The following is a 144179-nucleotide window of genomic DNA, read 5'->3' as shown; positions in this document are numbered from 1 at the left end:
GTCCTCTGTTGCCTTTAGCCTGGCAGCAGAGAGAAAGCTACCCAAGGACTCTAGATTTGCACTGGGGAATCTGTGAAGTGCATAATTCACATAAATGCCATCAAGAATTGACTGAAAACCCAAGGAGCGGCTTCCTTTAAGGCCCACTTCCTGGGTCCTCTCTCCCATTTCTGGTCCATTTGAGTCAGCCCCACTCTGTAGGCACCACTCCTGACCCCAGGCACAACTAAAAGGTGCATCCTGACCTTCTCTCCCTACCTTCTTGTAGCTGGGTCACTCTTAAGTCTTTGCATCCATTATTATAGCTGCTTGAGAGCCAGCTTCTGCTTCAGCAAATGCTGCAGGGTATTTGACTGCCAGCGGGGTCACCTTCTGAGGACGGGTTTGTGGCCTGCTGAAGAGCTCCCTGACAGTCTCAGCCTCCCCTCACTCAGCCCACATCATGCAGCTGGGTTATTAAAAAAAAGGGGGGGGGGACTTGCTATTTAGAAGGGAATCAGAGAGAGCTGTCAGCAGGACATAAATATTCATAGAGGGAGGTTAGAACTTGAGTCCCTAAAACCTTGATTTGTGTTCGTCCGTTTAAGCCTCATTAAAAAGTGGTAAATGAAAGTGGGGATATTCAGTGGAACTGCAGATAAATTGGGCTTGTTCAGATAAAGGCCTCCAACTGCCAGCTCCACAGGCCCTGCCCAGAGCACGACGGCGGATTGGCTTGGCCACTTGTGGTTTGCCAACCTCAATTTAAAGATTTTGCTTAGCATGAGTTCCCAGCCTTGTTCTGGGCCAATTACCACTTGTTTGGGCACCTGGTAGCCTTCCAAAGGTGTTTAGGGACGGAAATCCCCCAAGCTGCTTCTTTCTCCCCAGAATGACATGTGAACTAGGACTTGGCCCAAGGGGCAGCAGGAAGAAATCTAACCTAGGCTAAAGATTTGCACTGGGTTATCCACAAAGTACATAATCTGTGTGTGAGTATAGTTGCTTCTCCTAGCTTCTTCAGGCTTCTGTGGGCACTAGGGGAGGGTTTCAGGCTCGAGTTGCTACATGAGGTCTAGATCTGTCCCTAGCTCCTTGGCTCATCCATGTCCAACCCGAGTCATTCCTCCAAGGCTACAAACAGAAAGACTAAAGTAGGCCAGGCCTTTTTGGAGACCACAAAGGAGAGACTGGTGGCCACCATTCTAGGATAGGAGCTACAAAATCAGGCATCCTTAGGAGCCAGGCAGTCATATACACAAGTGGAATGGGCTGCACTGGGCAACACTTGATCCCTGAGCCACAAGTTTACACCATAGGCCCTAGGGGTTCCCAGAATCTGGTAAGGTGAGGTTGGATGCTCATAGCTAGGATGACCTAATGTGCTGTCAGCCTTACGAAAGAAGGCCTAATTCATTTGCCAAGAGAAGGATATGGTACCTCTCCAGCCAAGGGCAGCAGAGAAGGCCTTGTGGAGTAGGTAGTGCTTCAAGAATAAAGCTTTGGGATCTAGTGTGGAATTTGGTGCCCTGACTGTGGTTTCTATACCATGGGATGGTAGGGTCCCCAGGGGCTGGATTGAGGGTCCTGCTACGGCAAGTGGGTCATGTGGTGGCCTGAAGCACCTGCTCTTCTCATCCAGCCCCAGTGACCATCACATTAGGCTGTTACTGTTCCCTGAGCCTGGCTGCCTGGTGCTTATTTCCCTGCGGTAGAGGTTCCTAGATGGCCTTTAGCCTCCCCAGGTCCAGGCCGCAGCTCCTTGCTAAGGCTGTTCCCCAGGACAATCCTACGTTTGGTGCCAATTAGCAGAAAAATGATACAGTTAACCAGGCAGTCAACTCAGGGCTCTTCAGTTGCTCCCTCCCACAGGGCCCAGCTTCTGGAGCTGGAGTTGGTAGCCAGCTGAGGCTGTAGGGAAGGGACTAGATGGTGTGTCATTTGGGGCAGGCCTTAGGATAAGGCAAAGTGGCTGACCCAGAAGTGACTGGGTAGGTGCTGGCCAGGGAGAGGGCAGAAGGTTTCAAGTGCATCTCTTCTGACACGGGCCCCAAAACACCCACTTGAAACACTGGGATCCATACGTGTAATCATTGATTACTGTCTCCACAGGGGCCTTTTTGGAAGGGACTGGCTAAAGAACTGGCTGAGGCCAGTAAGGAGAGGGGGGACTCCCGTCTGTCTCAGAAAAGTCATTCTCTTTGGGATCCCAGTCTCCCATTTGTGAAATAGAGATCATATTTGCTATCCCTCCCAGGGATGTGGTGAGAGTGAGTGAAGTCAGATGGAAAATTGAGCATCCTTGGCACCCAAGGCACTATTCTGTCAGCTGCCTTAAGGGACACAGGGCCCTCTGAACCTTCCCACCCACTGAAACCCAGGCTCCCGCCAGCAGGGCAGAGGTAATGGAACATACCTGGGCCGAGAGAGGTGGCCAGAAAGACATGAAGACACCTGGAGACAGACAGACACAGATGAACTTCCAAAGCTACATGTATCATACCAGGAACTAGGCTTGGATGATCCAGTCCAGTATTTTACAAAATATTTTCCCACAACTCACATTATTTGCCCAAGAACACGGCTTTGAAACTATAATCAAAACAAATGGGAAAACTTATACCTTTGGCAGCCAGCCTTTGAGGAGCTTAGCTGTTTTGCCCTACAAGCTACAGCTGCCTTGATAATGATTTTGCACAAGAACCAAGTCAGAAAGAAACAAGTTTTTGAGCTGTGTGGTTGTTGTTGTTTTTACACTCAGTGGATTTATTTTATTGATTCTCATGGGAAAATACATATTATTAACAACTTAAGTCCACCTTAAGTGGGTCAGTGCAAAAAACACTTCTGCTTTTTGTCCCTTAGATGTCTAATCCCCCCCATCCCTCACGAGTGTGGAGCGCTGGGGGAAGGCAGCACCTCACTGCATTCTAGGCTAGGCCTGTGTCCCAGGTGCCTGATGCATTCCCCAGCCCTGTGGTCTGCACAGCCGGGCTGTGTGCTGGGGAGACAGAGCTGACTAAGGGACTGGTCCCGTCTGCCCCCAACCCAGGCTTGGTCCAGAGGGGCAGGGCCGCTGTGAAAACCGCACCCCACCCAGAGCTGCTTCCGGTGGGGCCCCACTGTGTGGAAGCAGGAGACAACAAAACAGGCTGGGGGGCCAGGGTCAGGGGACGCAGGGCACTGTCCAAGAAAACTCCCAGAGGCTCCTTCCTCCCCATTCCAAGATCCTGTTTTTGAAAGTTTTAAGGCTCTAGCACCCATCTCTAGTTATTGGGTGTGCTGTGTGTTTCAGATCGATGGACTGGAGGAGAAGCTGTCACAGTGTCGGAGAGACCTGGAGGCTGTGAACTCCAGGCTCTGTGGGGCAGAGCTGAGCCCAGAGGCCAGGTAACACATCTGCCTTGGACTCCCATCTTCCCCCACACCCTCATATTTATCCTGAGGTTCTGGCCCTGAGCTTCCTTCACCCTGCCCCTTGCCACTAGGGATCTGGGCCCCTGTTCACCTGGTCCATCCTGCCCCCGTGTGTCAGCTGCCCCTCAGATGGGAAGAAAAGGGCTTGAGCCATAAAACTCCTTTCCTCACAGGAAGTCTCTGGAGAAGGAGAAAAACAGCCTGATGAACAAAGCCTCCAACTACGGTAAGAAAGTTCCCTTCCTTTACCAGCTTCATCCTCCAGTCCCAGGGTCATGAGGGGACAGATAGTCCAGGGAGCCCATCAGGTCATGGGGATCAAGAGGGTTCTTTGGGAGGGAGCGCACCCTCTCCCACACCACCCCGTGAACCACCCCCACCCTTCCTCTCCACCCCCCACCCCCCAGCTCCCCACCCCTCTGCCAAGGCTCTAGGAATCCTCCTTAAGCCTGGCAGCCTGGAAAGAAAGCAGGTTTGTTCCTTTGTTCCAGGGGAGATAGAGAAGCTTATGGGTCTGTTCTTCCTCTGTGTGATGAAGGGAAATGGTAGTAGGTCCAGAAGAGACTCTCACATCCACCCAGACTGAGTGAGATCAGTACCGCTCCCCCCTCCCGCCCCCCTCTCGCCTCCCACCTCATCCCAGGAAAACCCTAGAGGTGAAGGAAGGGCTTACTGTGGGTGGAGCAATGCTGCCACCTTCTGGGGGTTGGGGGCAGAGTCAGGTAGAGCCAGGAGGGGGCAGGGCAGGAGCACGACTACTGGCCCCCCCCCCCCAACCCCTCCTGGCCCCAACCCTACCCCATCCAGCCTGAGAGGAAGATGGTCTGCAGAGGTTCCTCAGACCTCTTGGATTGGTTCTCCCCTTGAGAGACCAGACTTGCCAAGAATCAGCCCCAGAATAGTCCAGATGATAGGGACTCTCCCAGAGGGACCAGTTTGAATCAACATTGTAAGCATAACACACGTGTGTGCACACACACCCCCTACCTAGGCCCCAGTCTCAGTCTGGCCTGCCCAGAGTTGATTTCCAGGTACCTACCCACTCTTTCACACAAGTAGGGGAGGGATACCCATTTTGCCTCCAGCCTAGCAATTTTTATAATCGCAGCCTCAGCCTCATTTACCTGAGAGGTAGCACGTACCACCCACCTGCATGTCACACAAGGGGATGAATGGATGCCCTTTCCTCTAGAATAGGACTGGCTTCCTCTAGAGGCGAGCCCAACCACCTTGTGGGCACACTCTGCCTTCTTCTAGCATCCCTGGTTCCTGCTTAGCTGGGCATGCAGCAGGGGCAGGACTGGAAGCACTGATGGTGTGGCCCCCACCCTGTATCTACTCCAGTGTCAGGCCCAAAAAGTCCCAGCCACCCTGAGCTTCTAGTTGGCCAGATGAGACCCCCTGCAAGGAGGAGCACCATAAAGCACCCCACGCCCATGCCCTGCCAGCAGTGGCAGGCTGGAGCACTCACCTGGTAATGCCAGGTCAGCACCTAGCTTGGCTATCAGATGTGGCCTTTTTGATGACCTTATACACTCCATCCTCCACTTCCACTGCATTTGAAGAATGGTTGAGCAGCCCTGGGTGCTGGGATGCCTTTGGGCCAGGATCTGCAGCCAAAGGTGGTGAGAATCTGGGCAGACCAAGGAGGATAATCATTTTTGTGGATAAAGAAGTGGAGAAGCTGGGTGGGAACACCTCTGCTCTCAACAGTGTGTACACGCATTTGCCAGAGAGCAGAGGCAGAGGCGAGCAGCAGATGGGCCCAGACTATCTGTTCACCACCCTGTTTTCTCCCAGAGAAAGAGCTAAAGTTGCTTCGACAGGAGAACCGGAAAAACATGCTGCTCTCTGTGGCCATCTTCCTCCTCCTGACACTCATCTACACCTACTGGACCCTGTGAGCCAGAGATTTCACCAGTCAGCACAAGCTTCACCTTGGCCCCCTGGTCACTACTAGCCCGGCCCTTCAAGCCTCAAGACAATCAAGGCACAGGAGAATTTCTCTCCAACCCAGACTGGAGCAGGGCTTCCTGTCGGTCCAGCCCCTCACCCCCTGGTCCTGCTGTGGGGCCTGGGTCTCCAGAAGGATTGTGTGCTGGTTCCTCCCTCAGCCCAAGGGAAAGGCAATAAAGAACAGCCAGGCTTCTCCCGTCTGCTGAGTAAATGTCACAGTCTGACTGCATCTGGAGGGCAGTGGGGATGGCACTCGGGAATCAAGAAGAAAAGATGTTCAAGGGAAAGTGCTTAGCTTAGAACTCAGGAGTGGGGGAAAGGGGCATTGCAAAGGTGAGTCCCCAGCTTAAAGTGGGGAATAAGACCATGGAAAGCATTTGTAAAGCCAAAACTATTCTGGGAGCCATTTCCAAGGCTTAGGCATGGCACCACCTGTCCACCGCACCCACCAAACATGCTCTCTTGTCCTCCAGTCTGCCACTGCCTCTAATTATGGCAGAAAAAAAGCAGCCTGTGCACAGGGGGTGACTGGGGACTTGAAGTGGTCAGATGGAGGTCCCACAGGGGTATGGAGTTAATCCATCTTCAAGAGGCAAGCAGGGCTGGTGAGGCCTGGCAGAGGGAATGGGCAGCAAGAGCCATGATAATGACCGGACAGACTTATGGTGACAGTGGCCAGTAAATCAGGCAGGGCTCACTGGGAGAAGCAGTCATGGCAGGGCTGATCGGAGCAGGGGCCAGGAACCGCAAACACATACCCTGCTGCCCCAACTCTACCCCCAGCACACCAGGACCAAGAGGGTCAGGAGTGTGAGGCTGGGGCAAGGCAGAGCACAGTAGGGCTGGGCATGGAGACTATACCAATTAAGAAAGTGAAAACGAGGAAAGGAGCTGCCCTGGGAGCTAAGGCTATGAGATGTCAAGGAAGGACCCTCAGGGCCAGAGTGAAGGAAGGAGCCAAGCAGAGGCAAGCTATGGGAGGCCAGCACCAGAGCTGTGGAGCTGGCAGAGAAGCTCTAGCCCTGAGCTGAGAGGGAGGTGCCATCAGCATCTGCGTGCCTAACCCCAAGCGCAGCCCCTCGCACTCTCCAGTGCAGACTCAGAATGGAGGGGAGGCTGGCTAGGGGTCAGCGAAATCCTCTCTCCTTCCCTTTTCCTCCGGTCTAGTGACACTAATTGGTCTGACGCCTCTGTTATTTTAGTCACACAGACTGATCCTGGATTGTCACAGTGCCACCATGGAGTGAGCCGTGTGATTTATGTGGAGGGGGGGAAGGTGCCTCCCTGCCCCACTGGGCTATAGGTTCATTCAGTTCTCCAGTCGCTGCTTCCAAAAGGAGCTGCGTAATTTCTGGACTCTTCTGGGGCCCTCTCCAGAAGCAAGCAGCAAGGCCTGCAGGGCCCAGGAACTTGCATAGGCTCTGAGTAAACCAACCTGCTTTTCCCCCTCTTCTTAAGCAGAGAGCTTCCCCCCTTCTCCAGCCCAAGCAGTTTCATCCAAGCCAATCCCAGACCACACAGCACCAAGGACAAACAGCAACAGCCCCAGCATAGAGCCACACAAGGAATTAAAAATATGTTTATCTTTAATGATCCAAGATTCTGCAAGACACACCGATATACCCAGAACTGGGTGGAAATACAGCTTTCTCAGCGGTGCTGCCACCAACCTGGGAGGGAAAGGCTGGATGCTAGCTGGAGACCCCCCTTCCCCAGGTATAGTTCCAACCTCCGGGGAAGTCTCAGTGCCTTATCTCCATGGAAACCAGCCCAGCACTGGGATGCTGCTCTAGGAAGTCCATAGGAGCATCTCTGAGAGGTATTTCCCATTAAAAACAACCAGAGGTGCCCTCCCCCACCCAGAGCTACTGCCCAGCTTCCCCTCTTCCCCCTCTGCCAAAACAGAGGAAATGGAGTGACCACAAAAGGACAAACAAAAGTGACTGTACTTCCTACTGGGCAAGAAAAACGAAGGGAGGGGTTAGCAAGGTGGCTGTGGCAAATGGCGGTGCCATGATTGCCAAAGGGCCAGGTGTAACCCAACCCCAGAGGTACCCCGTGTTGCCAGGGGGCCAGTGCTCTGGGGCACTGAAAATGGCAGGTCTTCAAGGCTGCTTCCTCTAGAGCTGCCCAAGGTTTAGATTGAAAGGGGGGTGGGGGCCAGGAAGGCAGTCACACCCACTGTCAAGACACTACCTGTGTCGTGATGCAGTGTCAGGAATGTGTGGCCCATAAGCCTCCCTTCCCGGCCTGCGGGACTATCAGAGGTCCGGCTAAGAACTCCAGGGAAGACCAGGACAGGGGTCAGGGGAGGAGACCAAATCTTCTCCAACTTGGCATCAAAACAGAGCAAGTTCAAAGAAACAAAACATTGATTTGTACAGCAGCTGCCCCTGGCCTACACCCACTTGGGGTCAGCCCAATAAAAAGCTGGGCAGAGCAGAAGCATGGCCGCCCTCAGGGCAGTGCAAGAAACTCAGAAAAGTGAGTCTACAGGATACAGGAGAGAATGGCAGAGCCAACACCCTGCTGTTCTCTGACAGGTCCTCCACCGGCCGCACGTTCCCTGGGCCCTGACCTCCAACCCGCCGTCGGAGCAGCATCCTCAGGCTGAGCCCTGGCAGGCAGGTCTCCAGGGAGGGAAGTTCAAAAGGTGTCCCAGAAGGAATGCCTCTGGGACAGAGTCTTCTGAAGGTCCCTGACTGAGTTCTTCAGGGAGAATGGAGAGGAGACCACCCAGCCCTTATGGGCAGGCTGCAGTGACTGCGCTCCTCAGTCCCTCTCCTTGAAGAGCGCCCTGACTCAGAGAACGACAGGTCAATCGGCAGGGGTGGGCATCCCCACGCCCTCAAGCGCTGTGTGTCTGGATGAACGACAGGACATCTTCCTTGGACAGCTTGTCTGGGTCCTGGGGCTTCTGGGAGTCATGCACACGGATGCCATCCCCCCACTCCCAGAAGAGCCTGCCATAGTAGCAGATGCTGGGAAGAAGGAAGAGAAAGGAAGTCAGAGGGCTGTACTGAGGTGGTGCAGGACCAAGAGACCACCCCAGCCCTGGCGACTGTGATTTAGAAGGTTGGTTCTTAAGAGTCGGGTCTAGTGGGGGGAGGGGGGGCCATTTAACTCCAGGTTAGGGTCTTCCCTTTGGTGGCCAGAAGGTACCCAGCAGGCCCCAACTCCTCCTCCCTGACTTTCAGAATCCGCTTTTCCCAACAAAAAGAGGCTGCTAATTGTGTCCAACAATTACTGATATTCCTGGTTTATCTGTCTGTGCTGCTTTATTAAAACAGTGTGGCCACAGAAACTAGTGTCAATTGCTAATTATAGGCACATTAGGGCTGCTGGCTACTGTCAGCAAACAATCTGGCAAATGGACACTGGGTCCTTGTGATGGACGACTAGGACCCTGAGTTCCAAGAGGCTGGGCTACAGGCCCTCAGTATGTTCCCACCAGCAGGCCAGTACTGGAAAGTAATGTAAACAGTGGCTGCTCCAAGGAGCAGATGCCCTGCCTGGGTGAGGCCCCGCCCACCGAGGACCCCCAACCATTACAGCAGTTCCTAGCATCCCTCGCCTCGCACTGAGCCTCTCTACGCAAAAGGGGGCCACATCCCTACCCTTGGGAGGAGCCTGGCCCAAGCACAGGGGAGCCCCTGCTTGGGCAGCCATCTTTCTCAGGACTTGGGGTGTGCCCCAAGAAGGCCGGCATCCTGGCAGGAGCACCTGAAGCTGCAAAAGGGGAAGGCACAGAGGAGGGCCACTTACTGAAAGGGGGCAATGGAGTCTGCAGGGAGGTCAAAGGTAGAGATCTTGGTTTTCTTGTTGTAGAAGAATTTCCTCTTGAAGCTTTTGCTGAATCCCATAGTCCATGGCTCTGGCAGAAGGAAGAAGGAAAGGTTATAAAGAACATCCATTATTCATGGGGGACGGGTAGACCAACATAAGGGTGTGTCTTGCACTCCTGTTCTTCCATTCCCTCACCAGTCCAAAGAGGCTCAAGAACAACTAGATAATTACATCTCAGCAATCCCACCCCAGTCCTACCAACCTGCCACCAGGGCAACAACTCTAGGACCCTGGCAAAGAGAGGGCTCTGTTAGCCAGAGGGCACTGAGGAAAAAGGGACTATACCAAAGATGCAAATGGCCAAACTTGACTTTCTGGATCTGCTGCTGCCCCGAGAAGGCCCTTTTCCTGCCATGAGGACACCCATCTGTGCACAGACCAAATGGGCTTCTCTCTCCCTAGCCCCAACCCAATCCCCAGGGAGGAAAAGCAGTCCCTACCCCTCCCCTCTCCTAAAATCACCTCCAGGAAATGCCAGCCTGGCTGCTGTGCACCTCAGCAGGCAGCTTTCGGCTCTGGCTCAGTCAGCATCTGGGCCAGTCATCCCGGCTGCAGGAAGCAGACAGGGAACTATCCCTCATCACCTACCATTCACTGTCCTGACGATGTAGAGGCCGGTGGGCACAAAGTGCCGGTCATCCCGCCCTGTGTAGCTGAGCTTCGGAGTGCCACTGGAGCCCTTGATGATCTTCATTTCTAACCTGATTTCCCCAAGGTAAGTAAACAGGAAGTATGAGTCCGTAGTGGAGGGAGAGTAGGAGAGAGTGAGGGCGCCCTCACATTAGCCTCTAGCCAATACCAAAATCTCACCATCCACGGCATTTTATCTCAGCTCAACATAAGAAACTGAGGCAGAGACAGGAGTGGTTCCAGGCCACACAGCAAGGAAGTTTGTGCAGAGCTGGATGGAGGACTCGAGCTCTGAACTCTCGATTAAGCAGTGGAGGCAGGAAAGTGACAGATGGCCCTGCTCTGTTGCTGCTGTTGGAAGTTTCAGGGTGATACCAGTAGGGTAGAGTCTGAGATCAGAGGTGCCACTGGGCCTTCAGTCCACCACCTACAGCACTGCGGTGGCCACTAAAGAGTTAACACAATACCACGGATGCCTGGCCCAGCTCCCATGGCCACGGTGGGCACAGGCCCAGGATGAGAGCCACAGACTGCAGCAGCCCACATACCACTAAGGATCCGAGGAAGCAGTTCTGTACCCCCCACCCCAGGCTCAATCTCTGTCAGCACCAGGAACGGGGATTTATAGCATTTCGAGCAGCTTGCTGCTTTGCCCCTCACAGGGACAATCGTAACTATTACAGCATCAGTGAGCCCGTATTTCTGCCTGACACACCCCCGCCCTGCTCCCCTCCTGACAGGGTGCTGAATCAGCTCTCAGCTGGGGGGCTCTTGACTGCAGCCGCAGGGTCAGAGGCAGCCTGCCAGGCCCAACTCACTGCCTCCCCCGCAACCCATCTCTGCAAAAAAAGAACACTGCATCCCCCGCCCCAACTCCTCTCAAATCCTGAGCGAAGGGAGTCACTTACCTGACAAAAATCTTCTCCATCTCCTCCAGCCTGTACACCTCCTTCACCCTGTGTGTAGAGGGACAGAGGACAAAGGTCCTGGGGGCTAGGGGGCAGACATTCTTGTCTGGCAGGAGGCAGGAGGTGGTGCCTGTCCTCGTCCTCTGCTTCAGGCCCCTGTACTCCCGACCCACCAGAATGAGGACCCAAGTCTGGCTCGGTGCTGTCCCTCACAGCCATGCCTCTAGCTCAGAGCTACCAAACACCACCTTCGGCCTGCCCCGGGCCACTGGGAAGCACAACTAGTTATGGAAGAAGGGCGAGAGGGCAAGGTAAGGCAGACAAAGCTGTCCCTGCCAGCATTCCCACCCCAGGTCATCTTCCCTGTTGCCATGGGCAGAAGCACCAAGGTCAACGCTCATCCCCAGATCTGTCACCATTGATTTTAGGGCTTCTTGTAGCAGAGTTACTTCCAAACAGTTCTAACGGGCCTTTTACCATACTGGGTAGGGGCCCTTGAATGTATCTCTGGAACTGCTACTAGGTAAGGTCCCCAGGGAGCCCAGCAACCAGACCACCAGCAACACAGGGAGGGTCCCTGGAAGGTGGCCCTCAGGACCTGGCAAACAGGAGATTCTAAATGCAGTGTAAACAGACACCTCAGTCTCTAGTCACGTAAGCCCCGAAGGTCATAACCTCTGACCTGGACACAGCCTGAAAGTCTGTTCTCCATCCACTGAATCCCTGACTGTCCTCATCCCCCTCTCCTCCCTCAGGGGCCTGGAACTTTCACACTACCTAATGTGGCAACAAACTTTCTCTTTTTCATGTTCAAAAACTCCCATTTCCTTAGCACCCTTTTCTTACCTGAAAAAAAATTGAAAAGGCCAGGTGATATGCTAATGACATTTGCGCGTGAACGTGCGATTCACAAGGTTCGTGAGCACCCTCAGGAGCATGTGCATCTTAAATGCAGACACCTTACACCCTAGGAATGAAGCTCTCCTCTGGAGGTTGGCCCACAGGGACAGGCAGGATGGGGAGAGACTCGGGGGCGAAGGAGACACCTATCCTAGCAAACCTCCCCCCCTAAACAATTCACACTCACCAAGGGTAGTCTTATCTAAAGCCAACCTTGCCTGGTCCCCTCTACTGAGCGCTCCCATCACCCACAGGATGGGGAAGCCAGCACTGGCCACAAAGCAGCAATGGGGAACGGGTTTGGGAGGGAGAGACCACATGCTCACCTGATGGGATTCATGTCAGGCCGACTGGGCTTGGAAACCGCTTTCACAAATTTCTCAGCAAGCTGAATTCTACAGTTCAAACAGAGGCTGTCAGAGGCAAGCAAAGGCACCTCCGCTAGCACCCAGCCCCCAGAGCATTTCCATGGCAGCCATGAAGGAACACTTCCAAGTGTGCAGCACAACTGCTCTGAGATGCAGCCCTCCCACCCCCAGGGAGCCCACCCCACCCTGCACTGCCATCCTTACGCAGGCCTGCCCTCTCTCTGGATTCCCACACCCGGTTCGGCTCCACCCTGGGAGGCTTTCCTGCAGTGTGCCTTGAGGTGCATTTGGTCCCCCCCGCCCACTATAACTTCAAGTATCATCTTTCTTGTATGTGTCCACTCACCCCAAGCCACTGATACCACAGCATACCAACAGAAGAACCACCTTAGGAGTGACGTCAGCAACACAGCAGTGTCAGCTGTCCCTCCTTTTTGTCCCCTGCCTACAACTGATCAGGCACCCATCCACAAACAAAAGGAATCCAGATGAACAGACTGAAATGGGACCACCCATGCTTAAGACATGTTCTGTAGAGACCCTTCCTCTCTCTGTAAGATTAACATCATCTTACTCAGCCTTAACACAAACATCACTTCTGATCTGAACAGCTATGGCAAAACAGGGTGTGCTGGTATCTATGGCCATCAAGGCCCATGCCCTAGCAACCTGTGCAGTGCCCAAAGTAATTCCTTTCCCTGCCCCTGGAACCGGCCAGTGGGAAGGGAAACTAAGGCTATCTTTCAGCAAGGAAGGCCCAGGGGAGGGGCCAAGCCCGAGGCTGTTGCCACAGGGTTGCCCTGGCCTACCCAGCCCTCTCTCCCCAGGGCCCAAGTCAAACCGCTGGTTGAAGTGCTGCTCCCGCACGTCGCTGCCATTCAGCACGAGGACATCAAGGATGTGGATGGCACTAATCTTCCGCTGGGCCTTACCCTAGAAGGACAAGTACACTGCCCACCTTGCCAGGAACTGGCCTGGGGCCCACTCGGCCCACCCCAGCACTCTGGCCTCCATTCTACCTAGAGCCAGAGAAGGGAAGGATGCCAAACACAGGATATTTCTCTTGCCCGCCCCCCTCCCGCTTCCTAGCTCATTCTCAGCACCACATTGGCCCAGACTTCTGAGCAGGCACAGATCTGAGGCTTTGGCTGATGAGCACCCTAGGACCCAGGGAGAGGAGACCACCATGGCCCTCCAGCCAGGACCTAGCTTCCCAACCTTTCATTTTCACTGACAGTTCTGAAAGTCATCTGTACGGCTGTAATGGCCAAAGCTCAAGGGATCCCTGGTAAAAACAAAATGAGCAGCTTAAAAAATAGCAGCAAGCCCACTAGGGCCCTCACTGCCTAAAAATGATCTAGATCCCTTCTTATAAACATGGGGACTGTGGTCCTTCCTACCTGAACATAGCATGGTTTACAGCAACTACTTGAGGAGGAAGAATCATGACAAAACCTTCCTCTAGCCCTGGGCCCCATCAAGCACCACATACAACATAACCCAGTTAACTCGGGGAGCTCAGCTATACAGCTTTGCTGGCAGGACCAGAACACGTGAGCAGAACCACCTCTGACCTCCCCTTTCAGCTCATGGACGATCTCCACAGACAGCAGAGTATCCCGGGGTAGCTCTGTCTTCAGGTCCAGCTTGACCCAGCGGTCTGACTGGCGGCCATCCCATGTGTAAATCTGGGACTTCTATGGGCAGAGAGAAAGGGCTCATTCAAGCAGGCATGGAGATCAAGGCGTGAGAGACTCAGTTCTCAAAATGACTTTCAGTTTGCAGCTATAAGCTGATGGGGCTAGGAAATGTCAGAAGAAAATGTCTAGGAGAGATTAGCCATTATACTTCAGCAATAGGGATCTGGTGGTTCTGGTGGGACAGAATAGGCTCAGGGCACCATTCAAAAGGCTTAGGTCCACAATGAGTGACCGTCAAAAAAGATCAAGCTTAGTGTATGTATCTCTAAGGTGGGCTTGCAGACAGATCCAGCAAACGGGGGGCAGGGGGTGGGGGTACAGAAAGTAAAAAGAGAAAAAGATCAAGTGTGAGAGAACACAAAGTATGTGAGGGAGCAGAGATAAAGTTACACAAAGATACAAGGCAGAATGGAAAGAAAGCAATGATGACTTTACCCAATTAAGATACAGAATTGCCAAGGCTTGGGGCCCCTGCAGGCTCAGTCAGTTAAGGATCGAACTCTGTTCTGACTCAGGTCATAATCTCAGGGCCTCGAGATCCTTGGGCTCAGTCCTGGGCATGGAGCCTGCTTAAGATTGTCTCTCTCCCTCTCCCCCACTCCCCTTCACTCATACACATGCTCTCTCAAAAAAAATAAATAAATAAAAAATAATAATAATAATTGCCAAGGCTTTCCCTTATCTTAGACTCCAAGGGCTCCAGAGCAAAACAGGATGACAAGGGATGGTGTTGCAAAGAAATGCAAACCATATTAGCCTGCTGACCATTCTGCTAGGCTAGGAAGCTTAATCTCACAAGAAAAGAAGCAGTGTTCCCTTTAGCAATGCACAGTGATGAGTAAGCAAATGTGTGAACTGAAAGGATGAAAAACTGAATATGGCTGAATGACACCTGGCTAACTCAGAAGAAGAAAATGAAGCTCTAAGAAATATCTTCCCTGGGGTCAAAGCCCCAGCTCCTTGGTGCCAAGAGAACATACATCAAGCGTGGCAAGCAGCTGTCTAGACCCACAGACCTACACCAAGGTTCCATACCCCAACTACTAGATGGGAAGCCAGCGGCAGACTTACCCCCAGGCCAATAAGGAACTTCTGCTCGCTGCCAGACACCATGCAGCGGTAGTCGAGCACTGGGCGGATCTTCTCCAGGGTTTTGGAGGTGAGCAGCGTGGGCTTATAGCTGAAGATGTCAATCTCGGTGCCCTGCAGCCCCGGGTCAGAGAAAACACGGCTGGGTTGGGGGAACAGACAGGCGCTCAGTAGGGTGACTATATGGTGGCAGGGGCAGGCTGGGAAGGGTGAGGGACAGGAAGCACTGGCTCTCTAAAACATACCCGCCTGCACCCCTGCTCTACCTAACCAGGCACTAACTGGGATCTAATTCCATCTGCTTGAAGTGTTCCTTTAGGACCTATTAGGACAGGCTGGGAAGGGAAAGAACACCGAGTCCCTGAGTACAGATCAATTTACCAGAGCCATAAGGAAATGTCACCAGAATATAAAAGCCAACCCTTCAATAAAACTGAAGGCAAGGGCTCATCAGTAGTTAGTCTGAGAGCAGTTAAGTGACCTCTCCACCCCATTTAGAAAAATGTACACATGCTACTCTTTCGAGGTCATCTTGAACCACATTCCCCAGTCCTTGATCCCATAAAACCAGCACAATGGCCCATGATCTGGGCCAGATTTAAATGAAGCCCAGAGAAAAGCTGGAAGTCAGGTGATAGAAAAAAAAACAGGGCAGAAGAATTCTAGGACCAGCTCACCAGAAACAGAACAGGGAGTCCAGGGTTAGGCCAGCCCCACTGTGGAGCTCCCCTGACAGCCTCCCCCGGCCCTCTACCTAGCTCCCCAGCCTGAGATCATCCCACACTTCACTGTCTCCCCAGCAGGCAAATCTCATGTGACCTTGAACTTGCCAAGGAGTGATAGTCAGCCCCACCCTTCGGGCAAATGGGAATGCTAAGCACATCACATCTCAGGACAAGCATCTTCAGGCATCACCCGACACCGAAGATTCCACCTATGGTGGCCTCAGCCTAGCCCCTCAGAGCCTGGAAGGTACTTGCACAAACCATCTGGAGGCCACGCCTGGAGCATTTCAGTGATACTTCCACATCTAAAGTTAGGCCTCTCCAACTTTATTTTCCCCAGATACCAAGCTTACCTGGATTAGCTCAAAGAACTTAGATTTGGGGTCTGAGGAAGAAGGAGCAACTCGAGCCTGGTCTGGGATCTGAAAGGAGACAGCAACCAGCTTTGATTTTCAAATGCACTTTGGACAAAGGCTGTGTGTGAGCTTATGCAGGCGAGGAGACAGATCCAGAAAGGAAAAGACAATGCCACCTAACAAAGGGAGCTAGAAAGCAGGAGGTGGAGATGGGTAATCCAGCCACTGCCGGATTTCAGGCCTTGTGGTTGTACACCACAAAGGCCACTTCCCTCTCTCTGGGGCTCACTGTGGCCAGTGCTGCTGTACAGGGCCCCAGAAGCAAAATGAGGCCTGGTCACCCACCATTCTTGTCCTTTCTGACCCAACTGTAGGACCACCCTGACAGTGAAAGGCTGAAGAAGGTAACTCCTGTCAGTGCTGAGACAGCCAGCTCTAAAATGCCATGAGGGTAGGCGGACGTTTTCTAATATCCTAAGGTGACAATTCATTGTCCTAAGGTGGTCAATTCATTCTTGTCTACAGCTTCCCTGCCCTGGAGCAACAATGGGCTGGGGAGATGCTCACCCCCCAAAGTCGAAGGCACTCTTTCCGGATCTCTGCCTGCCGAGGCTCACTCAGGGTCCTGGGAAAATGAAGCCAATAAGTGATTAAAACCTCCAAGAGGTGTACCCCTCAGGACCCCAGAGATAGGGAGCCCACATGAGTAAACGTGTGTGGACACACTGAGGCCACAATGCCATCAGCTCAGAGTACTAACAACACTTACACAGCTCTGCCCGTTAAAGATGGGCACTCAGAGGTACACAAAATGGAATGACCTCCCCTTTCCACCACAAAGGGAAGGGAGACTATCTCCCTGATCACCCTGGATGCCAGAATTCCCCATGCAGCCTTCTCTCAATGACCCATCAGCATGTTCTGGCTCCTCCTCTGCTGAGAGAGGCCACATTAAGTCCATCCCAGTGGACGTGACTATGTCCCAGAATGCTGGATCAGCTTCTGCTCACCCCCTACCAGAGGGCTAGTTTTTCTTAACCCAAGTCCTGTCTCCCCTCTCTGGACCACTCTTTACTCCATGTCCCCTGAACATCATATATGCTATTCATACTGTACCACTCTACCTCCTCTGACACACTATTAATAACACGTGCTGTATCCTTTTCCTGGGTTACTCTTCTCTACCCAAACACAAACACCAAGTCTTTGAGGGCAAGGTTCATGCTATATACTTCTCTAGCATGCTTCACAGACCACAGCAGAGTATAAAGATAAAAGAGTAGATGTTTTAAAACATTTGTTGAAATGAAATAAACAAAGAGCATAGAGCAAAATGAAAAGATCTTCCCTTGAAATAGGTGAATTCTGGGGAGTGGGCAACACTTACGTGTCTTGAACAAAGGCATGGATTTTGGCCAGAGCTTTGATCTGCAGACTACAGTGGCTAGAGAGAGAGACAGGGAGAAGAAAAAAAAAAAAAGATTTAATTTCAGAAGGATTACCAAAAAAGAGAAGTTCAGCCAGAGCAGTGCTATCTATTTTGGGGGCAGAAGCTGGAGATCTGAAAGAGAACTCCCTTGACCAAACCCCAAGGTAGAGTTACGTGGGGCCTGCTTATAATAAAGCAGAACTGAGTCAAACCCTGCAGATACTCAGCTCCCAAGTCCTGCTAAAAGGCAAGTTCTGATCCCATCCTTAAAAATTTGATAGCAGTAGTGAACTAATTCTAAATAAAGCAACAACAAAATCCAGACCCAGTTCAACTACAGACTAAACCCTATACTAACAACTGCCCTTTCTACTTTAATCCCCAGTGTTCTTTTACACACAATGTCTGGCATTAAATAAAAAAGTATGTGACATGTGATAAAGCAAGAAAATGTGACCAAATAGCAAGAAGAAAAATAATCTGACAGCACAAGATCCAGAAAAGGGTCTGAATGTTGGAATTATCAGACAGGGCCCCTAAAATAATTGAAAAACATGTTAAAGGATCTAGCAGAAAAGATGTAAAATGTGCATGTAAAACAGAGAATTTCAGCAGAGATGTAGAAACCACACTTCTAAAAAACAAAGATTCTAAAGATAAAATAAGTAATATTATAGATGAAGAATGATTTTGATGGGCTTAACAGCAGACTGAAAATAGAGGAAAGGATCAGTAAAACCTGGGGACTGAAAAATAAAGAGAGAAAAAAGTGAAAAAACCCACCAGCACTGAAGCTCTATAGGACAGCAGCAAACAGTTCAACATAAATAAGGAGAGTCTCAGAAGCAGAAAAAAGAATAGGACAAAAATACTGCTAATAGCCAAGAACTTTCCAAAACTGATGAATGAAATCAATCCACAGATCCAATGTCAGAGAACCCCAAGCAGAATCAATATAAAGAAAACCATACAAAAACACATCATAGTCAACATGCTAAAAACAAAGATAAAGGGAAAATCTTGAAAGCAGTCAGAAGAAAAAGGACACAGGACATGCATTAAGAATAATGACTAAATCTCATCAGAAACAAGGATGGCAGAGAACAATGGAACATTATTTTTCAAGTGCTGAAATAGAAACATAGCCAACCTCAAATTCTATATCCAGTGAAAATATCCTTCAAAGATGAAAGGGAAATAAATACATTATCAAAAGAAAAAAGCTGAAGGAATCACTCCAGCACACTTGCCCAACAAAAATAGGCTAAAAGAAATTCTTTGGGCCAGAGGGAAATGATTCCAAATAGAAACCTGGGTCTGCAGAAAGAAATGAAGAACACCAAAACAGGTAATTAGGTCAGTCAATATGAAGGACCTTTAAAAAAACAATTGTACAAATACAGGCATACCTTGTTTTATTGTGCTTCAGATGTGCACACTTCACAGATAATGCATTTTTTTACGAACTGCAGGTTTTTGGCAGCCCTGTGTCGAGCAGACCTATTGATGCCATATTCCCAGCAGCATTTGCTCACTTCATGTCTCCGTGTCACATTTTGATAATTCTCACAATATTTCAAACTCATTATTATTATTATTATTATTATTATTATCACCATCATTTTATATTTGTCATGGTGATCTGTGATCAGCAAACTTTGGAGCCTGAAGATGAATCTGAAATGCTATAAAACCTTAACAGATGAGGAGCTGTTTCTTATGGATAGGCAAAGAAAGTGTTTTTTTGAGATGGAATCTACTGCCAGTGACAATGTTATGAAGACTATTGAGATGACAATAAAGGATTTAGAAAATTACTTAAACTTAGTTGATAAAGCAGTGGTAGGGTCTGAGAGGAACGACTCCAATTTTGAAAGAAGTTCTGTTGGTAAAATGTTATCAAACAACACTCCATGCACAGAGAAACTGTTCATGAAAGGAAGAATCATTCAGTGTGGCAAATGTCTTATTTTTAGAAATTGCCACAACCACCCCTACCTTCAGTAACCACCACCCTGCTTAGTCAGCAGCTATCAGCACCAAGGCAAGACTGTGCACCAGCAAAAAGATTACAACTCACAGACAAATGCTTAGCATTTTTTAGCAATAAAGTGTTTTTAAATTAATATTTGTACATTGTTTTTTGAACATAGTGCTACTGTACACTTAACAGACCACAGTATAGTGTAAACAAAACTTTATATGCACTGAGAAACAAAAAAATTCATTTGTCTTGCTGTATTGCAATATTCACCTTATTGAGGTAGTCTAGAACCAAACCCGCATTATCTCCGAAATATGCCTGTACAGGCATGTGTACCTTTAAATCTCTTTAAAAAGATGATATGGACTTTACAATTTAAAATGAAAATAACAGCAAAGTAAAGTAGGGTTTATATGAAATAAGAAGATGCACATGCAAGTAAATGTATATTTACTATGGTAAGGTTCTTACATTGTTCATGAGATAGAATAATTTTTGAAGGTAAACCATGGTAAGTTACAGATGCATACTGTAATCTCTGAAACAGCTAAAACATAACACAAAAGGTATATAAAAGGAAAAACCCAAGGAGATATAAAGGACTATTGGAAAACACCAAACTTTCACCCTCCACCCCTAAAAAGGAAAGAAGGAACAAAAAAAAAAACAAAAAGAAGAAGACAGGATAAACAGAAATCAAACCACCAAGATAGAGGATTTAAATCCAAACATATCAATAATTACATTCCATGTAACTGTACTAAACACTCTAATTAAAAGGCAGAGACTGATACATTATATGTTAATAAAAATAATTTAAAAAAATTTTTTTAAAGGCAGAGACTGTCACACTGGATAAGAAGGTAAAATCCAAGCATATGTTATTTACAAAGACAAAGACAGGTTGAAAATAAAAGAACATAAGAAGACAAACCAAATAAATACTAAGCAAAAGAAAGCTGATGTGGCTGTATTAATACCAAACAAGATAAACTTCAAGACAAAGAGTATTACTAGAGATAAAGAAGGATATTTCATAATAACAAAAGGTTAATTCATTAAGAATAACAGAGAATACAGATTTAGAGACTAATGTACCTCATGAATATAGATTCAATAAAATATTCGTAATCAAATATAGCAATATATGAGTGATACTCATAACCAAACTGCATTCAAAAATGCAAGATTTGGGGACGCCTGGGTGGCTCAGTTGGTTAAGCAGCTGTCTTCGGCTCAGGTCATGATCCCAGCGTCCTGGGATCGAGTCCCACATTGGGGGGGGGGGTCCTTGCTCAGCAGGGAGCCTGCTTCTCCCTCTGCCTCTGTCTGCCATTCTGTCTGCCTGTGCTTGCTCTCTCTCCCTCTCTCTCTCTGATAAATAAATAAAATCTTTTAAAAAAAAATGCAAGATTTGTTTACCATTTGAAAATCACTCAATGTAACTGTATTGAGGGAATAAAGAAAAATAACATAATTTCTATAGACACAGAAAAATTATTTGGCAGAATTAAACATCCATTCATGATAAAAACTCTAAACAAACTCAAAATAGAATAAAACTCTTCAACCTGATAAAGGACTCTAAAAAAAACAGAAACATCATACATAATGAATGATTAAACACTTTATCCTTAAAATCAAGAATAAGGCAAGGCTATGTGCTTTTATCACTTCAATTCAACATCAAATTGGAGGAAGAGTCAGTGCAATAAGACAAGAAAAAAAAAACAGAGCTACCATATGATCTAGTAATTCCACTTTTGAGTATTTATCAATAAGAACTGAAATCAGGATCTTGAAAAGATTCAGTACCCCCATGTTCATTGTAGCACTATGCACAATAGCTAAGATGTAGAAACAACTTAAATGTCCACTGACAGATGAATAAATAAAATGTGGTAATATACCTATGATGGAGTATTTTATTTTATTTTATTTATTTATTTCACAGAGAGAGAGAGATCACAAGTAGGCAGAGAAAGGGGGAAGCATGCTCCCCGCAGAGCAGAGAGCTGGTCGTGGGGCTCGATCCCAGGATCCTAGGATCATGGCCTGAGCCGAAGTCAGAGGCTTAACCCTCTGAGCCACCCAGGCGGCCCATGATGGAGTATTTTTTAAAATTTTTTATTTCAAGTAAACTCCACACCACATGTAGGGTTCAAACTCACAACTCCAAGATCAAGAGTCACATACTCTACTGACTGAGCCAACAAGGCACTCCTTTATATATATACTGGAGTATTATTCCAATTTTAAAAACAAAGAAAATTAAGCAACATGAGACAACATGAATGAATCTTGGGGACATCATGCTACGTGGAATAAACTAGTCATAAAAAGATCAATGCTACATGATTCCAATTATATAAGGTATTTGAAATAGTCAAATTCATAGAACCAGTAAGTAAATGAAACATTCTCATAGGATACAGTCAGTATACAGAAATCAATTGTATTTCCTCATACTAGCAATGAACTAGAAAATAAAATTTTAAACATACTACTTACAATACATCCAAATGCACAAAATTCTTAAGGAAATTTAGCAAAAGATATGTAAGACCTCTATACTGAAAACTAAAACTCTGCTAAGAGACGTTAAAGAAACTAAATAAATGGCCATTTTTTAATTTATGGATGGGAAGATTCAATTTTATTAAGATGTCCATTCTCACCAAATTAATTCATAAATTCAGTGTAATCTCCATCAAAACTCTAGGAGGCTTTTTGTAGGAACTGACAAAGTGATTCTAAAATTACATAGAACTGCAAAACAAACAAACAAAACAAAACAAAGACTAGCTAACAGTCTTGAAAAAGATCAATGCTGGAGAACATACACTACCTGACTTCAAGGTAATTTGTTTCAAGGTAGAGTCATCAAGAGAATATGACAAAGGACAGACAAACAGATTCATAGAATAGAACAGAATGCTCTAAATATAATCAATCACACATATAATTTTCAAAAAGAAAATTTTTTTCAAAAAGAGTGCCAAAGCAATTAAATGGAAAGGGGAATGTATTTTTAACAAATGTGCTAGAACGGGTATCTATAGGGGGAAAGAAAAAGAACTTTGACTCCTACCATCACACCACATGCAAAAATTAATTTCAGGTGAACTACAGACCTAAATGAAACTTCTAGATGAAAACAGGACAATATTTTCATGACTTTAGTGTAGGCCAAGACTGTGTAAGGAAAAAACTCAAATCACTAACAAAAAGAAAAAAATGATAAATTAGATTTTATCATCAAAATTTAAAAATTCTAGGCATCTAAACAGAAAGAAAAATAAGTAAAATTACCTCAGTTCACAGATAACATGACCTTTTATGCAAAATACCCTAAAGATTCCACCAAAAACAATTATAACTAATAAGCAAATTTGGCCAACCTACAAGATACAAAAATCAACACACAAAAACCAGTCATTTCTATACACTAATAATGAACTATCTGAAAAGGATTACGAAAACAACTCCATTTACAACAGTGTCAAAAAAAAATAAAATAGGAATAAACTAAAGAACTGTAAGACTTGTACACTGAGAGTTACAAAACACTGCTGACAAAAATGGAAAAAGACATAAACGAATGGGAAAACATCCTGTGATCATAGATTGGAAGACTCAGTATTGTTAACATGATAATACTATCCAAAGCAATCTATAGATGCAATGCAATCCCTATCAAAATCCCAACAGCAATTTTTGCAAAAACAGGAAAACCCATCCTAAAACTCATATGGCATTTCAAGGGACCCCAAAGCCAAAATAATCTTGAAAAAGAAAAACAAATTGAAGGACTCACACCTCCTCCTCCTTTCAAAACTTACTACAAAGCTAGAGTAATCAAAACTGTGGTACTGGGGCGCCTGGGTGGCTCAGTGTGTTAAGCCTCTGCCTTCGGCTCTGGTCATGATCTCAGGGTCCTGGGATTGAGCCCCGTATCAGGCTCCCTGCTCAGTGGGGAGCCTGCTTCCCTTCCTCTCTCTCTGCCTGCCTCTCTGCCTACTTGTGATCTCTGTCTGTCAAATAAATAAATAAAATCTTTTAAAAAAAAACAAACAAAAAAGCTGTGGTACTAGCTTAAAGACAAACATAGACCAAAAGAACAGAGCAAAGAACCCAGAAATAAATCCTTGCATATATGATCAAATGATTTTCAACAAGGGTACCAAGACCATTCAATGAGGAAAGAACAGTCATTTCAACAAGTGGGTTGGGGAAACTGGATATCTACATGCAAAAGAATGAAGTTGGTCCCTTACCTTACATCTACAAAAATTAACTCAAAATGGATCAAAGACCTAAATAAAAAAGCTAAAACTATAAAACTCTTAGAAGAAAACAGAGCAAAATGCTTAAGATGTTGGATTCAGTTATGACTTCCTGAATATTATATCAAAAGCATAAGCAATTAAAAAAAAAGTAAATTGACTACATCAAATTAAAAACTATACACTGAAGGACAAAATCAACACACAGGGGAAAAGGCAAAGAAGGAAAGAAAATATTTTCAAATCATACATCTGATGAGGGATTAATATCCAGAATATATAAAGAACTTCTACAACTCAACAATGAAAACAAAGCAATTAAAAAATAGACAAAGGACTAGAACAGACATTCCTCCAAAGAAGATACAGAAATAGCCCAATATAAAAATATGTACATATCATTAGTGATTAGGAAATGCAAGTCAAAACTACAGTAAGATACAATTTCAAACCCATTAGGATGGCTATTATCCAAAAAACAACAAAAAAAGAGAGACAATAACAGATGCTGATCAAGATGTGGAGAAATCTGGTGGGAATGTGAAATGGGGCAGATGCTGTAAAAAGTAGTATGGCAGTTCTTCAGTAGCTGTGCCATTTAAGCAGAATTCACTACATGATCCAACAATTCCACTTTTTGGTATATACAGAAAAGAACTAAAAGGGGGGGTTCAGTTACTTGCACACCAATATTCAGAGCAGTATTATTCACAAGAGCTAAAATGTGGGAATGATCCAAATGTCCAACAACAGATGAATGGATAAACAAAATGTGGTATATACATATGGAATATATTATTTAGCCCCGAAAGACTGAAATTCTGACACGTGCTACAACATGATGAATCATGAAAACATGCTAAGTGAAATAAGCCAGACACAGAAAAACAAATATTGTATGATTTCCCCTTATATGAGGTACCTAGACTAGGTATATTCATAAAGCTAGAAAGTATAATAGAGATTACCAGAGGCTTGGGGTGGGGGAAATGGGGAGTTATTGTTTAACAGATACAGAGTTTCTGTTTTGGATGATTAACGTTCTGGAAATATACAGTGTTGATGGTTCCACAACAATGTGAATGCCACTGAATTATACATTTTTAAAAGGATCAAAATGGTAAACTTTAAGTATATGTAACCACAATTTTAAAAAGATAAAATTTTTTAAACTTCTGCTTATCAAAAGATATCATTAAGAAAATAAATAGGTTAAGTCACACATTAGGAACAAAATATTCACAACACACATATTGAAACCAGACTTGTATTCACAACACAGAGTACTAACCACTATACGATCACGGCCAAAACCAGACTTGTATTCAAAACATAGAAAGAGTTCCTACAATTTAAGAAAAAGACAAATCAATTTTTAAATGGTCTAAAGACTTAAAGAGACACATCATAAAAGAAATATACAAACAGCCAATAAACAAATGAGAAGAGCCTCAACATCATTAGTCATCACAGAAATGCAAATCAAAACCACAAGAGATACCACATAATGATATCACATAATGATTATTATGAAAAAGAAAAATAACACATGCTAGGGAGGATGTGGAGAAAAGGGAATCCTTGTGCAGTGTTGGTAGGAATGTAAATTGGTGCACACTATGGAAAACAGTATAGAATTTTCTCAAAAAATTAAAAACACAGAACACTACTACCATAGTCCAGCAATTCTACTTCTAGGTATTTAACCAAAGAAAACAAAAACACTAATTTGAAAAGCCCATAGGTGCTCCTATGTTCATCACACTATTACTTACAATAGCCAAAATATGGAAGCAAGCTGAATGTCCATCAATAGATGAATGGATAAAGAAGATGAATATATATAACAGAATGTTACTTGATCATGAAAAAAAGAACAAAATCTTACCATCTACAACCATATGGATGGACCTAGAGGCTACCATGCTATAATAAGTAAAATAAGTGAATAGTCAGACACAGAAAGACAAAAACCATATGACTTTACTTATATGTGGAATCGAAAAAACAAAACATGAACAAATAAAAGCAAAACAGAAACAGACTTACAGATATAGACAACATTCTGATGGTTGAAAGAGGGGAAGGAATTGGGGGGGATGAACAAAATAGGTGAAGGGGATTAAGAGGTACAATCTTCCAGTTAAATAAATAACACATAGGAATATAAAGTACAGCATAAGGAATACAGTTAATAATACTGTAACAACTTTGTATGGTGACATATGGTAACTAGACTTACTGTAGTGGCCATTTCATATATGTATATAAACACTGAACCACTATGTTGTACACCTGAAACTAATACACTATTCAATTTTAAAAATATATTTAAAAAAAAAAAAACTGCAACAGTCAAACACTACACCTCTACCAGAATGGCAAAAATGAAAAAGACTAACAATACCAAATGTTGGCAAAGACGTAGAGCAATCAGAATTTCACACTCTGCTGGAGGGTGTACAAACTGGTATAAGTACTTTAGAAAACTGCATGGTATTATTAAAAAGTTAAATACACATCTAACTTATGATCTAGAATTTCTGTTCTTGGATATTTATCTAAGAGAAATGAAAACATTTGTCCATCAAAAGCCCTTCACAAGTGTTTTAGCAGCTTTATTCATAACAGCCCCAAACTAGAAATATAGTATGTGTCCATCAAGAAAGAATAAATTTGGTAAGTCCATACAATTGAATACTACTCAGCAACGAAAAGGAGCAAACACTACAAGAAAGAATCTCAGAAACACAATGGTAGGGAGAAAAAAATATGGACACAAAAGTGTCTATGTATGATTCCATTTATACAAAGTTCTAGAACGCCAAAACTAACCTATGATGATAAAAATAAGAGTGGTTACTTCAGGATTGATGGACAGGAACATAAAGGAATTTCCTGAGGTTACAGTAATGTTGGTTTTTTTTTTTTAATCTTAATAGAAATGTAGGCTACATTAATATATGCATTTGTCAAAAATGACTGAAGTGTCCACATAAAGATCTATATTTCAGTTATGGAAGTATACATCAATCTTTTTAAGAAAAGAAAGAGAACTGGGGCACCTGGATGGCTCAGTTGTTAAGTAGCTGCCTTTGGCTCAGGTCATGATCCCAGGGTCTTGCAATCAAGCCCTGCTTCAGGCTCTCCTCCACTCAACAGGAAGCCTGCTTCTCCCTGTCCTACTCCCCCTGCTTGTTTTCCCTCTCTCACTGTCTCTCTCTGTCAACTAAATAAATAAAATAAAATAAAAAAGAAAGAAAGAAAGAAAAGAGAACAGATTTGATATTGGACTGCTTAAACACTGAACTTTTGGGAGCATTGAGAAGTCCAGTTCCTTTTCTTTTTTCTTTTTTTTTTTTTTTAAGATTATTTATTCAAGAGAGAGTAGGTAAGAGAAAGAACATGAGTGGAGTGGAGGGGGCAGGGAGAGAGAAGCAGACTTGCACTGAGCAGGGAGCGGGATGTGGGGCTTGATCCCAGGACCTGAGCCGAAGGCAGACAGGAGCCTCCCAGGCTCCCCTGAGAAGTCCAACTCTGCCGTGCGTCCACGTGTGCTCATAGCAGACAACACAGTTCAGCAAAAAGAAGTCCAGAAATGTTACAAAGCCGTGGTTTTGCTGACTCTAGACCAGTTCAGCCTGCTTCCTCATGTATAACATGCTGAAGCTCAGCATCTGCTCCACCTTGGTACCTCCCATTACCATCAAGATGAGAGCACTTTGGTGGCAGTACTGTGGAGAGTTAAAATACTGCAGGATGATGGATAAATGGGTAAAGACTTCCTCTTCTGTGATTCTCCAAGGCCACCCATACCTTTAGACTTCTCTGGGAGAAGGGACTGTACCCTTAGAAATGACCTTTCCAACACCTGTCTGCTCTGTGAGAAAGCACCTGTACCGATTCACTGCTACTATACAACTCTCCAACATACCTCCAAAAATTTTTCTCTCAAGCTTGCCCACTTAGAAGACTGAGCCAACTGTCACTACTTTAAATTACTACCAGTAACAAGAAGCAGGGACGGAGGGTGGGAATCAAAGAAGGTTTAAAAAAAACAAAGCAGAACAACATTCAGATCACCCAACTGGGGAATTCATGAACTGGCAAAAAAGCTTTAATACCAGAAACTTCCAAAGCATGCTGCATCCTTGCTTCCTAGCCACCTCCTGTCTCCAAACAGGGAGCTTCACAAGGCAACAACCATGACAGCCTTTCACAAACAGAAGCAATTCAAGAGCAGTCGCTCCTGCCTCCAGGGACACAGGACAAGGCTGCTCTGTCAGGTTTCACTGTCATCCTCAGGCTCCCATGGGCAGGGCTGTACCAACCAGGTTCCCACTGGCCACACTGGAACAGGGCATGGGAGTAGGATGAGGGTCCCCCAACTCCTCAAAGTCCAAGGAGCTCTGGAATAAGCAGACTCATCCTAGTTACCAATTTTTTAGGACTGACCAAGTGATACTAAGAGCCAGTCATTCAGTCCTTCGTTCTTGGTCTTTCTTGATACCCCAGTGGTGTCAGCAAAAAACACCCGGTCTTGCTTACCTCTCGTTGGATCGTATCATGTAGTCAGTAAATTCATGGTCTCCCTTGATCACCTCCAAGGGGACCACAAGGTTGACGTCAGAATCAGTGTTCTGCAACTGGTTGAGTTTAATATTGACTGAGAAGAGGTAATCCCGCACGTCATCTATGCCCACCTTCAGGCCCTTGCACACCACATATCTGGGGGAAGAGACCCTGTCAGTCCACTGAGCAAGGGCTTCTCCCCCACATTCCTCCTCCCCAAACTCCCTGCTGAGTCATAAAGCTAAAGAGACTTAAGTCCATGCACAAAGAACAGCAGAGACTCTGCTGCAAAAGTTCAGTTCAATTCTTTCCTTTTTATGTTGGGCTGTATCTCTACCCTCTGCAGCAGCAGTTCCTGCCCTATGCCGGGCCAGCTGCATCACCATCACCAGGGAGTCTGTTAAATTACAGACTTACTTAAAAGACTCTCCAGGAATGGAGCCCAGAAACCTGTGTTTTTAACAAGCCACCCAGCAGTTCAGACTGGCCACAACTTCTCTCACATCATGCAGGAGCACTGTGTACTGTATCCCCACTGAGATAACAGCAGTGCCTCTGGTTGGCAGCCTGCTTTACCTTGCCCAGCCCATGTCCCTCCAGGTGCCCTTTCTTCTGGTCACCTTCTCCTTCCTGGACCAAGCCCAGGATCACCCACCTAAGTGTGCGGAATCAGGCTTGTGGAGAAGGAGGCAGAGGCTGAAGTGGCACACCACAGAACCATGAGGGTCAGAATCTGGACTCCTACTGGTTCTAACTACGTCCTTAAAAAATCAGGGTTTTAATGAAGCTTGAGTAGTTATGCCAGAGATGCAGGAGGATGTGCTGTGCTAACCCGCAGTCAACTAGTCTGATTAGAACAGAGAGGAAAGCCTCACCTCTCTGAGTTGGCAGGACGGCTGGTAATCGGCTTAAAGAGACACACTCGTTCGAAGCAGCAGTAGAGCAAGTAGATGAGCCCCACACTGAAGGGTGTGAATAGGTCAAAGGTTTTACAGATGAAGTGGCCTCCTAGAGTCGAGCAAAAACACCAACAGCAGTCAGTGGGTTCTAGGTAACCTCAGGGAATAAATATGACAAAGCCAAGGACCCACTGCCTGGGCCCATTAAAGGAGGCAATTTAAGGGGAAGACTCAGCTTTCGAGGGGTTTCTGGGGCTTCTATAACATGTACTCCCCTAAATTCCTCATTTAGCCTCATTTAGTCACCTGAACTAAGCTGGGTTTTTTTGTTTGTTTTACTCCCAAGCCCTGTACATGCTCTTGTCCCACGGGGCCTCTAATGGATCTTAGGCCAGGGAGACAGCTGAGAAGTGTCACCTGTTCGGACAACAGACAGCGCCATGAGGAACTGACAGAGCAGCAGCTGCTTGCTGAGGATCTCTTGCAGGTTCTCCTGCCCCTCCACGGAGAAACCCTGAAATGAGAGAGTAAGAAGCGGAGTAGGAAAGAGACACAATGAGGACTTCATTCATCCCTACCCCATCCTCTCTGAGACGTCTTCAAGTGTTTTCATTGACTTCCACCATCTGACTGATACAGACACAGCTCAGCGTTTAATTTATTTTGGCACAGTTGTATGGCACCTCATGGGTGAAGTCAGCACTAGGACCCAGGCCTGACTACTAGAACAGGGACTTCCTTCTGCTTCATCGCTCCCAGGGGATAGAACCAAGTCTACTTTTTCAAGGAGACAGTCCAAAAAAGTGTAAAACCCGTGTGGGAATCCAGGGGAAGAGTAAGGGAAGACGGAGGCAAAATACTGGCTGGTCATAGGCCAACTACAAGCTAGGAAATAGAATACCCTGTTCATCCCAAGAGCCACGGAGTGGTGTGATGGCTCTGCCTGGGCTTACTCAGCCACTGTGCTGATCACCGACCAGGCCCCAGTACGGTGACAGAAGAAAAGTTAGCTCAACTTTTGTCACAGTAATCTCTATTTCTCTGCTGACCAAAACCCCCTTCCTGTCTCAAGACCATGGAGCCTCTCCCTCCAGCTGGCAGGGCCTCTGGCCAGGGTGTTTGTTCAAACAATGTGCCTTCCTGTTCCTTAAGTGGTCTCCCTGCCTGTGAGATGCCAACAGGAGCAGAGAGTCAAGCTCACACAGAAGTAAAGGAGGCCAGTGGCTGGAGGAGCTGCGGAGAGGAGAGCTGCTGTTTACTGGCCACAAAGTTTCAATTTCACAAAAGAAAAAAAGCAGGGTAATCTGTTTCAAAAAATGGGGGACATACTTAACACTACTAAACTGTATACTTAAAAATGGCTGAGATGGAACACTGTGTATGTTTTTTATCACAATTTTTTTTAAAAAGTAAAGGAGGCTGACCTCTGTTAAGCTAGCTCCAGCCAGACCAGGTCTCCCTCACTCAGTCTTACAACGGTAATAGCTAACTGACCCAGAGTCCAAAATTGTTTAGCCATGTCCTCCAGATTTATAAATTTTTCTCAAAATGCATGTCTATTTGTAGGGTCAAAAGAAAAAAGCCCATGTCACCAGTCTATATTGCCTAAGCAGAAAGACAACCCTCGAGTTTGCACTCTGGCTGCCAGCCACATGGCACTAATGGCCTCAAAAGCACCATTAGACCCCCACATCTGCTCAGCGGCAGCAGCCCCCCTTCCCTTTATCCCCCAAGCCTGTCTCTCTGCTGTTCCCTGCTATGCACAATGCTTTGGTAAGACAGGGCATCTTCAGATCCTGTGCTGGCATCCTGCCCGTTCCTTCACCTTTCCACATTGTTACTGCTTGAGAGGCCACCCAAGGACCTCTGAGGTTCTCAATTCTAGCCATGTGACACTGGAACAGTTGCCACATTCTCTGTCCTTCCTCTTAGAGAAAGTAGTGGCCCTCTGGAGAAAAGATTTCCAGCAGCATCATAATGGGATGCCCTCTGTACCTCAAGCAGCTGCCCAAAGAACAAGGCTCCCTGAATATTCACTTGAGCCCAACCACTGACCTCCAACCAGAGCCTCCTGTGGGTTCCCCCGAGCTGCTGCCTTTGGTTTTCTGGTCATCTGTCAGCCATCCAGAGGCTTAGGGGTGTAAGGACAGCCTCTACCAGGAAACACACCCCGGTGACAAATGATGGATATGTTCTTCCCAATCATTTTTGCCTAGTCCATTGTGGTCACAGTTTTCACCTACCATCTCTTACAGCCAACCAAGGCCCTCTGAGGAAGTGAGCTAGGAATCCACTTGCTCCAAGCAAAGATGTCCACAACATTACAATGTTACATTACAATGTTAACAAAAAAATCACTGAAAATGTGTGCAAAAAGAATAAGAACATACATCACACATCCCTACTATCTGAATAGTGAACCACCACCCTCTGGGGCAGCAAAGGACCAAATAAAACAAAACAAGCCTCTAACATGATAAATCCCTAAAGCATCACTCTATGGAAAAAAGACCACCTACCCCATCGGCCATCAGAAAGTGGACACCCTTGCGATCTGTGTTATCCAGGACAAAATTCCGAAAAGCAGTGATATTCTCCGGGCGGGTGATATCTCCATCTCCATCGATCCCACCTTCACCTGGCAGGGCACAAGATTCACATTCAGCTGATCCACCCCCTGCATCCCAGGAGCTGGGACATAAGCGCTCTGGGGCTGGGAACACAGGTTCTCCTTGAGGACCAGGAGAAAAGGCCCTGTGGGGAGCAACTCACTGCAGGATCTGTCCTGCCAAGCTGCCTTGTAGTGACAGACCAAGAGGCAAAAACAAGGCTCTGCTATAACAGGACAGAATTCAAAAAGAGTTGTCCAGTGAAGAGTCACCAACTGAAACAGAGGAACTTCCTCTCCAAGACTGAAGTTGTGTTTAAAGCACCAACATGGGGGCACCTGGGTGGCTCAGTGGGTTAAAGCCTCTGCCTTCAGCTCGGGTCATGATCCCAGGGTCCTGGGATTGAGCCCGGCATCCGACCCTCTGCTCAGAAGGGAGCCTGCTTCCTCCTCTCTCTCTGCCTGCCTCTCTGTCTACTTGTGATCTCTCTCTGTCAAATAAATAAAATCTTTTAATTAATAAATAAATAAATAAAATAATAAAGTACCGACATTTAGAAACAAGTATCAATTTTTAAATAAGAACCGTTATGAAAGAACTTGGGATTTGCTGCCAAATCACAGCAATCAAGAAAGAGTGGAGGGGACTGCGTGGGGCTGCTGAGCTGTCTGTTACCCAGTGCATTCCACACCCGGTGCACAGTGCCGGAGACGGGCATGGGGTTTGTATTTGTTAATAACTCTGCCAATTCTCAGCCGGAGATCAGGCAGTTTCATTATCTCCTGTCACCACAAGAGAAGAAAAGAGGATTTAATATGGTTTTGAGGAGAGTTTGCCTTGTGGAGTGTTTAACCTGCATCCTACAGGCCTGGGGTAAAAAGAGACCATCTAGAGGGAACCAAGATCTTCAAGACATGGACTAGAAACGCCAGGCTGAGGGACCCAGTAAAGGAAACATGCCCAGTGGATAATAACTGCTTCTGACCTAGAGTCCCCACAGAGGACAGTCTCCCATTGCCCCCAGGACCTCCTCCTCCGTGTCCTTACCATAGTAGGGTTCGAAGAGCTCACTGGAGGCTGAGTAGAAGTCCTCCAATTTGAAGTCATTAGGGCCCTTCAGAGTCATTCCAAAGCCCTTTGCATGCCACTTCTTCCTCCATAGCACATACTCCGAGAAACCGCCTGGGCCTGCACAGACGTCAGCAAAGTATAGAAGCTCAGCTTCCCGGTCCTTTACCAGTGGTTTCTGCAAAGGCAAGTGGAGGACAAGGGAGGAAGGGAAAAAGTCTGGCTCAATGGGGAACAGGAAGGAGAATGCAGGGGGAGTAAAATGAGCCTTTCAACAAGCACAGTGTAGAGCTCCCGCCAGGGCCGCAACACCCAGGAGATGTACCCTCTGGAGTTGCCCATCCCTACTTCAAAATACCCCTGGTGCCCTCAACCACAGGGCCCAGCTCAGACTCCTAATAATAGCATCTGAATAGGAATCTGAGCATGCATTTTGATTTCTCAGAGTCTTTTCCTTACCATATCCTGCCTTACAAGAGTCCCACTGAGTAGACTAGATGCTGTATCCCCCACTTACAGAGAAAAAAAAGACACCGAGACACAAAGCAACCTGTTCATAGCCTGCATGCAAGAAAGCTTATTCAGAATCCAGTCAGCCTGAATGCTAGACTCAGGTCTTCCCATCCAAAGCCTGAGAGGCTCTAACATCTCCCCCTCCCGATCACAGGGCCTACCTTTCCAAACCACAGCCTTTGCTTCCCTTCTCTTCCTTCTCGACTCTCCCTACTTTTTTCCAATTAACTTTTTATTTTGGAATAATTTTAGAGTTACAGAAAAGCTGCAAAGACAGAGTTCTCATATACTCTTCATCCAGATTCCAATTCTGTTGACATCTTACCTGGCCATTTGTCAAAACTAAGAAACCAACACTGGTACACTATTAACTAAATTCGACTTGATTCGGGCTTTATTAGTCTTTGTTTTGTCCCAGAATCCAATCCAAGATACCACAGTGCACTGAGTCTCCTCCTTTTTGCAGTCCCTTCTCCTGCCTTTGCACCTCTGCAGGCCATGTGCATGGGGCAGCGGTGCAGAGCTGGAGGCCGACAAGGCAGAGGGTGAAGGAGACACTGGTGTGCAGCCCCCAGAGGGCCCGCCCACCTCAGAAATAACTACATTACAATCATCATTTAAATTTTTACTGGATTACAGGTTTGGTCACTCCAGTACCTTTTAACTCTTAATCTGAAATTTAAGTTGAACCCAGCACTGGCCCATACTGTTTCCCTTCTATACACCTGGTCGTAGAGGGTGAATTCTACTTGTCCCGACCTGGCTCCAAGGCACAGAGGATATGCCATCTGCACTGGTGACAAGAAGAGGCTGAGCTCTAGAGCAAATGACTAAAAAGGACCCTGAGGAACATCCAGCGAGAAGGAGCTTAGGCAGCTCAGCCCTCCCTTTCCATAGGTTTGTCATGGCTGAGTACTTGTCCAGAGTTCTGTAACTGCTAGATAAAGATCAGAAAGCTTTAGGGGAAGGTTTTAAGAAAGAAATGGAAGGGGTGCCTGGGTGGTTCAGTGGGTTGAGCCTCTGCCTTCGGCTCGGGTCATGGTCTCGGGGTCCTGGGATCGAGCCCCGCATCGGGCTCTCTGCTCGTCAGGGAGCCTGAATCTCCCTCTCTCTCTGCTTGCCTCTCTGCCTACTTGTGATCTCTGTCTGTCAAACAAATAAACAGAATCCTTAAAAAAAAAAAAAAAGAAAGAAAGAAAGAAAGAAATGGAAAATACTAATGTTCACAATCTCATCACTTTCTGGGTGAAAAGGGCCCTGCCTCTGATGATAGCTATCCAGCTTCATCAAAACAGTGAAGAAGTCTCTGGAGAAACTGACTTTAGCTAAAAATAAACTTCATCATCCTATGACAAGCCCACCCAGGCATGCGGAGATATATCAGTTCTTGCTCTTCTTTCCCACCAATCTAGCCCAGTATTCTTTGTTCCCGAGCCACCAATTATTCATATTTTTGTATTATATTCATTTGCACACAAAAAAAAGATCTAACGGCGTTTACTAAGAACATTACATAGCATTTTCTAGGCAGCACAGTGCCAAGGAGGCAAGAGTCACAAGTTTAAGGCCTGCACACATTGGGAAGAGGAAAAACAACGTTCCTCATCACTGGCCATACCTAGCCCAGGCTGTAGGCTTTCCCAGCGAGCTGCTGGTTCAGGAAGGCTGGGCGAAGGAAGGAAAATGAATCAATGAAAGAATATTACCTCCAAAAAGAGGGCATAAGTATGATTTCATTCTTTGATTTCAAGACATGTGGCCCTCACAGGTCATGGCCAGAAGGTCTTTTCATAGAAAGGACAACTGGAGTTCTCACCTCTGCCACTTACGGGCTGTGCAGTTAAAGGCAGCATACAATTTACGCCTTTAAGCTTGAGCTCCCTCAACTATAAATTGGGACTAATGTAGGTTCTCAAGGCTATTGAGGGATTAAAGTACCATATGTCAAAGATGGTTATAAAAATTAAATACTAAACAAACATAAGATGATATAATATTCACTATATCAAATTCCTTGGAGTCAAAATTCTTGTCCCTTTCCATCACCTCATGCAGTACTCATGCTCAGTGGGTACTTTGTAAGGGCTGTCTAATTTCTTCTAAGATACCACTGCAATTCTAAGATCCACATTAAGTTTTTGTCTCCTGTAAGGCTTCACGGACAACATCTACTTACCTCAGCAACATTCCCAAGCACACAAAGCCCACACATAATGTTATGGTTTATTATAGGCTATCATACCCCCAAAGAATCTAAACTCCCTTCTTTCCCTTGTCTCTTCCAATTCTTGTTTATAACTCGTTTCCCTACATAGTCTCTTCTCTCCTTTTACCACAACCCACAGAACCAGAATGCCAGTGAAAAACTTCATAGCCCCCACCTCCCACCTCCCCACACTGCCCAGGCTTCAAGTTCTCCATGTTCTTCTAAAACTTGCCTGATCCAAGAACTACTGAGACCCTAGCAAACACTTCAGCTACTCCCGTCTCTGCAGGTGACTGTGCTAGAGCACGATGTTCACCTGAAAAACACACTCTGGTCCTCAGGGGAAAACAGAGATGAAAAGAGAGAAGAAAAGAGTAGGGGCTGGAGAGAAATCACTTCCTATAGTAGAGTGCAGAGAAACATCTCTGAAAGGGCAATTCTCCATGGCCAGTAACAATCAGTTCAGGTCCAGAAGGTGCCTGAAGCATTACAAACACAGCTGCCTTTTCCTATGTAACTAACATCTCCACCCTTGACCTGAATGGTACAACCCTGGTGCCTCCTTTGCTTTCCTGACAGCAAAAGACAATAACCAGATCCCAGCTGCTGGAGGCGTTTACAATCAAAAGCCCAAAATGATGTGGCTTCCCAGCAGCCTGACAGAGCTCCTTTGCCAGGCAGGGGTTTAAAGGAAATCATTTGGAGCTCAGAAAATTAAACCAACATTATATCAACCTAATTTTCTCAAGATGCTAACTCCAAGAGGCCTTTTGTGCTGCCTGCTGGTCCTGAAAAACAGGGAGGGAGACCTAGGGGAGAGAAATAACTATGGGCTGGAGGGGTCCACATGCCAGTTTTGCCAGCATGGAGGGAAGCAGTAAGGGAGGTGGAACTGAAACATTAAAGAACTTGGAAAATAAGTTCCTTTAGCGGGTGGATAATCACGGGCCTAGTGTAAGTAGAGTGAAGCAGAAACAGGTTTGGGAACAGCTGGCTCCTAGCCCGTCACTGTCAAAGAGAACTAACTTTTAGGACTGAGTGAAAGTGCTTTGAAACCCTGAAGGGAATGCTAGAATGAAATTTCCTTTTTCTCTATCATTATGGTGTGTCTGTGTTCAGAGAAATGAGAAAATCATCAGTAGAAAATCATTTTGCTCTACCACTTCTTGAGAAGGGCCAAAATCTAATAATTATGATCCGATACAAAGCTGGTTCAGAACGGCAGAAAGGGAAAGTGGTCACATCTGAAATCACAGATCTTAGAACTGGAACAGATCCTAAAGGCCTCTGGTGCTACCTCAACACTCTGACATGATAGTAGGGCTAATTTCAGGGATGAGGCAGCTGAAGCCCAAAAAAGGGAGAACTTAAGTGACACCACCTACAATGTAAGTGCTATACTTCCTGCCCCACAACCCATCACTGAACAACACAGCCTAGATTTTCAGACAGGATACTGATTTTAAATGGACCAGTGAAAGGACCCAGATGCTTACATTTCATTCAATACTCACGTCACATTTCCCCAAGCACTCCCTTGTCATTCCAGCCACAGCACACAAATCAGATGATGTCACAGATTTGAATTTGGAAAACAAGCTCACTGTAAAGACTACATACTCATCCTGGCAGCAACTGGCCTCCACAGAAAGGCTTTACAAACATCCCCACCCCACACCCTTGCCAGTTCTCAAATCCACCAGAACTTCCAGAACCTAAATGCCACAGGGGAAGGGATCTCACCTATCTCATTCAAAATTATATTCCTGATGCCCGGCACATGGTAGGAGCTGGATACATGTTTGATGGATGCAGAAGGAGGGCCCACGCTCTATCTCTTACCCTCCTCCTCCCTGCTCCCTAGGCCTACAGATGTCACAACTGCTGATTTTGCCCAGTAATGTCCCTTTGCCGCTGCTGTAAGCCCTACCCTCCTCCACCTGGGGTGAGCAGCAGGATCTGCAGAGTTGGGGGCTACAATTCTGAGCCTGAAGCCCTAGAGACAACTGCTTACTGGAGCATCCCTGGGACCATAGGATGCACCATGGGACCTAATTTGAGAAAATCAAAGCAAAATCTCTCTCACATAGCAGGAATAGTCTCCTGACATTGCACAAATGGCCATTTCTAGGCCACTGAAGCATAAGCCCATTTAGCACTATGAATTCAGACAAAGAATTTTGTTCTCACCCCACAAGAGTCCCGTGGATTTGTAAACATGCGATCAAACACAAAATCCATGTTAGCCATCTTCATGGCTGCCCTGCAACAAAGACAGAAAAGCAAAACTGAATACACCAGATGTATGGAAAGCTATGAAAAGGTGGAACAGTGGATGTCAGGGGAAGGGAGAGGTGGGCAATGTCAGCAAACCTGTTTAGGAAGAAGACTCCTCGGATCATCTCGTAGGGATTGGCCCGGGTCCGAGCTCGCCGCATCTCCTCCCCATCTAGGACATCGAACACACTCTGCCCAGGGAGAGTCAGAACCTTAAGGTGAGCGTCACCTTCCAGGAAGGGACAGGGGACTTAAGAGCTTAAGGAGCCCATCTCAGCCCTTGGAAGAGCTACAATACTGCCGCATCCCAGCTCTGAAATGACCAGTTGTGTGATCCCAGACAAACTGCTCAATCTCTCAGACCCTCAACTACCTCACCTGTGAAGTGGTATATATCCCTGCAAAATGGTTAATAAATGGCACCTGTGGGTAGGCACAAGGCCATCTGTTGGCATCACAAATCCTCAGAACAAATCTGTTTCTCCAGTCCAGCAGCAACTTTCCAAGGGACCAGAGTACTGATAGTAAGGCTCACTCAGAGGGCAAAGCAAACCAAAACCAGTGTTTTATGATGGCACCTACCCACACAGTAGGGATTCCTTCTCCCTTCTTCTATTTTCTCCCTGAGAAAAAAAAGCCTCACTTCACCAGAGTTCCAGTCACCTTAAGGATATTCCCAACCCTCTGCCTACAAAAAAAATTTTGTGAGGCTGGTCTGAGGCTTCTTCTCTAACCCATTTCTTCCTCAGAGCTTCCCTGGCTCATCCTGCCCTGGGTCATGTACTTCCTGACACAAACTCACACCGAAAACTATCAAGGAAAGACTAACATTTGCCCAGCATGTTAGGAGCTTCATGCTGACTATCCAATTTAACTCTCAAAACAATCCCGGGAAGTATTTTCTCCCCATTTTAGAGATGAGGAAACGTCAGAGCAGCTAAAGCAACTGACCCAAGGTTACACAGCAAGAAAGCTGCAAAGGGCCTAAATTCACAAGGATGTGAATTCAGGTCTACTGACACTAAAGAATCATTCCAAACTTTTCACTACACCACACCCCCTCAGGACTGTGATGGACTGACCCAATGAAGTTAAGTGGAACCTTTACTAGCTACTTACCACAGGAAGAGCACAATACTACAAGGCCCCAGGAAAAGGATACACTGGAGAAATGTGGCAAGCCACACATCTCATCTCCAAGAAAAATCTTAGCTAAACTTCAGTCCCCCACCCCCAACCAATTCAAAAGAACTGTAAGAGCCCAGCACATACCCTCACACAAGATAGTCCAGCCCCACAGGCCTTACCTTACACTGCAACACACTGTGAAGCAGCTCTTCCCCACAAAACTCTGTCTCGTCTTCAATAATCATCTTTCTCTACAAAAAGAAGAAAATAATCGATAATGACTACGTATGACTGCAGTTGGGGGAATGAATGGAGAAATGAGGGTTCTAAGTGAGTAGAGCAAGAAGGGGCTTGAGTCTCTGCCAAGAACATCAACCCTTGAGGGGCAGGAAAGAGAAAATCCTAAACCCCTCTGGCTGTACTCCAGATGGCTGGGAGATGAAGCAGCCCCCTGGGCACTCTGACTAGAGCACCATATGGATACAAGACTCATGAATGCTGAGGCTGAGAAAGCACACAGGAAGGATACATTCAAGCTGTCTGCCCCCAGAGCATGGAGGCAGAAGAATGGGGACTGCCCTTAAATGACAGAAACCTGTCCTTCAACCAGGAAGCCTCTTGATCTGTAAGGGGTACAACTGCACTGACCTGGTAGCAGCAGAGATAACGAGGGCTCAAGAGACCCTCACAGGGGTGTCAAATCAAACCTCATGGCTCAGTGAGGCTATCTCTAAACCAACAATGCTCAAACTTGGGTGTTCTCAGGTTTTACACATTTCAAAACCACTAAGGACCCCAAAGAGCTTTTGCTTATGTGGGGGATAATATACACAGCAACATTTATTATTAGAAACTAAGACAATTTATTCAGTGTAAAAGAACACACTATGTTAACATAAATATTTTTATGAAAAATAACTATATTTCCAAAAAAAAACTTTTAATGAGAAGAGCAGCACTGTTTTTCATTTTTACAAATCTCTTACTATTTGGCTTAACATAAGATGGCCAGACTCTCCTCTCTGCATTTGCGTTCTACTGGTTGTGATACAGCCTCTAGAAGACTCCACTGGAACTTGTGAGAGAATGAGTGAAAAGAAGCACGTAAATTTCCAGTATCATTATGAAAATAACTTTGACCCTGTAGAGCCACTGAAAGGGTCTTGGGAGATCCCCAGGGGGCCCTACACTTGGAGAATTGCTCTCTAGACCATACTGATTTGGTAGCTATGTACTTTATTCGTAGTTTTCCAGAAGGAGATTAAACAAATTCCCTCTGTAACAACTCCCTCATTATTTTTCTGTGGATAGGGACAGTGTCTTTTCATCTACCTGGAACAGTGCCCAGCAGTGATCAGAATATACACAAATGTATAATAAGCTACTCTAAAAAGCATCCATGAGAAAGACAGAAGTTATGCATTTTGTGCTGCCTTGCAAGTTAAATGACTAGGAGAAAAAAACGCTGTCACATCTCCCAGGGGCATGCCTGTAAACCCCTTGACACACCACCTTGACAAAACTTTATTCTTGCCAGTAATGTCAGATTCACATTTTTCTTACACTATGAGTATACATACATACACACTGGACTCAAGGAGAAAAGTCAGGAGGTAAGCGCCAACTTTTCTTGAAGTCCTACCTTTCCCACAACCATCCAATCACTCATTTCCTGAGTGTCAGGAATTTCAGTGGTACATTCTGGAAACCATGACACCTGCTCACAGGCACTGGGCTACAAACAGAAAAGAGGAAAGTAAGTCGAGGAAGATGGCCCATCAGAGTTATCTCCAACTTGCAAGGGCCTCCCCAAAAACAATCAAAAGGGATTCAGACAGATGGAAGGGTCTAGGAAGCTGAGGCCAAATGTGCTGGTCAGACTTGAGAACTGAGCCAGGAGACTGAGGGTTAACTTTGGAAGGCTAGCTACAATTCCAGTTTGAATCTTAAGAAACTTCCCAAACCTTCAAAGTTTTTTTTCATTTGTTCCAGTATTATTTCATAAACATGTACTATGGGCTAAGTACTCAGAATGCAGTTAAAATGATATGATCCTTGATCGAAAGGACCTACAATCAGACTACTAGGGACACAGAGAAGTACACACAGGATATAAGTCTATGAAAAGGTAATTATACCAGGAAGACCCAATGGCAATGAGTCTCATCTCCAATGCCCTTTAAAGTGTTATTCCCAAATAGGATTCCTTGCCTAGTCAATCCCAAAGCAGAAACTGGCATCTCAATGGTGCTTTCTCTTAATTTTTGAATTACATTATACATAAGAAATACCTGCAGTCTTTTTTTTTTTTTAAGATTTTATTTATTTTTAAGTAATCTCTACACCCAATATGGGGCTCGAACTTACAACCCCAAGATCAAGAATTGCACGCTCCACCAACTTAGCAAGCCAAATACCCCTCCGCAGTCCTTTAAAAAATACTAATAACAAGGCCTCACCCTCAGAGTATATGATTCTGTCAGTCAGAGGCAGAAATTTGGTATAATCACATTTTTTTTTAAGAAGACCCCAGATGATTCTAATGTGCAGCTAGGACTATGTACATTGAACTAGAGACACAGATTATAAAACCTAAACAGGTGGCTAACCTGCATGGCAGCTCTACCCACTGCCTCCCAAGCAAGTATGGAGAAGAGATTCACCGTTGCAAACTGAAGCAATGTGATTAAAGGTAATATTACATGCTCTGAAAGGCATAAAATGGTAACACAATGCAAGGTCTTGAGGGCAAGCCAACCATCAACAACACAGAAAAAGTTTAAAAGAAAATTTACAGAAACCCTTTTGTCAATGAATCTGGCAGTGAATCACGGCTCCCCCTCCCCCAGTCAAATCTATCACCTTTAACCATTTATAAATGGTTATAAGTTATATACTCTATGGGAAAAAGAGCTCATGGAAACTTGGGATGTCCCTTTGGAGAGAGTAAACAGACTCAACTTCTCCACAGAAGCATGAACATTAGGAGGAAAAAAGGACTGCAAAGTGCTGTCTGTGAAGGGTCAAACCTTACCCTCTATAAACCTGCGCTATAGAAGCCACCGGGCACTTCCTCTGTAGTGACTGGACAGTCACCTGAGGCAACACAGATTCCTCTCCCTCAAAGAAGTGGATACCAACTAATAGTTAAGACAAACTCTTAACCAAGAAATAGAGCATCTTTTGTTGGAGAAAAATTAATACCCGGTAAATGACAATTAGGACAGCCTTGCCTCAAAAAGGAATTTCAATAGCCTGTCTCCATGAAAAATAGAGATTTTTATGGGCAAATTTGAGACTCTGAGTTTAGCTAAGTTCTAATTCTGCCCCACTATGAGGATGGGGACTCTTTACTGGTTTTCATACAAATGAGGACCCAAAAAGCACCAAGAATTTCTGAGGTTAAAAACCTACATCTAAGACCCAATTACAAATATTTACCCTATTCTTCACTGTCTCATCTGCTATTCTGCTGGTCTCATCTCCTTAAAACTACAAGGCAACACAGCAGGACCACCCCCAGAAGCCATTAGCTCCTGGCTTGTCAGCATCTTACTCTGAAGCCTTATTAGGCTTTTATCATGTGCAATTCACAGGAATTCTTTCCTGAACTGGAACATCAGACAGACAAATAAAATATCAATTCTCCAGAGTTCACAGCCACACATGAAGCTCAACTACACCAGCTACATAGAAGACTAGACATTTGTGTTCTATTTTCTCTAGCTTCAACTCTATAATGGCAATATTTCATCATTATTTTTAGTTGTTTCACTATACCTACTTGGAATTCTCTGTGAAATAAGACAGGACATATACCAATGATTAAAAGTAAAATCTCAACATCATCTGTGCCATGAAAAAGGACAGGAGTCTCTTTTGGTAGTTAGGTCCAAACAAACTGGTACCCAAGCAGATAAGCAGACTAAAGCCACACCAGGAAAGCTACACAGTATAAATAAACACCTACACAGAGCTCGGGTGTCATAAAGCCATAGAGGTATATAGGACCTTCGAGGGCAACTAATCCAGTCACTCACCCAATGGAGGACCAGGTCCTCACTCAACCGCTTTGAATCCTTTCAGCAGAGGGAACTCATTGCCTTACGAGGTACCTTAGCCACTAGTGGGAAGGCATATCTGTTAAAGTTCTTTGTGGAACCAAACTCTGCCTTCCAGCATCTTCTACTCACAGTCGTTAACAGAAAATAAATCCACAGCCTAGCATATCTCGCTCAGTATATCTCTTCTGTTTCCATTCTGGACACCCCCAGTACCTTCCATGTAAAATCTCAGTTCCAATTCCCACTGCCTCTGGAGACTTCTAGTTTGTTAACATGGCTACTTAGAGCCATGCACATGAAAACACAAGCTGGCCTTCCAGTCTCCTCCTCCCCTCACCAGTTACCTCTGGCTCATCTCGCCAGTCCACATTCAGCTCTTGATCAAAGCCCTGCAGTGTCAGACCCAAGCCTCTTCGGCCTTTCTGATTAGAGGCCTCAACGATGTCCTTCCGACCCTGGCTGTATTTACCCAATCCTTCACCTTCCCTGAAGCCCATCTTGGCCTGAAAAAGAGACAAAATAGAGCATTAATATAAATGAAGAGATAATAACAGAGCACTTGCATAAACCAACAGACATTTACTCAGCCCCTACCATGTGTCAGACATTATGCTAAACTCTGAGAAATACAGATAAGTAAGGCTGAAAGTTTTCCTTCTAGCCTAATGAAGAAAATAAGCATAAGTAAGTAACTACAGTTTATCTGTGCATGCAGTGGCTATTTACTCTGGAGGTGAAAGTCTAGGGCAACCAGAACTTGGATAAATGAGAAGGCACCTCATAGCTGTAATTAAAAGCACCAAAAGCACTTAATGAATTTCACTGGACATCTGCACAACTACCCTTCCAGCTAATTTCTCTGATTAAGTGAAGAGTAGATCTAGAGTTGAGTTGGTAAAGAGAACATAATTTACAATGGAACTGCTTCAAGCAGCAACTCGACCTTAGTCGCAGCCACTCAAATAACCTTATTATGTAAAGACAGTGAGGGCTTGCAGGAGCCCACTTGAACTTACTTCATGTAAAACTGAGGTATGGACCCATAAGTACCATAAGACACCAAAAGGGCCTTTTTTTTTTTTTTTCCCTTAAAGAGAGAGCGGGGAGAGAGAGAATCCCAAGCAGGCTCCATGCCCAGTGCAGGGCCCAATGAGGGGCTCAATCTCACAACCCTGAGATCATGACCTGCCCTGAAACACTCAACTGACTGAGCCACCCAGGTGCCCTGGGAATATTTTTTTAAGTGTCACAACTGTCCATAAGCTCACATAAACTCTAGAGTCACTAGGCCCAGATATATACCCCCAAAATCAGAGACCTAAATCCCAAAGCCCAAGGACCCTTGTCTAATAAAATAACCCCAACCCTAAGAAAATGTAATCCCCTCCTGAAGATCTATATTCCCTTTGGAAGGGGTATTACCAACTCAAGAGCTGGAGAGAATTTCTACAGTAGCCACAAATCTCTCCTCAGGTCAAAAAGGCTGACTGAGGGGTACCCTCTCTTCCTCTCCCCATCCCTCTCCCTTCCCACACTCTCTCTCAAATAAATAAATAAATAAATATTTAAAAACAAAACAAAACAAAAAGGCTGACTCAGTCACAAACCTCCCCATTGTCCACTTCCCCAAATCTACAGCCCCCCAACTAGAATCCTGACTATGACCTGAGAAGTGGCAGTTCCCATTCCTTAATGAATCCAAATGAAAATGGAGGAGTTAATACCTGTAATATTAAAGCTAGCCAGAAAGCAAACTTGGATTTCCCTAACCTTTGTGCACTTACACTGAAGTTTTATCAGGAAAGCCAGCAGGTCTTCCTAGTCATCTTTCTTCTTGTGGTATATCAGTGGGGTAAAGAAGCTAGGAAGGAAAACTGGACCTTCTTTTCAAAGTCATATTAAAGACTGTACTACTCTCATTTATTTTTGGGCACATGGAGTGAGCAGGATTTTAGTCATTCTCTTAAGATCACTCACTAGAGCAAAAACTCACATGATGAAGCCTCTACCCAACCACACACGTCCATGTGTAGGGAAGCACATTCACATGTACTCACGATAAGCTTTCATTACTAAGGAGACCGAAGGGTGATCCAGCTTTGGATAGGACAGGACAAGCGGCCTGCACAGCCACTTCCCATGGGTGATTCAAATGTGACAGATACTTCTGTTAAAAAAGGGGCCACACTCTCTACTAAATCTCTACTAGAAAGCAAAGGAAAAACTCATGCCCTAGCTTTTCTTCTTTTCACATCAATACAATTTCCCTTCTCTTACTCCACTGGTAGAGCTTTAGAAACCCAACACAAGCACTGACATACCATAAGCTTCTGGGAGACACTATTATACATGGAATAGCGAGAAGAAGTTCCCTCCACAAGGGAGTCTGCTTTAAATGCATCGTCAAAAGAGTCAGAGCTGTGTTGCTTCCCCTCGGTCTCACTATCAGACCCACTTAGGCTCGTGGTAGATGCTGGAAAAGAAAAAAAGAAAACGCTCAGGTGAATTTATGGCACCAAGTAGCCTCTAAAAGTCCAAGTTTCATTTATTCAACTAGTGTTCAGTATATGCACTATACACATCATGTTCTTTAAATGAGCCAGGGTCAAATGTATTCTCTACTTCTTACCGTGTTATCTTGGGCAAGTCACTGAAAGTTCCTAATGGTACCTGACAGATGATGGGAGCTCAAAATATCAGGTGTCCTTTCCCATTCTTTCAATTTTTCCCCTACAAAACTGAGATGACACTACCTACCACATGGACTTATATGAAGATAAATGAAATAATGTGTCTGAAATTATACTGTCAAATACAAAATGTGTTTATTAAAGATATGATTGTTATTTCTGCTGCTTATTATTTGAACATCACCTTCCAAGCATGGATACTTAGTACCATTTTCAGAATTTTATCACGGGACTAACAGTCTCATTGTTTAATCTCCTAGATTCCTTTGTTTTCACGGTCCTTCAAAGTCACAGGTAAGAGGGTATGTCTGCCCCAGCGAAGAGCTGGCTCACAGATGAGCTGTGACATTTTATAGAAGTAACTGTTCTCTTTTCATCACCACCCTTGCCTACACACTAAACTCTCCGTGTTGATGAGTCAAAGCCTGGCTGCTTGTGGGAGGTGTTGAGGAAAGGCAGCAGTGTAAAACAACTCTTCAAAGATCCATGAAGGTCACTATTCAGGTATTCATAACTTGCAATGGCATCATAATTCTAAAGCCTATCTGCACTGATTCATCCACTTCTCCATGAGAACATAAACTTGTTCAGGGTTAGCATTTGAGAAGAGCAAAATGCTCTCCCCAGCCCCCCAGGCCCAATTCTCCTTCACACTGTGCTCCAGGGGCAGCAGCACCACCAGCACAGCATCCAGCATAAATGCCATCCCACTGGCCAGGGTCACTCTTGGAGAGAAAGAACTGTGTCACACTCAACTTTCCATCTCCAACACCTGGATTGAGTCTTCCTATTCGACAAAAAATTAAGTACTCATTACAGTGAATTTTTTAAAAATTTTAAGTCTTGATTGACAGCCTTAATATATTAATCACTAATACATTTGTTTATAGAGGGAGGCATGTACAAAGTAATCTAGGAATTGAAACATAAATTTTCCTTTCAACAGTTTCATATACAAGAAAAAACTTGAAAATAGTAATACCCATAGGACGGAATTTGTACTACTACGAAAAATAGCTTCAAGTCTCATTTAGGTACATTTAACTCTGTTCCAGTGTTAAAACTTTGACAAAGACTGTTTTAAATAAAGCAGCTTTATAACCTGGTGCCATTAAAAAGAAATTTTAAGTCTTTAAACTTTTGTTAAAAAGGTTAAACAATAACAAAGAGTTTAAGCATGAGTATGAAATGCCTGTATCTTAGAGAATCGGGCCTTCCTTGAACTATTATTTAAGAACTCCCATTCCCCCACGCCTCCAGCCAGTAGGTTGAAATACGATATCTGTCAGACCTGTAAAGGGTCTGGTATTGTTTAATTGATCAGACAACTTTTGCCCAGGACATGTTCTTTCTTCTCTCTTTTTTTTTTTTTTTTTTAATTTATTTGACAGACAGAGATCACAAGTGGTCAGAGAGGCAGGCAGAGAGAGAGAGAAGGAAACAGGCTCCCTGCCGAGCAGAGACCCCCCCCCCACAATGCGGGGCTCGATCCCAAAACCCTGGGATCATGACCTGAGCCGAAGGCAGAGGCTTAACCCACTGAGCCACCCAGGCACCCCAGGACAGGCCATGTTCTATAAAAGGTCCATCGTATATACAATGGGCCTCTCTCCTACAGAAATAATCCTACTCTCAGAGAGTTTAAAAACCAGGTAACTAAGGTCCAGGTTGAAAATGGTGATGGCAGGTGGGTCCTGGGTTTCTGAGCTGCTAAGTCAGTCAGGGACACATGTGGGGTAATCCATGTTCAGTGGCACCCATGGCGGTAAGGAGGGCTCTGCTCAGATGTGGAAGGCCCTCCCCTACTTCATAGCGCTCCCCGATGTGGGAGTATGCTAAACGTCTTCCTGAAGTCACATCACAGAGAGCATGGAGAGCCCCAAGTTCATCGCCTACCTCATTCCTGCACCAGGTCCAAGCCCTTTCCCAGGCGAGATGATAGTCACACTCTATTCCATAACTCTCACATGAATCCACTTCCAACCACCTATGAAAATGAGTAAGGAGAACCTGGACCACTACCCAGCGGGGACCACAGCACTGGTTTGGACCATGACTCTGCATGAGAACCAGAAAAGTATATGGGACCTCAAGCTCACCTTCCTTACTTGTGTCAAATGATGACCAGAATACTGATCTTCCATCCTTTTGTTTATGGCAGGAGATGGCTTAAATAAATAACTTAGATTGGTCCATGAAGAAAGTATTAAAATAATAAAAATTTTTTAAAAACACAAAAATAAGATAGCTAAAATAAACATTTTTTTTCCTTTTAGTGATATAACATTTTGCAGAAGAAAGAAAAGGCTTATAAACATATTGGAAAAAACTAGAATAAACTTAAAACCAACATTCTGGCTCCCAAGCAGTTAGCAAGGAGAAATTTTGGTTGAGAATAACCTCATATAAAAGGCACCAAATCTACCCCTTCCTCTTTTCTTTTAATAAAGATGGTATTTATTTATTTATTTACTTGAGAGAGCGAGCACGCGTGCATGAGAAGCAGGGAGGGGCAGACAAGCAGACTCTCCACTGAGCAGGGAGCCCAACGTGGGGCTTGATGCAGGGATCATGACATGAGCAGAAGGCAGATGCTTAACTGACTGAGCCGCCCAGGCACCCCTTTCCTCTTAGAAAGCTATCCAGTTCCCTAAGGAGATGACTTGCTTACACAGACCAACGCAGCACATGTCACAGAGTGCCAGAGAGTGCCACTCAGAAGGAAAGACCCAGAACATTAATAATGAGTAACCATGGAAACTGTGAGGTGAGGTTATATTTATTTTGTTTTGCACTTTTCTTCATTTTCTGTGTGAGAAGAATATATTCATTTGAAAAATTAGAGTAAAAAAAAAAAAATACAGCTATAAAGAAATAAAGTACCATTCCTTGAGAAGAATTTGGTTCCCTTCCAGACCAAGCTTGAGAGGACAGCAGATCTAAGGGAAAAGACCTCTTAAGTGGCTCGAGACTATCCCCAGGTCTCTCCTCTCTTATCTCCCATGCAAGAGAAAGAGGCATGTTCTAAAACAGAGGGCCCACATGTTAAAGAACCGTACTTCCAAAGATGAAGCCTCTCTTCATTCAGTCACTTCCATATTGACTGGTACAGAAAAAGGGGGGTGCCAAGAATGTGGGTGGTTCCCTGAACACAGTCCCAAAGTTTCTTTCTGTGCAGCCCAGGGACCTGGGGTCCTGATTCACCAGAAGCTACAACGTTAGATCAGTTACTATCCCTTTCACCGGCTTTCTGGGGATTCACAGGTGCACCTCCGAAAAGATTAGGAAAACCTGGTATCCTTATCAAAGGAGAGTGTGCCCTTCGTCCAGCTCTAGGTGGAGTTGCCAGGCTGTCAGGTTTGCCTAAGGACACAGTAGTGGGCACTCATCAATGGTATGAACATCATTCCTCCGCATGCAGGGTACAAACCACACTCAGATATCAAAGAGAAATCTTTTGTTTTCTTTGTCTTCATACCATTCTTGGAGCAAAATGACAAGGAGAACCAAATTTGGATGGAGGGCTCATTAGGCAAATCAGTGGTGCCTAAATGCAAAATACCAGCACCACACTCCGGGACAGAGACGTTTCCACTCCATACCCTTCACTAGGAGTTACCCAGCATACAGATGTCTGTATAGGTTCTGAGAGTGAGGTGAATGAAAGCTAAAATGCATCCTACTAAGCATTTCTTTGTGAGATCAAGAAGTGTGCTGGATAAACCTTATTTGTCTTTTATTTCATGTGGTATTTGAAGCAAGATTTTAGTCTGATGATTAAGACAAAGTTGCCTAGACTAGTCCTGATGTCCACACACAGCCACAGCCACTGCCCATTTTCATGCCTGGGCCTTTGGGGCCATGATTTTCAGGTGGAAAGAAGACAACTGTTGTGGCTGCAGCAATAACTAAAGGGGAGATTTCATCTCCAACGACTGGTAAGAATTCAGCAAACACTGAGCAGACAATTTTGTATTGAAAATATAAATTAACAGGAGTAATAAGGTCAGTCTATTAAAATGATTAGTTTCATTAAGAACTTGCCAAAGCTGGGTGGCGTTCCCATTTACCTCCCCAGGAGCTTCCCTTCTAAAACCTAAGATAGCCCAAAACATTATTTAGAGTTTTCATTTAAGACTTCTTCTCTACCTGATAGAAATCATTACTCTTAAGTCATTTTAAAGAAGAAAAGTTCAAAATTTTTCACATAGGAACAGAACAGCAGGGCAAAAATTTTTTACATGGCAACAGAACAGTGGAGCAAACATGCCAACATTAAAAATGACAGTGACAACACATACGGAGAGGCAGCTCCAACCACTAATAGCCAAGGTAAGCAGCACACAGATACGGAGGAATACATTATGGGTTTTAATAAATATCACAACCTGCCTAACAACTGCTGTGGAATATACTCATTCCTGTTAAAAGACTCAATTTCTCCTTCATGCCAGACAAATGGTAACTCGTTAGAGCAATTTAAACAGATACCGATAAAGGAAGTTTTTGATTAAGGTCATGAATCTGGGCTGACAGTAAAGCAATGGTGTTTCAGGGAGAATAGCCTATTTAGCAAAGAATTAAACCTGGTAGAGGGAAAGGCACTACTAGTGTGGTACCTGCAAAAGGGCCTGGCAACTTCCAAAGCAACACGCTATGGGAGGGCCAGGAGCCCACACTGGAGAAAAGAAAAGAAAGAAAGAAAAGAGAAAAGGAAAAAAGAAAATTGTCTTGGAAACTAGACCACAGTTTTCCTGAGAGAAACAACCAAAAAGAAAAAAATGACCCCTATCTGCCTCTTTTTACTTCAAAAAGCAAATTTTACTTCAATAGCAAATTTCTAAGAGTTTATTTAGGCTTAAAAATGCCTTCAAACTCCTCTTAAAATACTCAAAAGAACACATGATCCCACAGTGGCCATCACAACAACATCCCTTTTTTTCGTTACTCTGGTCAGATGTCAATCTCTGACTTGGCACCGCACTTACCTTGTCGATAAAGTAAAATAAACAAACTGATTAAACTAAATAGATCTATTAAGGAGGCATCACACTGATCTAGCAGAGAAAGCACAAATAAGGCTCAGAAAGACAGAAATAGTAACTACTATTTTTTGTTTTTCTATTTGCACTCCCTAAAGAGCGTTTTTCAATCACTTATTCAACAGTACGTCCAAGTAGAAGTGGTTGAAGCAAAAGGGAACACATTTGCTTTACTGCAATGACTTGACTAGGAAAGCTGCATATAAATCTCAGCGGATATATATCTTCTGGTGAGACAGTAAATTACCAGGGCACACTGTCCAGGGGACACCTAAGAAAAGCCAATTCCAGGGGCACCCTTGGCTCAGGTCATGATTCCAGGATCCCGGAATCAGGCCCCTTGTCTGGCTCCCTGCTCAGCGGGAAGTCTGCTTCTCCCTCTCCCTCTGCCCCTCTGCCCTTCCCCTCAACCCCAGCTCGTGTTCTCTCGCTCTCAAATAAATAAAATTTTAAAAAAAGAAAGAAAGAAAAGCCAATTCAGAACAGAGATGATATAAATGCTAATTACTTAATGAAATGATCTTCTATAGAATGGAGGAGGGATAGGCAAAATCAAAGAGGTAAAACATTTTAAGCTTCTTGGAAAAGATACTACTGTTGCCTTCTACCGAGTATTTATTCCATGCCAGGTATGGGGTGAGGGGGAGTGGCACAGAGAGCAATCTTGCTGATAAAGACATCAGACTCCAACCCTCAGTTTTTATGACAACAAAAAGCTAAAGTAAGCTAAAACAGGGAAATCTAGCATTGTTTATTTGCCTCTGCCTCTTGACTCATTTTCGGAAAAATAAAAAGGACGAGGGGCACCTGGGTAGCTCAGCAGGTTTAGTGTCCAACTCCTGATTTCAGCTCGAGTCATGATCCCAGGGTCATGAGGTTGAGCCCCATGTCAGGCTCCGCGTGGAGCCTGCTTAAGAGTTTCTTTCCCTCTGCCCCTCTCCCTTTCTCTCTTTTACATTCTAAAAAACCAAAAAACAAAAAAAAAAGTACCACACGGCCTATTGCCAAGCGCATATAAGGTACTGGCCATTTAGATTTCCATTCTGTACACACAATAGCAAGTCAATCCTAACTGAATCACATGGTGCTACTTCCAGAAAAGGTTAAAGCTATTTGGTACAATTAAGGGAAATGCAGGGGGCGGTGGACAATCTCAATTCAGTCAATTTTAAAAGCTTGAAATTTAAATCAGACTGGTTCCCTTAAAAGACCCTTAACCATATGCCTCCCTCTTCCTGTCAGTTGCCCTCTCTTTACCACAAGAATATGCCCCCTGAGATCCACTTAGAACTAGATACCTCCAGCCCCTGAGTACATTTATTCTCCCAGACATGCTCTCCCTTTTTTTTCCTTATAGGCCATCTCTCCCAATAATCCAGAACTCTACCTAAGGAGACTCTACCTTCACCAAGCTGCTCAAATCCCAGGTGAAAAGCAAAACTCCCTTTCTTCAATAGTCCCTAGAACCAGTACACCCACTATGTTTTTGCCTTCCTACTTAGTACCTCAATTACAGATAGCCTTTCTCAGCTATTCTGGAATCCACTGTGACAACTTTAAAGGGACTCATATCTCCACACACAAGGTTATAAGAAAGTCTCTTATTGAACCAGACCACAGCTGCACCAAACCCTTCAGCTGTACTGCCTTCTCCTTTCTGAACCAGCTTCTCAGTACAACTGATGAGTAACTGCCCTTCAATTACAACTGCCTACCACTTGTAAATTTTATTTCCTACCACTCTCAAAGGATGCTTTACACCCTTTCAGTCACCAATCTATTACCAAACTTCATTCTAATTGATCAATGATCCAGCAAAGGCTCCAAAATGCAAGACTTCTGGCATACCAGGTTGAATAGTGTCCCTCTAAAAAGCTATGTCCATTCTGCACCACGGAATATGATGTTTGGAAATATGGTCTTTGCAGATGTAATCAAATTTTTAAAATGTCATATTAGATTAGAGTGGGCCCTGATTCAATGACTCATGACCTTTTAAGAAAAGGAATATTTGCAACAGACACACACACAGGAAAGACAGAGGCAAAGACTGGAGTTACGCTGTTATAAACCAAGAACACCAAGGATTGCCAGCAACCACCAGAAGCTAGAAGAAGCAAGGAAGGATTCTTTCCAAGAGCCTTCAAAGGAAGCATGGCCCTGCTGACAGCTGGATTTCAGATATGTAGCCTCCAGAACTATGGAAAACAGACTTCTGTTGTTTTAAGCCACCCAGTTTGTGGTACTTTGTTGCAGCACCCCTAGGAATTGAATACAGCTGGAAGTCAAGGTAAATGCAAATAAAGCTGCTTGATATTTGAGGCAAGCTTCTAGGCACTCTACAATTTCTTTCACAGAAAGCCATGTATGGACACTGCATATGTCCATAACCCTAAAAAACAGGGAAAGCAAAACATTAGTTTCAACCAGATCAGTGAACTCTTTTGAGCTTAATGTCAACAGTGAACACAGAGATGCTCCAATTCATATGGGTGTTTCTGATCACAATAGTTGAGGGAATTGAGAAATCAGAATGCAAAAACCTGAGGGGAATTAGGCCAGATCACTGCAGCAAAGAGCCTATCCCCTGTGAAAGAGCCCCAGGATCATTAACAGCAATTAAGAGCACAGGGCACTCAGCACTCACCACGACTTCCAACTGGTTTAAGGCAGCAAAAGAGTGCCACCTACTGAAAGCCCAGCCAAAGAATTAAGGTACTACTGTAAAAATTCCAATTATTTAAAACAAGTTGCCCATTCCTAGTAGAATGGGCTGAAGGAAAAAGAGGCTATAGCCAACATCTCTCTGTAGAACTTGCCTAACTTCCCTTAGGGGGCAGATGCCTGTGTTCTGCCCAATTCAGGCACTAGGGAGTCAAACAACCAGATGGCCAGCGGCCTCACATCATGTGGGCAAGCATACCTTTTGCTGCATGATTGACAGAAGAGGGAGGTTCATCATCAGATGTAGAACTGAGGCTCAGGGCAAGCTCTGCAACTCTTTTCTTCTGTTTCTTGATAGGGGCAGTGCATTCTGGATCATTTCTCCTCTTCATTGTTACTGCAACCATAAATCCAGATAGTCAGCTGCCCCTGTTAGAGCCACTAGGATCAGAGCAGGGATTCCAAAATATAAATCATCAATGGGATGGGATTTGGCAATTCCAAACAGCTTCCAATGCCAGCACTTGAATAGCCTTTTTCTCAAATTGAGGTCCAGGAAGGATGCTAGCCAGCCTCTAGTCTTCAATAATAGCTGTTAGTTTTACTGGAAAATGTGTGGTGCTCACAGACCCAGAGACCTCAGGGCCTTGATTTCACATACCAAAACATCATGGATCAACTCTACAAGCCACAGGGGAGAAAAAGCCTTAGGTACTTATTATTCTATAATTTTCATGCAACACTGGCCATGTGTGACAACAATGTACACTGGACACTATGAAATCTAGTGAATATCAACCAATATTTGCAAGGTGAGGGGGCCAGCCCAGAATGATAGCTCCATCACCATCATTATTTTACCAATTCGGAAATTACATAATGTGATACAAATGCTGGTTTTGGTTTATTTCAGGATGTTTGAAACCATGAAAGAACTGGGAAAAATTTTAATGAGAATAAGGAATGGAAGCAGTGGTTGACTCAGGACTAAGGAAATAGAAGATTGGGAAAATTATTCAAACTGGAGATAGCCACATCATGAACTCTGGTGTAAAAATAATTTTAACAACACCAATACATCTCCATGAAAAAAGAATGGAGATGATTAGGCACCATGTCACCATCATCCATGCCCACTGGTAGGTATAGGAGAGGTAAGCATGATTGGGGCCAGCGGGAAATGAGATGGAATGAAGTGATTATGCCATCCTGAAACCTTAAGAAATGATCCAGTTAAAGAACAAGAGAGAGTAGTAGTGAATACAGTGTGGTTTACACACAACTGATGGGCTATAAGGAGACTCAGAAAAGAGAACTCAAAACATAGAAGCAAACAGGTGGGTGGCCAGCTGAGCTGCAATTCCCTGAGGAAGGGGAGGTGCAGAGGTACAAAACACTTTTAACTGGATCACAGCTGCAAGAGCAATGAATGCAACGATACCACTGATCCCCCTCAACCTCACAAAACCCTGAATCATATGTTTCACTTCTCTGCAGCTCAAGGTTGAGCCTGTCAACCCAATGCATTATCTTATCCTAAGGAGGCAGCCTCTTACTAGCCACAGGCCGGGGCTATCCTGGGGAAGTTAGAACGGGGAACCTTGAACAAAGAGAAAGCAAAACCACGTTTCACTTTAAACCACCTTCTTAAATGCCCCCCAAAAATGCCCATAACAGAAGCAAAAAGGGCCATCTGATTCTTAGCGACTCTGGGAGACTGCAAGCACGGGAAACTCGATGTGGACTGCATTGGGGTGGATGCAAAAGGAGAGTGAATAGTTGTGTGAAAGGCAGGAGATACTGATGCTCCTCCCCAAACCACCTTAGATTCAGGCCTTCCGAATCATCTACTCCAACACTCTCATTTTCCACTGGATAGAACCGACGCCCGAGAGGAAAGGCCGCACACCTTAACCAGTGCCCCGCTCAAGTGAGCAACACAGGCCAGAAGAATGCGCCCAGGCAGGGAACTTCTACATGTAAGGCAAAAGGCCTGGTTGTACCTGCTACTCCCCAAGGAAAGGGTTCAAATCCCCTCTCCAGTCTTCTCTCCCAAGGTGTCGGTTTCGCCACCCTTATTCACTGAGGGAGATGAGCACCTCTCTCTCCCGGCCAGTCTTTTCATTTGAAAACAACGTGAGTGTGTGAATGTGTGCGCAGAGACGTTTGTCAGCGGCAACTCGAGCTGCTAGGAGCTGGAGGAGCAGGTCGGGGGCGGAGGAGGGTTGAAGGAAGTCGGGGAGAGAGTAGGGGCGGCGAGGATAACCACCGCCAGTGCGCGGCCGAGGCAGCGGTGGAGGGGAGAGGGATGCTTCGCCCGCGCGCCCGCCCTCCCACTCGCTCCCCCCAGGCCGCGCGTCGGCACTCACGCTGAGGGGAGAGGGTGAGCTGCCTGGGAGCGGAGAGGGGGGGGCTCAGCCTGCCGTTGCCGCCGCCGCCACCAGGCCTGGCCCTGCCGCTGCCAGAGCCGCCGCCTACTCCCTCAGTTTCGTTTCCCCACGGCTAGCCCGGTCCGCCGGCCGCGCTGTCGCGCTCGGGTCCCGCCCTGCGGCCTGCGCAGCTTGATGACGTCACGGGCAGCCCGCACCCTCTGCGCGGCCGGGTCCGGGCCCCGGGGAAGAAGACACCGGTTCGGGCCCGCCCCACCCCCAGCCAGGGCCGTCCAGGGCGCCTGCGCGCAAGAGCCTAGGGGGAAGGGTACAAAAGCAAAAGTAACCGAGTTATCTTCCTTCCCGCTCTAGGCGCGAGAAACAAATATAAAAAAATTTAAAAAGCGGGTGTCGTCACATTTCACCTGATCTCATTATTATTTTCATTTTACAGATTAAGAGCAAGTTGAGAGAGGTAACTGGTGAACTGGTTAAGGTCAGAAACCCATTCCCCTTGTTCACTGCTGTATCCCCAACATCCTGCGTAGATGCTGAACGAAGGTCGGGAGGAGAGAAGGAATGCTGCCTATGCCATCTTACCATATGGAAACAGATGGCTTCCCATCCCAAACCCCTCTTCCAATTTTCTGGCCAATATGGCCAAAAGTCTGCGGAACATCCTCACTTAGTCACTCACACCGATAAATTAAAATCTGATTTTATGTTTTCCTGTAAGCCTGCTCTTTTTGCAGTGAATGGCACCACCGTTAATCCGTTGGTCCAACCGGAAATCTGAGATGGCCCCATCTCCCTCATTTCCTAGAGCCTCCAATATACACTTCATTGAGTTTACCGCCTAATTGTCTGTCAAATGTATACATTCTTTTCCATCCCCATTGCCACAACCCCATGCACTCGCCTTCTCTCGACAGGATTTCCCCAATAATCTCCAAATCATTGTTCCTGTCTTCAGTGGTGATGCCTGTAGTGTAAAATTTTTAAAAATTTATTCTGATTCTTTCACAACCTGTCAATGATTAAAACCCATCAATGACTTCCCATTTCTCTTAGGTTGTCTTTAAGATGGGGACAAGGTCTGCAGTCCTTGCCTTGTGTTACTGGTACTTTCTCCCCATCCCCATTACTCTTAAGGGTTCACCCTCCCCCACCCCCAACCTGGATAGCTCTTCTTCCCTTTTGCTTGGCTAATCCCCACTTAACTGTGAGATGTATTTAGCAACCTTATCTGGAAATCTTTCCTGACTCTGTAAGTCTCAGTTGGGAATCCCATGCCTGAGTTCCCATAGTTTTGTCCTTCTGCTACCAAAGTACTTATCTCAGTGTTGTGTAATGACCCCTTGACTCATTTGTTTCCCCCACTCAGTTGTGAACGTTATTTTTTTCAAGATTTTATTTATTTATGTGACAGAGAGATCACAAGTAGGGGGAGGAGGGAAGCAGCCCCTCGCTGAGCAGAGAGCCCAGTGCAGGGCTCCATCCCAGGACCATGGGATCATGACCCCAGCCGAAGGCAGAGGCTTAAACCACTAAGCCACCCAGGTGCCCCATCAGTTGTAAACTTTATACAAGAAAGATTATCTCTATCTGTCTGTATTAAATCCATAAGATTCACAAGATTTAATACAGTGGCTAGTAGTAGGTGTTCAATAGACATTTATGGAATCTTTATGGAATCTGTGGAAGTATGGAAAGTGAATTAAGGCTAAATGATGTGCCCAAGGTCACAGAACTAGGAAGCAGCAAATGAGCATTTAAACCTAGGTCTCTTTGATTCTAAAGCTAAACGTTTTTCTACCTCACTAGGGGCTCTTAAAATATGTATCTTTTGGAAAACTTTGGTAATCTTAAAGCTTATGGCCCCATTCTCAAAATAATAATTTGAAGGGCATAAAATACAATATATAGAATTACAAAGGAAATCAATTATATTGAAAAAGAATTATTTAACAAATTTTGTGATTTTTTTGGTAATTTTAATGTAAAGCATTAAATACTGCATTTAAAAATAGAAAAATTAAAAATAAAACTAGTTTTTAATACATAAGAGTAAAATCAATGAATAGTGCTGGAACAACTAGATAAATTTATAGAGAAAAGGTGAACCTTGATTTCTACCTTACATCATATGCAAAATTAAATCAAATAGATTAAACCTAAACATAAGAGCAAAAATGATAAAGCTTGTAATAAAAAATTAGGCAACTATAGTGAACAATAATATATTGTATATTTGAGAGTTACAGGTAAATCTTAAAAGTTCTCATCACAAGAGGTGTGAGGTGATAGATATTAACATATTTATGGTAATCATTTCACAGTATATACATATATTAAGTTCATTATGTTATACACTTTAAACTGATACTGTATGTCAATTATATCTGCACTAACAGGAGGAAAAGGAAGTTTAAAAAAGAAAACATAGGAGAATATCCTTGCAGACTTGGAGTAGACAAAGATTTTTTCACAAAAGCCCCAAAGAGCATTAATCAGAAGAGAAAATTGTTAAAATAGGCTTCACCAAAATAAAAGGCTTTGCTCATCAGGAGACACCATTAAGAAATTGAATAGGCAAGCCACAGACTGAGAGAAAAACATTCACAATATGTACATCTGACAAATGACTTACACCCAAAAAATATATAATACTCAATAATAAAAGAAAAACAGGGGCAACTGGGTGGCTTAGTCAGGTAAGCATCTGCCTCCAGCTCAAGTCATGATCCTGGGGTTCTATGACCAAACCCCACCACAGGCTCCCTGCTCAGTGGGGAGTCGTCTTCTCCTTCTACCTCTGCATCACTCATACATGCTCACATGCTCACGCACACTCTCTCTCAAACAATTAAATAAAATCTTCAAAAAAATATTTGGTGCTGAAAAGATATTTGAAGAAATAATGGCTGAAAACTTCCAAAAGATGGGGGAAAACCCATAAACTTACAGATCCAGAAGCTCACCCTCCAAACAAGAAAAACTCAAAGAAATCTATTCCCAAACGCATCATAATCAAACTGCTGAAAAACAGAGGCAAAGAAAACATCTTGAAAACAGTCAGAGAAAAACTGAGTATCACACATAGAAAAAGGACAATTAGAGTAACTGTGAATTTCACATCAGAAATGTCAGGAATGAAGGAAGAATGATAAAAATGGCAAATATTTAGATAAATAATAGAAACTCTATTTTTCTTTTAAGTTCTTTAAAATTCACATGAGAGTTGAAAGCAAAATATATGACATTGTCTGGTGGAGTTTTCAAGGGATGTAGGTGTACTCTATGTATCACAATTATAACATAAATGGGGGAGGGCAATGTAACCTATAAGGTTTCTATATTTCACTGAAAGTTGTAATATATTAATTATAAATAGACTATGAAAAGTTAAGTACACATATTGTAATCCCTAGAACAACCCCTTCAAAAAGATTTAGGAATTCCAATTTCTGGAATGGCATAATAAGGACTTCTAAAAATACAGTCTTCATAAAAGCAAAGAAAATGCAGGCAGATTTGTCAAAATCAATTTTTTCAGAACTCTGGAAATTAACCAAAGTCTTAGAACAATTGAAGGAGGCTTTCCTCAGGAAAAAAAGATTTCAGTAAGAACAATGAGATTTGTGACATTTTAACTTGCCCCATTCCTACTCCCCTATCACCAACTCCAGGGTAGACTTGAAAACCAACAACATCACAACTATGGTAGCTATGAAAACCACAAATCTAACAGCAAGTAGCAGTACAAAACAGGTTTGGAACTCCTTCAAAGCCCCACCCCCCAGAAAATTATCTCTATTTTAACTGTTGACAGTTTGCCGAAAAATTCCTTTCTCAGAGCATGTCTTTATTTTATCTGATCCAGAGGTTACTCTGTGCAAACAATTCTATTTGCAAAGCATTATCAAAAATAATAAACAACAACCATTACCTGAGGCAGCATTACCAGTTGGAGCTAACAAAATCTAAAAATAAAATATCTGGGAATGAGTTACCCAAAGGGATCTCTAAAAAGACCTAAAATGGGGCACCTGAGTGGCTCAGTTGGTTGAGCGGCTGCCTTCAGCTCAGGTCATGATTCCAGGGTCCTGGGATCTGGCCCCACATTGGGCTCCCTGCTCAGCAGAGAGCCTGATTCTCCCTCTCCCTCTGTCTGCTGCTCTGCCTACTAGTGCTCTCTATCTCTCTGTCAAATAAAGAGGTAAAATATTTTAAAAATAAAAATAAAAATATATAAGATAAATAAAAAGTCCTAGAATATTCCTAGGTATCTAGAAGGCTACAGGGATATGCAGGCCTGTTCACTTGCCTAGGAAAGACCTGAGAAAGCCCTAGTCTCTCACCTCTGACCTACTGTTGAGGTTCTTCATAGCAGGAAGTGAAGATAAAGGGAAAGTTAGTTATAAACTGCCTGTCAGAGCACTGAAGCCATGTACACACAGAGCTCAACAAAGGCTAGGAGATTTATTGGTTCAAGGCATTTAAGGAAATCTGTCCAATCATTAGCTGACAATTAAACTAACCATGCAGAGACTTTAGTGGCCATGACAAAGAGTGCAAACTTTACAGAATTAATTCAGGGAAACCGCCAAAAAATAGCAACAAAACCAAACTAGTTGGGTGGAGTGTCACATTATTTTCAAAATTCAGTTTTCAACACACAAAGAAATGGTAAAGTATGACTCATTCAAGGGGGAGGAGAAGCAGCTAGTAGAAACTATACCAGTGAGTGCCCAGAAGTGAACCTAGTAGACAATGACTTTAAATCATCTATTCTAATATGTTCAAAGAATTAAAGGAAATTATGTCCAAAGAATTAAATGAAACTATGAGGGAAGTGTCTCACCAAATAGAGAACATCAATAAAGAATAAAGTAGAAATTCCAGCGTTGTAAAGTACAATAACTGACATGACAAGTTCACTGTTGCCATAATAATATGGACTGAATTGTGTCTCTATAAAATTTATATGTTGAAGCCCTAACTCCCAATGTGACTGCATCTGGAAATAGGGCTTTTAGGAGGTAACTAAGGTTAACTGGGATCATAAGGGAACCTCAATAAGATTAACAGCTGACTTTGCATCAGAAATCATGGAGGCCAGAAGGCAGTAGGATGACATATTCAAAATGCTTAAAGAAAAAGACAGTCAACCAAGAATTCTATACCCAGCAAAACTTAAAAACCAAACTGGGGGGTTGGGGGTCATAAAGAAGAAATGTAGACATTCCCAGATAAACAAAAGCAAAATTTATTATTATCAGACCTGCCTTACAAGAAATACTGAAATGAATTCTTTAAGCTGAAAGAAAGGACACTAGATAGTAAGTTGAATGCATGCAAAGAAATGTATAACACCAGTAAAGTTTACCTCAAATCCATTTTGGGAGTAGACAAATGAAAAACAGTAAATAAATTACATTCAGAGTTCTCTGTCTTATATTTCCTACTGTATTTATAACTGTCACTTAATCAGAAAACAAAGTCAGAAGTAACTTGAGAGGATGTACTTTTATTTCTTACTTAAAAAATATATAATATGAATTTTTAAAGTATACACAGAGATAAAGTTTAAAAAGTCACTGTATCAATTACAATGGAAACTTTTTAAATTTTTATAATTTAATTTCAATTTTATAATTTAATTCAAATTTAATTAAAATAAATTCAAATTTTTAATTTAAATTCAATTTATTAACATGGTGTATCATTAGTTTCAGATGAAGAGTTCAGTTATTTATCCATTACATAACACCCAGTGCCTTCCATAATGCCTATCACCCAGTACACCATCCCCCACCCACCTCCCCTCCAGCAATCCTGCTTGTTTCCTAGAGTTAAAAGTCTCTTATTATTTGTCTTCTTCTCTGATTTCGTGTTATTTTATTTTTCCTTCCCTTCCTCTATGATCATCCGTTTTATTTCTTAAATTCCACATATAAGTGAAACCATATGATTATTGTCTTTCTCTGATTGACTTATTATTCTCACAAAATGGAATCTTTCAAAATTTCAAATAATCACATAATCCAAAAAGTTAGGAGAGGGGAGACAGAGGGATGGAAAATAGAACAAACAGAATATAAATAACAAAATGGCAGACCTATAGCTAAACATATCATAATTGTATTTAGTCTCAATGGTCTAAATACATCAATTATAGAGGATAAAATAATCAAGAACCAACTTAGACACTACCTAAAAAAACTCAGTAAATATAAGAGTCAGTTAAAATTAAAAGAATCAAGAAATAATATACCAAGCAAACACTGACCAAAAGAAAGCTGAAAGATCTAGAATAGTATCTGTCAAAGTAGACTTCCGAGTGAGGAAAATTATCAGGAATAAGGAAAGACATTGCATGGGGCACCTGGATAGCTCAGTTGGTTAAGGATATGACTCTTGATTTCTGCTCAGGTCATGACTTCAGGGTCCTGAGACTGAGACCCACATCATGCCCTGTGCTGAGCATGGAGTGCTTGAGATTCTCTGTCTCTCCCTCTGCCCCTCCCCATGCTCTCTCTCACACACACACACACACACACACACACAATCTAAATAAATAAATAAAGACTTTGTATAATGATAAAGGGGTAAATTCATCAAGAAGACATAACAATCTTAAACATGTATGTATGTACCAGAGCTTCAAAATAAAAGTGAAGACAGATGGAAATGAAAGGGAAAATGGACAGCTCCACAATTATGGTTGTTGACTTCATTTCTCAGTAATCAGTGGGACAGGAGACAGAAATCAGCAAAGATATAGAAAAACTGAACAGCCTCATCAACCAACTGGATCTAACAAACACTTAGAGAACACTTCATCCAACGACAGCAGAATACATTTCAAGTACACATGTGCACCAAGATAGACCATATTCTGGATCATTAAACAAACCTTAGTAAATTTAAAATAATTGAAATCATACAAAGTAAGTTCTCTATGTAATATTAAAGTAGAAATCAATAACAGAAAGGTAACTTAAAAATATCCAAATACTTGGTAGTTATTTTAATTATTCCAAGTGACCTATGGATCAAAAAGAAATCTCAAGTGGAATTAGAGAATATTTTGAACAAAATAACAAAATAAAAATGCAACATAAAATAATTTCCAAGATGCAGTTAAACCATGCATCTAGGTAAATTTTATTGCATTTTATTGCACCCCTACCAATGTACTAAAAAAAAAAATCCTACACCATGGCAAGTAGGGTGTATTCCAAGAATGCAACAATAATTAATATTAAAAAGGTCAAGGTAGGGCGCCTGAGTGGCTCAGTGGGTTAAGCCGCTGCCTTCGGCTCAGGTCATGATCTCAGGGTCCTGGGATCAAGTCCTGCATCAGGCTATCTGCTCAGCAGGGAGCCTGCTTCCCTCTCTCTCTCTGCCTGCCTCTCTATCTACTTGTGATCTCTGTCTGTCAAATAAACAAATAAAATCTTAAAAAAAAAGTCAATGTAATCCATCATATTAACAGACTTAAAAATCAAACCACATAATAATAATTGGTGCAAAAAGTATTTAACAAAATTCAGCACTCATTTATTACTAAAATCTAATTTTAAAATGATATACATATATATGTAAATATATACCATATATCAATTATCATAATATAATGTAGTGATATACTATTATATATTACTTATTATGTACATTAAGTATCCTAATTAACAATTTAAAAGTCTGAATGCTTTTTACCTAAGGTCAAAAACAAGACAAGGAAAACACACATATTCAAATCATACTGGAAGTCCTAGCCAGTATAATAAAGCAAGAGAAAAAAGACATAATTGGAAAGGAAGGAACGAGAGGATCTTAATCACACACAACACAATATCTACACAGATAATTCCAAGGGATCTACAAAACACTTCCTAAATTAATAAGTGAGTTTTGTAAGTTTGCAGAATTCAGTGTCAACAGATATAAACTGGCATTCCTAGGTACTAGCAATTAACAATTGGACATCAAATTTTTAAAAACACCATCTACAAAAGTTTCAAGAAAATGAAATATTCTAACAAACCTTGTTCAAGGTATGTCTACTAAAACAAAAACAAAAACAAAAACAAACAAACAAATATTAGGTACTGATGCAATAAATCAAAGAATTTATGTAGAGAGAAATGCCACATTCATGAGCTGGATGACTCTGTGTAATTAAGATATCAATTATCCTTAAAAGATCTATCAATATAGAGCAATTCTGATAAAAATTCCAGCAGAAAAATTTATAGATATAGACACATTGATTTTTAAATTTATGTGCAAAAGCAAAGGAATTGGGTAGACAAAAACAATCTCAAAAAGAAGGTGGAGAGTTCATACTCCATGATTTTAAGACTTACTAAAAAGCTTTAGTGATCAAGGCAGGGTGGCAATGATATAGAAATAGACACATAATCAATGGAACAGAATATAAAGATAATAAATGAACTCATACAAACATAGCCAATTGATTTTTGACAAAGGCAGCTCAATGGAGAGAAGGTTGTCTTTTCAAGAGATGGTGTTAGAACACCAATTAAATACCATATGTAGAATCATCATTATCATCATCTTGAACTAAACTGCAACTTAATACAAAAATTAAACTCGGGGCACCTGGGTGGTTCGGTGGGTTAAAGCCTTTGCCTTTGGCTCAGGTCATGATTTCGGGGTCCTGGGATCGAGCCCCGAATTGGGCTCTCTGCTCAGCCGGGAGCCTGCTTCCCCACCCCGTCTTTCTCTGCCTGCCTCTCTGCCTACTTGTGATTTTTGTTTATCAAACGAATGAATAAAATCTTTTTTTAAAGGTTTTATTTATTTATTTGACAGAGATCTCTGTCTATCAAACGAATGAATAAAATCTTTTTTTAAGATTTGACAGAGATCACAAGTAGGCAGAGAGGCAGGCAGAGAGAGAAGGAAGCAGGCTCCCTGCTGAGCAGAGAGCCCAATGCGGGGCTCGATCCCAGGACCCTGAGATCATGACCTGAGCCGAAGGCAAAGGCCTTAACCCACCAAGCCACCCAGGCGCCCCTGAATAAAATCTTAAAAAAAAAAAATTAAACTCAAACAGATCACTGATATAAACATAAACTCTAATGCTATAAAACTTTTAGAAAAAAAATAGGAGGAAATCTTCATAATGTTAGTTTAGGCAATGAGTTCATAGATAATGGCACCAAATCATGATGATCCATAGAAGGAGCACATGCATCCGAATGTTTATAGCAGCAGTGTCCACAACAGTCAAACGATGGAAAGAACCTGGATGTCCATCACCAGATGAATGGATAAGGAAGATATGATACACACACACACACACACACACACACACACACACACACACAAAATGGAATACTATGCAGCCATCAAAATAAGTGAAATCTTGTCATTTGTAACAATGTGGATAGAACTAGAGGGTATTATGCTGAGCGAAATAAGTCAATCAGAGAAAGACAATTATCATATGATCTCCCTGATATGAGGAATTTGAAAGGCAAAGTGGGGGGGTTTGGGGGGTAGGGAAGGAAAAAATGAAACAAGATGGGATCAGGAGGGAGACAAACCATAAAGGACTAAATCTCACAAAACAAACTGAGGTTTGCTGCGGGGAGGGGTGTAGGGAGAGGGTGGTTGGGTTATGGGCATTGGGGAGGGTATGTCCTATGGTGAGTGCTGTGAAGTGTGTAAGCCTGTTGATACACAGACCTGCACCTCTGGGCCTAATAATACATTATATGTTAATTTAAAAATATGGATCACAAATAAACACCTGAAAAGATACTCAACATCATTAGCCATTAGGGAAATGCAGATTAAAACCACAGTTAGATCCACACCTATTAGAATGCCTACAATTTTTTTTTTAAATCTCATAATACTAAGTGTGGTGAAGATACAAAGCAACTGAAACTCTTATATGTTGCTGGTGGGTGTATAAAATGGCACAAGCAATCTCAATAAGTTTCATTTGGCAGTTTGGCAGAATCTTATAAATTTAATATATATACACACTTTATTACCCAGAAGTCACACTTATCTATTTACCCTATATAAATGAATCTTTCTTTGTAAGACTTTATGTTTAAGTAACCTCTACATCCTACATGGGACCTGAGCTCACAACCCCAGGATCCAGAGTCACATACTCTTCCGACTGAGCCAGCAAGGCACCCCTGTATAAAGGAATCTTATGTTCACACAAAAACCAAATACAAATGTTTATATAGTGAGTAGCTCTATTCATGATTGTTACAATCTGGAAAGAACTGAGGTGTTCTTCAAGGAGGATGGGTAAACAATCTATGATATACCAATATAATAGAATGCCATGCAAGCAATAAAAAAGAACTATTGACGTAGGGTACAACATGGAAGAATTTTAAATGCTGAGTAAAAGAACCCAGACTCCAGTGATTACATAAACTTCTGGAAAAGACAAAACTATAGGGATAAAGAATAGATAGGAGATTGTTAGGAGTTAGGAATGGAAGGGGATGGGGAGCAAGGTTTGATCATAAAACAAAATGGTATCCATGAGGGACTATTTAGGATGATGAAACTATTTTATATGCTGATTGTGGTGGTGGTTATGCAGATCTACATGGGTTAAAACTTAATAGGACCATACACCAAAGACCCAATTTGACTATATGTTGTTAGTTTTCAAGAACACACAAATTCAAACCATAATGAGGGGTGCCTGGGTGGATCAGTCAGTTGGGTATCTGACTTTTGGTTTTGGCGAGGTCATGATCTCAGGATCGTCAGATAGAGCTCCTGATGGGCTCCACACTCAGCAGGGAGTCTGCTTCCCCTCTCTCTCACCCTCTTCCCCTGCCCCACTTGTGAACTCTCTCAAATACATACAATCTTAAAAAAAAAAAAAAAAAAAAAAAAAAAGATTCTCTCTCTCCCTCGCCTTCTGCCTCTCCCTCTCTAAAAAAGCAAAAACAAAACAAAAACTGAGATGCCTGGGTGGCTTGGTTGGTTAAGTGTCAGTCTTTGGCTCAGGTCATGATCCCAGGATCCTGAGACTGAGTCCCCCTTTGGGGTCCTTGCTCGCTGGGGTTGCTACTTCTCCCTCTGCCTGCCACTCCCCCTGTTTGTGCTCACTCTCTCTCTCTCTCTCTGACAAATAAATAAAATCTTTAAAAAACAACAACAAAAACCATAATGAAACACCACTTTACACCCACTTTAAAGCCACTAGAATGGCTAAAGTTAAATATATGGCACAGACAGAACCAAATGTTGACAAGGATATGGAGCAACCAGGACTCTTGTACATTGCTTGGAAATCACTGTGGCAATTTCTCATGAAGTTAGACATAACTTATTCTATGACCCAACCATTTCACCTCTAGGTATTACAAGAGAAATAAAAAGATATGCACATGAAAAGACTTGCATATGAATGTGCATAGCAGCTGTATTGGTAATCACCTCAAACATAAAATACTATGCAAAAGAAGCCAAGCAGTTGAAGTTCAAGAGCAGTTGAAACTAATCAATGGTGATATCAGAACAGTGATTGGAACAGAACTGACTGAAAGGGGTGTGAAGGAACTTTCTAAGGTGCTAGAAATATTTTACATTTTGATTGAACTGGTGGTCACACAGGGACATACATTGTCAAAATTCGTAAACTGTTCACACTTAGTGCTGTGATTTAACTGCATATAAAATTTATCTCCATAAAAAATTACCATATATATCATACACAACATATATATGTAAGTCAGTGAGAAAGCTGTTATCCAGCTTAAATAAGAAAACTGAATTGCGAGCCGGTCTTTACACTCATGTTTTGTTGAACATTCAATCAATTTTTAATTTTTGTTTTTGATAGTCAGAAGTGTTGAGAATCCCCACTTGCAGATTCATAAAGATGTATTGCTACAAATGGAATTAAAGCTTCTAGAGTGTTTTTTAAAATCAAGGCAAGAATAATCCTATCTCAAGGAATACTAGAGTTCTTCAAGTGTGTTTGAGTTAAATTTCAATTATTTTTTTGGTCTAAGATCAATGAATTCATCTTCAGTTAGGTCAACATCTTAACATCTTTGATTCAGCTTATATAAGAAAGAAATGGATTGCATATCTATGGTTCAATTTAGGAGCCATCAAGGTAGAAATAACTTTTGAAGGACTTCTGAAGTGTTCCAGAAATTTGCAGATTTCTCTTTCCAAAGAAATTGCCAGAATTTTGTATCACAACTCCATCTTAGACAAGCACGTCCTCTAGTTTCTTCTTTAGCAATTACTTAACCAGGTGTGTTTTAAATTTTTTAGGAAGCATCTGTATTGTTGACTTCATAGCATTGAATTGAAAGTTTCATTCACGCGGTTAAAAGTAGATGCCAGGTAAGCCAATACATAGATAAAATTCCTTTTCTCGAATTCCAAGGGTAGATTTTTTTTCCCTCTCTTTTTAAAATTTCAGTTAAATTAAAACTTCTGCCCTTAGAAGGGGGGAAAGAAAAAGGAGAGAGGGAAAGAAACCATAAGAGACTCTTAAGGATCCAGAACAAACAGGGTTGATGGAGGAAGGTGGGTGGGGGATGGGCTAGATGGGGGATGGGTATTAAAGAGGGCACCTGTGATGGGCTCTGGGTATTATATGTAAATGACGAATCACCAAATTCTACTGAAACCAGTATTGCACTGTATGTTAACTAACTAAAATTTAAATCAAAATTTAAACCAAAAACAAAAAACTTCTGCTCTTAGTTCAACAAAGCACTTGAGCGGCATATTCTCATGAAGGTCGGTGAATTTCTCTCTGGTAGAGAAAGAATTCATCTTTTGCTCTCATCTTTATAGCAAATTTTAAAATGCATTTGACTCAAAGATCTGCCTCTGACCAAGTTGGTGACATGTAGGGCTACGGATAAACCTTCTTTTTCAGGGTTGTGAGAAAAATCTTGTTGTCAGTGTATGTCTGCATAAAAAAGACAATGAGAGATGTGAAAAGTTTCCTTTCTCCTGAGAGTAGCAAAATTAGATGCATTACCAAGCATCTCAGGGCCTCCATCTGTGCAGAAAGTGAAGGTTTTCTTTCCCAAGTTTTATTTGGCAAAAAATATTTTTACCATTCTCAAAATGTCCAAAGCCTTTAGAGCTTCCAGAAGGACTCACAAAATAAGAATTCTTCCTTGATGGTACCCACATGTGTACAGTAAACAGAGAGGGAGCTGGCTGTACTGAGATATATCTGTGGAGAGACACCAACTCATTTATATGCCCTTCCAGGCTGGACGCATGTGAGATGCTCTTTGAATTTTGCTGACATTCTACCTCAATTCACATTAACTTGTATGCATATACATGCCCCACTCTGGCCTTTGTGTTCCAACACATTCAAAATACAAGTAAGAAATATAATACATGGTCTTCATCATCTGTCCTTTTCTTTGACATTTCATTTTAAATTGGGTTTGTCAAAAATAACAAAAATAAAGCTAAAATAAAAAATTTGATCTACTTTGCTTCCTCTTTTTAAATTTTGAAATAATTTAAGACTTATAGGAAACTTTCAAGAATGATACAAAGAATTGCCATAGACCTTGGACTATATCCCCCAATTGTTCACATTTTACCACGTTTAGTTTAGTTTATCATTCACTCTATATATATTTGACACCTATACTTCTCTTTATACATACGTAGTTTTCTCTTTCATCATTTCATACAAAAATACATACACATTTATATCTATGGAAATATGTATTTTTTGAACCATTTGAAAGTAAATTGCAGACACAATACCTCTTTATCCCTAAATATTGAAGTATTTATTTCATAAGAATACGGGTAATCTGGGGGCACCTGGGTGGCTCAGTGGGTTAAAGCCTCTGCCTTCAGCTCAGGTCATGATCCTGGGGTCCTGGGATTGAACCCCACATCGGGCTCTCTGCTCCGCGGGGAGCCTGCTTCCTCCTCTCTCTCTCTGCCTGCCTCTCTGCCTGCTTGTGATCTCTGTCTGTCAAATAAATAAATAAAATCTTAAAAAAAAAAAAGAATACGGGCGGGTAATCTTTTACTTAACTGGAGTATAATGATCAAAATCAGTAAGTTACCATTGATATGCTATTTTAATCTACAGACCTTATTTATATTTCACCAATTGTCCCATAATCCTTTATAGTAAATAATTTTGGGGGGTGAATAAAAAAATGCACTCTACATACACACACACACACACACACACACACACACACACACACGATGGAATGAGGAAATCCTGTCATTTGCAACAACATGGATGAACTTGGAGGGCATTATGCTAAATGAAATAAGCCAGGGGGGTGCCTGGGTGGCTCAGTTGGTTAAGCAACTACCTCCCACTCTGGCATGATCCTGGAGTCCCGGGATTGAGTCACCCTTCTCATGCTCTCTCTCTCTTTTTCTCCCTCTCTCAAATAAATGAATAAAATCTTAGGAAAGAAGAAAGAAAGAAAGAAAAGAAAGAAAAGAAAGAAAGAAAAGAAAGAAAGAAAGAAAGAAAGAAAGAAAGAAAGAAAGAAAGAAAGAAAGAAAGAAAGAAAGAAGCCAGGCAGAGAAAGACAAATACTACAGGTTATCACTTATGTGGGAACTCTGAAAGAAAGGGGGAAAAAAAAAGCTCATAAAAACGGGGAGTAGAAAAGTGATTGTCAGGGCCTGGGAGGTGGGAGCGAGAGGGAGAGGTTGCTAAAATGATAGAAATTGTCAGTTATAAGATGGATAAGTTCTGATGATCTAATGTACAGCATGGTGACTATACTGGATAATATTGTATTGTATAATTGGAATTACTAGAAGAATAGAACTTAAATGTTCTCACAAAATAAAAGGTAAATATGTGAGGTGATGGATATGTTAATTATGGGGGAATCCATTCACAATGTATATTTATATCAAATCATCACATCATATACTTTAAATATCTTATGATTTTATTTGTCAATCATACCTCAGGAAAGTTGGGGAAAAAAACCTTTCTGGTCCTATCCAGGATCATTTGTCAAATTATATGAAGTCACTTTAGTCCTCTTTAATCTGGAACAGTTCCTAAATCTTTGTCCTTCATAATCTTGACATTTTTAAAAAGTTATTTTGTGGAATACTTCTCAGTTGGAATTTGTCTAATGTTTCCTTATGATGGAATTGGAGTTATATACTTCTGACAAGAATACCGCAGAAATGGTATGGAATGGTGGGGAACATGATGTCAATTTGTATCATTACTAGTGATGGTAACTTTGATCGCCTGTGTCTGTCAAGTTTCTCCACTGTAAAGTTACTATTTTTCCCTTTGCAATTAACAAGTATTTGGAAACTATATCCGTGTTCTATTCCTCATCAAACTTTTACTAACTAGTTCTAGCATCTGATGATGACTCGGTTAAATCAACTTTTACTGTGATAGCTACTAAATGGTAACTTTCCTTTTTTTTACGATTTTATTTATTTATTTGGGACAGAGAGAGAGAGAGAGAGCATGAGCAGAAAGAGGGGTGAAGGGAGAGGGAGAAGCAGACTCCCTACTAAGCAAGGAGCCAGATGCAAGGCTCAATCCCAGGACCCTGAGATCAAGACCTGAGCCGAAGGCAGGTGCTTTAACAGACTGAGCCACCCAGGCACCCCTAAATGGTGACTTTCTAACTACGTCCTTCCTTCTGACTTTAATGGCTGGTATTCTATTGTAAGAAGTTTTCCTTCTGTATGTATGTATGTATGTATGTATGCATGTGGTTATAATTGAATTCAGTTATTATGCACTACTGTTTTTTATTTTAAGGCTCCAAGTGACATTTTTGAAACTCAGTTTTTGTATGATTTTTAAGTAAATTGTCTTTCATGACCTAGGGAGAAATAAGTAATTTGTATGTTAAGTAAAATGATGTTCAAGAGATATGTATAAGTTATAAAACAAGGCACATTTTCTACTTGATCTGGTTTTATCACCTTTATGGACTTCTAATGCTCAGAGAGGCATATGGATTATAGCAACAAAGGTCAAGAATTCTATCCTCCCAAGAATCTGGTTTTTGTTCCACATGGTGTTGAATAGCTCTCTGTGACTTCCTAGAAATAATGGTTCTTGTTTTTTATATCATTCAGCTTTTTACAAGATTTTTATTATCCTATATGTCACATCAACAGTAATACAGTGTTTTAATAATTGTTTTTTATCATCTGTTTTTTATGATAGTTAGGAAATGAGGAAAATCTGTTTCTCATCTTTTATATTAACCCACATACTAACCATTTCTGGTGCTCCTAATTTCTTCTTGTGGATTCGAGTCATTTTTGGTGTCATTTCTTTTCGGTCTGAACAAATTCCCTTTGTGTAACTTAAAGGCAGCTCTGCTAGCAATAAATTTTCTATCTTTATCTAGAAATGTCTTTATGTGACTTTCCTTTTTGAAGGGGAGTTTTGCCGGGTAGAGAATTTTTCATTCAGCCCATTGAATATGTCATCCCGCAGTCTTCTGGCCCCCATTGTTTTGGAAGAGAAGTCAGCCAACAGTGGTATTGATGCTCTCTGTATGTGATAATTTTTCCCTTTCTGCTTTCAGATTTTTTCCTTTGTATTTCAACAGTTAGACTATGATGTGTCTCAGAATGGATCTCTTTGCATTAATCTTACTTGAGGTTTGCTACATCCTTGCATATATAGATTCATGTTTTCATCAATTTTTTGACGAGTATTTCTTTTAAAAAGTCTTCCTTGGGGGACCTGGGTGGCTCAGTCATTAAGTGTCTGCCTTCAGCTTGGGTTATGATCCCAGGGTCCTGGGATGGGGCCCCGTAGGGCTCCCTGCTCGGTGAGAAGTCTGCTTTTCCCTCTCTCTGCAGCTCCCCCTGCTTGTGTTCTCTCTCTCACTATGTCTCTCTCTCTGTCAAATAAATAAATAAAAATCTTAAAAATAAATAAAATTTTTAAATAAATAAAAAGCCTTCCCTTTTAGCTCTCTCCCCTCCTTTCCTTCTTTGGATACAAACATTAGGTATATGTTGGCAATCTTGATGTTGCCCCACAGGTCTTAGAGCACTATTTATTTTTTTTTCTTCAATTTTTTTCCAATCTTCAGATTAGGTCATTTTTTTAAAAGATTTTATTTATTTCCTTGAGAGAGAGAAAGAGAGAGCAACAGAGAGAGCACAAGCTGGTGGAGGGACTGAGGGAGAGGGAGAAGCAGAATCCCCACAGCAGGGAACCCAACATGGCACTCAATCCCAGGACCCTGAGATCATGACCTGAGCAGAAAGCAGATACTTAACCAAAGGCAGGAGCTTAACTGACTGAGCCACACAGGTACCCTCCAGTTTTCTTATTTTAAATGTTCAGTATCTTCTAAGGAGAAACAGTATACAAATACCACCTGTACAACATACTGTGTGTTCATGCCTTTATTTCAAAACATAAACAATATACAAAAAGGGAGTTTAAGGGGAAAAGGAAAAGAAAAAAACCTCTGCTACCTCAGAATTTGTTACTGTTATATTCTGAATATTCTGTAACTGTTACCTAAACTATTAGACATGTGTTCAAGTGGCTCATCCACATTTCTAGACTGTGTTCTAGAGGCAGAGTTGCACAATGGCTGGCCAGCACCAGCACACAAATGTAAGTAGATGGAAGACTGTAATCATGTATTATCTAGTGGCAGATCTAATGATACTGCACTTCTGAAGTTGAGAGAAGTAGAAATAATATTTTGAAATGTCTACAGCAACTCTGATGTGATATGAAAATAGTTATGGTTTCAAGAAACAGACTTCTTTGTTTTTAAGGAACAGATTCTTTTTTTTTTTTTTAAACAGTTTTATTTATTTACTTGACAGAGAGAGAGACAGTGAGATTGAGAACATAAGCCGAAGGAATGGGTGAGGGAGAAGCAGGCCTTCCACCGAGCAAGGAGTCCAATGTGAGGCTCGATCCTAGGACCCTGGGATCATAACTCAAGCCGAAGGCAGATGCCCAACGAATGAGCCACCCAGGCGCCCCTAAGTAACAGATTCTTAACTACAGAGGACAAACAGATGGCTACCAGAGGGGAGTAGGGTGAGGGGATGGGAGAAACAGACAATGGGGATTAAGGAGCACTGGGTGATGGGTGGACGTGTTGAATCACTATGCTGTACATGTGAAACAAAATTACACTATATGGTAACTAACTACTTTTAAAATAAAAACTTAAACAAAGAAACAAAAAGAAAGCAAAAACAAAAAAAAGGAAAATAGTTGTGGTTTCTATTGTTGATAAAGTCCTAGATAATCGCTATTAAGCTATTACGCTATTATTAATAGGTTTATTACCTATTGCATTAGTTTCCCTACTGCTGCATAACAAATTGCCCCCCAAATTTAGTAGCTTAAAACAACACTGATTACCTCAAACTGTGTCTAGGGGTTAGGAATCTGGGAGCAGTTTAGCTCAGTGGGTATGGCTTAGAGTTTCTCATGAGGTTGAAATCGAGCAACTGGCCAGGATTACAGCCATATAAAGGCTTGACTGGGCTGAAAGATCCATGTCCAAGCTCACTCATGTAGCTGTTGGTCAAAGCCTCACTTCCCCTATGAACACTATGTCATTCTGGGTGGCAATCTGTCCAGTGAAAAAAAATTATAATGCTAGCTTCCTATGCAGCTAGGTATGACTATGACTAGGTTCTAACCAAAGATGTGTAAGTAGAAGTTGTTGAGTGGAACCTCTGAGAAGTCTCAAAACTTCCCAGGTAGTTGCTGTCCTGGACTATCAAGCAACCACTAAAGACAGTGAAGGAAAAAGAAAGAGCCTGATTCCTTAATAACAATAGAGTTTCCCTTTAGCTCCCTTTCTATCGAGGGCAAATGGCTCATTTAGGGCCCTGGAGTAGCCTAACCTAATTCTGATAGGCTTATGTAATCTCACTTCACCCTCACAAAAACCCTGGGAGGAAATATTTTATTATGCTCATTTTATGGAAAGAAAATCAGAAGATAGATTAGTTTACTTACCTGAGTTCATCTGGGTGGTAAAGGTGTGAGAGTTGGAATTAAAACCCAGGTGTGTCTGACTCCTTAGCAAGGGCTCATAACCTCCAGAGCACGTGGTTGTTTTGCAACATGGGCAATATAAGTCCTATACAGTAACAATAAATGACAATAATAGCAAGAGCTCACACCAGGCATTATGCTACAGGCTACATACTTACCATTTCACTTAATCTTCATAACACCCCCCACAAGGTAGGTATTATTATCCCCACTTTACAGATGAGGAAACTGAGACCTGGAAATTTTAAGTCATTTGCCCATGACTCAAGCAGAAACATAGGTGGCCAAGACAAGATCTCATGTGTACTTTAGAAAACCACCTTGGGATAAGGAGTGGAAGATGGATTGGAGTGGGAAATAGCATCACCAGTAGCTTACTTAGAAAGCTGTCAAAAGACTTTGAAAACAGGGGAGGAAAACTGAGCACCTGTGTATTCTGTCCCGTGTCCCAACTTCTAAGATGTGTGGTATGTATGTTCTCAGGAAGCTCCTTGTAAGAAAACATCTGTAAGAGGGTAAGGCTAAGGACATGTCTGTCTCTTTGATCCCTGAGCTTTATTTATTTTTTTAAGTAATCTCTATGCCCAATGTGGGGCTCAAACTGACAACCCCAAGATCAAGTCTCATGAATCAGCCAGGTGCCCCTCCCTGAGCTTTTAGGGAGTTCCTTCTATTCCCTCATATCTCTCATCTCCTTTAGCTTCTGGAATGCCTTCTCTCCCAGTCTCACCCAAAGTTTGTGAGGAAGAAAATGGTAGAAGGGAAGAGATGATAAACTTATTTGCTTTAGAATGTTATAAACTTAAAAGAGAACCCCCAGTGGGGGGGGGGGGGAAGGAAGGGAAAGGAGTGGTACCATCAATTAGCAGTTCAACCTGTTGTTCATTACTCAGTACAGGCCTTTGAGGGGCCATCTGAATTCTTTAACCAGAGCACTCAGAGTGGGAAGTGCCCTCTTATCTGTTAGAAGAGGTAGGGTAACAGGCTAAAGGTCACAAAGTAAAAAAAAGACTGGAAACTCATACTTTTTTTTTTCCTTTTTTAAAGATTTTATTTATTTGAGAGAGAGAGAACGATCATGAGCAGAATAGAGGCATAAAGGGGGAATTGGACTTCCCACTAAGCAAGGAGCCGGATGGGGGACTCAACCCCAGGACACTGGGGTCATGACCTGAGCTGAAGGTAGACATTTAACCGACTGAGCCACCCAGGTGTCTCAGCTCATACTCTTTTCACCATCACATTTGCTACCTAGACAAATAATGGAACCTGATGTTAACTCAAATCAAAGTAAAATGTTTTGGAAGGATATAGGCAAGCTCATAGAACTAAGCCGAGGCTAACCAGGCAGGCAGTGTCAGCATTCTGACTCAGGCACACTACTTAGAGAAGGAATACATTGACAGGGTTGAAAGGATATTTCAGAAGAGACTTGGCAGTTATGCAACCAGGAATAATACCCCAAATTCATGCCACAGAACCAGTCTGTTGAACTCACCACTGCCCCTAGCATCTGGGCACACACACCAAAGCTTGCACGGCAAATACCCTTGAACGTGGACAGTGCTGAGCATGATTGCCACAACTGTTTCTAGAAACTGGACTCACGAGCCACCATCTTCCAGAACCACACTTCTGCTGGGCCTGGGTTTTTTGCATCACATTTCCCATTCACACTTTGAGTATGTTCAATTAGTGGATCCCTGTCGTGTACATAGCTCTAGCAGCAAGGAGTTCTGGAAAAGTGAGTATTTGGTATTTTCAGCTTCTTCATGGAGAGGTGGGCCTTGCTTCATAAGGAAGGAAACTAGTTAAAAATAAGAAAGTACTTGGGCACCTGCGTGACTCTGTTGGTTAAGTGTCCAACTTTTGATCTCAGCTCGGGCCTTGATCTCAGGATTGTGAGTTCAAGGCCTGTGCTGGACTCCATGCTGGGTGTGGAGCCTACCTAGATAGATAGATAGATAGATAGATAGATAGATAAATACATAGATAAATAAACAAATAAAATTAAGTAGTTCAGGTGCTGGACAATCAAAAAGAAGGACAAATGTAGGTGGAACAGTTGCAGGTAAAAGACAGGAACCAACATTTAATGCAATTCCTATCAAAGTACCATCCATCTTTTTCAAAGGAATGGAACAAATAATTCTAAAATTTATATGGAACCAGAAAAGACCTCGAATAGCCAAAGGGATATTGAAAAAGAAAGCCAAAGTTGGTGGAATCACAATTCCGGACTTCAAGCTCTATTACAAAGCTGTCATCATCAAGCCAGCATGGTACTGGCACAAAAACAGACACATAGATCAATGGAACAGAATAGAGAGCCCAGAAATAGACCCTCAACTCTATGGTCAACTAATCTTCGACAAAGCAGGAAAGAATATCCAATGGAAAAAAGACAGCCTCTTCAATAAATGGTGCTGGGAAAATTGGACAGCCACATGCAGAAAAATGAAATTGGACCATTTCCTTACACCACACACGAAAATAGACTCAAAATGGATCAAGGACCTCAATGTGAGAAAGGAATCCATCAAAATCCTTGAGGAGAACACAGGCAGCAACCTCTTCGACCTCAGCCTCAGCAACATCTTCCTAGGAACATTGCCAAAGGCAAGGGAAGCAAGGGCAAAAATGAACTATTGGGATTTCATCAAGATCAAAAGCTTTTGCACAGCAAAGGAAACAGTTAACAAAATCAAAAGACAACTGACAGAATGGGAGAAGATATTTGCAAACAAAATATCAGATAAAGGACTAGTGTCCAAAATCTATAAAGAACTTAGCAAACTCAACACCCAAAGAACAAATAATCCAATCAAGAAATGGGCAGAAGACATGAACAGACATTTCTGCAAAGAAGACATCCAGATGGCCAACAGACACATGAAAAAGTGCTCCATATCACTCGGCATCAGGGAAATACAAATCAAAACCACAATGAGATATCACCTCACACCAGTCAGAATGGCTAAAATCAACAAGTCAGGAAATGACAGATGCTGGCGAGGATGCAGAGAAAGGGGAACCCTCCTACACTGTTGGTGGGAATGCAAGCTGGTGCAGCCACTCTGGAAAACAGCCTGGAGGTTCCTCAAAATGTTGAAAATAGAACTCCCCTATGACCCAGCAATTGCACTACTGGGTATTTACCCTAAAGATACAAACGTAGTGATCCGAAGGGGCACGTGCACCCGAATGTTTATAGCAGCAATGTCCACAATAGCCAAACTATGGAAAGAACCTAGATGTCCAGCAACAGATGAATGGATCAAGAAGATGTGGTATATATACACAATGGAATACTATGCAGCCATCAAAAGAAATGAAATCTTGCCATTTGCGACAACATGGATGGAACTAGAGCGCACCATGCTTAGCGAAATAAGTCAAGCAGAGAAAGACAACTATCATATGATCTCCCTGATATGAGGAAGTGGTGATGCAACATGGGGGCTTAAGTGGGTAGAAGAAGAATCAATGAAACAAGATGGAATTGGGAGGGAGACAAACCATAAGTGACTCTTAATCTCACAAAACAAACTGAGGGTTGCTGGGGGGAGGGGGCTTGGGAGAAGGGGGTGGGATTATGGACATTGGGGAGGGTGTGTGCTTTGGTGAGTGCTGTGAAGTGTGTAAACCTGGTGATTCACAGACCTGTACCCCTGGGGATAAAAATATATGTTTATAAAAAATAAAAAATTTAAAAAAAAAAGACAGGAACCAAAGATTTTTGTAAGAGCCTTTTAAAATAATGCTTACTTTGTTCCCACTATTGCAGCTGGAGATTAAGGGAGAAAAGAGACTGGGAGATTAAGGATTACATAAGATTATATTCTCAAATATGAAGAGTTCTTATGAATATATTATATTGCAAAGTGGCGACCCACTGGGTGACCAGTCTCCAAGCAGGGGTGCAGCGAAAGGCAGAAGCACAGTGAGACCCCCTTCCCTCCCCTGGGAAGAGTGGCACAGGTGCACACCTCAGGAGTCCATAAAGTTCGGAGTTACATGCCTGAGATGAAAACGCTCTATCATGGGATGCCTGGGTGGCTCAGTTGGTTGGGCATCTGCCTTCAGCTCAGGTCATGATCCCGGGGTCCTGGGATCGAGCCCTGCATTGGGCTCCCTGCCGGCAGGAGGCCTCTCCCACTCCCCCAGATTGTATTCCCTCTCTCACTGTCTCTCCACTGTCAAATAAATAAAATCATTAAAAAAACAAAAACAAACAAACAAAAACAAAACTGCTGTATCATGGGCTGGCTAAATAGAGTCTAGACAGAAACCAATGAGATAAGAGTGATTGACTGCCTTTCTGTGAGGACACACTGAAGGGTGTTGGGGTGTGAACGTTCAGCTCTGAGGCTAGAGATTGGGTGCTGCGGGATTTCATGCCTCACATGGGTTCTGGAGCAGTTTAACCTGAGTCTGACCCCTACAAGGGGTGGCACAACTCCACCCAGGCAAAAACACCTGAGAATCAGTGCAACGGTCCCCTCTCCCAGAAGACCAGCTGGAAATTCCAGTGAATATCAAGTTTCCTGATCAAAGAGAACTGTAAAACTCCAGATCTTGCAGAAAGAAGTATATAGCATTCATGGTCTTTTTTTATTATTATTCTTTAGTTCTTCAATTTTATATTTTATTTTCCTTTTCAGCTATTTTCTTACTCTATCTGTTCTTTTTTTAAGTCTTTTTTAATTTTCATTTTTACACTTATGGTTTTATTTTTCATTTTGGCTTCCTTTCATTATATTCAACTTTATTTTATATATATATATATATATATATATATATATATATATATATATATATAGTTTTTCTTTCTTTCCTATTTTGGGATCTAGTTTCTTCTAAAAAACAGACCAAAATACACCCAGAATCTAGTTTATTGTTCTGTTCAACTTCTTGTTTGATGTTATTCTCATTTTTCTTTTCTTTTGCTTTCTGTTCTCTTCTGATTTGTGTAGTGTGTATTTTTTTGGTGTCATTTTTCCTATTTTTGTATTTCTCTCTCTCTCTCTTTTAAAGATTTTATTTATTTATTTGACAGAAAGAGATCACAAATAGGCAGAGAGGCAGGCAGAGAGAGAGAGGGAGAAGTAGTCTCCCCATTAAGCAGAGAGCCCGACTCAGGGCTCAATCCCAGGACCCTGGGATAATGACCTTAGCCAAAGGCAGAGGCTTTAACCCACTGATCGACCCAGGCGCCCCCCTCTCTCTCTTTTTAAAGAACTTATTTATTTATTGGACAGAGATAGAGCACACAAGCACAAGCAGAGGGAGCACCAGAGGGAGAGGGAGAAGCAGGTTCCCCACTGAGCAGTGAGGCTGACACAGGGCTTGATCCCAGGATCCTGAGATCATGACCTGAGCCAAAGGCAGATGCTAAACTGACTGAACCACCCAGGCACCCCTCCCTCTCATTCATCAATTCTTTTCTGGATATAGTGAAAAGATGGAAGAACTTATCTCAAAAAAGGGAACAAGAGGCAGTATTCACTGGAGGGATTTAATCAATATGAATATAAGTAAGATGTTGGAACTAGAATTCAAAACAGCAATTATAAAGATAATAGCTGGGCTTGAAAAAAGCATAGAAGACACTAGAAAATCCCTTTCTGGAGAAATAAAATAACTAAAATCTAATCAGGTCAAAATCAGAAAGCCTATTTCTGATATACAATAAAAAATGAAGGCTCTAACCACTAAAATAAACAAGGCAGAAGAGAGAATCAGTGATATAGAAGACAAAATGATGGAGAATAAGGAAGCTGAGAAAAAGAGAGATTAACTACGGATCATAAGGAGAGGATGTGAGAGATCAGCAATACCATAAAGCAAAACAATAATAGAATAATTGGGGTCCTATGGGAAGAGAAAAGACAGAGAGGGGTAGAAGATTTATTTGAACAAATTATAGCAGAGAACTTCCCTAATCTGGGGAAGGAAATAGGGGTTCAAGTCCAGGAGGCAGAGAGAACCCCCCTCAAAATCAATAAAAATAGGTCAACAACTTGACATATAATGCTGAAGCCTGCAAACTTCAGGGATAAAGAGAAAATCCTGAAAGCAGCTTGGGACTAAAGGTCCTTAGCCTACAAGGGTAGAAACATAAGGCTGGCAACAGACCTGTCCACAGAGATGTGGCAAGCCAGAAAGGACTTGCATGATATATTCAGGGTCCTAAATGAGAAAAATGTGCAACCAAGAATGCTTTGTCCAGCAAGCCTTTCATTCAGAATAGAACAAGAGATAAAGAGCTTCCAGGACAAACAGAAACTAAAAGAATTTGTGATCACTATATCAGCCCTGCAAGAAATATCAACAGGATCCTTTGATTAAAGAGAGAGTCCCAAAGTACAAAGACCAGGAAGTAGCAGAGACAATAAACAGAAACAGTGATTTTACAGTTAATGCAATGGCACTAAAGTTGTATCTTTCAATAATTACTGTGAATGTAAATGGACTATATGCTCCAATAAGGGACACCTGGGTGGCTCTCTTGGTTATGCATCTGCCTTCAGCCAGATCATAATCCCAGAGTACTGGAACTGAGGCCCATGTCAGGCTCCCTGCTTAGTGGAGAGCCTGCTTCTCCCTTTCCCTCTGCAGTTCCCCCTGCTTGGGCTCTCTCATTAGCTCTCTCTCTCTCAAATAAATAAATAAAATCTTTTAAAAAATAAATAAATGCTCCAAAAGGTCAGGAATATGACAGGAATGTCCAGTCTCTATGTTCAACACAGAAAGAAATAAAAAAGAAATAAATGGCTTCCACATTGGCAAAGAAGAGGTGAAACTCTCACTCTTCACAGATGACATGATACTCTTCAAGGATAACCCAAAAGTCTCCATCCAAAAATTGTTAGAATTCATACAGGAATTCAGCAAAGTGGCAGGATATAAAATCAATCCACAGAAATCAGTTGCATAACTATACATTAACAATGAGATAGAAGAAAGATAAGCAAGGAATCAATCCATTTACAACTGCACCAAAAAATCATAAAACACCTAGGAATAAACCTAACCAAATAGGCAAAGCATCTGTATTCTGAAAACTATGGAACACTTATAAAAGAAATTGAGGAAAAGACAAAGAAATGGAAAAACACTCCATGCTAATGGCTTGGAAGAACAAATATTGTTAAAATGTGTATCTACACATTCAATGTAGTCCCTACCAAAATACCATCTACATTTTTCACAGAGCTAGAACAAATAATCCTAAAATTTGTATGGAACCAGAAAAGACTCTGAATAGTCAAAGGAATGTTGAAAAGGAAAACCAAAGCTGGTGGCATCACAATTCCGGACTTCCAAGTGATATTACAAAGCTGCAGTCATCAAGACAATATGGTACTGGCACAAAACAGACACACAGATCAGTGGAATAGAACAGACAGCCCAGAAATGGACCCTCAACTGTATGGTCAACTAATCTTTGACAAAGCAGGAAAGAATATCCAGTAGAAAAAGACAATCTCTTCAACAAATGGTGTTGGGAAAATTAGACAGCCACATGCAGAAGAATGAAACTGGACCACTTTCTTATACCACACACAAAAGTAAACTCAAAATGGGTGAATGATATATATAAATGTGAGACAAGAATCCATCAAAAACCTAGAGAAGGAGACAGGCAGCAACCTCTTTGACCTTGGCCCCAGCAACTTTTTATTGGACACGCTGCCAAAGACAAAGGAAACAAAGGTGAAAATGAACTTTTGGTTGGGCGCTCAGGTGGTGCAGTTGGTTAAGAGTCTGCCTTCAGCTCAAGCTGTGGATCTCAGGGTCCTGGGATCAGGTCCCGCATTGGGTCCCGCATTGGGTCCCGCATCAGGTCCCGCATCAGGTTCCCTTCTCAGCGAAGAGTCTGCTTCTCCCTCTTCCCTCTGCCCCTCCCTTCTGCTGGTGCTTGCACACCCTCTCTCTCAAATAAATAAAATCTTTTTAAAAATGAACTATTGAGACTTAATCAAGATAAAAACTTCTGCACAACAAAGGAAACAGTTGAAAAACCACAAGACAACTTACTGAATGGGAAAAGGTATTTGCAAATATCTTATCAGATACAGGGCTAGTATCCCAAGAAGGTATTTGCAAATGTCTTATCCAATAAAGGCCTAGTATCTGAGACCTATAGAAAACTTATCAAACTCGATACCCAAAAAATGAAATAATTCAGTCAAGAAATGGGCAGAAGACGTGAACAGACATTTCTCCAAAGAAGATGTACAAATGCCAATGCACACATGAAAAAATGCTAAACAGCAGTAGGCATCATGGAAACACAAATCAAAACCACAATGATTTATAACCTTACATTCTCACTGCAGTCAGAATAGCTAAAATTAACAACTCAGGAAACAACAGATGTTGGTGAGGATATGGAGAAAGGGGAACTCTCTTACACTGTTGGTGGGAATAGGGGATGATACAGTCACTCTGGAAAACAGTATGGAGATTCCTCAAAAAGTTAAAAATCAGCTACCTTACCACCCAGAAATTGCACTACTAGGTATTTACCCAAAAGATACAAACATTGGGACCCAAATAGGAACCTGTACCCCAATGTCCATAGTGGCAGTGTCCACAATAGCCAAACTATGGAAAGAGCCCAGATGTCCATCAACAGATGGATGGATAAAGAAGATGTGGTATATATATATATATGATGGAATATTACTCAGCCATCAAAAAAATGAAATCTTACCATTTGCAATGATGTGGATGGAACTAAAGAATATTGGGCTAAGCAAGATAAGTCAATCAGAGAAAGACAATTATCATATGATTTCACTCATATGTGGAATTTAAGAAACAAAACAGGATCATGGGGAAAGGAGTGACAAATAAGTCAAAATCAGAGAGATAGAGAAATCATAAGGGAGTCTTAACTACAGGAAACAAACTGAGGGCTGCTGGAGGGGAGGTGGGTAGGGGAATGGAGTAACTGGGTAATGGGCATTAAGGAGGACACTTGATATACTGAGCACTTGGTGTTATATACAACTGATGAATCACTAAGTCTATCTCTGAAAGTAATATTACACTCTATGTTAATTAGTTGAAATAAAATAAAATAAAATAAATTTTTTTAAAGTCAAAGATGCAATAACAAAAAAAAAGTTCTATTTTTTCAGGTGTACAAAATAGTGAATCGCCGTGTAAGCCAATAATTCCAGTCTTGGGTATTTACCCAAAGAAAATGAAAACACTAATTTTTAAATTATTTTTTTTTAATTATAGCTAAGATGTAGCTATTTTAAAATATGGAATTTAAAGGGTGTCTGGGTGGATCAGTAGGTTAAGCATCTGACTCTTGATTTCAGGTTGGGACCTGATCTTAGGGTCAGAGATCGAGCCCTCTGTTAGACTCTTCACTCTCATGGAAGCTGCTCGAGAACCTCTCCCTGTCCCTCTGCCCTTCCTCCTGCTCTATCTCTTTCAAATAAATAAATGAATAAAATCTTTAAAATATGGAATTTAAAGGAGAAGAAACAGCAGCCTCCAACATCAGGAACTGGTCTGACACTGACATCTGGCCCTCAATGTGGTCAGAAGCTGGCTAATGCCCACCACTTGGCCATATTCTTCTCCTGTGGAACATAAGCCAGTCATCTCACAGAACATCAGCATCAGACAAGGACACTCTGAAACCATGACATCGCTTTGTGTCATTAGAGACAAAACAAGGCACTGAACCCACAAAATACCAAATATCTCCCTCTGTTGGCGAATGTGAGCAATTGCTGCTTCTTTACCATGACTGCTTGAGATGCTCAACCATGGAATTGCCCACACATCCTGACAACATGCAATCAGGAGTGAGTCCCAGCTTCCACAGATCTTCTTCAAAAACACCCACCCAAAATGGAACTAGAGGGTATTATGCTAAGCAAAATAAGTCAATAGGAGAAAGACAATTATCATATGATCTCACTGATATGTGGAATTTAAGAAACAAAACAGAGGATCATAGGGCAAGAGAGTAAAAAATAAAATGACGAAATCAGAGAGGAAGACAAAGCATAAGCGACTCTTAATCATAGGAAACAAGCTGAGGGTTGCTGGAAGGGAGGGGGGCGGAGGGATGGGATAACTGGGTGTTAGACATTAAGGCGGGCACGTGATGTAATAAGCAATGGGTATTATAGGAGACTAATGATTCACTGACTTCTACCTCTGAAACCAATAATACATTATAGGTTAATTAATTGAATTTAAATTTTAAAAATGGGAAAAATAAAATAAACTGTCAAAAAAAACCCCAAAACAAAAACAAAAATACACCCATCCAAAGCCCATATCCTTATAGGTTCCAACACCTTCACATTAAGATGCCCCATGGATCCCAAAGTTCTCCCTCACTGCAACAAGTAATATCCAAGGTATCTGATATATGTTGTGCTCAATAAATGTTTTCAGGGGCACCTGGGTGGCTCAGATGGTTAAGCATCTGCCTTCGGCTCAGGTTATGATCCCAGGTGCAGGGATTGAGTTCTGCATCAGGCTCCCTGCTCAGTGCAGAGCCTGCTTCTCCCTCTGCCTCTGCCTTTCCCTCTGCTTGTGCTCTTTGGTTCTATCTCTCTGTCAAATAAATAAATAAGTAAAATCTTAAATAAATAAATAAATATTCTCACTTGGGCTCACTGAAGACTTACGTGCCTCCTATATTTACCACGTGGACACAGGCACCAACAAGACACCTGAACTAATAGACATGTCAGTTAGCTCCAGTGATGGGCATTTTTGAACACTGATGACCTTGATGTGATACATCGTGTTCTGGTTAATGTCTGTACACTTCAGCTGTTATAATGCATATTAGTTACACTTTCATGCTGTATTATAAGCATATGTCTCAGACCCACATAGACAAACCCATGACTTCCATTTGAAGATAAATTAATATACATATACCTATGAGTCTCACAATATCTTTTTTGAGCAGAATCCTGAAAACAAAAAGCGTTCTAGATGTATACTGTCTGCATGGTAGCTACGAGCCACATATGGCTACTTCAATTCCTCTCCACTTGAAACAATTAAAAATGCAGCTGTTCAGCACACCAGACACATTTCAAGGGTCACCTGTATCTCTAGAGCCCCATGAAGCTCGTGGCCACCATACTGGACAGCACAGATACAGAACAATTCCTTCCACACAGAATGTTGTCTTGGACGGTACTGCTCTCCATGCTTTCCAGACCTTGGATTATTTAGGCTAGACTATTTGGTCACCAGTTTCTTAAAAATGAACATCAATCTACCCCTTCATTAAAATCAACTCACATATGACAGCAGTTCTTGTTGCCTTGACCAAATGTAAACTCTAGAGAGAAAATCAGAATTTTGGAAAACTTTTGATCCATCAAAAATAGCTTCTCATGACTGACAAACTTTCCTGTCAGCATCTGTGGTAATATTAAAACAAATGTGACATCTTGATAATTTGATTCCAGCCTAGTAAACACAGGAACACCTATAATACCTAGTGAAACAACATATTACTTTAAAACAAATCAAGCATTAGTACAAGATCCATTTGGTGTACAGGTTGGGCCTATAGATTTTAATCTAACAGAGACAGACATAGTTAATGAGATACTGTTTCAGGTGCTACTTTGCAAATAACCTTACAGGAAGTATAACTTGTGTAGTTATAGTATCAAGCCTGACTATGTATAATTATCTGAAAAGATTATGAAACATACTATTCACCCATATTTATGCAAGGCTGTAAATATTTTCATATACTTCAACCAAAACAACACAATTAGCGCAGAAGCAAATCTGAATGTCCAGGGGTCTTCTAATGAGACAGACAAGAACAAGAAAGAGACTTGCAAAACTGGAAAATATAACAGAAATCCATTCTTGGGCTAAATGTCCTAATCAAAAGACACAGGGTATCAGAATGGATAAAAAAACAAAATCCATCTGTATGTTGCCTACAAGAAACTCATTTTAAACCCGAAGACACCTCCAGACTTAAAGTGAGGGGGTGGAAAACAATTTACCATGCTAATGGACATCAGAAGAAAGCAGGAGTGGCAATCCTTATATCAGATCAATTAGATTTTAAGCCAAAGACTATAATGAGAGATGAGGAAGGACACTATATCATACTTAAAGGCTCTGTCCAACAAGAGGATCTAACAATTTTAAATATCTATGCCCCTAATGTGGGAGCAGCCAACTATATTTTGTTATATTAATAACAAAATCAAAGAAACACATCAACAATAATACAATAATAGTAGGGGATTTTAACACTCCCCTCACTGAAATGGACAGATCATCCAAGCAAAAGATCAAAAAGGAAATAAAGGCTTTAAATGACACACTGGACCAGATGAACATCACAGATATATTCAGAACATTTCATCCCAAAGCAACAGAATACACATTCTTCTCTAGTGCACATGGAACATTCTCCAGAATAGATCACATCCTTGGTCCTAAATCAGGTCTGAACCAGTATCAAAAGATTAGGATCATTCCCTGCATATTTTCAGACCACAATGCTCTGAAGCTAGAATTCAATCACAAGAGGAAATTTGGAAAGAACCCAAATACATGGAGACTAAACAGCATCCTTCTAACGAATGAATGGGTCAACCAGGAAATTAAAGAAGAATTGAAAAAATTCAAGGAAACAAATGATAATGAAAACACAATGGTTCAAAATCTGTGGGACACAACAAAGGCAGCCCTGAGAGGAAAATACATAGCAGTACAAGCCTTTCTCAAGAAACAAGAAAGGTCTCAGGTACACAACCTAACCCTACACCTAAAGGAGCTGTAGAAAGAACAAGAAAGAAACCCTAAACCCAGCAGAAGAAGAGAAATCATGAAGATCAGAGCAGAAATCAGTGAAATAGAAATAAAAAAAACAATAGAACAAATCAACGAAGCTAGGAGCTGGTTCTTTGAAAGAATTAATAAGATTGATAAACCCCTGGCCAGACTTATCAAAAAGAAAAGAAAGGACCCAAATAAATAAAATCATGAATGAAAGAGGAGAGATCACAACTAATACCAAAGAAATACAGACAATTATAAGAACATACTATGAGCAACTCTATGCCAACAAATTTGACAATCTGGAAGAAATGGATGCATTCCTAGAGACATATAAACTACCACAACTGAACCAGGAAGAAATAGAAAACCTGAACAGACCCATAACCAGTAAGGAGATTGAAACAGTCATTAAAAATCTCCAAACAAACAAAAGCCCCGGGCCAGACGGCTTCCTGGGGGAATTCTACCAAACATTTAAAGAAGAACTAATTCCTATTATCCTGAAACTGTTCCAAAAAATAGAAATGGAAGGAAAACTTCCAAACTCATTTTATGAGGCCAGCATCACCTTGATCCCAAAACCAGACAAGGATCCCATCAAAAAAGAGAACTACAGACCAATATCCTTGATGAACACAGATGCGAAAATTCTCACCAAAATACTAGCCAATAGGATTCAACAGTACATTAAAAGGATTATTCACCACGACCAAGTGGGATTTATTCCAGGGCCGCAAGTTTGGTTCAATATCCGCAAATCAATCAATGTGATGCAACACATTAATAAAAGAAAGAACAAGAACTATATGATACTCTCAATAGATGCTGAAAAAGCATTTGACAAAGTACAGCATCCCTTCCTGATCAAAATTCTTCAAACTGTAGGGATAGAGGGCACATACCTCAATATCATCAAAGCCAACTATGAAAAACCCACCGCAAATATCATTCTCAATGGAGAAAAACTGAAAGCTTTTCCGCTAAGGTCAGGAACACGGCAGGGATGTCCATTATCACCACTGCTATTCAACATAGTACTAGAAGTCCTAGCCTCAGCAATCAGACAACAAAAGGAAATTAAAGGCATCCAAATCGGCAAAGAAGAAGTCAAACTATCACACTTCGGGTTCTCTCTTTCCGGACCTGGCTAAGCAGGAGGCGCCATCATGGGAGTCGACATCCAGCACAACAAGGACCGAAAGGTTCGGCGCAAGGAGCCCAAGAGCCAGGACATCTACCTGAGGCTGTTGGTCAAGTTGTACAGATTTCTGGCCAGACGAACCAACTCTACCTTTAACCAAGTCGTGTTGAAGAGGTTGTTCATGAGTCGCACCAACCGGCCACCTCTGCCCCTCTCCCGGATGATCCAAAAGATGAAGCTGCCCGGCCGGGAAAACAAAACCGCTGTGGTTGTAGGGACCATAACAGATGACGTGTGGGTCCAGGAGGTGCCCAAACTGAAGGTGTGCGCGCTGCGTGTGAGCAGCCGTGCCCGGAGCCGCATCCTCAAAGCTGGAGGCAAGATCCTCACCTTGACCAGTTGGCCCTGGACTCCCCCAAGGGCTGTGGCACCGTCTTGCTGTCTGGGCCATGCAAGGGCCGAGAGGTGTACAGGCATTTTGGCAAGGCTCCCGGAACCCCACATAGCCACACCAAACCCTACGTGAGATCCAAGGGCCGGAAGTTCGAGCGCGCCAGAGGCCGGAGGGCCAGCCGAGGCTACAAAAATTAACCCCAGATCCTGCGTTGTTATTAAAGATTTTGAATTCTAAAAAACAAACAAACAAACAAACAAACAAAAACAACTATCACACTTCGCAGATGATATGATACTATATGTGGAAAACCCAAAAGACTCCACTCCAAAACTGCTAGAACTTGTACAGGAATTCAGTAAAGTTTCAGGATATAAAATCAATGCACAGAAATCAGTTGCATTTCTCTACATCAATAACAAGACAGAAGAAAGAGAAATTAAGGAGTCAATCCCATTTACAATTGCACCCCAAACCATAAGATACCTAGGAATAAACCTAACCAAAGAGGCTAAGAATCTATACTCAGAAAACTATAAAGTACTCATGAAAGAAATTGAGGAAGACACAAAGAAATGGAAAAATGTTCCATGCTCTTGGATTGAAAGAATAAATATTGTGAAAATGTCTATGCTACCTAAAGCAGTCTACACATTTAATGCAATTCCTATCAAAATACCACCCATCTTTTTAAAAGAAATGGAATAAATAATCCTAAAATTTATATGGAACCAGAAAAGACCTCGAATACCAAAGGAATATTGAAAAAAAAAAAAAAAAGCCAAAGTGGGTGGCATCACAGTTCCGGACTTCAAGCTCTATTACAAAGCTGTCATCATCAAGACAGCATGGTACTGGCACAAAAACAGACACATAGATCGATGGAACAGAATAGAGGGCCCAGAAATAGACCCTCAGCTCTATGGTCAACTCATCTTTGACAAAGCAGGAAAGAATGTCCAATGGAAAAATGACAGCCTCTTCAATAAATGGTGTCGGGAAAATTGGACAGCCACATGCAGAAAAGTGAAATTGGACCATTTCCTTACACCACACACGAAAATAGACTCAAAATGGATCAAGGACCTCAATGTGAGAAAGGAATCCATCAAAATCCTTGAGGAGAACACAGGCAGCAACCTCTTCGACCTCAGCCGCAGCAACATCTTCCTAGGAACATTGCCAAAGGCAAGGGAAGCAAGGGCAAAAATGAACTATTGGGATTTTATCAAGATCAAAAGCTTTTGCACAGCAAAGGAAACAGTTAACAAAACCAAAAGACAACTGACAGAATGGGAGAAGATATTTGCAAACGACATATCAGATAAAGGGCTAGTGTCCAAAATCTATAAAGAACTTAGCAAACTCAACACCCAAAGAACAAATAATCCAATCAAGAAATGGGCAGAAGACATGAACAGACATTTCTGCAAAGAAGACATCCAGATGGCCAACAGACACATGAAAAAGTGCTCCATATCACTCAGCATCAGGGAAATACAAATCAAAACCACAATGAGATATCACCTTACACCAGTCAGAATGGCTAAAATTAACAAGTCAGGAAATGACAGATGCTGGCGAGGATGTGGAGAAAGGGGAACCCTCCTACACTGTTGGTGGGAATGCAAGCTGGTGCAGCCACTCTGGAAAACAGCATGGATGTTCCTCAAAATGTTGAAAATAGAACTACCATTTGCACTACCAGCAATTGCACTACTGGGTATTTACCCTAAAGACACAAACGTAGTGATCCGAAGGGGCACGTGCACCCGAATGTTTATAGCAGCAATGTCTACAATAGCCAAACTATGGAAAGAACCTAGATGTCCAGCAACAGATGAATGGATAAAGAAGATGTGGTATATATACACAATGGAATACTATGCAGCCATCAAAAGAAATGAAATCTTGCCATTTGCAAGTGGATGGAACTAGAGGGTATCATGCTTAGCGAAATAAGTCAGTCGGAGAAAGACAACTATCATATGATCTCCCTGATATGAGGAAGTGGAGACGCAACATGGGGGGTTAAGGTGGTAGGAGAAGAATAAAGGAAACAAGATGGGATGGGGGGGGGAGACAAACCATAAGTGACTCTTAATCTCACAAAACAAACTGAGGGTTGCTGGGGGGAGGAGGGTTGGGAGAAGGGGAATGGGGTTATGGACATTGGGGAGGGTATCTGCTATGGTGAGTGCTGTGAAGTGTGTAAACCTGGCGATTCACAGACCTGTACCCCTGGGGATAAAAATATATTATAAGTTTATAAAAAATAAAAAAAAATTAAATTAAAAAAGAAAAAGAAATCCATTCTTCTCACTGCCCTTGGGGAAATAGTTATTTTTCATAAAAGCAATATTTTTGTTCATGTCATGGGTCATTAATATGATTCTAAATGAATTAGTAAGTGTTTAACACTGTTTTATCCCTACTATGGTAAACATTGATAGATAAAACCCATAGATGCAAAATTATCCTTGGGATCCTCAGTAATTTGTAAGGCCATATAGATAGACTGTGATCAAAATGTTTGAGAATCACTGACTCAGCCACGACTCAGGGAGACTGGGTGATAAAGAGCGCTCTGTGCAGTAAGAGAGGAGTCAGGGCAAAGTCGCAGGTCCCAGGGAAGGCCTGCCTCTCAAGTCTGGTGTCTAGGGCGTGGAAGCCTAGTGTTGGAGAGTTCCCCTCTCCCTGGGTTTCACTTATCCCTCTCACCACGTGTCTGGTCCTCCTGGCGACTGCAGTTCTCAGTTCCATTGGGTGTCGGGGATCTGGCGAAGCCAATCAGCGGCACCGCGGTTCTGGGTTCTAAAGTCCTCACCAGACCCACAGGGACGCACCTACCTCAGATCCTGAAGGTTTGGACCATGGGGCCCCGAGCCCTCCTCCTGCTGCTGTAGGGGGTACTGGCCGTGGAAGAGACCTGGCCGGGTGAGTGTGGGACGGGAGGAAAGGGCCTCTGCCAGGCGGGAGCGAGGGGACCCCGGGGAGGGAGGAGGGACCCCCCCCCCGAAGGCGCCTCTCCGCAGCCCCCGCCCCAGACCCCCAGCCGCCCCCGGCCCCGCCCGGGCCTGTGCTCCCCTGTCCCTCCCTGCTCTCCCCCATTCGGTGCCCCTTCCCCTGCCCTCCCGGCAGTCTCCACCTGGTCCCCCGGAAAGGCGCCGGGAGGAGCGTTGGGCGGGGTCTCAGCCCTTCTGTTCCCGCAGGCTTCCCCTCCCTGAGGTATTTCTCGGCCCGGACGCGGGGAGCCCCAGTACTGGGAAGTCGGCTACGTGGACAACACGCAGTTCATGAGGTTCGACTCTGCCAGTGGGAGGATGGAGCCGCTGGCGCCGTGGATGGAGCAGGAGGGACCGAAGTATTGGGACCAGCAGACCCAGAACGCCAGGCACCACGCACAGACTTTCCAAGTGAACCTGCAGACCGCCCTGGGCTACTACAACCAGAGCGAGGCCGGTGAGCAACAGGGCCCGGGTCCAGGTCACGACCCCCATCCTCACCGACGGGCTGGGGTCTCCCCGGGTGTCCGGGTACGAGCGCCACGCCGAATCTGTGGAAATCCCAGTTCCCCGACCTTAGGAGAGCACCGCGAACTTTCAAGAGGTTTTACTTTATGTTTGGACTTAGTCGCTCGTCCACCAGCAGGGGTGGAGACAATCTGAGAGCAGACCGCGGGGGCGGGGCCAGAGTCTCACACCCTCCAGGGGATGTTTGGCTGCGACCTGGGGCCAGGCGGGCTACTCCTCAGCGGGTATGAGCAGTTGGCCTACGACGGCGTGGATTACATCGCCCTGAATGAGGACCTGCGCTCCTGGACTGCTGCGGACACGGTGGGGCAAATGACCCGGCGCAAGTGGGAGGCGGCAGGTGCTGCAGAGCACTACAGAAGCTACTTGGAAGGCATGTGCGTGGAGTCGCTCCGCAAGTACCTGGAGAAAGGGAAAGAGACGCTGCTGCGCACGGGTACCGGGGCCGTGGGACCTCCCAAATCTCCCACTACTGGGGCTGGCTTCCCAAAAGAAAGGGAAAATGGACTCAAGGTCAGAATACCAACCACCCAATGGGTGAGGAGAGGGAGATCCGCCTTGGTGTTCATATTCCTACTGAGTGACTCACCCAGAATCACTTTTCTCTAAAGGACAATTGAGGAATCCAGTCTCTCCAGGGAGGCAGGTGGAGACCATTCCTGAAATAACACATCAGTAGTTCCTTTTGACCCTGGCAGCCACCTTGGGAACCATGACAACCTCCATCTGAGAATATCTCAGATATTCCAGATAGATGGAGATATTCTCCATCTGAGAACATCTTTAGACATCTGACTCTGGGTTTTCTGATTCAATCACCAGCCACACATTGTCAGGACCAATAGTGTGCTTTTTCACTTATACCTACAGTGTCCTACCCTGGGCCATCCCTCTGTTCTAGAACTTTGCAGGATTAAAAGATCCCAAAGACTGGCCCAAAGGTCAGTCAAAGGTGACTGGACTTTGTACTTCTTCCATCCAAACCAATTGCCTGGTCCACTTCAGGATGGTCACATGAATGCCATTTCAGTGGCCCATAAAGGTAAACCCAAGTGTGGATTTTCTGATTCTTCTTCCTCAGAACCACCCAACACATACATGACCCAACACCCCATCTCTGACAAAGAAGTCACCCTGAGGTGCTGGGCCTTGGGCTTCTTCCCTGCGGAGATCACCCTGACCTGGCAGCGTTATGGGGAGGACCTGACCCAGAACACAGAGCTTATGGAGACCAGGCCTGCAGGAGATGGGACCTTCCAGAAGTGGGCGGCCATAGTGGTGCCTTCTGGAGAGGAGCAGAAATACAAGTGCCACATGCAGTATGAGGGGCTGCGTGAACCCATCACCCTGAGATAGGGTAAGGAGGGTTTGGGGGTAGAGCCTCTTCTCAGGGAAAGCAGAGACCTTCTGGAGAATTTTGGCAAAGTGAGGACTCCTACTACAGGTCTTGGCCCCTCACGTTCCTTTCCCTTTCCAGACCCTCCTCCTCCCACCATCCCCATCACCTGGATCATTGCTGGTCTGGCACTCCCTGTGGTCATTGTGTGGTTGGAGCTGTGATCTGGAGGAAGAAGTGTTCAAGTAGGGAATGGAGTGGGGGGATCTGAGTTTTCTTTCCCACTGGGGGTTTCCTAGGTAGCAGATTGTCCTGCCTTGTTACTGTCAAGTACCATCCACACATAAGTACTTGCCCGGTCTGGAGCTGATTACTAACATTCACTCTATAGCAAGACATTTATGAAAAGGAAGGACAAATTTTTCATTTTGGTAATTCTGGTGATGGGACCTGATCCCCAGCAGTCATAGGGCAGGGAGGAAGGTCCCTGCCTAGCATAGACCTTCAGCAAGTCTTTTGGTCCAGTAACCCCACACTTCTTGTCATGTTTCCTCATCCTGTTCTGGATCTTCAGTCACAATTCTGCAAACTTCCTTTTGGATCAGGACTAGGGAGCTTGGACTAGGATCTCATGGCCCAGCCTTCTCCAGGCTTTTGACAAGATGTTTTCTTCCCACAGATGAAAGAAGAAACCACTCTCATACTGGACGTAAGTATGGAGGGGGTGATTCCTGAGACCCCAGGGTAGTGTAGACAAGACCCCATGGGGAGCTCACCTATTCCATAGCTCCTCCTTTAGTCTCATCTCCTATGGACTCTGACCATGTCCTCTTTGTTCTCCCCTAGATGATGACAGAGGCCAGGGCTCTGGTGTGTCTCTCATGATAACTGGAGGTGAGACCTTGGAGGGCCTGATGTGGGGAAGGTTGGGCCACTAGAAACAATTTGAGCATGCAGGGGGCTGTTGAGAATGTCAGCTCTTATGTGATTTACCTAAATTTGTACATGATCATTTATCACAGTATGAGACCAGCTTCCTTGTGGGGACTGAGCGTTGTAAGATTTATTCACACTCCCACTTGGTGACACCAACAATCCCTTTATGCAAAAGGTGTCAGAATGTGTCTGTGTTCATATGAGTATAAAGTGAGGAGGTGGGGAGGCTGGTCAACCCTGCCCACCATGGCCCCTTCCCATACTGACCTGTGTTCTCTTCTCTGATGTGCTTTCCTGTTCCAGCAGAGGCTGGGCTGGACCATCTCCATCCCTGTCTTTATTTCGTGTTGGGCTAGTACAAATGACTTCCCTATTGAAAATGAGAATCCAGATAAGAGTTTATGTTTTTTAGCACTTGGCATGTGTGGCTGATGAGGTAATAAAAGAAATTTGTAAAGTTGAGACAGCAAATAAATGGAAGCACTGAGAACCTTCCAGAATCCGTGTGTTTTTTGTGCTGAGTCTGTGGCAGGTGGGGGTAGGAGTAGGCTGTGAGGAGTCAAGCAGAGACGGGGCCTGTGCCCAGTCTGTGCTCGGTGCATCATGGGCATGACATTCTCACTCTTCAGCTGAGTCATCTCTCTGCTCTCTGTCCTGCCCCTTCTGTGGAAGCTTGTCCCACCAGGACCTGTGATCACAGGGACTTGGACGTCACCTGTCACCAGGAACTTCTGCAGCCAGAGCTTGCTGTGGGTCAGCCTCACCTCAGGCCTGGGTCACAACATAGCTCCCATTTGGGGGTGTTTGTTTCATGGTTTCTGTAGTATCAGGCCTGTTCTTGCTCTTGTATACTTGTCCCATTCTCCCTTGGGTGACCCTGTCAGTTATAGCAGCAGGTGTCCTTTGGGCTGTCATTCCCATAGGCCTAGATCAGCCCCTGCACACAGGAGTCTCTCTGGTATGGAGGAATGAACTTTCAGATTCATCTATCTCTTCTCCTTCCTCTAGGGCTGTTTTCTGGATTACTATTTAGACTCTGGAGCTAGAGAGAAGAAGAATCTGAGAGATTATCATCCTTATTAAGCTTCAGTTAGTTTCTGCCTTCCCTGCTACTCTGGCCTCTCTCCCCACCCTTAGTTTAGTGATCCTAGTGCTGGCTCAGTTCCAAGTTCACAGATTTATAAAGCAGAGTCAAACATAGATTTCTGTGTGGTTGGAGAAAAGGATACAAAAAGCCTAAGTACAGTGTTTCTGAAGAGAACTCTGTGTGCTGTGCTGTGCTGTGCACGAGAGATGGTGTAGCGGGGGAGGGCCTGAGCAGAGAGTGGGAGGGGAGGGCAGCCCTGTGAGAAGAGAGAGGCAGCCCGGATGGTGAGGTGGGTGACATGGGGTGGGAGCTGCCTTGGAAGAGCTGTGCCTGAGACTCGTCTAGAAGAGGGAGTCCTCTATCTGCTCATTCATTCCACTGATAATTGTCATGTGCCTCATATAGGACACACTATGTTTACATCTAGGACAGCTCAGTGAGACGAAGAAGAGGCAAAATGTGCTGGTCTTGGGAAGACTACATTCTAGTGGTAAGGGGCAGACTCCCACTTGTCTCTCAATGTGGAGATTGGGGCAGTGGCCTGCTTGTACTGTCAGGAATCCAGGTAAAATTTTGACTCCCCAAAAACTTGAGTACGAAGAGCCTACTCTTGACTGGAAGGCTTAGTAATAAAATACACAGTTGCTTAACACATATTTTATATGCTACATATATCATATACTGTATTCTTCTAATAGAGAAAATAGTAAGGAAGAAAAATGCATGGATGGTATTTACTGTCTAAAAGTCCACATGGAAGTGGTGGTGCCCAGTACAAACCAGGGTCATTCAGAGGTGAACTGTGTCTTGTGTAAGCACAGTCCATAAGGGAAGGGTTTAATTAGGAAGTTGGCAGGAGCTGTAAGGAAGGTGACCCAGAGAGCACCTGTGCTGGGACGGGGACGATGGCTTCTTTACTCCAGGGATCAGGGGAGTCTCACTGAGAAGGTGACCTCTGAGAGATTTGAAGGACATGAAGGAATTGTGTAAGAAGAGGTCTGGGGGAGTTCTTTCCAGGCAGGGAGCCTCCGGGGCACACACACTAGGGCAGGAGCATGTCCTGCGTTCAAGGAAGGGTGAAGAGGCCACTGAGGCTGCAGCAGAGAGCAGGTGAGATGAGGTCAGAGGTCAGTCTCATCATGGAGGTCTGAGGACATTAGAAGGTTTTTGAGTTTTCTCTGAGTGAAATATGGAGTTACAAGAATGAACAGATCAACATGACTGATGTTTCTTTAGCAGCACCTCTTTGCTGCTGTGCAGAATCGAGAGGGGCAAGATAAGCAACCAGCAGAGAAACTGTAGGAAACCAGTGCAGTGTCCCAGGAGGGGGGTGTGGGCTGTATGTCATGGTTGAGAGGAAGGAAGTTACTAAGAAGTGATTGGCTGCTGGAGATATTTACAGATGGATTTTGCAGCATTTCCTAGTGGAGTCATTCTGGGTGGTGAGAAAGGAATCAAGGAGGGCATCCAGTAGTTCAGACTGCAAGTAGAAATGTGGAGTGCCTTCCTTGGAAACAGGGAAGACTCTGAAAGCAGCACATTTGGGGAAGCAGCATCGCAGTCATCCACTTTAGAAATGGTGAAACTGACTATGTCTATTAGAAATCCAAGCCAGGTTGGCGGGCGGATACAGAGTGCAGGGGAGATTTGGGAGGTGACAGCATATAAATGATGTTTAGAGTCTTCAGCAGAGATGAGGTCACCAGGGGGGCGAGGGCCATAGAAGAGAAAGCAAAAGGTCCAAACCCCGGACTCCTCAGGGCTAAGCAGGCTGATCAGAGCGCATACCCAGAGTGCACTGCACAGGCTGGTTGTGCGTCTAGAAGGCACGTAGACCAGGGAGACCCAGCCTTCAGTGAGCACAGGAATTTCCCAGACTATGAAGATCCAAACAGACTGGAGTAAAGCGTGAGATCCTGGGTTGATGACAAGGTTGGTGCTGCTGCTGCTGGTCTTCAGATCTCACATGGAGTAGCGAGCACATGGAGCAGGATCCCCACATGGCCATGCATCAGCCCCTCCTGTAGGGCTTATTACGTAAGTGATTCCTGGGCCCTTGTCAAGCATTCTAAGATGATGGGTCTGGGGAAAGGAATGAGTATTTTGTAACAAAGCCACAAGCAATCCTGGGGCTCCTCCAGGTAGGGAAGCACTGAAGTCATTGGTGAAAGCGCTCATTGTGGGAAGAGTTCTTATAGACACATTTAAATGCTTTTTGGGGTACACCTGGGTGGCTCAGCCGGATGGGTATCCAACTCTTGGTTTTGGCTCAAGTCATGATCTGAGAGTCATGAGATTGAGCCCTGAGTCAGGTTTCCCACTCAGCATGGAGTCTGGTTGAAATTCTCTTCCTCTCCCTCTGCCCCTCCCTCATATGGGCATGCACTCTCTCTCTCAAATAAATAAATAAATAAATAAATAAATAAATAAAATCTTTAAATGTTCTTTTTGTAGAAAGAAAAATGCAAGACATGCTGGGAGAAACGTATCTTCTCTCCTATGGGGCAAAGCAAGGCAGATTGAAGAAGTGCTTATCAGCTCAACGTAAAATCTTGGGGTTACTAAGAATGTAGGTCTTAAATGTTCACACCTCATAAAAGGAAATGGTAACTATGTGACATGATACAGGTATTAGCTAATGCTATGATTGTAATTGTTATCATTTTGTGGTACAGAAATATATCAATCAACAGGTTTTTATCCTTAAACTTACTTATACGATGCTGTATGTCAATCATATCTCTATAAAGCTGGAAAAAAAAATATGCCTGAATTCTTGCTCTTGGAAACTCTTCCCTGCATGGGTTTCTGACTCCTTATGATACATATGTACAGTTACAGAGAGACTTAGGGAAGAGAGAGGGTATACAGGATCTTGTTTTATTTCCAGGAAAGCCGCAATAAAGGCTTGAGGCTACACAGCCAGGAACGGAATCCACACTGGACCCTAGAGGTGGGCCCACATACAGCCAGTGCCTGTTACTGGGTATTGATGCCACTGTCCACACCACTGACTCCCCTGAGGGAGGACACTGGACCCTGCAGCTGGGACTGCTATCGCTGCTGCCCCTGACAGTTGCAGGACACTACTGTGACATCACTCAAACCACCTGTGCCTAGTGCATGGACGCTGTCCCTATGTGTCTGTCATGTGTCCTGAGTCAAAGTCTGGCCGGTGGTCATGTGACTATTGACGCTTCATGTCATGTCCAACTGCAGGACTGGCGAAGTGGGTTCTCCTCTCTATGGATGGAGGTAGTCTCTGCCCCATCAAGATTCTTCAAGTGTGGAATTCCTTTACTTGGGAAGAGAGGTACAAGTTCTGGGAGTAGACATTGAGGGCAGGAGTGGAAAAGAAGGACAAATTTCCACGTTTGGAGGAGTGATCTGAGACTAGAACTCAATTGGGTACACTGTAGGCATTCGAGTCCTCTTGCATGAAGGAGTGACTCATAAATGGCACCTTTCAACATATTCCCTTGATGGTTGTTATGGGTCCAGCTTTTGTGCACTCCAGTTCCTACTCACAGGTAAGTGGAGTAGCATCATTGGGTCATGAAGTGATTGTTCAACACATCTTCTCCTAGCCTTTTTTCTTCCTGGGATTAAAAACCCAGATCTATATCACTTCAGATGATCCACATTTACACGCTGACATTTTACATCTCTTTATATGTACACATATTTCTGAGGAGAGTGTCCATAATTTTATTAGGTTTTAGTGGCTTCCACAAAGGTCTAAAAAACTTCTCTATTTTAGACACTGTCCCACTTCATCTCTGGTCCATGAACAGCTAATGATCACAGTGTTTTAGCAGATCCAATGATGTGATATTCATGCTCATTTTTATCTTGGCAATGACCAGTCTCAGACAGGAGAAGGGAGAGCTTCCTTGCTCACGCTCACTTCCAATTTCTGTATGTATCTTTCTGTGGTCTGAGTAACAGTTTATCGACCAGGGCTGGTGCACGGAAGACCCAGATCACCATTGGTTTAGGTGACTTACACTCTAGCACCTACGCTGGTGCCTAATAAATAGTAGAGATGAAAAATACTCACTGAGGATTCCATTTCCACTAACACAGTAGACTAAGTTAAGTTTAAGGCTGCCTCTTCTCCTAAAACAACTAAAAATAATAGGAAAAAAACACACAAATCATCCAAAAAGTGCAGTAGAACAATCAAGAGAATAATCATTTAGGCCAAAATTTATAAATGGGCCGTAAGCTAGACAGAAGAGTTGTTGTGATCCTTAGGGTATTTTTCAAATCTAAAAAATCTTGGTTCGGTTTCTCAGGCTCGTGAACTTCACAGAGAAGAGATAAAGCCCAGAGCTTCTTCATGTGAGCAGCAGGAGAAACATCCCCTCCCTGAAAATCTGCAAACCTAGGATTCTATCCTCAGAACAGGGTGACACAAACCAAATCTCTTCTATTTTTAAGTACGAGAATATTTGGGAAACTCACAAATATGCAGAATTTAACAACACACTTCTACATAAGCAAAAGGCCAAAGAGATATCAAAATGGAAATGAGAAAATATTTTGAAATTAGTAGAAGACAGAGCATACCCAAACCTAGATGGTGTTCCTAAAGCAGTGCTCAGAGGCAAATATATAGCTGTAAATGCCTATATGGAAAAGCAACTTCTCAAAATGATTACCTAAACTTCCACATTAAGTCAAGAAAGGGGAGCAAACTAAATGAAAAGCAACCAAAAGGAAAGGGAAAAAAAGTAAAGGTTAGAGTGTAAGTTAATGAAATAGAGAAAAGAGAATAAAATAATGATATCTAAAACTGACCAAATCAAATATGATCATATGAAAGATCAATTAAAAAAATTTTAAAAAAGAAAGATCAACTAAACTAACAAATCTCCCACTTGACTCACTAAAAGAGTGAGAGAAATGCCCCACATTACTGGGATCAGCAATGAAAGAGGGGATATTATGACTGACCACCAAGAAATAAGGAGAATTATATGAGATCACGATGAAGAAGTATATGCCAAAAAGTTAACTTACTTAGACAAAACAAATTTCATAGAAAGACACCAAAGACTAATGCTGACTCAAGAAGAAATAGACCATGTGAAGGTACCTATAACAAGGTAGAAGATAGACTCAATTGTCAAAATCTCTTCCTCAAAAATGCCCAGTTCCAAAATGCTGCATTTGTGAATTATACCAACCGCTGAAAGAATTAGTTACAATTCTTTACAAACCCGTTCCAAATGGAGAGGAGGGAATCTTCTCTATGAGGCTAGGATTATTCAGATACCAAAACCAGACAAAGATATTGCAAGACAAGAAAACTATACACCAATATCTCTTATGAATGTAGAAGGAAGAAAGAAAGAGGGAAGGGAAGGGAAGGGAAGAGAAGGGAAGGGACGGGAGGAAGAGGGGCGCCTGGGTGGCTCAGTCGTTAAGCACCTGCCTTCTGTTCAGGTCATGATCCCAGGGTCTTGGGATGGAGCCCCGCATGGGGCTCCCTGCTCAGCGGGAAACCTACTTCTCCCTCTCCCACTTCTCCTGCTTGTGTTCCCTCTCTTGCTGTGTCTCTCTCTGTCAAATGAATAAATAAAATCTTTTTAAAAAAGTAGCAAATCGGATCCAGCAACATATAAAGAGTTACATACATGCCTAATGAAATTTATTCCAGGAATGCAAGATTGGTTAAACATCCATACTAATCAATACAAAACACCATATTAATGTAATAGGGGGAAAAAGCTACCTGCTTCTCTCAATAGATAAGCAGATAAGAGCATCTGATAAAATCAGACACCCTCTCATGATAAAAACTCAACAAACTACTAACAGAAGGTAATTTCCTCAGATTAAATGCATTTACGAAAGCCCTTAAGCTAACATCTTACTTAATGGTGAAAGACTGGTTCTTTTCCTCCTAAGATCAAATAGAATGTCTACTCTTTCCAATTCTTTTTTTTTTTATTTTTAAGATTTTATTTATTTATTTGTAAGACAGAGGGAGATCACAAGAAGGCCGAGAGGCAGGCAGAGAGAGGGGTAGCAGGCTCCCTGCTGAGCAGAGAGCCCAATGCGGGGCTCAATTCCAGGACCCTGAGATCATGAACTGAGCTGAAGGCAGAGGCTTAACCCACTGAGCCACCCAAGTGCCCCACTCTTACCACTTCTATTAAACGTTGTGGTGGAGGGGCACCTGGGTGGCTCAGTGGGTTAAGTCTTCAGCTCAGGTCATGATCTCAGGGTCCTGGGTGGGATCCAGCCCCATGGCAGACGCCTTGCTCAGCCAGGAGTCTGCTTCTCCCTCTATTCCTTCCCTCACTTGTGTTTTCTCTCTCTCTTTCAAATAAATAAATAAAATCTTCCAGCAAATTGTGCTGGATATTCTAGAGCAAGAAAATGAGATACAGTGCATTCTGATTGGGGAAAAACAGAAGTAAAATTACTTCTATTCACAGATGTCTTGTACATAGAAAATCATGGAAAATTAAAAGCTATTAGAACAATTAAAAAAGTTCAGCAAGGTCGCAGGATATGAGGCCAATATAAAAAAATCAGTTATATTTCCATACACTTAAAAAAAAAACTATTTATTTTTTTATTTAGATAGAGACACAGCGAGAGAGGGAACACAAGGAGGGGGAGTGGAAAAGGGAGAGGGAGAAGCAGGCTTCCCGCCAAGCAGGGAGCCCGACACAGGGCTCGATCCCAGGACCCTGGGATCATGACCTGAGCCAAAGGCAGATGCTCAATGACTGAGCCACCCAGAAGCCCCTCCATACACTTGCAATAAGTAATCCAACAATGAAATTAAGAAAACAACTCCACTTACAATAGAACCAAAATGAATAAAATAATCTATTTCACAAAAGAAGTGCAAAAGATGGACTCTGAAAACTACAAAACATAATTGAAAGAAATGTAAACACATCTAAATGGAAAAATGTTCACAGATCAGAAGACTTAATATTGTTTAAATGGCAATGTTCTCCAAATTCATTCATAGGCTTAACACAATCCCTATGTATACCTAACTAGCTCCTTTTTTTTTTTTTTTTAAAGATTTTATTTATTTATTTGACAGACAGAGACCACAAGTAGGCAGAGAAGCAGGCAGAGAGAGGGGAGGAAGCAGGCTCTCCACTCAGCAGAGAGCCCGAGGCGGGCCTTGATCCCAGGACCCTGGAATCATGACCTGAGCCGAAGGCAGAGGCTTTAACTCACTGAGCCATCCAGGTGCCCCTAACTAGCTCCTTTTTAAAAATTGACAAATTTTTAAAATTTGATTTTTTTTAAAAATTGATTTTAAATTCACAGGAAAATTCAAGGGAGTTAAAATTGTCAGTCTTTAAAAAGGAGACCAAAGTAGTGGGACCTCCAATTCAAAAAAGTCAAAACTTGTTGCAAAGCAATGGTAAGATGATGTCAGGGGATTGCTTCAAGATGGCAGATTACGAGGATCCCGAACCCATCTCCTTCCATGGACACGACAAAATTACAACTACAAGTGGAATAATCTCCTCTGAAAAAGACCCAAGCCTCCACAACAAAAGATAAAAGGGCAGCATCAAAACAGGTAAGAGAGGCAGAGACACTCTTGCCAAAACGAAAAAAACCCACCCCAGGCACGAGAATCCAAAATATGGAGGAATCGCAAAAATACAAAACTTTGCTGTGAGAAGCAATGGGTTTGTGCTCTACACCAGGCACTAAGCCCTAGGTCCTGCACAGGAGAGATGAGCCCCTAACATACCTGGCTTTGAAAACCAAAGGGATTATATTTAGGAAAACCACAAAACTACAGGGAATGATGAATTTACTCTTAAAGCCTGTGTATGGAGCCTGTATAGTCTCACTTACCTCAGGACTCAGTTTAAACACCAGTTGGAAAGTGCCTAGGATTTAGTAAGGAGACCCACTTACTAATCTTTGTTTTGTTTTCATTGTAATTGCAGTACAGTTAACATACAGTGTTACGTTAGTTTCAGGTATGTAATAAAGTGATTCAACAATTCTCTGGTAACCATCAGTTTGTTCTCTATAGTTAAGAGTCCACTTTTCGGTTTGTCTCCTTTTTCTTCTTTGTCTTTTGTTTGTTTGTTTCTTAAATTCTAAATATGAGTGAAATCATAATGGTATTTGTCTCTCTCTGTCTTATTTCACTTAACATGATAACCCTCTAGATCCATCCATGTTGTTGCAAATGGCAAGATTTCACTCTTTTTTTATGGCTGAGAAACATTCTATTGCATATTTAGCTCACATCTTTATCTAATCATCTGTCAGTGGATACTTGGGTTGCTTCTATAATTTGGCTAAATAATGCTGCTATAAAACATAAGGATGCATATCATCTTTTTGAATTAGCATTTTCGTATTCTCTGGGTAAATACCTAGTAGTGGAATTATTGGATCACATGATAATGCTATTTTTATCTTTTTGAGGAACCTCCATACTATTTTCCACCATGGCTGCACTAGTTTGCATTCCCACCAATAGTGCACAAGGATTCCCTTTCCCCCACATCCTCACCAACACGTTTTTTCTTGTGTTGTTGATTTTAGCCATGCAGAAGAAAAGGTGTGTGATGATATCTCACTGTGGTTTTGATCTGCATTTCCCTCATGGTGAGTGGATACTGAGAATCTTCTCATGCGTCTGTTGGCCACCTGTATCTCTTCTTTAGAGAAATGTCTGTTCATGTTTTCTGCTTTTGCTCTAATTGGATTACTTGTTTTTTTGGTGTTAAGTTGTATCAGGCTTTTTAAAAATATATTTTGGGTACTAACCTTTTATTGGACATGTCATTTGCAAATAACTTCTCCCATTCAGTATGTTGTCTTTTAGTTTTGTTGACTGTTTCCTTTGTTGTGCAGAAGCTTTTTATTTTGATGTATTCCCACTAGTTTATTTTTGCTTGTTTCTCTTGCCTCAGGAGACATACCTAAAAAAATGTTGCTGTGGCCAATGTCATAGAAATTACTGCTTGTGCTCTTTTCTAGAATTTTTATGGTTTCAGGTTTCACATTCGATCCATTTTGATTTTGTTGCTCCTTAACTCATTTTGAGCTCATTAATCCTCAATCCATTTTGAGTTTATTTTTGTGTATGATGTAAGAAAGAGGTCCAATTTCATTCTTTTGCTTGTAGCTGTCCAGTTTTTCCCAGAACCATTTGTTGAAGAGACTTTTTCCCATTGCATATTCCTGCCTCCTTTATCGAAAATTAATTGACCATATAATTGGGGGTTTATTTTTGGGTTCTCTATTCTGTTCCTTGACCTATGCATCTGTTTTTGTGCCAGTACCATACTCCTTTGATTACTACAGCTTTGTAATATAACTTGAAATCTGGGATTGTGATACCTCCAGTTTTGTTCTTCTTCAAGACTGCTTTGGCTATTTGGGGTCTTTTGTGGTCCCATTCAAATTCTAGAATTATTTGTTCTTATACAAATTTCTTAAAGATTTTATTTATTTGTTTCACAGAGAGAGACACAATGAGAGAGGGAACACAAGCACAGGGAGAAGGAAAGGGAGAAGCAGGCTTGCCACAGAGCCCGACGCCAGGCTCAATCCCAGGACCCCAGGATCATGTCCTGAGCCGAAGGCAGACGCTTAATGACTAAGCCACCCAGGCACCCCTCTTCTATTAATTTCTATGTAACAAATTATAAATTTGTTAAATTAAATTATTAATTTATTATAGAAATACAATAGTAATATTAATTTATTATATAAATAAAAATACATAATATATATATAAGAAAAACATCCAAGATTATTTCCATAAAGGAGAGTACTCATAGGGCAAAGCTCATCATTTTATTTTGGAATGAGGACAACCATGTTTGGTTATAGAACTGTTCCTGCCCTTACATACTAAATCTACACATCAGTTCTCTGACTTCTCTCTCTCTCCTTCAGATCCAATTCGTTGACTCTACAGATTATCTACCCCAGGCTCTGAATTTATCTACTTCCTACTTACCACCTCCACGATGTCTTCATTTTCCACTAGAACCAGCCTTGAATCCAAGGTTATTACGTCATCCCCTCTTCATCCCCATTGCACCCTCTTATCAAATCCCAACCCTGGATCCACGCAGCTCCATTTTCTCCAGACAGAGCTGAGCCATGCCAGGAGAACCACACAAAAGTACCTACTGGTGTCACAAGACATTTCACGACCCCCCTTGTCACCATGCCCCCATGAAACCCAGCAATCATTCTGTGTTTCCCTGGTGAGGTCTCTCTCCTATTCTCTGCAGCAGCTATTTCAAACCTTCATCTTCTTCCCCTGTCCAATCCCAATGCTCTGCCTTCCTTCACACGGATCAGAAAAGATCCTTTCCAACTTCATAGAATAAATCAAACTATCAGTAGGAAAAGCCCTCAACCTCTCTCTACCATATTTTCAGACTTTCCTCTCCAACTATATTCTATTTTTTTCTTCTCCCCTTCTGAAATATAACGAGTCCTTATTTTTCACACCCTTCCTAATGCAGAGCAAATGGTTGTTTTGCCCCCACATGTCACTAAAACAGCTCTTCCAATGAAATCCCGGATGCTAATCCCATTGATATTTTTAGTTCTTGTCTTATTTGACCAAACAGCAAGCTTCAGCTCTGTTAACCACTCCCTAATTCCTGAAATGTTCCCTTGCTGTATGAGTCAGTGTTCTCCAGAGTGATAGAACCAATATGATATAGGTAGGTAGGTAGGTAGGTAGGTAGGTAGGTAGGTATGTAGATAGATAGATAGAAAAGAAGAAAGAAAGAAGACTTAGTATAAGGAAATAGCTCATGTGATTATGGAGGCTAACAAACTCCAGGATCTGCAGTTGGCAACTGGAGACTCAGGAGAACCGATGGTGTAATTCCAGATGAAGGCCTACAGGCTAGCGACCCAGGAAGGGCACATCTTTCAGTCTGAGTCCAAAGATGGGGGGAAAAAAAAAAACCATGTCCAACTCAAGGAAGTCCAGCAGGAGGAACCTCCCACTTACTTAACAGAGGGTCAGCCTTTTATTCTATTCAGGCCTCTCACTAACTTGATGGGGACTCCCACATAGGGGAGGGCAATCTGCTTTTCTCAGTCGACAGATTCAAATGTTAAATTCGTCCGGAAACACCCTCACAGACACCCAGAATAGTGTCTGACCAAATGTCTGGCATCTCATGACCCAATCAAGTTGACACATAAAATTAACTGTCACATTTGCCTCTGAGATATACCACCACTTATTTCTCCTACTGTTTGCCTACTACCCTTACTTGGTCTTTGCAGGTGGCTCCCCTTCTGTATCACTGGTCTTCGGTGTTCTGTTGGGGACATTTTTCCTTCAGCCTCCTCTCCCTGGGGGATTTTATTCTCCCTTATAATTCCTGGCACTATCTGTACACATTTGTATCACCAGTCCAGGTGCCACCTCTGAGCTCCCAGCTCTAGGTGGAGAAATCTCAAAGCCCTTGTGAGACAACTCCTCCATCCCCAAGCAGTAGCTGTCTCATGTCCTGCCTGATGTGGATAGCAATTTCATACAATCGCTTGATAGGGCACTTCTTTTAATCGCAAGTGTCAACCACAACGCTTACTTGAGTACACTTCACACATGGATTTTTCCACCCTTGCATGAAAGATCTTGAATCAACAGTTCTTCTGCTCCAGCACTTATGCTCTCCCAGTTTGCGAATATTTATCTTGACAGCCAATTTAGTGCATGTTGGAATGGATGTAGGTCTGATATCATGTGGCACACTGATTGCCTTCGGGCATCATGGTAAATTCTCAAATCCACCTGCTAACAGTTGAATTCCTAAAAGCAGCTATCTAGGACTACTTTATTTCTAGCCATTGCTATGGAGGATGATGTCCAGAAGAGTATCTGGAAAAACTAAAATGTGTGTGGACTGTGGAGGGGAGCATACTAATTAGCACGCATAGGGATTCACACCATGCAATTTTCTTTTGGGCATTATCAAACTCAACAATCCCCACACAGAAATTCATGCTTGACCAATATGTTTCCCCAAACATTTTCCTCTTCCTAAGTTACTTCAGTGAATAATCTCACAGAGATCATTGTCCAAGGCAGAAACCGAGTCACCACCTTAACTCTAGCCTCTCCCTCATCCCCATATCCAATCAGTCAGAAGTCTTGCTCAACACACCTGCTAAATATCTGTGAAATTCTTCACTTCTCCCCATCCCCACTGCTAATGCCTTACTTAACTCAGGATATCTAACCTCTTGCTTGAATTACTGGAATTGCTTAAGTGGCCTCCCTGGATCCTTTGTCTTCCCACCGCTATCTAACCTACCCACCACACAGCAACCAGATTGATCTTCCCCAAACAGAGGAAAATGTCACTCCCCAATTCTAACCTCCAATGATTGGTCGCTGTTCTTAGAATAAGGCCCTAACTCCATACTAGGGACTGGTCACTTTGGCAGCTACATTTTCACTTCCACCAATGTGTGTCCCCTTGGGCAAGTGACTTGATCTCTCATGACCTCCATTTTCTCATCTCAACAAAATGGAATTATAATGGTTGAATTAACAAGAGTTAATTCTTTTAAAGTGCTGGTAACAATGTTACTTATCTATCATTAACTAATACTATTACTTTTCTTTTAGAAACTTTACAATCCATTCACACAGAATGCCTTTCACTTCTTCAAGGAGGCCATGCTCTCTCTCACCTTCATGGCTTTCCACTTATCTCTACCCAGAATACTTCCTTCTCCCCTCCCCCACCCTACTTTCTCCTCATCCTTAACCTGGTGACCACTAGTTGTCCTTCAGGTCTTAGATGTCTAATGCTCTAGGAAGACTTCTATGCCCCTCAGTCTGTGCCTGTGCTCTCTTGACTCCCAGTACTATTACTTTTTCTTTTTTTTTTTCAAATGACTATGAGAACTCAGGTCGCTGATCAAGTGGGGATGCAGGGTGTGGCATGGCATCTGCCTTCTCTGGGCTTCCAAGATTAGGTCCAGCCCCAGTGTTTATGGGACTGATGGTCAAAAGAAGCTTGAAAAACTGGATATTCTGAAAGTGTCCATGGTTCCAACGGTGACTAAGTGTGGCCTAGAGTTGTGGGGAGGGCTGCTCTGCCTCTGCAGGGACACCACTGCCATCCTGGAGCAATTCCAGACTGCCAGAAGGAAATAGCATTCTTGGCCTGACTAGTGGCTTTTTCATGAGAACTGGGAAGACCCAGGGTGAGAAGGCCTTAGGAACCGTGTGGGGAGACACCAGTGACATTCTGATAAATGTTTAACTGGCTATCCCTGTGGGGTCAGAGGGGGCTCCAATTTGTGGCATTTTGCCATATTTCCATGATGTAAATAATCTCACCATGACTGATTTCAAACTACCAACATGGCCTCACTGAAGGTAGAATTAGGAAGAGACACACACAATGAGTTCTTGTGAGTCAGGGCACCACTGGGAGAGGCCTAGGTAAGGAGCTGAGAAGAGTCATAGGTCGGGAGAGTCCTCACAGCTAGGCATAAACTCACAAAGGCACATGTCCTAGAAACCTGCCCGGTCTCACCCATCTCCAGGCTCAGTGTGTTGTCAATACTTACTTCAGACACATTTGGGTGTGCCTACCTGGGCTGAGGTCCTGTCACCTTGAAGCTCCCTCAGTGGTCACCTAGGTGACTGCCTACGTAGGGCTATGATGGTCTCATACAGTTCTGAGGGGGTCTTCTGGGCCTGCCTCCCATGCTGCGAGGGCCCAAACTTGCCTCAGAGATGTCCTTGACGGCCCCTGGCTAAAGCAGGGAGAGAGCTACATCTTAAGGGGAGGCAAATGGATGGAAAACACTCTGGCGACCGAGGTCCTGAAGGTATGAAATTTCAGCTTTATATCTTGGAGTGGATCCAGTCTGACGTCTGAGGAATGTGAAGACACATCCCATATGCTAGCTCCATAGGCAGCACTGTTAAACCCCTCCCACAGGAATGTAGTAAAGCCTTTCTGGGAAACTTTTGACCCCTCCTAGAACAGACTGTAGGCTCACAGCAGCTTTTTTTGTGCCATACCCCAAACACCTAGAGCAGGACCTAGTCAAAAAATGAGTATTCAATAACTATCACTGAATCTACTGGAAACATCCAGAATTCAAATGGCCACTGTCTGATAAAAAAGTTACACCAGATTAAATCATTCACAGAAGCCAAAGGGAAATGTGTAGTGGAGACAGTGGGTCTGGAAATTGGATCTGAGGTGGGGATCTGCTTTAGAATTTGGTAAGGAAACACAAGCAGGAAATACGCATGGAGATTAAAGTAGTGAGCTCTGGTAACCCCTAGTGGGTACACTGCTCCTGGGTGGTACAGACAAGAGAAATACAGCATGTAGATATGGAGCAGCTACTACAGACCCAACCCTCTCCTGGGATTTGTATGTTCTTCTAAATTGATGAAACCACTAATACAAGGCCCATCTTCTCCCCAGAAGCTCCCTACTCCTACTGCCTCAGCTCCCATTTATAGAAAAAGCTTAAAGAATTGACCAAGTGGGAAGTTTAACTTCAGAATAACAAGCCCTTGGCCTACTGTTACCAGTGGCAGCATTCTGCTCAAATGAGGTCCTGCACCCATTAATAAGACTGCATCTCTTGGTGGGGGGAAGTGATTACATGATTCTCTTTACTTTCGTAGGTTCTGAGGTTAGGACCACAGTGCAAGTTAGATGTTCCTTCTCTTAATTTCTGTGTCAAATATAGTTAATTGTTAGACTTCTTTAGAGGCCTAGAATGTGTTGTTGAGACATTTAGGGCATCCCTAATTTCTAGGTTGCCCTTAGATATGAAGCAGGGAGCTTCTATCTAGAGTCAGAATGTAAAAGCAAACAGGAAGCTGGAGAAAACTGCCCATCCCAGGTACTCTGGCAGCTGTGGTGACTACCTGGATAGTCGCTCAGAGGAAACAGTTGTGAGAGAGAAGAGCTGGAGATAGATAACAAAGGGTCTTAGGGCTTTCTGTAAAAACAGTGTCTTCCAATTGGAGAAGCAGATGACAAGTATCCAGCTATCAAAACCACAGAGGGTAAAGTCCCCCGCCTGGGCACAGTCTGATTGCATGCCTAGAGGTAGAGTAAGCCCCTTCTAGGTTAACAGAATCAGATATATATGGGACACCTGCCACTCATTGCAAAGCACTTCACAAAGCAGGCTGGCTGCATTCATCTGTGTAATAAAGCAGAATCAGAAACAAACCCTCTTTAGTTTCTTAGAGCTCCATTGTAGAGAACATGCCTTTAATTAGAGTCAGACTACACAGTGGTGGGGCTCTGCTATACTGTGGTTTGGTGCTGTAGGCAGAAAAGTTATCATGTATTTTTCTAGGCAAGCAAAATGCAGATGATGTTTAATATCAGATATCTTTCCAGGGAAAGAACATCCTGTAGCAAAATAATGCAAAAGTTTGGGCTAGTTTTTGGTTTGTCTTTTAAAAACAGAATATTCAGGGGTGCCTGGTGGCTCAGTCATTAATCGTCTGCCTTTGGCTCATGTCATGATCCTAGAATCCTGGGATCAAGCCCCATGTTGGGCTCTCTGCTTGGCAGGAAGCCTGCTTCTCCCTCTCCCACTCCCTTCCCCCTACATGTGTTCCCTCTCTCTGTGTCTCTGTCAAATAAACAAATAAATGAATGAATAAATAAGTAAATAAAATTACATTATCATAAAACCATTGCCCTTGATTTCTGACACTGGCTAAAAGAGATTTGGGGGCACTTGGCTGCCTCCATTAGTGGAACGTATGACTTCTGAACTCAAGTGTTTTAGTTTGAGCCCCACACTGGGTATAGAGTTTACTAAATAAATTAATAAATAAAATAGATTCAGGAACAACTTCCTGAATCCCAGCTGAGAGAGGGGAAGCCACCTGGTCCTAAAACCAAGTAAGCAGTGACCTACCTCTGGAATGAAAAGGAAAAACAGTCAGGGCCGTAACAGAGCCCATCTGCTATGGCCATGATCTTGGGCTTGGTTCTTAGGCTGACATTCACTTCAGTCTATCATCTGATACAGACACTTTCTTGGTTGCAATTTATGAGCTGTCAGTGTTTACTTGTGAGACTATGTGGGAGCTGGAAGGGAAGAAGATAAATACACCAAAGCCCAGCTGAGCAACTGATAGGCTTTACATTTTATTTCCAGGAAATGACATCTTGTTTTTACAAAGAGGCAGGCCATCCTCTCCAAGAGAGGCTGCCTTGGCTTTTAGGGGCAGCCGTAGGGGTTACACCCAACCTGTCCAAAACAAATGTCAACTGACGTGCTTCTGAGGTACCCAAATGGTAACAAAAACAATAAATTTAAAAAGCAGAACAGAAATACATAACCCATTCAACACACAGTGAAGCAGTCTATCAAGTACCCGGAAGCAGCCCTCGCGGGGAGTACCAGCATGGCCTCAGAGAGCGGTGGCAGCGTGGCCGGCCAACATGGAGGCTCATGAGGAGGACTTCCTAACTCAGTCTCTGTCCCACGTGGCTCCGTCCCATGCTCTATCTCAGAGCAGCCCAAGACCTGGCCACAGATAATCCTCCAGACCATCCCAAGCTCCCATTGCCTGGCAATCCCTTGAACGCCCCTGGAGCGTGGTCTTCAGGAGAGTCTCTTGGCTTGGAAGAGAAAGAAAAGAGAATTAAAGGAGAAGCCTGTATTTCCCTGGCCTGGCCTCCCTGCTGCCATCCTCATGTCACGCTGTTCAGAGCCTGCTCCTCATCTCTCCCAGAGTATTACGAGTTCAAGGCCCATGAAGGACCCTGAGGTCCTTCTGTGCTACCCTCCTCGCCACCATGGTGTGCTCCACTGTGGTTACACTGGCTGCTTCGCTGCTCCTCCACTCCCCCCCTCAAAAGTGTTCCCCCTTCCTGTGGCCACTGCCTCCAAGGCCTTACTCCAGTACTGCCTTCTCTCTGCCACCTTCCATGACTGCCCTACCAAAAATGGCAATGATCACTCTCTGATCCCTTGCTTTTTCTTGTAGCACTAATCACATCTAACTTACTAGATTTTCGCTTCTCTTTCTATTCCTGGAAACTATAGCAGCACTTGGCACAAAGCTGGCCCTCAAAGCACACTGTTGAAGGACGAAGGAATTATATACATAGCGAAGGAATTATATACATAGCACTAGGCAAGGACAGGAGAAAAGGGAGGAGTAGGAGGGATAATTTACTGCTATGTACTGTTTCTGCTTCCTCAATCCGGGGAAGCAGGGATCCCAGCCTAAGAGCACAATAAAGCTACCAAAGAGACTGTCCTGTTCCCTGAGACTGAGTCCTGAACACTTGGTAGGAGGACCGACAGGATTATAAAATCCTACCCTTCTCCACTTATGGGCAGCCTTGGAGAGCTGAGAGAGCTAAGCGAGTCTCCCTTGCAGCTAAGGCTTCACCTAGTAGCACACCAAAAAATAAAAAAAGCCACAAGAAAGAAATTCTCTTGACTCTCCTCAAGCAAATCGCCTTGCCCACCCTCCCACATTAAACCCTTCTCTCTAGATAACAGGATGTACCCTCCCACTTTTAGACACTAATTCCCCCATCTGTTCTATGCATTCCCTGTCCTGCCCTCTCCTCATTTCCAAAGAATCTGGCCCTACCCACTATCTCAACTTCCCAGCAGCTCCTCCTCCACAGGCTCAGCAAATAAACACACTCAGATCTCTCGGTGTCTTCAAAATCAAAAAACAAAACAAAAACTTCCTCTTATCCCACCTCCTCCTCCAGCTATGGCCTTATCTTGGTGATGTCCCTATGTCTTAGTGGTAGCCAAATTTCTTGAGGAACTTGTCTATCTTACTTTACTTCCTAACCTCACACTCATTCTCCAATTCATGGCAAACTAGCTTCTCACCCCACCAGTCCCCCCAAACTTGTACCAGATAAAGTCATCAATGTCCCACACTCCTGCTATATCCAAAAGGCAGTTTTTCCTCTGATGCCCTGCTTACTTTTATCCCCAACACCTGGCACTTAGTAAGAACTGAGAAGGAAAGGCCCAGATGATAGGAATCAAGGAAGAGATACTCTTTGTGGTTGGTTCTGATTCAGGTTTCATGGGACAAGGGTAAAAGGGGTCCAAACTCTCCAGAGTAGGAAAGCAGAAAGCAATTCAAGCAGATGTCTTAGCCAGGAATAGGAGCATGTCTGGTCTCATCAGATTTCTTAAAAATCACAGTGGCAGGCAGTCGGGCAGGATATATATCCAGCTGGTGCAGAGAAGCCTCAACGATGATGCACCTAATTCTATGACATTCTATGGGGGGAGGGAGGAAGAAGCATAGTCAGTGACCCCAGCCACTCTCTGAGATTAGTTCATGGAGATCTAAAAATGCTCTGTGTTCATCTAGAGTTAAGTGTAGAAACCAAGAAACTCTCAAGGAAAATCTGCTTTGGTTAATAACACTCCTCTGTATTTACACAGGTGGTCTTCTATAATAAGAAGTTCCTGAAAGTGTATGTCTGTAAAGGAAATCATAAAGTTACATGCTCGGGAAGGGAGAATCCATTTTTTTAGAGAACCAAAATAACTCTATTTTATCATTAAGAAGACAAAAGGTGCGCCTGGGAGGCTCAGTTGGTCCAGCATCCAACTCTTGATTTCCGCTCAGATTGTGATCTCAGGGTGGTGGGATGGACCTCTGCCTCAAGCTCTGTGCCTCAGGCTCTACATTCAGCAAGGAGTCTGCTTGGGTTTCTGTCCTAATGCCCTTGCTCCACTTGTGCGCATGTGTACATTCTCTCTCAAATAAATAAATAAAATCTTAAAAAAAAAAATGTCTAAAGGACTCTAGTCTCAGCAAGCAATCTGAAGTTCTAGGCCATCATGGGCTGCTACTCCACACATGGCAATTAATCCCACAGCTGACCTCTACTCCAATCATGGTCCCCTCCCCCACTGGGGAGACAGTTCCTGTGCTGCCCTTGTTGTTTCCAACTATGCATCTGAGATGCCACAAGGGTGATGGGGGAGACGCCCATCAAGGAAGAAGGAAAGGAAGGACCATAGACAAAAAAAGAGAAGGAAAGGAAAAATAAGGGGAAAAAATGGGAGGTGGTGATGGAAAAATACAAAACTGTTTCTAGGAACAAGTCTACTAATTTTCTATCCCATGATAATTTTGCAAAGGAAGAATCTTTAAAAGTCAAAAAAGTCAAAAATAGTGTTACGAACTATTTGCGTGCATGCCTGTGGACACCCCAGCCCGTGGCTACCTTGCTGAGAGCCATTTTCCCCTAGATGAACTGTCCTGTGCTGGGCAGGCATGCTGACTTCATGCGTACGACCCTTCAGACTGTGTAGGGGCAAGGCTGGGTGGATTCAAAGTACTTGCTAATAAGTATGCTCTGTGGATGAGCTCAGCTTGCCAGATACCATTACTGTGGCCATGCCCACATACTCCTTTATGAGGCTCTGTCTTTCAGCAGAGGGTGATGGGCATCATCAAGGAAAACCTTGCAGCTAGGCAGGCAGATACTTTCTTAGGTGACTGCCAGTTTCTCCTGTCCCATGTCTAGATCACTCTCCTCAGAGCCCACAGGAAACTGGCAAGAGACACAGGCCCTGTGGTCTGACCTGAGTCTATCTCCCTAGAGACCCTCAACCACTACAAGGGTCTCTGTGTCACAGATTCAGGAAACCTGTGGTTCATAAACCTTTCTTCTCACCTCAGCATACCTAAAGGCCATAGCATGCTCCCACCAGTAGCCTTGGTTCAATGTAACAGTATCAAGGGAGCCAGGGAATGTAGCTTGAAAAAGCCCCTGGACTGAAAATCACTCTTCTAAAGGACCAACAATTTTATTTCTAGGTAATCTGCTTTCTTCTTTTCTGAGTACAACCCAAAGAAACTGCTAGGGAAAGCTAAAAGTGAGAATGTTAACACTCTGTCAACCAACCAACATTTAATGAGAACAGAACAAACAGAAGAGGGGGCGTAGCTGACAGAAGACTCTGCTCCAGCACCCCACCAGCTCCGGAGGGAGATCCTCTGCAGGGAATGTCAAAAAATGTCTTCCCTTCAGAAAATTTCATGTCAAAATCCCAGAGAGCCACAGTTATTCATGTGACAAGCACTTACTAGATGTCTGTTATCTGCCCCACCTCCAGAGCATCCTTTTTCTAACACAGGATCTGGTCTCCAAGTCTTCTCCTCCTCTCCTCTGTATAATCGGGCCTCACAGAGTTTATGAGGGTCAGTGGCTCATCAGTCATGTGGCATCAATCCTCCCATGGGGATATGGAACTACAAGACAACCACCAGCCAGGAAGGCCTAGAGTGGGGCTGCTCCTGGAAGAATTAGCACCCTACACTGCCACAGACAGAAGGGTTTCTCCTCCCCAAATCTGTGGTAAGAGCAACCCCTGCCCGGGAGGCAAACAGCCCTTTGGTGGTATCCAAACTCTGACAATTAAGGCCTGCCAATCCTGGTTCCCAGATTCTAAGTCAGGTCCTTTTTAAAAATTCCCATGCACTGGGGATTAAAGCAGCTTTCAATTGGCAAGGAAAGTCGGTATTTGAACTGGGAATTTCCTCTAAACCTCATACTGTAGACCAGTGGAGCTCCTGATGGCTCTGGCACGTTTCCCTAAATCAGGACTCAGAACCTTCTGTCTCTGTGGAGAACTCCTCAGAGCTGCAATTGCTGCGATAACCACGGAAACAGAGACCAGTGTCAGCGCCCCTCCCGCTAGGAAGCATGGCGGGGAGTCCGCTTCAGCTCATGAATAGGCTCCGAGGGTTACCAAAAAGGCAGAGAGGCACCCTCTGTATCCTCTGGAGGGAGAAGCGGGGGGGTCTGATGTGATTTCTTCTGCAGTTGTAACTCTGTGTGAGGAGAGCCAGAGGTGAACTTAGGACACGGGGCTCTTCCTTCCCTTTCCAGTGCTGCATGAAGCCATCTATGGCACTTGCGCACATGAGAAGAAACCCAGTCAGTGGGCTCAGAGAAGAAAGTACGTGCATGTTCCTCATGCCCTGCTCCAGCACACTCCAGCTGGAAGGCTGACTGGGTTAAATCTGGGTCCTGGGTCATTGCCCCTCGCAGAAGGCATTTACCACACCTCAGCGGAACACTTCCCGAGTTGGTGGCTGTCCTCACGTTGCTCTGGCACCACGTGGCCATTCTGTTACCTATGGGCCACAAGGAGGCACTGCTAGGAACACTGCAATGCTTCTCTTGCCTCTACACTTCATTTGCACTGCAGCCTCTGCTTGGGAAGCACCAGCCTTGGGAACCTTGAGACTCTGTTCAAATGGTACTTCCATGAAGCTTCCTACTGTACCTCCACCTGCCCAGGCCAAACTGACCACCTGCTTCTCTGCAGTGTCTCAGCACCCTGGCCTGGAACTCATCCCACTGCCTCCCTGACTTTCTCCCTTCTCCACGGACTGAGTGCTGTGGGAGCTGCAACAATGCTGTATCTTTTTAGTCCTGTGTGGTGTGTATTGTTCCTATAACTGTTGACAGAGTGAGAAGTGAGAGGAAAAGCAACGGGATTCTGCCAGAATCTAGTGGCTCCTGTGAGGTAAAAGATCTGGGAGGGCCCAAACTGACAAAATCTATGAGCACATAGCTGTCAACGGAAAACACTTGGGTTCCAAAGAACCACCTGAGGGCTGTCCTAGCCTTCCACAGGTCAGAATGCCTTCCTTGGTAGAAGAGGCTCAAGGCCACTTCCCGCTCAGCAGCTACTTCACCTGGCTCTGCATAGGCTTGCTGCCTCAGCTTTGGCTGACCAGCCGAGTGCCAGGGTCACAGAACAAATGCCTGTATTTTAGTGGCAGATTCCTGGCCTTACTCAAAGTGGCCAACATCCACTGAAGGGCTAGCAGGAAGGAAGTAGCAGACAGATCCTACTCTTAGCAGCATGGCTTTTAGGGCTTAAGTTTCTCTGGACTTAGAGACAGGTACATTCAGAGACACATATGAGTCTGGGTTACCAATGGCCGGGTGGTGGTAGGGAGCTCCTGTAAGGGCAGTGAGCTTCTGGGTCTTCTTCTCTGCTTGGCCTTTATGTGCAGCCGACTGACATCACAGCACCTTGGCTCTGATGCTCTCCCACAAGGTAGTGCTGTGCTGGATTATTAGAGAGACTGGATCCACCCTGCTTCTGTGAGCTCTCACCCCTGGCCAATAACCAATCCTTTTTCCTCTCCATTAGCTTCCTTGTGCCTTGCCCCAGGGTGCATCTTTTGCCACAAAAACATTTAAGTCTCAGGTGGAGGGGCTCTGCAACCCACAACACAGCAAGCTCCAAGGGAGATGGGATCACTTAGTTGAATAAGTGGATATTCACCAAGGAAGTATGGCTCATTAGGGGAATTTACCCACCCATTTCCCCAATCTCTTTATCCAAATTCTCTCCAACTGGGAAACGAGCTGGTAAACATATTAGAATTCCCAAAGATTAAATTTATCTAATCTGACATCATATCCAGTTTGTGTAATTAAGCTATGACTTACTATAAAACATGTATTCTCACCAAGCATTCTCCAATTTGCCAATCTCTGACTTGTTCATCTCCTGTTGATAACTGTGTACCCAATCCAAGGTTTTCGCCAACACTTAGACAGCAACTGAACTGTCTTGGACAACAGCACCATCTAGTGATCAGTACAATGAGGCTTCTGACCTTGTGTTTTCCATCCACACCCATAACCAAGGTACATACAATTAAGTCTCCCCCTTTCTTACTACTCAAATAGGCAAGTCCATTCTCCCTCAACTCTTTCTACAATGTTCATTACCTTTAACTCTCTTTTTTCCCATTTCTCCCTCCTCTTCTTTAGCTTAAGAATCATTTATCTCTTCCCAAACCAAAAAAACCTGCTTAAGTTTGTCAGTCTTCTGTTGAGGGAACTCACCTTCTTATTCATACCCACTTACCTTTTCGTTCCCTAATGAGGACAATTCGTCGTTCTTTCACTTCTGAGCTCAGATTATCTACCATCTTATTAATGCAATTATCCAGAACCAGGGAGTGGGTTTTGGACTTGATGTCCTTCCGACAAATGGGGCATTCTACCTTCCGCTTCATCCACTCATTGATACAGTAAGAGCAGAAACTGTGGGCACAGTTCAAGGTGACAGCCTATAAAGGGAATGCAAACACACACATCAGAACCATCATGCTTACTTTTCCAGGGCTGTTGTGATCACAAATCTAGCACAGGAGTTCATTTCCAAGGCCAAATGGAAATTTAACCCTAATTCCATCTAGAGGGCTTACAGATGGTATTAGACTTGTTCTTGAGGATGGGAAATTTTAAGTCAGATCATTCAGCTTCTTTCTCAAAGGTAAGTTCATAGATATAGGCTGATTGGTCTGTCTTGTTCCACCAACTCAGATGACACTGCTAACGCGGCTTAGCTACCTTGAAAACAAACGTCACTGGACACAAGTAGGACTAGTACGCGTGTGAATGTTTGGTCTACATACATCACTAATTCTCTCATGGAAAACAGATGTATAACCTGCTGATGGTGAATCCGAGCTTCAATTTTAATAGACAATGGGGAGCACATTCTGAATACTCAGTATATAGAACAGTAGGAGCATCATCTATACTCAAAAGAAACAAAAAAGACGGGGCGCCTAGGTGGCTCAGTGGGTTAAAGCCTCTGCCTTCAGCTCAGGTTATGATCCCAGGGTCCTGGGATCGAGCCCCACATGGAGCCCTGTATTGGGCTCTCCGCTCGGTGGGGAGCCTACCTCCTCCTCTCTCTCTGCCTGCCTCTCTACCTACTTATGATCTCTGTATGTCAAATAAATAAATAAAATCTTAAAAAAAAAAAAAGAGAGAGAGAGAAACAAAAAGAAAAAATATGTATAAAGACAATTAAAAAGGCTCGGGGGAAAAAGAAACTAAAAAAATGGAAAAAATGTAATGGGTTCACGGACAGTGACTGAAAATGAACCCTTAAGTAAATAAGTCTGTGAGAGGAGGGAAAGCAGAAGGGAGTTTAAAGCTGAGGAACTCCTCCAAGTCACTCCAATGGTCAAATTTCTGCCAGAGCCCTTTTCACTTCTGAAAATATAAACCGTCCTCTTCATTACACTTGTTTATACACATCTCTTAAGATACAAGTTTTTCTGAGGCTTTAAAGTCTTCATTCCTGCTTTTAGGATAGAAAATACCAGAAATCACGCATTTTTCAAATGCCAAATCTAGCACAGAAAGCCAACTAGGAGATATTTTGTTAAATATATGAGATAAATCCTCACAAACAGGCTTCAAAACCTGTCTGATTAACATAAAACCTCTTTTCAACACTGACTTTACGAGGTGACTGTGAAAAGGTCAGGCAGTCTATGGTAAACAAGGGACGGGTCAGGTTGTTTGTCTCTTCTACGTCTGTGCAGATGTTCCGGGTGGGGTAACTCATCACCCAGCCCAATGCCCCTTCCCTTGCCTTCCTCTAGAAGAGCCCTGTCAAAGCCACACTGAGTCTCTCCAAAGTAGGCAATCAAATGACTAGAAACTATGGTGGAAACGATGACCCGAAGTCAAACTGGATCCAAGCAAAAGAAACAGACCTGCCCTTCCCAGGAGGCTAATACGCTCACCCTCCCTATAGACTACCAGAGAGAAGGAAGGAGCGTGTGCCTACACTCTCCTTTCTAAAGAAGTCTGGAAAGCACTGTCCTTTAACAACTTGACTTTAAGATGAGTGGTGTAAGATGAACTGGTCACAAATGATAGAATTTGTGACAAATAAAGTCAATGCAAAAATACGACATAATAACAAATGGAAACCTAGATGTTTTTGTTTTCATAGGGAGCCTCAGAGTGTCCCTGAAATATGTTCCACTTGGCTGCTGAATTCCCAAAGTGACCACACGTCAGTGACATTTACCACCCTGTTGAAGGCTGCACTACCCACCCACTCTCAGCTCTGCACCCATTCAGAGTAAAGAGAAGCTTTGTTGAGCAGCTTTACTCGGATACTTCAAAAATCTAATGCCATGTGGCCCCATTTTCTTCCAACAACAAAGAAATAAAGGCTTTATTGCAGCTAAAAATAGCGATTGTACCAAATAAACACTCAACAACGGAAGAAATAAAAAGATCAGTAAAGGTAAAGAAGACCACAAAAAACAAACGAGATATGGCCACCTCTCGAGGTCACTTTCAGGTCAAATAACTACAATAGATTCCTAGAATAAAAATCTCTTCAGAATGTTTCCCTGTAGCAGAACCTGTGCAGTTGAGGCTCTGTTCAGGGTTGAGAGAAACAAGAAGACACGAGCCACTGCTTGTCATTACCTCAATGAAGTATTCGGAGCAAATAATACACTGGAGCTCATTCTCTAGCACGTCATTCACGTGGCTAAGCACTTCTTCCTTCTGTGCCTGCACCTTCTCCTTCTCTTCCTGCAAAGACACACAACCCCAACCCCACCTGTCATTTGGGGGAACCAACAAGAATGCACAACAGGACAGGGAGGAGTGTTAACTATCTGGAATAGGATTTGGGAATCCAAGTAAAATATTCAACCTGGTGCAGCAATAGGAGAATGAAACCCTTTCCCTGGGAGTTATGGTTTCTCACTACTGCTCTCTAATACAGGGCACTGTCTGCCTTTCTTTCCTCTCTCCACTTTTTGTGTATTTGCATTGTAGGTTCTGTCTCCTTTCCCAGAACTAACAAAAGATAGCATACTCACCCCACTGACCACCCAAGATTAGAATGAGGCATTAAGTATCCTATAACTAACAGCAGTTTAGGGGTGATATAAAATCATCCCAAGCATCCAAGAATTCATTGGACACAAAAGCAGACATGAAAAACAGTCCATAGAGGCAGGAAGCCTAAATTAGTTTATAAGGTCCCCTGTGTTCCTTGCAGCTGCCTCTTCTACAAAATGAGGATAATACTTATACTCCATGGACGCAAGAGGCTGAAAGAGGGCCTCTTCCTGGATCTTCGGGATCCAAGCTTTATGATGCTTATCACCCCTCCTCCTACAAAGGTCTGCAGTCCAATTTCCTTCTGTTTTCACCAAGAGGTCAGACCCCGCTGTGGACACACTTTTTGGGAAGGATCCTAGGTATGTTCTCTTAAAGCAAACATTTATTTAAGTCAGCTCCTTATCCCCTAAGCTGGAAGTGTCAAGAGCCCCTGAAGAGAAAGGTAAGGCCATTTAGGGTATATATGAGTAACTGATTAGTCTTTCATCTTTTACTGTCACTTCTAATCAAAGCAAAGACTGTTACACTGCCTAGGGCAGAGAAGGATCTGGACTCATTTTAACTAGAGTCAAGTTCCCTAAAAACTTAAAAATTGCTAGGTTTAAAAGATGTGGTTTTTGGAAGTTATGAAAGAAGGTACTATGTGATTTAAACAGAGGATAAGGATCTCAAGCCAAATGAAAGTTTAGACTCCTCTTTTCCGTACTCTGCTCCAGGTCTGTCTGTGGGGAAGGGTGGTGGGCTGAGAGATGCAGTAAACCTCAGACATTAAGTTCAGGTCAAAGGCTCCAAACTGCTGGCCTGTGGACTGGACCTAGGGGGCAGATTTGTTTAGTTTGGCCCTCATGGTATTAAAAAATACAACAAAAAAGCCTTGAATTTGTTGCTAATATTTAAAATTGAAACAATTCACATAAACATTTGGATTTCCATCTTCTGTGGAGAAGTCAGAAGCTCTGACAACAGTGGGCCTGCATTTACTGGCTACAGCAGAGAAGAGCTGCCTCTTGGGGACAGAGGTGGGCAAGAAGGGTGGCGAGTGCCCCTTGCTGGTGTGCCTCTGTCCTCACAACTCCCTACTGCGGAGCCTGCACATAGGTCACTTCACTCACTTCTACTTTCAGTCTTCCCTGGTGAGCACCTGAGTTTAGAACCCCTAATTTAGGGGCGCCTGGTTGGCTCAGTGGGTTAAAGCCTCTGCCTTTGGCTCGGGTCATGATCCCAGGGTCCTGAGATTGAGCTCCACATCAGGCGCTCTGCTTGGCAGGGAGCCTGCTTCCCCCTTTCTCTCTGCCTGCTTCTGTGATCTCTGTCAAATAAACAAATAAAATCTTATAAAAACAAACAAACAAACAAACAAAACCCCCTAATTTAAGAATCCCACTGATGTGATGTGGGAAATAATGACCTAAGGCATCAGGACGAACTGTTTCTTGACTGTATCACCTCTTAGCCTGTGTCAACGAAACATTCTGAAGGAGCATCTACCACCACAGCCAAAGGACGAGACTGCAGGATGAGTCTCATTCCCAGTGTTTCGCTTCTAAATGAGGGAAGGAAAAAAACATCAGGCAGACCCTTCCACAGGCCTGAATAATTTTACGGATTATTTCCCCTGAGGCAAGGAACCACCATAATCTCTCTCTTCATTCACCAGAGCAACCTTGCACTGTTGAAAATGCTGAGTTGCACGTACTAACCAAATTCTAAACCTTCATCTTCTTTCTAATACCTTGGTCTGTTCCAATTCTTTGTTCTTGGCTTGAATGATTGCTTCAAAGTCCTTCTTGCTGCGATTTAGTTCTTCCATTAGAGCCCGATGCTGCAGAAACACAGCAGATACACGATCAAGATGAGCTTACATTGCAACTTTCCTTTTAGCCACACATGAGCCTGCTCTCTCCATCAGTAGCTTTGGTTCAAGGTATCAATGGATTAGCAATTTTAAGAATGCCTTTGTTCCTTCAGGACAGCCCACTTACCTGCTGGTCTTCTTCAGGGAAGGGGGCAGGTAGGGAGGGAGGTCTTCAAATCCATTAATCCCTCTGGGAGTAACCCAACCTCAATGGCCATCCAAATCAACTAAAGAATTTAAACTGCCTTCCAGAGAGTCTGATTCTGTAGGTTTGGCTGGGGGCCCAGGAATGTGCATTTTTTAAAAAAAGCCACCCAAGTGATTCTGAGAACCAGTGTTCAAGAGCTGATAAAGTAATCAGAGGCTATCCAGCACTGGGAGGGGCTTTTAAGAATTAATCAGAGAGAACTGGAATTTCTAGATTATCATTTTCGTTGAAAATAAAAAAGCCCTTTAACCTATTTATTCTACAAATCACATACTACGTGCTTGTAAGGCAGTGCTGGCTGAACCCTGTCTGTGTCTTCTGGAAGCTGGCACACTCAAGAGCTAACAGCTCAATCACTGTGACTAACTGCCTACACTGAATGTCAAGAGATTCTACCTCTATGAAAATTTCTGAGCACCCTCATGCTTACGTATAGCTTGCACTTTAATTCTCCTCTCTCAAATCCTTTCTTCTAAAACGTGGAGGGACGCCTGGGTGGCTCAGTGAGTTAAAGCCTCTGCCTTTGGCTCAGGTCATGATCCCAGGGTCCAGGGATCGAGCCCCACATTGGGCTCGCTGCTCAGCAGGGAGCCTGCTTCCCACTCTCTCTCTGCCTGTATCTTTGCCTACTTATCTCTGTCTGTCAAATAAATAAATTAAATCTTTAAAAAAAAAATCTGTTTCTTTAAAGAGAAAAAAAGATGGAAAAGCTAAGTATTTCTGAAAAGATATTACTCAAGAAACAAACTTTAAAATGTGTGGTCTTCCCACAAAAAGCAGTTATATCGGAAGGCCCGGGTAGTCATCTTGACCACTGATTACATGTATGTGCCTAACTTACTCATCTATAAAATGGGACAACAGGTACCCCTCCTACATCAGTGTGAAGAAAAAGAAAATAACAGGTATGAAAGCATTTGGGAAAATTTTTAAAGCTCTATGTAAATGCAAGTTTTTGTAACTGCCTAATACATAAAAAAGAATTACTACAGAGGGACTCACAGGGTGGACCAAAACAACCACTGCTTCAGTTGAGAGAGTGGTATGTCTCTAGGCATGCTGTTATAAACCATGACCTCAAAGTATCCCATTTTAGTCTAATGAATAGAAACAAGCCAAGTACCTCATGCTAAATGTTTTCCTATCTCTCAGGAGAGGGTGAGGAGTTGTGGGTACAAGGTGGTCAAAGATCCCTTGGGGATTTCCAAGTGGCAGAACCTTACTCTTTTCCAGTCAATATCAAAACAATATCACAATACAATTTAATAATGCCTAAATGAGGCATTACTAAATTTCCCACCTTAGAAAATAAACAACCTTAGAAAATAAAATTCCAAAAAGACTGAATTTTCACCCAATTCTTTTCAAGGCTATTTGCACACCCTTAGGGAAATCAAGGCAGGCATTCCCTCAAAGCTTAACAATAATACAAGGCTGTTAGCTCTCTAAGAAAGTTGGGAGTCAGATATGCAATAAAAGAACATAAGGATAAATTCTCCTAAACAAATTCTAATGCAGTTGCTCACTATTCTCAAGGAGATTTGAACTATCCCACTAATCTTCGACAAAACTTGCATCAAACTACTGATCATAAAAACATAAAGGACAGAAGGTAAAGCAGGTTTAAAAGATGCAAAAGAGCTTCTAAAAAAATTATTAGGTGATAGTCAAGTTACATGAAATAAATTACTGGCAATCTTTGAGGGGAATTTTATTCCTGTGAGCCTTGCCCTTTCAGTAAATCGCTATGTTTTCCTGACTGTTAAACTCCTCTCTCAACCTGACCTAAAACGCTTAATTGGAACATTCTTGAATGGTTTCTGGATGGCTTCAGCTCAGGAACAGGGAGGTAATAAAGGCCCTTGCAGGCCCTGGTGGCAAAGTCATAGCTTGAAATTCCCCTCTGCTGCCCTCACCTTTCTGGAAGTGCAGCCACTTCCCCCTCAGAGCCTCCTAATTGCTATAGGCTCCGTCCCATCTTCACTAGAGCAACATCTGCTCAGATTAAGATGTAAGTTTTCATGCTGAGGTCTGGCATGTCTATGAGGCCAAATCTCCGACCTGACGGTGTGAGCAGCTGCTCTGTCTGCACACTGGAGATGCTATGGAGGTGTGTGCTAAGCAGAGGAGGCAGCCAGTGGCCATGGGAAGCCCCAGCCCACTATAATCTCAGTACAGTGGCAAGAGACGAGTTACCTCCTGCAGAGCCTGGGCCAGCTGTTGCTTCAGGTCCTCTTCTCCTTGCTCCTTCTCCAAACCCTGCAAAGCCAAAAACAAAATGGAAGGCTTCCCTACAGGGAGGAGGATAAAAGAAACAAAATCTAGCAATAAGCAGAGCAGTCTGGCTTCTGTGAACATCTGGAAACAATAGGGGGCAGGGAGCAGGTGGAGAATCTCCCGTTTTACTTCCAGCGGTTGGCAGTAGGGGCTTTGAGCAGTGCGAACTACCCATAGACCGCACACCTCAGAGCTGTCACCTTCAAGCTACCACTCAGGTTGCTCTGGAGAGAACCCCCGGGGTAATACTGAGTCTCCTTGGCAGGCTAACACCGTGAATCCCAGAAAGACGTAAACTGAGAGCTTCGAAGCCACCAAATATCTAAACTCAGATATGACCCCCTAGGTTGACACTAACAAGTTCTGCCACGCTTCTTCCCTCTATTCTGGCTGCCCTGTCTCTTAGTGTGAGTCTCCACCACTTCTACCCCATAAACTGTTTCACCTCCTTGCTGCAAATTATGCTCTATTTTCTCCATTGGCCCCTTCTGATGTGGATGCCTTCCACATCATTGTTTCCCTATGTCCAGCACCTTGTACAAGACCTCTGCACCCTTCCCTCTTTACTTTAAGAATTACCTACCCATTTAATATGCCAACTGGAAATTATTCTCTAATTTAAATATATATTGACTTAAAACTGTCCTGATTATTTTATGTGTATAATATATCTCATCTCTTCAACAAGATTTATTAATGGCAAAAACCATTTATTAAGCATCTTTATAAACACCTGAAGTCCAAATATCGTACACCAAGCAATGTAAGTGATCCATAAATAAATAAATGAATAAATAAATAAATAAATAAATAAATAAATCTGTGTGAAGCAGCTACAGTTAAATGAGTTTCTGAACAAGTAGTAGGAATAGAATAAATCCTTAGGAGTTGGTGGGAGAGGGAAATGCAGCTCATAAACAAAGGACTAGATATATTTCACCATGAGCTATTTATATATGACCCTCAAATACCCTAGAAATTCTCTAAGCCAGTCCTTTCTCCCTTTACCATTTTGATACAGAAAAAAATTTTATACCGACACCTGAAGGATGATCAAAGCAGTCACAAATATTAATTAATAATAACTCTTGTTCCCGAACATATTAGCTTTTAAAGAGGGTTCTGCTCTGGTGAAGGTGTCATACACTAAATATGTAAAGACGAACTCCCTCTACTGACTTCAAAAACTAGTCCAGGCTGGTAAGGGAAGCAAAAAAGTACACATAAGCAAGTACTGCATACCCTCAGAGAGACCTGTTTAATCCATGGCCTTTGCTCATGCTACCAGTTCAAGGAGACAGCAGAGATTAGGAGGAAACTTATAAATTGTTCAGAAATAAGCCAACACTACTGGTTGTTCCTTGTCCTGAGCAAAGTAAACAAAACAGAAAAGCTTATCCACTTCAATCCTGATTGGTCCTTTATATTTCTAAGTCAACAATGGGGAATTCTTGACATTCAGTATTACCTGAACAAGTAGGTGGGAGTAAATGTGTGCTTCTTGCCAGACGGGAACTGACATTTTGAGCAGGGACCAGGATCAACTCTAGCCTAGGAGCTTTGTGCAAGAGCTTGCAATCTAAGCAATTGACTCAGGGATGGGGACACATTTGGTCTTACTCTGACACAGCTAAGACAGTCATTATTCTACCTTGCCCCTAAAGGCACTGGGGAAGGTGGCTTATCACTCAGCTCAGCAACTGAGTCATAGTATACCTGTCCCCTGCTCAGGATAGAAACAAAAACATTTTCTGCCTTTCTAGCTTCCTAGGTTAGCTACAGAGTTAACTAACCATCAGAGCTAGTAAGTTGCCAGGTACAACTGGGTATGCCCGACCCATCGCTGTCTTGGGGCTATATGGTTGGCTTTGACACAGCAAAGAAAAATAATTCATAATGACCTGGAGTGCACTGTGGTTCTGTGGCACCCTGAACTTCATCCAACCTCTCTTTGAACTTGCCTCAGTTATCAGGGGTCTCAGCTTTACATCCTGAGATCAGTTATGTCCTGGATGGCTCTGCCAGCCACCTTACCCCAACACGGCACCCAAGCTCTGGCTCTTGACCATCATACTGAAGCCATAACATTTCACTCCAACCCCTTTTCCCATCTCAGAGTCCTTAGTTCCCATTCCATCTCCTGTCCCTGGCACTCAGGACGTGGTCCCTGACCCAGAAACAGAGAGCTATGGCCAGAGGCTCACCAAGAGCCTGCCCATCCCTGAGGAGCACGGGCAGGTCCTTTCCTCCTGTGTGGTACCTGGAGATGCTGTTCCTCTTCCTGGAAAGTCTTCTCTAACTGCTCCACTCTGGCCTGTTGCTGGGCCTGCTCCGCACACAGTTGGGACTGTAAGTCCTGTAGCTCCTGCTCCATTTTCACAATTTTCTTTGAGTTCCCCTTTTGGGTTTGCTTTTTCACCTTCAGGACAGCTACCTGTTTTTCCTGCATTTGTGTTTTCAGCTTCAGAATCCTGGACATGGTCACCTTGAACAGCTCCAAGCTGCTCTGAGATACTGAAGGGTTTGAGGCTTTCTGCTTCTTATGATGAAGCTCTATGACTTTTGCAGAACCAGGGTAAACATGAGCCTCTGTGGTCTTCTCACTTGGCTCAACAGAAGTCAACTTAGGATCCAAATATTCAGCAGGTTGACTGGCCACTTCACCTTTCCCATGAGACTTCACTGGTTGACCAAGTTCGCAAGACACTTTACTTATTTTGGATTTCAAATTTGAGGGGCCTTCAGCTCCAGGACCCTCTAATTCATCCAAACTGAATTTCCTTTTAGTTCTCAATCCCCTATTTTTTCCTGTCATCTGGTCATTCTTTGGGGCAAGACAAGGATACATCCTCTCCCGGTCTTCTTCAGTAACTTCATATTCATACTCTGCATTCTCCTTATTCTCCAGAGGTACTCCGAGCTGGATGTGGTCTCCCTTATGGATAGAATAGACCTTTAAAGGTTCTAAACGTTCTCTGTTCAGCCAAACACCATTCAGACTCTGGAGAAAGGGAAAGAAAGACGAAGTAAGCTTCATGATTTTCCTCCTCTTAACGGAATTTCTCTCCTGCTGCTGTAAAACCTTCTGCCTTTTCAGAAGGTAAACCCTTGAGAACAAATAGGAAAGGTTCATAAACCATCACCCTTAGAAACAGCATTCTTCAAACAGCTTTGGCTTTTTACCTATATTTCACATTCATGTCTCCATAGAGAACTGCTCGTACAACAGGCAGGAATCACCTTATTACTGGCCAATGAATTACTCAAATAAATGCAGCAGCATTAAAAGAAACCGCAATTGAATAGTTCCTATTGACCTAAAGTGGGGGCGATGGCCCAAGACTGGAAAAATGGCTATTAGCGAAGGAAGCAGCATCTAACAATGAGGTTCAAAAAGTAGGTTTAGCCAGGAAAGTCACACAAGCACTGTCTCTGAATGTGGCCCCCACAACACATTGGTGAATGAGCAAAGCACCTTCCAGTACATATAAACCTAAAAAGAATGTATCGGTACCTCGTACTGGGGTCAAACTACAGGTGGGATCTAACCCAATTAACAGCACCAGGGGTCCACTGGGGAACACAGCACAGTGGCTAAGAGCTGGTGCTCTGGCCCAGACAGACTTGAGTTCACAGCCCAAATGTACCTTGGCTTTATAAGTTGCCTGGCCTTCAGTGATTTACTTAACCTCCATGTTCCGGTTTGTCTGCAAAACAGGGATAGTTTAATTCCTAACTCATACTGCTCTGTGAGGAATAAATGAAATAATACATGTAAGACACTGAGCACAGTGACTCACGTATAACAAATGCTTGGTAAATATTTACTTTAATGATTTAAATTAAAGCACAGTGTAGGAGTTGAGAGCATGGACCCTGGAGTCACACTGCCTAGACTTGTAATCTGGCTTCATCACTTAATAGCTGTGTGACTCTGGGTAACTTTCTTAACCTCTCCACACCCCAGTTACCACATCTATAAGTTGAAGGATAATAATAGACCTCCCTCATGGAGTTTGTGTAGATTTAATGAGATGACATATGTAATGTACTTAGAAAAGTGCCTGGCACATGGTAAGCATTATGTAAGTGTTCACTACTATTATTATGTTCTGGCGCAATCGACTTATCAACAGTCATTTCAATTCCGTGCTCACCATCTTGCAAGGTAAATATACCCAGTGCAAAAGTAGAAGATATGAAAACAACTTTTAGCAGCTGACTATGGAAAAGAAAACACGAGGGCACACATAAGTAAATGTGGGATTACACAGCATAGCCTATAAATGCAAAGGACTACCATGTAGAGCTGGGCTACAGAAGAGATGCTAAATAGAGATGACAGGTTCTAAAACAGACTTGAAACAAATGCAGGATTTAAAGTTTAAAAAGACAAGTGGCGGGCGGGGGGGGGGGGCGCACTCCTGGCTGGCTTGTTCTGAAAAGCATGAGACTCACGATCTCAGGGTTGTGAGTTTGAGCCCCACATTGGGGGTAGAGATTACTTAAATAAATAAATTTGGAAGGGAGGGAGGGAGGAAAGGAAAAGACAAGTGGGCATTTTAATCCATTTGAAGAACTTGTCTTTGGGAGACAGGCCAGAGATGAAGGTCACATGTGAACTGGGACTAAGACTATGTTCAAGTTGGTAACTACAGCTACCTCCTCACAGCTAGAAAAGATCAACCCAAATATGAGGGATGGAGGCTTGACCACAGGCACAGAGAACTAAGACTAGAGACTGGATCTCAGCTCTGAATTGGTATTACGCCCTTATTTTTTATTTTATATTATGTGGCTGGAGGGGAGAGAGGAAGAGAAAAATGAACAAGATACATGCGGAAAGACTGACATTAACTCACTGCCTTTACCTGGCTTACTTGGCCAACCTTCTCCTAACTTCTCTATTCATATTCAGCCTGAGAAATTATGAGAGTGATCAGTTCTGCTGACTTCTGAAACAACACAGGCGGGAGGTGGGGGGGATAAAAGGAGGGGTAGGGAGGCCAAAAGAACCTGTTTGAGAACAGTTCTATAGCATAACAGTCGATTACAGATTATACACATGAAAAAGTCCTCAGGGAAAGGAATATGACACAGGAGGCCACCTACTGCCAAGGTACAGATATTTAAGAAAAATCTCAAAGACAAAGAGAAGGTTAAATAAAAGAAGGTTACAGAAGCAGCCTAAGTCTGGAGCAAATAAGGAACCCCTAAAAAATTGGGGCAGACTTTCAAGACATATTGCAAACCGTCTACTAGATTCTCTGCAGTAACCTGTCTCCTTTCAGAGCCCTTTATACCCAGAAAAGAAACTCTCGATATTTTACCATCCTATTGTACCCTTGAATCCCTCTGTTTATCCGTTCACCACTCCTTGGTGACATCTAGTGGTATACTTTGGAGCACAGCCCTGAGTCAGGTCTGTTCATAAGGCCACAAAGAAAAGGTTGAAAATACCATGATTGTACAAGAACAATCGAGTACTGCCCAGGATATGATCTTAAATGCACTGATTTAAATAAATCAAACTGTGTTCAAGCCTTTCTTTTCTTTTTTTTTTTTTTTAAGATTTTATTTATTTATCTGAGCGAGAGAGACAGAAATAGCGAGAGAGAGCACATAAGCAGGTAGGGAAGGGAGAAGCAGAATCGCTGCTGAGCAGGGAGCCCAACACAGAGCTCGATCCCAGGACCCTGAGATCATGACCTGAGCTGAAGGCAGACATTTAACCAACTAAGCCACTCGGGCGTCCCAGTATTAGAAATTCTATACTAAAGCATAATATACAAACGTAAAGGTGTACAAATCATAAATGTACAACTAGATGAATAATCACAAAGTGAACATCTCCGTGTAACTACAAGGTTTAAAAAAAATTCCACATTCTCAGCATCCAGACCACCCCTCCACCCCTTAATGCCTGCTTCCCTCTAGTCACTAAGGCCCTCCCCCCCCCATAAGGGGACTACTAGTCTGGCTTAACATCACACATTAGTTTTGCCTAGTTTGGACAATTATATAAATGGCATCATATAATACATATTCTTTTGTGTTTGTCTTCTTTCACTCAATCTTGTTTGTGAAATTAATCCATGCTACTGGATACAGGAGTTCATTCACATTCTAGTGTTTCACTGTAAAACTGTATCCACTCTTGATGAATACCTGGGTTGTTTCCTTGGTAGTGAAAATATTGTCAGAAGGTGTATATATATGTGCAACTGTAATAAATAATGCCAAAAAATTTTCAAAAATTGTTGTACCAATTTATACTTCTACCAAAAGACTATCTGCCCTCTATCCTTGCTAATGCCTGTGACTGCCGGTATTTAATTTTAGCCACTCTGGCGGGTATGTAATCGTATTCCATTGTGGTTTTAATTTGCATTTCCCTGATCACTAATGAGGTTGAACAACTTCTCAAGGATATTGAGCATTTGGATATAATCTTTTGTAAAGTGCCTGGCTCTTGCCCATTTTTAAAACTGGGTTATCTTTTTTTTTCTTATTGATTTGGAGTTCTGTACTATTCAAACATAAATGGTTCACTGGTTATGTGTGTAGCAAATTTCTTCTTCTACTCTGAGTCTGCCTTCCCACTCTGAATGGTGTCTTTTGATGAATGGAAGTTCTTAATTTTAATGTGATAAAGCAGAATTTTTTAAAAAGAACCCTAGGTAAGCCCAAAAACTGGAAATGGGTTTGAGAGCCACTGTTCTAGCTGCTGGAAGACCAGAAGCTGAACAGTCCCAAGCAAGAAGGTTTGTTCACAGACAATCAAATTCACCAGAGACATTAAATGCCAGAGCCTATAGAAGCATGAAGGTAGGAATCACCAGGGAGCAGACGAACAACAACATGAGAGGAGGAGAAGAATGAGAAACGTTCAAACAACACGCCTAAGTCTGGAGGACTGAAGGCAAGCAAACCCACCCAGGCATTTCAGACTGACTCTGAAACAACAAATTTTCTGAAAGAGCTTGATATTAATATATAAGATGAGCCATCTGAAGAGCTTTTCAACTGAAATGTACACAACTACAACATTCTGTGCGTGCAGAGTCAGCAGTCCTCCAAGGTTTATTTTTTTTAAGCCAATTTAAACTAAAATTGCATTTGTTGCAATTTTTGGATCTGTACTTAAGCTTTCACTTTCTGGCCATTCCAGCATATAAGAGATAGCACTTAATGAAGAGAGAATGTAGTTCTGAGTTTTGAATTACTAGAAATCTCTATCTCTTGAAAAGACTTGGCAAGTGACTTCAAATATGACCTTAACAATAATGTCCTGCACCTGAAATTCAAATCCTTCATCAGAAGAAGAGGACTGCCAAGGCATCATGCCAGAAAGAAGTCACAAGTAAAGGAGCATCTGTTAAGGAAAAAAAAAAGGCAGGGGCGGCGGGGTGCTTTTACCTGTAAGAACAGTTGCTCCATCAAACACTCGAGTCACAGCTTCTCTTAAAAATCAGTTACCTCACAAATGGAATCAAAGCTAAGAGGCTTAAGCCAACAAAGACTTGGAAGAATCAGGAGCCTGCCTTTGCTCTGCATTATCTGTCTGAACCCTAAAAGAGGAGTCTCATGGTAACAACAGCCCTAGAAGAAAGGGTACATGGCAAATGCTGGAAAGCAGCCCAGAAGCAGTCATGATCTGTGGCTGGAGTGGGCTGTCTCTGTGTCCCTGAGGCTGATGTTCAAGGAACACTAAAATCAGTCAGCTGGTGGCTTCCCAACCTCTCAAAATCCACTATCCCATAAATGGAACACATCCGTACTGCATATAACAAGGACAGAAGCATGAGAGAACTCACCTTTCTAATACTGCAACCCCATTTCTCAGACAGCCAATTCTGATAAGGAAAGCACCTTTTCCTAAGGTGATCTGATATAATCTATTGCACGGCCTTTAAAACCTGGCATCTATGACTTAGATATGCATCATTAATTTTTTCTTAATCCTACAACTGGTACAGGTTTCCCCTGATATCCAAAAGTAGAGTGTTCCCATGTCTCCTTTCTTCATAACCCAATGGGTAAAGCAAAGCAATTATCATTAACTTATATGGAAAATTTTTTATTGTTCCCAAACTCAAAATATAACCTCTCATAGGCTTTTCTGCTACCTTAGGACATCACCTGCTAATGGATGCACAAAATAAATCGAGATTAAAGTACAGATGCTCATGGACACAGTTCAAAGCTATGGCACCTTGATGCTGAGATGCTGAGTGTAGTTCCCTGGGAAAGAGCTTAGCAGGGCCACTCTCAAGGCTCTGGTGTGTGCTGCCTCTATCACAGCTCACTGCAAAACAAATGGTAAATACTATTTTTGCCTTTTTTTTTTTTTTTGTAAAAATGAAAATCCTCTTCTGATTTCTTTTCATTAGCAAATACAGGCACCAATGCAGGTCTTTTGTAAAAGCAAAATGTAGGATAGGTAACGTGAACTTTCCAAAAGCAGGGCAAACCTATAGAGCAAATCAATGTACTTCACAGGTGTTTGACAATAGGACATAGCAGAGACTTATTTGAGTTGGAGCCCTGGCTCATGCACTCACTCAACCAGTCAGAAGGCCTGGGCAAGTCAATTTCTCTCTCTGGGTCTCCGATTCCTCTGTTCCCAGAAGAGGTTAAACTTGATCATCTCTGAGGCCCTCTTTACAGCACACAGATTCCCATTCTACTCCTAATGACTTGCCAAGAGTGCCAAACCAATTTACTTAACACTCAGACCCTCTCCTTCAACATAGTGCCAACTCAACTTCATCCTAGTCAGGAAGGTAGTTTCTCAACAGCTTAAATCTAGCAGTTTTAAGAATGCAAAATGAGGCAGGCCTGCGGGGTACCTGTGATATTGTGAATTATAATAAGAAATACATATTTGGTCTTTATCCCAGTTTCTAGCACAGAGCTACTAAAAACTCTTAGAATTTCCTAAGTAGTGAGACAGAAAGTTATCTTTTAGTATGTTAATGAGGCAACCCTGGTCCAGCCCCAGGTTACGTTAATGGTAGGGTCTATTTGCTAAGGGAAGCAAACCTATCATTGGAAGGTTGAAACTTCAGTCCCACCCCTCAACCTTCTGGGAGGAGAGAGGGGCTGGACATTGAATTGATCACCAATGCCCAAAGATTTAATCAACTCTGTGCTATGTAATAGAGCCTCCATAGAAACCCAAAAGGATGGGTTCAGAGAGCTTCTGGATTGGTGACTACATGGAGGTATTGAGGGAGTGGCACACCCAGACAGGACATGAAAGCTCTATGCCCTTTCCCAAATACCTTGCTCTACACATCTCTTCTGCCTGGATGTTCATCTGTATCCTTTGTTCCTAGCCTTTCATAATAAACTGGTAAACATAAACAAATGTCTCCCTGAGTTCTGTGAGCCACTCTAGCTAATTAATCAAATCCAAAGGGGGAGGAGGTCATTAGAACCAACTGTTTCCAGTTGGTTAGAAGTACAAGTAAACAACTTGGATTTGTGACTGGCATACTTGGAGCCTCTAATCTACAGCTGTTAGTCAGAAGCATAGGTGCTAACCTGTGGAATCCCACGCTACCAGAAGTAAGATGAATAGCAGGACACTGAGCTGGAGTCTCAAGCGTTGTTTGGCGGTGTGAGGGTAACCCCTGCACCCACCCACCACACACACCTCAGAACTGGTCTCAGACCATTTACTACCTTTCCTTCTAACAGAAACCTGTACAACCCTTCCCACCAGAGCAGAGTAAGATGGTGTCTGAAGACATTTCCTACTTCCTAATGACTTAGCTGTCAACATTCGAATTTCTCTCAGCACACAGTCTCTATTTCCACAGTACCCCTGGGTGTGCTTGTGTATCTGCACTTTAGGTGCTTCCTAATTGCTGGGCTTTACACACTATTTCACTTCCCTTAGTATTCACACCAGACCAGTGCTTTTCAAATCTGTTTAAAGCAGGAAAGTCCTGTATTCAAAGGAAGTCTTCCTCAAGACATGAATATATAAAATGGACTTAAGAGGGGGTGGGAGTGTTGCTCTGATAGAAAGGTACTAGGAATGGGAGGAGCTAAGTGCAGTCAGCTCAGCTCCTTCCTCCTCCCAGTGCTCTAAACTGTATGCGTACTCCAGAATATGCATCAGATTTTTCCCAAGGTCTCTGTACCTGTGACTCACAAAGGCCAATTCCTCCAGTAACTTAGTCTAGTTTCTGGAGCAGGACCTACTGCCCCAATTGGATTGGTGACTACATGGAGGTATTGAGGGAGTGGCACACCCAGACAGGACATGTTCATGTCATTAGAAATTATTTTGGTATAACCTAATCTCTGGCAGCAGCATACAGAAATGGTTGTGGGGAAGACAACTGGGTGGCTAGGGGAGAAGATTTACTTTTGAACCTTTTAATTTTATATTCTGTATTACCTATGCAAAAAAAAAAAAAAAAAGTGATTTAAAAATAAACAAAAATTTAGTAAAAGTCATTAGGCATCTGTAGATTCCTGTACCTTATTGTCCATAATTGTCCACTGGCCCTCGACATTCTGCTTCAAAACACAGTGGTTTCGGGAAATCATCAGAGGGCAGATTTTTGATACCAGCTGGTATGTGACACCAAATCCTCGCCCTATCGTCACCTAGGAAGACAACAACGTAAAAGACAATCAGTCATTTTGCTGAAAGGGAGGTCCTTTACAATCTTGTCAAGAAGCAATTCTCAGGGGCACCTGGGTGGCTCAGTGGGTTAAAGCCTCTGCCTTCAGCTGGGGTCATGATCCCAGGGTCCTGGGATCCAGCCCCACATCGGGCTCTCTGCTCAGCAGGGAGCCTGCTTTCCTTCCTCTTTCTGCCTGCCTCTCTGTCTACTTGTAATCTCTGTCTGTCAAATAAATAAGTAAAATCTTTAAAAAAAATTAAAAAAAAAAAAGAAGCAATATTCACACGTCCTGACTTATGAAACCAGACCCTCATAAAACCCATACTGAGTATCAGCTATCTCCTTCTGATACCACGGGAGCCACCAGATAGAAAAAGGCAAGAAGTTCTGACAAGAAGAGACAGCTGAGTGAAGTTAGTCATGGAATGTCAGGATTGGGACGACCCTGAGTTTTCATCATGAGATGGAGGAATCCTTTCCACATACCCCCATCAACTAGTCTTTAATGCTGCCAAGAACTACAGCCTCTATACAAGACAGTCCTTCCAGTTTTTCAATGGCCCTGATTTGGCATCTTTCTTCCTATAAATTCCATCCATTGGTTCCGGCTCTCCCCTGAACACCATGAAAAAATCTCCAATACCCCTTCCACTTGATAGCTATATAGTGTCCACCTAGTCTTCTCTTTTCTTGGCCCTATGTTCCCAGCTACTTCAAACTTAACTCCCATGACATAGGTTCACATCCCTTTGCTAGCCTAATACATCTGTTAAGGGGCTCCTGGTTTATTTTTATTCCTAGATATCACATTTAAAAAAAATAATTTTTATAACACAGTCAAATTCAAGCATCACTTTCCCAGTTCTAGATATCATCACTGGGGCATATAAATTGCATTAGCTTTCACAGCAGATCTATCATGCTGCCAATGTATCCTCAGGCTTAGGAATGATTAAATTTCTTGGTCTAACCTTCCTCCAAGAATTGCTATGCTAAGTCATGTCTCTTCTGTCCTATACTTGACTAGTTGGTACATTTGGATTCAAGTGCAGGACCTTACATTGATTCCTATTAAATTTCATCTTGTTAGTTCAGCCTATCACATGAGCTTGTCAAGACCTTTCTGAATTTTTAATCTGCCATCAGACATACTCAATATCCCTTCCAGCTTTGACTCATCCACCATATTGATATGAGGCCTTCTAAACATTCATTTAAGACACAGATATAAAGATTGAAACAGGAGGTAGCCAAAGGCAAAGCTCCCAGGGAAGCCTAGTAAACATTCCACTACACTATCTGGGTACACCTTTAACCAGTTGTAATTCAACCAAAAGTCTTTGGATCAAGTCCATATTTTCTATCTTATCCATGAGAACAGCATGAGAGCCTTGGAAAAAGGTTGCAAAGAAGCCTCAGTTCTTATCTGTCACACTTTTCTGATGGACCAGTCTAGTTTATAATAACCCTGTCAAGGAAGAAAATGAAATTCTCCTGAGATTTAGATCTTAGAATCCCCTGCTGCTTCTTTTTGGTGTACAAGCCACCTCTATAATGACCCATACCACAACCTTAGCTAAGAACAGTAAGCCAAATGGCCTGTGGTTTTCTAAAAGTTACCCATTTTGTTCTTTTTGAAAATCTTTCAGAATCCTGCCAGTCGTCCTCAGTCCTCCTCAGTTCCTCAAAGACCATCATGACTCTCCTTGCCCCCAGTCAATGCTTCCCCTAAAACTCCCATCACAGTAACTGACACTAGCATCCAAGCAACTGCTTAGCCCAAAACCCAGGAGCCATCTTTGATTTTTCTGTCCCACCTCCTCACATTCAAATCATCAGCAAATTCTACTGGTTGTAATTCAAATATAACCCAAACCTGTTCACTTCTCTCTATCTCTATGGCCAATACCTTAGTCCAAACAACCTGACCTCCTCCAGCTGTTTTTACTCTTGCCCTGCATTCCCTTACTCCGACCAACTTCATTCTCCACATAGCAGCTGGAGTGGTAATGCAAAATTTTTAAAACAGACCATTTCCCTTCTTTTCAAACTACATTAATGATCCAAACTTCCTCCCATAGCCTATAAGGCCTGAATGTCCCAACCCCTACAGCTCTAGTCTTATCTCGTATTACAGTCAGAAACACCACTACCTGAAGGTCTTTCCTCCAGTCCCCTCTACTTAGAACACTCTTCTGAGACATCTGTAGGGATGCCTTCTCATCTTTCAAGTTTCAACACCTCAAGGGCCTACCCTGATTACCCTAAAGTTGTTGCCTGCCCCCTCCCCCACCACTGCATTCCTTCATTTTGTTAGTATGCACTTATCACAATCCAAAATTATCTTGTTTCCTTTACCTACTTCCCACCCCTTACTAAAACATAAATTTCATAAGCAGGGACCTTATCTATCTTGTGTACCACTGTATTTCTGTACCTGGGACAGTGCTTAGTAAATATGTATGAGTGAATAAAGGAATAAAGAGCTTCTCAGAGTCCTCCCAGATTCAAGGATGAGCACTTTTCAGGTCAGAAGTTGGAAACTGGGTTATTATCACTGGAAACTATAGTGCAGCAGCCAGGAACTCTTACAATTTGACTTAAGTTCTTCAGTTCTTTTTTTTTTTTAAGATTTTATTTATTCATTTACTAGAGGGAGAGTATAAGCAGGCAGAGCAGCAGCAAGAGTGGGAGGGAGAAGCAGGCTCCCTGCTGAGCCAGGAGCCAGATGTGGGACTCAATCCCAGGACCCTGGGATCACGACCCGAGCCAAAGGCAGCTGCTCAACAAACTGAGCCACCCAGGCATCCCAGTTCTTCAGTTCTTTGAACAGTTTGCCAGAAATGCCATTTACTATCCAACTTCTCCTGAATATATCTATATTATATATTTAAAGGATATTTAATTACATATATATAAATTTAAAGGATAAGTCTATCTATCTATCTATCTATTTATTTATTTATTTAAGAGATACATATGGAGCCTGGGTGGCTCAGTCGTTCAGCATCTGCCTTCAGCTCAGGGCATGATCCCCGGGTGCTGGGACTGAGCCCCACATCTGGCTCCCTGCTCAGCAGGGAGCCTGCTTCTCCCTCTCCCTCTGCCTGCTGTCCCCCCTGCTTGTGCTCCCTTTCTCACTGTGTCTCTAATAAATAAATACAATATTTTAAAAAATAAATGATAAAAATGAAATGTTTAGGGGTGCCTGGGCAGCTCAGTGGTTAAGCCTCTACCTTCCACTCAGGTCATGATCTCAGGGTCCTAGGATTAAGCCCAGCATCGGGCTCTCTGGTCAGCAGGGAGCCTGCTTCCCCCCCATCTCTCTGCCTGCCTCACTGCCTACTTGTGGTCTCTCTGTCAAATAAATAAAATCTTAAAAAAAAAAAAGAAGGAATGTTTAGGGGCACCTGGCTGGCTCAGCCAGTAGAACATACACCTCTTGATCTCAGGGTCATGAGGTCAAGCCCCAGGAGAGGCATGGAGCCCACTTAAAATCATTTATTTATTTATAAAATTTTTTAGAGATGAAATGTTTAAGGGTTTATCTGTCATCCTGGAACAGTTAAGAATTTCCATGTAGGTAGCTTTCTTTCTTTCTTTCTTTCTTTCTTTTTTAAATTTGAAAGACCGCTGAGCATGGAGCCTATAACGGGGCTTGATCTCATGACCCTAAGCTGAAATCAAGACTCACCTGCCTAACCAACTGAGTCACCCAGGTACCCTGGTAGCTTTATTTCTAATAAAGGAAGTACTCCACAGGCCATTTTAATACTTGAGAGGAGACAGCCAGCTTGCCATTGAGAGCTGTCTGGAAAAAGTATTGCAGAAAAGGGAGATGAGTGCCTTTTTCTGAAATAGTCTCCTACAGACTCTGAATCCAGGGAAATAAGGAACCACTCTTTTTTGTCATTCCCTTTATAGTCTGGTCCTATAATTTACCTAGGTACACCAAGGTTAGAGTCTGTGGTGTGCTTATCCAGATATTTCAGCATTATTTGCACATAAAAGTAAATTTCCCATGGGAACTGAGTGCCAACAAACCACCTATGCAAGTGTTGGGGGCTGTTCCTATTTACAACAGTTTTGCAAGCCATTGTTCTTACCCATCTTGGTTGCTAGCTCATTTCTCCTGGGCATGATTCCTATTCTTTCCCAGATGGCCAGCAAATACTCTAGAACCATCCTTTCCCTTTTCCAAGACCTTAGGGCAAAAAAGCTTCATGAAAACCAAATACAAAAAAAGAAAAAGAGAGAAACAAGAATAATATGGTTCTTCCCAAAGACCTAGATACCTGTAAGATCTAGATAATTCACAATACATCTCTACCTAATTTGTTTTTCCCCCAAACTCTCTGGATTGGTTCAAGACGTTTAAGGACAGGGGTGCCTGGCTGGCTCAGTTGGTGGAGCAAGCAACTCTTGATCTCAGGGTCCTGAGTTTGAGCCCTACTTTGGGAGCAGAGATTACTTAAACAAAAACAAAAAAATAAAACCAAAAAAAGGCAAACGAAAGGCCTCTTTGGGGGGGAAAAAGGAAGTTTGAGTACACCCATTCAGACAGACAATTTACTGCTGTATTCCCACCAGTGAAATGAGAAGAACCTTGTTTTATTCTTTCATCTGGGAAATAGGAGACTTTGAAGGGTACTGGAAAGGCAGGAAACTGATTCTGCTGCTATAACTAAATCATATAAGTACACCTCCTAAATCTTGTGCACACCACCTTGTGCTATGGTTTCGGGCCCACTAAAATAAGTTAGACTTCATCTCTTGTCTTAATTCAGACCTCTCTTCATACACACTGCAGGCTATGCTCCAACTACTTCCTAATACCAACCCTGCAGACACCCAGGCCTGGCAGGTCTCTTACACAGCACCCCAGGCAAGCCAGTCTTCCTACTATGTCTTTATCATTCACTTTGGTTTGTATGTGTCTCTCCCCACAGAGGTGGCTCTACACAAAATTATCCAAAGGTTTAAAATACATGTAGGAACACTTTACAATTCCGCTTACTTTTGCTACAGGGGCTTTAATTCTTTTTGCCCCCAACTCCTATTTCCACTCCCAGTGCTATCAAGCTATTCAGAAGTAATGAATTAGGCCACATCAACTGAATATGAAAGAATGTTCACAACTGACTAAGTACTTTATAGGGCTGTGTGTGAGTGTGGGACACTTGCAGGGCTCAGATTAAGTAATACTTACAAAAGCCCAAACCCAATACAAAATAGGGAATAGCTACTAATATTTAGGTGTAAATATCTTCATTTGTTAAACTTCCCAAAGGTAAATGCTTTTGGAAAAAGCCAGGCAGGGAAAGGTCAATGTTCAAGCTAAAAGAATGTATGCTGAGAGGTGCCTGGGTAGCTCAGTTGGTTGAGCATCGAGCTGTCAGTTTTGGCTCATGTCATGATCTCGGGGTTGTGGAATTGAGCCCTGTGAAGTGGGATAGAGCCCCACGTCAAGTCTGCACTCAGCAGGGAGTCTGCTTCAGATTCTCTTCTTCTGCCCTCTCTCCAATGGGCTCTCACTCTCTTTTTCTAAAATAAATAAATAAAATCTTTAAAAAAAAAAAAGAAAAGAAAAGAAAAGAAAGAAAGAAAAGAATTTGTGCCTAATGTGGACTCCAGGCACTGATACCTGGATAGGAGAGAGATTTGGGGGAAGAGGTGTCTTCCTGCTGTTCTTCAAATCACAGCAGCCAAGGAACCATTTAAAACTTCCTAACCTAGCAGTTAAGGCTGGACCGGACTACCATCTCTGACTTGGGGAACTACTGTTCTAGGATAGTACTAAATAATACACGTCTTGGCACTTACTGTACAGCCTGCATGGCTCTCTCAGATCGTTTCACTGTATAAAACTGTCTTCCCCATCCAAGCAATAAACTCTCTGAGGGCAAAGTCGCTATTATTTGTCCCTCTCATAACACACCAAAAAGCATAAATAATAAATATCTGGGAGACTGAACTGAGACTACGTAGCTTATAGAAAAACCATATAATTAAACATATATAATAATCAAAAGACTATTTTTCATACAAACTATTTCCAAAACCCAAGTGGTTCCCAGTCACCACCACAAGCTGGTCCCTGATCCATCCGGCTCTCCTTCCAGAGCTGACAGCACTCCAACTCGCTCTGCTCCCTCTTCTATCACTCTCTCTAAAGCACCACACCAGCGGCCTCCAACTGGAACCGTGCCTCACCCTTCCTCTTTTTCCTTTTTTGCATTCATGCATTAGAAAACATTACAAGCGACCTCTGGAGAAGGCAGCTCTAGTATTTCTGAATCCCTACCCACAACCCACCTCAGGGGGTGCCACTCGGCCGGTACCAAGACTCACAGGATAAAAATGGACCCTCCCAAAGCGTCAATTTTCCTCAAGAGTTTTAAAGGAAGACATTTTTACATTAATATTTACGGCTTTTAGAAGGACATGACCTAACCTCACAGTCTTTCTCAAAAGAAACTCTAGAAAGTTCATGCTTTTCCGCTCCCACCCCCCACCCCGGAAACAGGGCGCTTCGGGATTCCGTGTGTAAGTTGGAGCAGCTCCGCCGTCAGAGCCGGACACCACAGGGCTCCGTCCGATCCAAACAGGGGCTGTCTCAGTCCCCTCTCCAACCCAGTCGTCTCCTTCCCCTCCAAACGCCAGCAGGTCCGCACATCCTCCACGCCCACCCCTCGCCCAGCCCCTCCAACAGCTCCTTCCCGCAACCCTGACTCCCGCCCGAACTCGCACCGCAGGCCCAGGCCTCTCTCAGAGGGGCCATCTTTCCTCCCGAGCGGTCCCCACGTCCCCCCTTCAAACACTTAGCACCTCGACCCCCCCAACCGCTCGCACCAGAACCCCTTCCTCCTCTCCCTCAGGAACCCCTCTTCACATCTCTCCCCTCCCACCGGCTCCCACCTCCTCTCTTCCATTCATCCCTCCCGCCCGGACGCCCCGACTACCTCCCGGCCCTGCTTCCTCCAACCCCCTCCTCCTGCGCAAGGACTCCTCCCCCTCACCTCGTTTCCGTCCTCCAGCAGCAGCCATTCGGCGTTCATCCCTACCCGCCGCAAGCACCAGCTTCGGCCACCGGCGCGGTCTCCCGTAACCAACGAGCCGGGCTCCTCCATAGCCCACTCAGCCCTGGGTCGCCGTCAGCACAGAGCGAGACCCCCGCCCGGGTTCCCGCCGCCTCTCAGGCTTGTCGCCGGCGCCATACCTAAACAACAGACAGAAGCAATCGCTACGCGCTCGCGATCGATGTGAACACCCGCTCGGGCTTCGCGCCCCGCCCGCTCCGCCAGTAAACCGGCGTCACTGCGCCTGCGCGAAGGAGGCGGTGGCGAGGGTGGCACAGGTGTGCGGTGTTTTAGGCCCAGGTGGACCAGGGTCGTCCGGAAGCCGCTTTTCTCCAGAACCTCCACCCGAGTCCTAGCCGCGGGTAGGTGGAATCTCTCTTACCTTACTCACCCCCACCTTTTGAATTTTGATTTTGCGGGGCGCCTGGGTG

The 144179-nt window shown here is 43.3% G+C and overlaps 4 protein-coding genes, 1 long non-coding RNA gene and 1 pseudogene across 17 annotated transcripts in view; 4 read left to right on the top strand and 2 right to left on the bottom strand.

The window, feature by feature from the left end:
- CCDC167 (coiled-coil domain containing 167) overlaps window positions 1–5552 on the top strand; it is a 17866-nt gene extending 12314 nt beyond the window's left edge. Inside the window, exons 2-4 of one of the 2 annotated variants that reach the window (XM_032339803.1) lie at window positions 3275–3369; window positions 3570–3622; window positions 5223–5552. In XM_032339803.1, the coding sequence (XP_032195694.1) occupies window positions 3275–3369; window positions 3570–3622; window positions 5223–5356 (282 nt within the window). In that variant the 3' untranslated portion in view covers window positions 5357–5552. Of the gene's footprint in view, window positions 1–3274; window positions 3370–3569; window positions 3623–5196 lie in introns of both variants that reach the window. The other variant, XM_032339804.1, reaches the window with a different exon arrangement.
- Window positions 5553–6920: 1368 nt separating this feature from the next.
- Window positions 6921–55873, bottom strand: CMTR1 (cap methyltransferase 1). Of its 5 annotated transcripts, none has more exons than XM_032339787.1 (24): window positions 55675–55871; window positions 53565–53702; window positions 45231–45382; window positions 43254–43412; window positions 40488–40580; window positions 39025–39096; window positions 37814–37908; window positions 37631–37703; window positions 32701–32899; window positions 31564–31682; window positions 29462–29558; window positions 29021–29153; window positions 28122–28301; window positions 17262–17318; window positions 16442–16499; window positions 15872–15940; window positions 14776–14907; window positions 13579–13701; window positions 12846–12937; window positions 11963–12031; window positions 10737–10784; window positions 9787–9899; window positions 9118–9226; window positions 6921–8333 (listed from the first exon to the last, which is right to left on the bottom strand). In XM_032339787.1, exons 2-24 carry the CDS (start codon window positions 53695–53697, stop codon window positions 8201–8203), a joined length of 2508 nt encoding a protein of 835 aa, XP_032195678.1. In that variant the 5' UTR covers window positions 53698–53702; window positions 55675–55871; the 3' UTR covers window positions 6921–8200. The 5 variants fall into 5 exon arrangements, with proteins under 5 accessions (XP_032195678.1, XP_032195679.1, XP_032195681.1 ...); XM_032339788.1 differs by lacking the exon at window positions 55675–55871 and adding an exon at window positions 55309–55642; XM_032339790.1 differs by lacking the exon at window positions 28122–28301 and having other exon boundaries at window positions 55675–55872.
- LOC116588566 lies at window positions 47274–47792 on the top strand (annotated as a pseudogene).
- Window positions 55874–88667: 32794 nt separating the features above from the next.
- Window positions 88668–89314, top strand: LOC116588565 (ribosomal protein L18-like). Its single transcript, XM_032339801.1, is given in 2 exon segments — window positions 88668–89068; window positions 89071–89314. Coding segments are annotated over 2 exon segments (564 nt in total). The 5' UTR covers window positions 88668–88704; the 3' UTR covers window positions 89271–89314.
- Window positions 89315–92782: 3468 nt separating this feature from the next.
- On the bottom strand, window positions 92783–143929 carry RNF8 (ring finger protein 8). Of its 8 annotated transcripts, XM_032339794.1 has the most exons (10): window positions 143689–143929; window positions 136521–136649; window positions 128284–129024; window positions 125943–126005; window positions 123416–123505; window positions 121258–121365; window positions 118877–119081; window positions 95146–95248; window positions 94112–94167; window positions 92783–93008 (listed from the first exon to the last, which is right to left on the bottom strand). In XM_032339794.1, exons 1-10 carry the CDS (start codon window positions 143797–143799, stop codon window positions 92824–92826), a joined length of 1791 nt encoding a protein of 596 aa, XP_032195685.1. In that variant the 5' UTR covers window positions 143800–143929; the 3' UTR covers window positions 92783–92823. The 8 variants fall into 8 exon arrangements, with proteins under 8 accessions (XP_032195685.1, XP_032195690.1, XP_032195683.1 ...); XM_032339799.1 differs by lacking the exon at window positions 94112–94167 and having other exon boundaries at window positions 92891–93008; XM_032339792.1 differs by lacking the exons at window positions 92783–93008; window positions 94112–94167; window positions 95146–95248 and adding an exon at window positions 112099–117119.
- LOC116588568 lies at window positions 94064–97292 on the top strand. Its single transcript, XR_004285004.1, has 3 exons — window positions 94064–94187; window positions 94664–94666; window positions 97281–97292. It is a non-coding gene; the product is annotated as an uncharacterized LOC116588568 (long non-coding RNA).
- Window positions 143930–144179: the final 250 nt, after the last annotated feature.

This window comes from Mustela erminea, chromosome 4 (genome assembly GCF_009829155.1).
Source record: "Mustela erminea isolate mMusErm1 chromosome 4, mMusErm1.Pri, whole genome shotgun sequence".
NCBI lineage: Eukaryota > Metazoa > Chordata > Mammalia > Carnivora > Mustelidae > Mustela > Mustela erminea.
Note: the sequence above shows the minus strand (reverse complement) of the source record. Positions and strands in the feature narration are given on the sequence as shown.

Excerpts from the sequence above, each read along its gene's own strand:
- CMTR1 (XM_032339787.1), bottom strand. The coding sequence starts at position 53,697 with ATGAAGAGGAGAAATGATCCAGAATGCACTGCCCCTATCAAGAAACAG. Across the intron at positions 37,909-39,024 it reads ACAGTGTGTTGCAGTGTAAG|AGTGTGTTCGATGTCCTAGA; the intron begins GTAAGGCCTGTG and ends CTCCCTGGGCAG. Across the intron at positions 31,683-32,700 it reads GCTCTTCGAACCCTACTATG|GTGAAGGTGGGATCGATGGA; the intron begins GTAAGGACACGG and ends GTGCCCTGCCAG.
- RNF8 (XM_032339792.1), bottom strand. The coding sequence starts at position 143,799 with ATGGAGGAGCCCGGCTCGTTGGTTACGGGAGACCGCGCCGGTGGCCGA. Across the intron at positions 129,025-136,520 it reads GGACAATTATGGACAATAAG|AGTCTGAATGGTGTTTGGCT; the intron begins GTACAGGAATCT and ends CCCTTTCTCCAG. Across the intron at positions 117,120-118,876 it reads CCTCATTAGGGAACGAAAAG|GTAACAGAATGGCCACGTGG; the intron begins GTAAGTGGGTAT and ends TGTGGCCCATAG.